General features: G+C 42.0%; 10 protein-coding genes across 18 annotated transcripts in view; 4 read left to right on the forward strand and 6 right to left on the reverse strand.

The window, feature by feature from the left end:
• LOC139424584 (hexokinase-1-like) overlaps positions 1 to 6,645 on the reverse strand; it is a 16,701-nt gene extending 10,056 nt beyond the window's left edge. Inside the window, exons 1-7 of the mRNA XM_071176563.1 lie at positions 6,208 to 6,645; positions 4,397 to 4,559; positions 2,029 to 2,177; positions 987 to 1,106; positions 489 to 584; positions 306 to 405; positions 1 to 53 (exon numbers count right to left, since the gene is read on the reverse strand). The exon at positions 1 to 53 is cut by the window's left edge and continues 131 nt beyond it. Coding sequence (XP_071032664.1) covers positions 1 to 53; positions 306 to 405; positions 489 to 584; positions 987 to 1,106; positions 2,029 to 2,177; positions 4,397 to 4,559; positions 6,208 to 6,270 — 744 coding nt within the window. The 5' untranslated portion in view covers positions 6,271 to 6,645. The remainder of the gene's footprint in view (positions 54 to 305; positions 406 to 488; positions 585 to 986; positions 1,107 to 2,028; positions 2,178 to 4,396; positions 4,560 to 6,207) is intronic.
• A 17,967-nt stretch (positions 6,646 to 24,612) lies between these two features.
• LOC139424586 (uncharacterized) lies at positions 24,613 to 36,677 on the reverse strand. Of its 5 annotated transcripts, none has more exons than XR_011635957.1 (6): positions 36,020 to 36,677; positions 28,127 to 28,727; positions 27,875 to 27,988; positions 26,532 to 27,730; positions 26,193 to 26,347; positions 24,616 to 25,285 (listed from the first exon to the last, which is right to left on the reverse strand). XR_011635957.1 is itself a non-coding variant. In XM_071176569.1 (5 exons), exons 2-5 carry the CDS (start codon positions 28,720 to 28,722, stop codon positions 26,262 to 26,264), a joined length of 1,995 nt encoding a protein of 664 aa, XP_071032670.1. In that variant the 5' UTR covers positions 28,723 to 28,727; positions 36,020 to 36,617; the 3' UTR covers positions 24,613 to 26,261. The 5 variants fall into 5 exon arrangements, 3 of the variants coding, with proteins under 3 accessions (XP_071032670.1, XP_071032668.1, XP_071032669.1); XR_011635956.1 differs by lacking the exon at positions 36,020 to 36,677 and adding an exon at positions 32,542 to 32,750 and having other exon boundaries at positions 25,102 to 25,285; XM_071176569.1 differs by having other exon boundaries at positions 24,613 to 26,347; positions 36,020 to 36,617.
• On the forward strand, positions 30,588 to 52,359 carry LOC139424585 (myomesin-2-like). Of its 3 annotated transcripts, XM_071176566.1 has the most exons (38): positions 31,071 to 31,173; positions 32,390 to 32,516; positions 33,755 to 33,850; positions 34,675 to 34,810; positions 35,045 to 35,199; positions 35,722 to 35,814; positions 37,028 to 37,116; positions 37,357 to 37,401; positions 37,895 to 38,059; positions 38,320 to 38,481; positions 39,120 to 39,261; positions 39,647 to 39,846; positions 39,997 to 40,050; positions 40,837 to 40,964; positions 41,226 to 41,409; positions 41,620 to 41,637; positions 42,283 to 42,457; positions 44,457 to 44,578; positions 45,195 to 45,382; positions 45,640 to 45,766; positions 45,933 to 46,108; positions 46,356 to 46,470; positions 46,725 to 46,884; positions 46,977 to 47,083; positions 47,185 to 47,229; positions 47,353 to 47,489; positions 47,820 to 47,964; positions 48,237 to 48,296; positions 48,621 to 48,688; positions 48,972 to 49,085; positions 49,309 to 49,396; positions 49,521 to 49,559; positions 49,997 to 50,102; positions 50,372 to 50,535; positions 50,697 to 50,733; positions 50,951 to 50,973; positions 51,056 to 51,111; positions 51,301 to 52,359. In XM_071176566.1, exons 2-38 carry the CDS (start codon positions 32,413 to 32,415, stop codon positions 51,784 to 51,786), a joined length of 4,509 nt encoding a protein of 1,502 aa, XP_071032667.1. In that variant the 5' UTR covers positions 31,071 to 31,173; positions 32,390 to 32,412; the 3' UTR covers positions 51,787 to 52,359. The 3 variants fall into 3 exon arrangements, with proteins under 3 accessions (XP_071032666.1, XP_071032665.1, XP_071032667.1); XM_071176565.1 differs by lacking the exons at positions 40,837 to 40,964; positions 41,226 to 41,409; positions 41,620 to 41,637 and having other exon boundaries at positions 30,588 to 31,173; XM_071176564.1 differs by lacking the exons at positions 32,390 to 32,516; positions 40,837 to 40,964; positions 41,226 to 41,409; positions 41,620 to 41,637 and having other exon boundaries at positions 31,004 to 31,173.
• A 441-nt stretch (positions 52,360 to 52,800) lies between these two features.
• Positions 52,801 to 59,507, forward strand: LOC139424589 (protein FAM83B-like). 2 transcript variants are annotated; one of them, XM_071176573.1, is made up of 5 exons: positions 52,801 to 52,913; positions 53,275 to 53,781; positions 54,829 to 54,993; positions 56,278 to 56,402; positions 56,632 to 59,507. In XM_071176573.1, the coding sequence occupies exons 2-5, from the start codon at positions 53,329 to 53,331 to the stop codon at positions 58,886 to 58,888; spliced, it is 3,000 nt and encodes a 999-aa protein (XP_071032674.1). In that variant the 5' UTR covers positions 52,801 to 52,913; positions 53,275 to 53,328; the 3' UTR covers positions 58,889 to 59,507. The 2 variants fall into 2 exon arrangements, with proteins under 2 accessions (XP_071032674.1, XP_071032675.1); XM_071176574.1 differs by having other exon boundaries at positions 53,302 to 53,781.
• Positions 55,580 to 101,213, reverse strand: LOC139424592 (large ribosomal subunit protein uL4m-like). 2 transcript variants are annotated; one of them, XM_071176579.1, is made up of 10 exons: positions 101,001 to 101,213; positions 100,792 to 100,873; positions 100,370 to 100,541; positions 100,184 to 100,235; positions 98,649 to 98,766; positions 98,305 to 98,411; positions 98,063 to 98,172; positions 97,909 to 97,982; positions 97,564 to 97,715; positions 55,580 to 55,589 (listed from the first exon to the last, which is right to left on the reverse strand). In XM_071176579.1, exons 1-9 carry the CDS (start codon positions 101,046 to 101,048, stop codon positions 97,570 to 97,572), a joined length of 909 nt encoding a protein of 302 aa, XP_071032680.1. In that variant the 5' UTR covers positions 101,049 to 101,213; the 3' UTR covers positions 55,580 to 55,589; positions 97,564 to 97,569. The 2 variants fall into 2 exon arrangements, with proteins under 2 accessions (XP_071032680.1, XP_071032678.1); XM_071176577.1 differs by lacking the exon at positions 55,580 to 55,589 and having other exon boundaries at positions 97,487 to 97,715.
• On the reverse strand, positions 59,437 to 62,489 carry LOC139424590 (lengsin, lens protein with glutamine synthetase domain). The gene is made up of 4 exons (XM_071176575.1): positions 62,329 to 62,489; positions 61,258 to 61,960; positions 60,952 to 61,115; positions 59,437 to 60,787 (listed from the first exon to the last, which is right to left on the reverse strand). Exons 1-4 carry the CDS (start codon positions 62,371 to 62,373, stop codon positions 59,573 to 59,575), a joined length of 2,127 nt encoding a protein of 708 aa, XP_071032676.1. The 5' UTR covers positions 62,374 to 62,489; the 3' UTR covers positions 59,437 to 59,572.
• LOC139424588 (protein tyrosine phosphatase type IVA 1-like) lies at positions 69,789 to 73,951 on the forward strand. The gene is made up of 7 exons (XM_071176572.1): positions 69,789 to 69,976; positions 71,078 to 71,287; positions 71,538 to 71,680; positions 71,893 to 71,985; positions 72,113 to 72,243; positions 72,490 to 72,564; positions 72,828 to 73,951. The coding sequence occupies exons 3-7, from the start codon at positions 71,576 to 71,578 to the stop codon at positions 72,943 to 72,945; spliced, it is 522 nt and encodes a 173-aa protein (XP_071032673.1). The 5' UTR covers positions 69,789 to 69,976; positions 71,078 to 71,287; positions 71,538 to 71,575; the 3' UTR covers positions 72,946 to 73,951.
• LOC139424587 (collagen alpha-1(IX) chain-like) lies at positions 74,796 to 89,229 on the reverse strand. The gene is made up of 32 exons (XM_071176571.1): positions 89,092 to 89,229; positions 88,425 to 88,499; positions 88,202 to 88,240; positions 88,049 to 88,111; positions 86,687 to 86,740; positions 86,424 to 86,459; positions 84,027 to 84,050; positions 83,864 to 83,917; positions 83,650 to 83,703; positions 83,345 to 83,377; positions 83,176 to 83,232; positions 82,990 to 83,043; positions 82,841 to 82,894; positions 82,626 to 82,679; positions 82,339 to 82,392; positions 82,146 to 82,199; positions 81,876 to 81,929; positions 81,647 to 81,700; positions 81,490 to 81,543; positions 81,333 to 81,377; positions 81,177 to 81,230; positions 80,976 to 81,029; positions 80,530 to 80,583; positions 78,537 to 78,608; positions 78,414 to 78,449; positions 78,121 to 78,165; positions 78,008 to 78,040; positions 77,464 to 77,610; positions 76,726 to 76,780; positions 76,404 to 76,592; positions 76,109 to 76,186; positions 74,796 to 75,926 (listed from the first exon to the last, which is right to left on the reverse strand). Exons 1-32 carry the CDS (start codon positions 89,164 to 89,166, stop codon positions 75,721 to 75,723), a joined length of 2,064 nt encoding a protein of 687 aa, XP_071032672.1. The 5' UTR covers positions 89,167 to 89,229; the 3' UTR covers positions 74,796 to 75,720.
• On the forward strand, positions 90,346 to 97,533 carry LOC139424591 (centriolar and ciliogenesis-associated protein HYLS1-like). Its single transcript, XM_071176576.1, has 12 exons — positions 90,346 to 90,517; positions 90,967 to 91,069; positions 91,225 to 91,341; positions 91,569 to 91,639; positions 91,782 to 92,023; positions 92,344 to 92,399; positions 95,275 to 95,432; positions 95,841 to 95,886; positions 95,981 to 96,044; positions 96,151 to 96,232; positions 96,375 to 96,401; positions 97,281 to 97,533. Exons 2-12 carry the CDS (start codon positions 90,970 to 90,972, stop codon positions 97,410 to 97,412), a joined length of 1,095 nt encoding a protein of 364 aa, XP_071032677.1. The 5' UTR covers positions 90,346 to 90,517; positions 90,967 to 90,969; the 3' UTR covers positions 97,413 to 97,533.
• A 289-nt stretch (positions 101,214 to 101,502) lies between the features above and the next one.
• LOC139424593 (neuroblast differentiation-associated protein AHNAK-like) lies at positions 101,503 to 115,820 on the reverse strand. Its single transcript, XM_071176580.1, has 5 exons — positions 115,626 to 115,820; positions 108,226 to 108,282; positions 107,815 to 107,935; positions 107,432 to 107,604; positions 101,503 to 107,022 (listed from the first exon to the last, which is right to left on the reverse strand). The coding sequence occupies exons 2-5, from the start codon at positions 108,226 to 108,228 to the stop codon at positions 101,815 to 101,817; spliced, it is 5,505 nt and encodes a 1,834-aa protein (XP_071032681.1). The 5' UTR covers positions 108,229 to 108,282; positions 115,626 to 115,820; the 3' UTR covers positions 101,503 to 101,814.
• Positions 115,821 to 126,050: the final 10,230 nt, after the last annotated feature.

The raw sequence follows: 126,050 nt of genomic DNA on the forward strand, positions 1-126,050 counted from the left end.
CACCATGTCAATGTGCCGCAGCTCCTCCATATAGCAGGCATTAGTACCAGTACCTGAAAGTACACCCAGCCTAGTAAATAACCTGTCTGGAGCACTACGGCAAGCCAGATGAGAATACTGTTCCACAAAATCGACATCTGCTTAATTTTCATTAGAGCTGTGCCTCTCTGTGTAGAATTTAGAATTAACACGAGTCTACAAAGCCACGGCCATTCTTTGCCATTGGCAAGCTGAACATTTATTTTACCACCTTTTATCAATAACCCTTTTGTGCAATAATTGTATTGAATGTTGTGTATCCTCACCTATGATGATGCCAACTTCACATCGTTGATCGTCGAACCCACAGGTCATCATCGTTCCGGTTGTGTCATTGACCACTGCCATGATGTCAGCTTCATAGTCCTGACAAATACAATATGTTTTCTAAATCTCTTCTAGTGGCACACGTGGTAATTCAATTATTGTTAAGAAATAAGAAAGCTCACCCCTCGTTTCTTGATGGCCTTGTTCAGAAGCTTCACGACATCCATGCCTTCTACACCACTCACTTTGAACTTCTTTGTCCAAGTCACTAAGACGGCCTGTAATAGACAGCACTTTCTTTAATAAATCTGTCCTATGACCACCTAGAGCTAGTCTTAGGTAGTCTTAGGTAGTCTTAGCTAGTCTTGGCTAGTCTTGGCTAGTGTTGGCTAGTGCTGGCTAGTGTTGGCTTTGTGGACTTTCTTTTTTATTACATCATTTTTTTAATTAGGATTTTGTCCCCCCAGGCAGGTACCACCCCCACAGTTATTTACTCTACAACAGAACTGTACAAACTCAAACCCTAAAAGTTGTCTTATACTTTAATATATATTTATATTATAATGATATTATATAAATATATTATATAAATATATTATAATGCCATTTATTATGGTTTCTCAACATCTCAAATAAAGCATTAAAACATTATACATGCATACATTATTGGAACCTCTTACCTCGTCCAGTTTAGTTTGTGCACATGGGAAGGAGAATGTGAATCCTACAGGTAGTTTTTTATCCTTGATCTTTTGTTTCTCCATGAAGTCACCAAGGCATTCTGCGACATGGTCAAAGAGCTACAGACATAAAAATAACTTGCATTGAGGTGTGAGACAGAAGCACGTAGTTATACAATTACACATAATAACAGTAGCAGCAAGGCAACCATATTGGCTTATCAAACACTTAATTAACAATTAAACTGGTTTGAATTGGTGAATCATCCCCATATTATGACTTACCCTCTTGCTCTTTTGCACCCCAGTATCTCTACTTGCACATCATCATCTGCACATCTATCACTCCAGTATTATTGCAAAATTGTAATTATTTTTGCCTCTAGGGCCTATTTATTGCCTGCCTCCCTACTCTTCTACATTTGCACACACTGTACATAGATTTTTCTATTTTTCTTTCTTTTGTGTTATTGACTGTACGTTTGTTTATGTGTAGCTCTGTGTAATTGTTTTTGTCACATTGCTTTGCTTTATCTTGGCCAGGGTGCAGTTGTAAATGAGAACTTGTTCTCAACTGGCCTACCCGGTTAAATAAAGATGAAAAAATAAAAAATCATGATGGTGGCCAGCAGTTCTTCAAGTCAGTCCTATCGGTTACAGCATGGAATGTTTTTTGTTTCAACCAATCACAATTGATCTCTCCCGTTACAGAATTGTTGTGGGTATCACGTTACCGTTGCCAACTGCCCTCTCTCGGGGAGTTTCAACAGTCAACAGAGGTCAACAGTGTTGTGATGGGGGTCTTGATGTCACATCCACTTCATAGGACAAACAGATCCATACAACAATATTGAGTGACTGCTTTTATAAAGTGATCCTTATTGTTTATTGAGAACCTCTGATGTGAGTGAATGAGACTATAGGTGATGGTCTGGGAGTGTTTGGGGAGTTTTGAGGATTTTTTGTTGTGTTTTAGTGTGTTTTGTTTTGTTTTTGAGGGTGTTTTGTTTGTTTTTTGGTGGTGTTTTGTGGTGTTGTTGACCTGCGTCCCACTCCCATGGATAATGTCCTCAGGGGTCTCGTAGACCAGGCTTTCCATCTGAACCGGCTGCTTCTTGTCTTGTGTCACCTTCACACGCAGGATACGGAAGTTGGAGCCACCCAGATCCAGAGCTAAGAAATCCCCCTTTTCTGTCAGATTGGAGAAAATAAAATAAAAACGCAGAAAAAAATACAACATGAACTATTTTCTAGTGTCTTTCAAGCAGTGTGTTACTAACTACAAAATTCATTTTAGGTGAACTGAATTGATTGCCTGCCAGGTGCTATATATCAGGATTATATGTCATTATAGGAAGGTAGGAAGGGAGACAAAATCATACTATGTCCTCAAAAGGTAAAGCAAGGCCTGTTTATATTGATTGTATAGATCAGGCACCAAGCTGATCTAATTACATTACATCTGTCTGGTGTTGACCACAGAGCATTATCACAATCTGTTCCCTTGACCTGTCTGGAATGAAATGTCACTGAGCTGTATTGGATGGAGGTGTGTCTGATGGCCTACAGACTAGAGGATGACTCCATTTGTAGCTGCCATTAAAGCAAAGTAGAATTCTATCCTCAGGCTAACTAGGTAATGTTCTGTTATAACACTGTTATAGAGTACTGCTGTTCCATCTAGATTGTAGTTTACAGTAAAGGGCCAACAGTTAAAAGCATTCTCCACTGTTGATATTCATTGTGCCTTACTCTGTAAAGAAACCATCACAGAAAATATATTACTTGTGTTGCTATCTTGTTGATCATGGCGTTGATGGCTTGTAATTGGCCTGTGTAACTAAGTAAATTGTTGATAATACTTTTACACACATCTCACATACTTGATACATATCAGTTGTCAGCTGTCACCATAGTCTCAACTTTGAACTTTGACTCAATCCCCCTTCCCGGACCCCCTCATGTCCAGTGGCTGAAAACGATGGCTATTTATAACATGCGAGATGACAGGGTACTGCTCAAGGCAGAATGGCTTTATGAAACAACCCCTCTGCAAGGCTAGCCTTGTTGGGCCTTGGCATTTACTGTCCATAGGCCACTCTGTTTACAAACAAAGATAGGCCACCCTGGTCTATGCATAGGTTGGATGTTTGGAGTTAACCTCTTGACAATGTCCTCTACTCTCAGCAGTGGCCTCTACAATCAGCAGTCGGCTCTACTATCAGTGGCCTCTACTATCAGCAAGTTCAAAATAGCTTTCTAACATTTTATTATCAGGCAACATTTTACGTATAGTATTTCCCCTCCCCTTCTCCAAAGTAATAACTTTATGCCTGTTGACATTCAACATTACATTTGTTAATGTAACCCAATACTCTAGTTATTCATTTACGAGGGCTGGGCATTTTAACTGATGTTGAAAGGCAATCAGCAGTAAACAAACAAGGAAACAGACAGTGAACTCAACTCCTCTTTTTTTAATGTCTTAAACTATAAATCTTACCTGTAACTTTAAACTAAACTACAACATATACATTTTATATACTATAAACTGAAAGAAATCACTCCAACTGTCCCCAATAAACCCAACTACACTAACGGTAGATCCCTGCATCATTTTGCACGAGCTCAGTGTCTCTGTATCTAGCAGTTGAATGATCAGCGTCAGCGATATTAAATGTTATCGTGCACTGCTATACCACAGCTAATTATACTGACAGCCCATAGACATTCTAGTGGCCACAGAGAGCACTGCTTTGCTCCTGGGCTCACAACAATGGCGCTAGGTGGCCATATGACCTGCCAAGTTCAAATACAGGGGCCACACAGTACACACAAAAAGCCTAATGTCACAGAATGGCACTGGACATTTAAAACAACTCAGCACATTTTTGCAGGACAGATAAAGCTGGGAGTGTAGTGTGTGCTTTAAAGTGCTTACAGTATAAACACTATTTTCTATGTAGAGTTAAAGGTCCAATAGTGGTAATTTGGTGCTTTTACTGTAGAAGTAACCTGAAAGGACATGCCAGTAGATATGCAAGCTGCAGGTCAAAATGGGATCCATGCCATTTTCCTATGATTATGAATGTATAGGTTTTTTGTTATGCAGAGAGGCAGCTAACATCATCAGTGTGGATTATTTCCAATGTGTATATTGCTGTACTTTAAGAGATTGAACGGGATAATCACGTTCCAATTTGTAACATATTAAATTAATTTTAATTCGTAACATATCATCCGAATTGCAGGAAAATTATTATTAAATTTTTTTGCAGGATATAACATATAATACGAAATAGATGACTTTGTGCACAATTTTCGGGGACCTGTTTTGGCTCGTGAACCAACTGAGCCACACAGAACCACTATTGTTTTGAAGTTTACTCTGTATTAACTTGACACTTTACCTGATCCATCAGGGATGGACCTGACAAAGGTGGGCAGCATCTTGACGGTCGCGGTGGTGTTGGTGTCGCGGCCCAGCCCGTTCTCCAGCTCCCGCCGGAACCGACACTTGATGTCATGCAGCGTCTCGTCAGAGAAACGCATGGAGTAAAGGTACTTGTCGATCTATAGACCACCGCAGGAAAGAATGGATACAATATGTTATGATGATATGTCATCATGATACAGTATATACAAGGATTAGGGTCATGAGTTTTTACTGACCCTATTATGTATCGTTATGATACTGTATATTACTCAACCAATGATGGAGTGCAGGTACTTAGCAATATGAAGACAGACAGACATTACAAGTTGTTATATTATTCCAGAGTGCAATGGAACACAATCCAGAGGGAACAACTGGATAGGATCCACAGATTATTATATCATCTCTTGCAGTGGCATTAGTATTCACCAGTCGCTATGGGGCTCCAAAAAGAAGAGCTGAGCTGAACAATATTACTGCTGTAGAGCCGATAGCTGGAGAATGATTGTCCTGAAATAAATAGCATTGTGCAGCCTTCACATACTGCGAGTATGTGTGTGGCGATAGGAATTTAGTAGTAGTAGGCTACAAACATTATGTAATGCATGCTATCAGAGACCATCTGTTTTCATCACAATGATAAATACTAGTACAATTTTGGTACAATGTTTTATCATTAAGATATATTAGAATTCATTATGAGAATATTAAATTAAGTATAGTAGTAGTATAATATACTGTCATAATAATTGACATCATAAAATATTTTGCTGAATCAGCTCTCGTACTGGTCTTAATCAGGATTGTGATGGTTAACTGGGTTTATTCCCAGGGGCCTGAACATTTTCACTGCTGTGGTGAATCACACATTAGCTAGCAACAGTACTAGGGGCACGTGCACATGCTGCACTACACGTCACGCATGACATCACAAATCCTGTCCCACACTCCGTCAGAGAATGAGCCAATCTGTCTTTACTCAGTCTCTAGGGGATGTCACACAGGTCAAGTCAAAACCAATGGATTTATTAATGTATAATGTGTGTCCTGAGACAACTAGATGCTCTCTCTGATGCTTGTCTGACATCTACATGTCGTGCCTTGTTTCTGTTCTGAAGTCAACATCTGTCTATCACTAACGGGCATGTTCGCTCCTATCCACAGGAATGAGCGAGGGAATTGATTTGGTTACAGGCCTAGTGTCAGGGGGGCAGGATGGTGAGGCAAGGTGTGGTTTGGCATTTTAACCGTTTCCATGACGATGGAGAGGGAGAGACCGAGAGAGGAGTCAGAGAGAGAGAGAGAGAGAGAGAGAGAGAAGAGGGGGAAGGAGAGAGGAAGTGCTCACTGCTTCCTTCCCAGCAGCCCCTAGCTCACAGACACCTGTCTGCTTCAGACGCCCTGGCAACAGATGCCCCGGAAACGCTCCTTAGCGAGGAGAGGGGGGCTAGCATGCACTGCATCACGACCACCACCAGCTAGCCCACCCAGCTGGCACATCCTAATCTCAAGGACACACACTGCATTTATTACAAACTGCACACTCCTGTTCCAATACTTACTATAGACAAGACTAACCACTCATCAAAATTAAATCAGATGTCCATCATGGCATGCCTCCCAAAGCTCCGTCCTCGCCCAGCCTCATCAAACGCCCCAGAGACATATTGATATGCATGGAGCATCAACCATCAACCGGTGACCATGGCTGTCAGTAGCATCTACACTTACAAAACTGACCCATTCTAGAGGGAAGAGTACAGTAAAAGTGTTGTAGTCACTCACCTTCTTAACCTGGTCATCCTTCAGCTCAGTGAAGTAATATGCCAGAAGCTGTGCCGCTATCATCCTGCCTGCACGTATGCGAGGGCTGTCAGCGACTGACGGACGGAGGTGAGAGAAAAGAGAGGAAAGAACAACCGATATCGAAGCTCTCGTTTGTCCTTCACTGATCCCTTCTTTATCCTAATGTGAAGAAAAGCAGGCCTGAGCTGCCCTAGTCCCACTTGAAGAGAGTTGTGAGGTAAAAGTGCTAGTAAAACAGTGAAGAGGAAGAAGCTATGCCTGGGTTGCACACACAGGCACACACACAGTGTCTTGTCTGTGTCTCAGTGCTGTGGTGCTAGCTTTCCTAGCTTCTCTCTGCTAGCTGCCTGGCTGTCGGTGAATGCAGTGCTGCACTGGAATGGTGGTCAGCTATGCCCTGCCCCCACTGTACACTCTGATTGGCTGAGCCGGGGCTGCTGGGGTAGGGGTATGGCAAGGGGAGGGTGGGCTGAGGACTTCACCTTCAGCTCAGCAAAGGAGGAGAGGAGCGGGGGATAGGAAGAGAGAGATAGAGGTGGGAGATGGGGATTGCAAGAGAAATGGATAAGGGAGGAAGTGGAGGATTAGTTGATACAGTATCCCACCCCTCTGCTCACAGCAGCAGAGAGAGAGAGATCGAAAGAGAGGCATAGAGAAAAAGGGGCACGTGACAGACATGCCGGCCGGGAGAGACGCCTGGCCGGCATGTCTCATGTTACCACAGCATCCAAGGGAGGACGTGCAAGTGGGAGGGCAGTCACATGATGATGTCATTCCTCTCTGCATCACCATCCTCATGCTGGGGCATCAGCTGGATGAGGGGAGGTGACTGAAGGGCATCCTGACAGATAGCATCACAAACCAGCAGCTAAAGCTCTAGGGAAATATATAGTAATATACTTTAGGTAAGGTCTCTGAGTTAAGTGTTTGTGTTTGTGACACCTTTTCTACTTCCATTGCCCCATCAAAGTTTCATGTGGCCTGTGATCCTGTGACCTTTTTCCAAAGTGGAACCAGTGGACATTTTTCATAATTATATTGATGAGGTCAAACCTCTTGAAATTTAGGACGGGTTTGGATATTTGGTGGGGCCTTGATAAAACAAGTCAGATATGATTCAGTGAAGAGTCCGGATGGAAAAATGTATCTAACGACTTGAGTGCTTGATGTACGTGGTCTTGAGCCTGAGGTAGAGAAGAAGTTTGAAATCATCTCACCACTTTCACCAACTGTAGTCTTGAGAAGAAGCGGGAAGATATCTGAGGAAAAGTTCTGTGTGTCACTGTTTTTGAATATTATGAATACTATCCTATTGTTTTTTTATTTGGTTTCCATTGAGAAAAATGTATAATTTCAAACAACTACTCGATACTGATTTACCAAAATAGCTATTCTATTATGTGTGCCATTTCATCCAGAATGATTATTCTTTCTGTTTTGAAATGTCACTAAAATGTAAATTTCTCAAAATATTACAGCTGCTTATGACAGTCACCTTTCTTTTGTCTTTTGACCTTCAATTTTGAATTACAAAAAAATGTCCTGTCAATGGTATAAAACACAAGGACTGAAACACCATATCAATTTCTGATGATCTGATGCAACAAAACTCAACATTACTATACCTGGTCTTGAAGGTGTTAAATATCCCCTTTCTCTCCTTCTCCTCTGCAGTCCCCAGTACGTCAACCTCACGCTCTACGTAAACTGAACCATCTCGGCTGACTCAATGACGCGTGACGCTTCTGATGTCTTTTTCCATCAACTCTATAGTGAATGAGGACCTCCCCCTCTTTTCTCCCCTCCTCCTCCCTCCCTACTCCCTTCCCTCTATCCCCCTCTCCACTGGCCTCAGGGGAAAGAAGGGTTTTCCCTCTCTCTGTTCTGTCCTCCAAAGGAGCAGCTTGAGAGAGAGTGCGCTTTGTGTTTGGTTGACCTGTCGCTCTCTCCTCCAAAAAGACTGCCTGGTGCCAACATGTCCGCTCCAAGGTGACCTTGTCTCTGGCTTCACTGTGAGAGGCCACGGAGAGAGAATAATAAAGGGATATTATTGACACAGAACTACACTATACAGTCACCTCTAATTATTTATATTATAAATATTATATATATTTACAGCCTTGAAAAAGATGAGCAAAAAAGACTGTATAGAACAAGGTTATTATAGTTTTGTGTTTTTATATTTGTTTGTATTTCTATTTGTTTTAATATTATTTAAAATCAGTTTATTTTCAGTTAGTTTTCAGATTCACTTTACTCGTTTTATTTCGTTTTGGTGTTAGGGACAGAAAGTAGCCTATATGTGGGAGGCTAGGTGTAACGATCGTTGTTGGAAGGATTGGACCAAGGTGCAGCGTGGAAGGCGTTCATCATGTTTATTAATGTGAACCAGCAACAAAACAATAAATGCCTAAATATGATCCCCAATCAGAGACAACGATAGGCTGCCTTTGATTGGGAACCATACTAGGCCAACCTAGAAACCAAAAACTAGAATGCCAACCATAGCCACACCCTGACCTAACCAAATAAAGAAATAAAAGGATCTCTAAGGTCAGGGCGTGACACTAGGAGCCATTTTTGTGTGGGTTTTTGGGATGTCACTTCTTGCCACTGGGGGCAGTAATACATAAGGTGATGGGTCAGGTTATAGGTTACGTTACGTTTAAAGGTAGACTCCGTGAGATGAAGCGAGATGACGTAGATGCACAAAGTAAACAGTAGTAGTGGGTACATTTCCGCAACAATCAGAGGCGTTGAAGCACGAGGCTCAACTTCTCTGCTGTTGTGGTACTGTCGCTACCCTCATTGTAGCAGCGTGAATTGTGCACATGTGCAAATACTCTGTATGACTGTGTGAGCGCAAAGTCTTGCATCATGCTTGTCTCAATGGGCGCATTCAAGCAGATCACTATTGTCAAGTCGATGTCCATCGTTGGTCAGCGCCTTTCAAAGTGTGTTGCATTCTTGGGATAAAAATAGTCAGACTGGCGCCTATGTAGCACATGTGTAAAACGTACTCCTCAGTCTGAAGTGTCCCCACTTACGCCAGCGAATAGCTAGCTTTGTGACCAAAGACATGACTGAAACAGGAACCAATTATTCTGAGATTTATGTGTACAGTGGATATATACAAATAAATGTGATATTTAAGGCCCTCTCTCACATGGGAAAGGGCAAATAACTCACAAATGAAAAAAGACAAATGGTTGTTGACCTTCATAAATCAGGCAATATGTGCAAAAAAATGGCTAAAAACAGAAATATACCACTTACCACAATTAGGGCAACAATTGGAACAGTGGTAAATTTGCCTGGTATTTTACACAAGCGTATCTTGTCCCTACGCACGGTGACGAAGATGGTTCGGGAGACAAAGAAGAACCCAAGGGCCAAAGTTTGCATCTTACAACTCACTGAACTGGTATTATCCAATAACTACTTCGTCTTTAAGTCAGACTTTTTCCTTCAAATTCAATTTGAATAGTCTGGGTAGCCATTTGACTAGATGTTCAGGAGTCTTATGGCTTGGGGGTAGAAGCTGTTTCGAAGCCTCTTGGACCTAGACTTAGCGCTCAGGTACTGCTTGCCGTGTGGTAGCAGAGAGAACAGTCTATGACTAGGGTGGCTGGAGTCTGGGCCTTCCTTTCAGGGCCTTCCTCTGACACCGCCTGGTATAGAGGTCCTGGATGGTAGGAAGCTTGGCCCCAGTGATGTACTGGGCCTTTCGCACTACTCTCTGTAGTGCCTTGCGGTCGGAAGCCGGGCAGTTGCCATACCAAGCAGTGATGCAACCAGTCAGGGTGGTGCAGCTGCCCATGCCAAATCTTTTCAGTCTCCTGAGGGGGAATAGGTTTTGTCGTGCCCTCTTCACATCTGTCATGGTTTGCCTGGACCATGTTAGTTTGTTGGTGATGTGGACACCAAGGAACTTGAAGCTCTCAACCTGCTCCACTGCAGCCCTGTCAATGAGAATGGGGGAGTGCTCGGTCCTCCTTTTCCTGTACTCCACAATAATTTCCTTTGTCTTGATCACGTTGAGGGAGAGGTTGTTGTCCTGGCACCACACGGCCAGGTCTCTGACCTCCTCCCTATAGGCTGTCTCGTTGTTGTCGGTAATCAGGCCTACCACTGTTGTGTTATTGGCAAATGTAATGATGGTGTTGGAGTCGTGCCTGGCTGTGCAGTCATGAGTGAACAGGGAGTACAGGAGGGGGCTGAGCACACACCCCTGAAGGGCCTCTGTGTTGAGGATCAGTGTTGCAGATGCATTGTTACCTACCCTTACCACCTGGGGGCGGCCCATCAGAAAGTCCAGGATCCAGTTGCAGAGGGAGGTGTTTAGTCCCAGGGTCCTTAGCTTATTGATGAGCTTTGAGGGCACTATGTTGTTGAACTCTGAGCTGTAGTCAATGAATAGCATTCCCTCAAATTCAGAGTGTAGCCATAGTTGAACTATGCATACCTGTATGTGGGACAATTTGAGGAAGCACTACTTTACAAAACAGACAAATCCCCTACTTTCTAAAATCCTCCTATGGAAGAGATACATAGATGATGTCTTTGTGCTCTGGGAAGGAAGTCAGCAGGAACTACATGAATTCCAAATTCTACTAAACGGAAGCTCTGAATACCTCAAATTCACCATGCAGACTAATGAGAGAAAAATAAACTACCTGGACTTCTGGATTATCAATGAGAATGATGCATTACACACAGACTTATACACAAAGCCCACAGACCGCAATACCTTGTGTTGCGGATAGTATGCATCCTCTTCCCCTCAAGAACCATATAGCCAGTTATGCAGGGTTAAACGAATCTGTGGCCACCAGACAGAATTATATATCTTTTTTTTTAAATTTGCCCCCTTTTTCTCCCCAATTTCGTGGTATCCAATTGTTTTTTTAGTAGCTACTATCTTGTCTCATCGCTACAACTCCCGTACGGGCTCGGGAGAGACGAAGGTTGAAAGTCATGCGTCCTCCGATACACAACCCAACCAAGCCGCACTGCTACCAAGATAGCTTGGTGAGATCTGACATGCCCCCTGAGCCGACTCAGACACTCTTGACACCCATTCCAACTGGAAACTACAAATGTGGCTCATGCACACAGTGCAATAGCACTATAAAAACATCATTCTTCAGACACCCACATAGAGGTCAAAAAATCCCTGTTGGGAGTATCATCTCATGCAAGACCAAGGGAGCAATCTATCTCATCAACAGTTCATGTGGAAAAGCCTACGTAGGACAAACGAAAAGACAATTAAAACAACGCATAGTTGAACACCGCAGCTCAATCAGGTGTGAGCACATTGACTATCCAGTAGCAGTTCACTTTGTTGAAGCCAACCATCCAATCTCCTCCCTCAAATACACAGGCATTGAGCATGTTGCTCTACCAAGGAGAGGAGGTAACATCGAGATCCTACAACTACAAAGGGAGGCTTACTGAATATCCTATCTAAAAACATTGACCCCTAGTGGTCTGAATATTGACTTTAATCTCAGGCCCTTCTTATGAACAATTATTTTATGAACAAGTCTTGTAAATTAATATATTCTTTCTACAGCTTATTAGCGTACACCTAATATGTTCCCCCTGTTGATGATGCTAATTATGCATTAAGGTTGAACCAAAAGATTACTTGTAACAAATATTAAATGAAATACGAACCAATTCAATATGTGAAATTGAATTAAACAATAATGTATGTTGATGCTAATATTATGTACATTATTCAATTATGTTTCTATATGATAACAATAGCCTAATATATTTAATATCCAATAAACTATTGTTTTTTTAAGTTTCACTAATTCATCCTAATTAACGTAATCATTATGACACACCCCTCACTGTTGTCATTGATTGCACTAATTGCACAGTTTGTCTACATAACCTTGTACAAGTATTCATGACATTACCCTGAAAAAGACACAGTGATGCCGAAAAGTTGGTAAATACCCAATAAATTACTGGGAGTTTATATATGTAGTGTGCGACTCTTTATTTTTGATAGTTCAAAGTTGGAGAATAACAGAACTTGGTCGCATCTTCGGGTCTCCAAATCTACAATTTCACATCACCTCCGTGCCAATTGGCTCTTTGGAAGGTTTGCCAGAAAAAAACTTTGAGAGCGACAAACAAATGTAAATGCCTGGAGTTTTCTAAACGGCCTTGGTTGTCACGCCCTGACCTTAGAGATCCTTATTTATTCTCTATGTTTGGTTAGGTCAGGGTGTGACTCGGGTGGGAGAATCTATGTTTTCTATTTCTTTGTTGTTTTTTGCCTAGTGTAGTTCCCAATCAGAGGCAGCTGTCTATCATTGTCTCTGATTGGGGATCATATATAAGTTGTGATTTTCCGTTTGGGTTTTGTGGGGAGTTATTTTCTGTTTAGCTGTTTTGTTGCCTGACAACTGTGCGCTTTCGTTTTTTCTACTTTGTTATTTTGTTGCGGTGTTCAGTTTATTAAAAATCATGAACGCCTACCACGCTGCACCTTGGTCTCCTTCTTCATCCGACGACAGATGGTCGTCGGATGGGAACCAGTGCTATGGTCAGATGACACGAAAATAGAGCTCTTTGGCCAAGCAAACCAGTGGTGGCTTTTGCTTCGAAAGAAGTACGCACATGCAGAAAATAACCTAATATCTACTGTAAAATATGGTGGTGGCTCTTTGTTATGGGACTCTTTTGCTTCCACTGAACTCTACCAAGTACCAGAATTGTTTTCCCCAAGACCTGGCTGCCGAAACGTGGCCGCAAGTGGATCTTCCAGCAAGACAATAACCCCAAGCACACATCAAAATCCTAAATAAATGGTTAATTTACCACAAAATCTAAATTTTGCAATGACAAATTCAGTCTCCGGACTTGAACCCCATTGAAAACCTGTGGTTTAAATTGAAGAGGGTAGTCCATAAGCACAGACTGAAGGATATCAAGGATGTGGAAAGATTCTGTATTGATTCCTCCCAATGTCTTCTCCAAACTCATAAAACATGTTTTATTTTTTATTTTACCCACTTTTCATGGTATCCAATTGTTAGTAGTTACTATCTTGTCTCATCGCTACAACTCCCGTAAGGGCTCGGGAGAGACAAAGGTCGAAAGCCATGCGTCCTCCAAAACACAACCCAACCGCCCTGCTTCTTAATACAGCTCGCATAGCGTGCGCTGCACCCGGCCTGCCACAGGAGTCGCTAGTGCACAATGAGACAAGGATATCCCTACCGGCCAAACCCTCCCTAACCCAGACGACACTAGGCCAATTGTGCGTCGCCCCATGGACCTTCCGGTCGCAGCCAGCTGCGACAGAGCCTGGGCTCAAACCCAGAGTCTCTGGTGGCACAGCTAGCACTGCGATGCAGTGCCTTAGACCACTGCGCCACCCGGGAGGCTCGTAAAACATTTTAGAAAAAGGCTCAGTGCTCTTATCCTCGCAAGGTTGCCGGAGTATTGAAAATGGGTGCCAATAATTTTGACACGTATTGTTTGAATTATTATTATTATTTTTTTTAACATTTGCCTGTAATTGGACGCAAGTGTATCTTGTTCCCACACGCAGTGATGAAGATGGTTCAATTGGAGAATTGGAGAATTACAGAACTTGGTCTCCAAATCTACAATTAGATGCCATATCCTACAATCCTATAGGTTAGTCCTATTTACAGTCACCTCCCAAAATATTTTGGCACCTATATTTGAGAATAAAATGGATTACTTGTTAAACATTTATTTCTCTGAGCATAAATGTTGTAGTTGACTGTACTTCTGTGCATTTTATGTCCACATTTGAATGATTAGATATATAGATATACACATTTCCAATATATAGATAGATATATTGAATATCATTGTCTTGAATCTATTGAGTTGTAATAGAATCGACTCAAACCTTGTATTCAGACTGATCCAAATCTCAACCCCAGTAAGAACTGAACATAGCAGCATCCCAGTGTGGAGGCCCCTGAAAGTTGTGAATTTCCCCGCTTATCATATTAGTATGCTCCAATAATCTCCTTTCTTCCTCATACAAGTGCTCTGTGTGCTTGCGCCTATCAAAAAGGCACCGGAATCCAGCTAAGAAGGGGTAAAAGATCTGACACTTACAGGTGTGCAAACACACACACACACAATTTCATGATAACAGATAACACCCCAATTCTGAGTTAATGCCTTCAGACATCCCTGTTCTTTGTTTATTTTTGGCCAACTCCACTGCATTCCTGTGTGCAATGGATTAAAACTAATCTCAAGGAGACAATTACAAATATGTTATTCACATTTATTTGATAAAGTAATTGTATAATCATGCACTTGAACTCTGTTTGGATATTTACACATGACTTAACTTGAAAAAGAATGCACTTGTATCTGCATATATCTTAACTTCCATAAATGACACTCAATAGCAGCAAAACATGTCATGTGAGTATTCAAAAAGAAACTAGATGGCAGTACATACCTATTATAGTTCAGGAGATTCAGACATGGAATTACCATGTTGAATTTACTGTGTATTTGATCAACGATATAATGGGGATGAAACTCTTGTGAAACAATCAAATTGTTACACTACATCAACATTGGAGTACAGTGACAAGTTCTAGAATCTGGACTAGAACAGCCACATTCAGTTGGTACAACTCGTTCTGTTACAGATACAGTGCCTTCAAAATGGATGAAATATATTTGTTTTACCCATCTACACACAATAACCCATAATGACAAAGTGAAAACATTTTTTTACAAATTATTTTGGGAAAGGGGATTGGATATCTAGTCAGTTGTACAACTGAATGCATTCAACTGAAGTGTGTCTTCCACATTTAACCCAACCCCTCTGAATCAGAGACGTGTGGGGGTTCTGCCATGATCTACATCCATGTCTTCGGTGCCCAGGGAATAGTGGGTTAACTGCCTTGCTCAGGGGCAGAACAACAGATTTTGACCTTGTCAGCTTGGGGATTCGATCCAGCAAACTTTCAGTTACTGGCCGAATGCTCTAACCACTAGGCTACCTGCCGCCTTCATTGAAAATGAAATACAGAAATATCTCATTTACGTAAGTATTCATACCCTTGAGTCAATACTTTGTAGAAACACCTTTGGTGGCGATTACAACTTTGAGTTGTCTTGGATATGTCTGTATGTTTGCACTCTGAAGCATTTTCTCATCAAGGATTTGCCTGGCCCTGTTCATTGTTCCCTGTATCCTTACCAGTCTCCCAGTCTCTGCCGCTGAAAAAGCATCCCCATAGCATGATTCTGCCACCACCATACTTCACATTAGGGAGGTAGATAGACAGGTGATGAGCTGTGCCTGGTTTTCTCCAGACATAGCGCTTTCCATATTGGCCAAATAGTTCCATTTTTGTTTTGAGTTTATTTTATTTTTACAGGGACAGTGCACATTAATCAACGTTTCAGTAAAAGTGCCGGTTTTAGCCAGCTGGCTAATTTTCAACCGCAGTCCCTGGGCAGGTTATTAAAAACAATTACAATATAGACAATAATTGAGCAGTGAGCACACGCAGAGCAACATAGGACAAGCAAGACAGAGCATGCAGACAGAGCAACATTGGACAAGCAAGACGTAGCATACAGACAGAGCAACATAGAACAAAAAGCAGCAAGACAAAATTCATAAAAGCAACAAAGTGTTTCCACACCTCACAAGCTACAGGGAAACACGTAGCTTTTCCTTAAGGGAACTATACATGGCAGACCTTGTGGATCTGCTGCCATATGTTTGGGTTTTCTGTTTAACAAAAATACTGAGTGGAGGGGAGCCAGGCCATTTACGATCTTGAATACAAGACATGCGTCGGTGTATTGCACAAGATTTTCCCAACTCAGGAGCTCATGCTTTCTGAGGATGTAACAGTGATGTTGTGTATTGGGCTTCCTATCAAGCACTTTGAGAGCCTGTTTGTAGACAGACTGAATATGTTTTAATGTTGTACAGCAAGCTTGGGCCCAACTAGTCAAGCAGTATGTTAAATGGGGGAGTATCATAGATTTGAAGTACAGTTTTGCTACCTCTGTAGCAAACAATTTCGTATAAATCGGAAATTAGCTAGGTTGAATTTGGTTATCTGAATTACCTTTTTCACATGCTTTTTAAAAGAGAGGTTGGAATCAAGTATGATGCCAATGTACTTAAAATCAGATACCACCTGGAGCTTCTCCCCTGACACATAAACATCTGGCTTAGTAGCATCTGTTGCCCTCTTTGTGAAGAACATGCAAACAGTTTTTTTCACATTGAGATGCAAACACGAGTCACTGAGCCACTTTGTAACCTGGACCATTACAGTAGTGAGTTCTTGTGCAGCTTGTTGTTTGCTCTTTGCATGCACATATATCACTGTATCATCTGCATATATTTGAACTTCAGACCCAGTACAGACAGAAGGCAGATCATTAATGTACAGGCTGAACAGGAGGGGCCCCAGTATTGACCCTTGGGGCGCGCCCACATCATAGCTAAGAGTGGGCGACAGCTCATTGCTCACTCTGACATACTGAGTTCTGCCTTCAAGGTATGATTTCATCCATCTCAAGGCATCATGGGAAAAGTTGAACTTGGAACATTTTGTGATGAGAATCTCATGGTTAATAGTATCAAACCACATTGTCTCATCAGACCACATAATCTTTTGCCTTATGATCTCAGAGTCTTTCACCTTATGATCTCAGAGTCTTTCACATGCCTTTTTCCAAACTCCAGGGGTGTTGTCATGTGCCTTTTTTTTCTCAGGAATGGCTTCCATCTGGCCAATGTCCCATAAAGCCCAGATTGGTAAAGTACTGTAGAGACTGTTGTCCTTTTGGCAGGTTCTCCCATCTCAGGCAAATAACTCTTCAGTTCTGTCAGAGTGGTCATTGGGTTCTTGGTCTCATCCCTGACCAAGGTCCTTCTTGCCCGGTTGCTCAGTTTGGTCGGACAGCCAGCTCCAGGCAGAGTCTGGGTAGTTCTATATTTTTTCAATTTCCCAATGATGGAGACCTCTGTGCTCTTGGAAACTTTCAACACTCTAGAAATTGTTTTATACCCTTTCCCAGATACAGTTGAAGTCAGAAGTTTACATACACTTAGGTTGGAGTCATTAAAACTTGTTTTTCAACCACTCCACAAATTTCTTGTTAACAAACTATAGTTTTGGCAAGTCGGTTAGGACATCTACTTTTAGCATGACACAATTAATTTTTCCAACAATTGTTTACAGACAGATTATTTAACTTATAATTCACTGTATCACAATTCCAGTGGGTCAGAAGTTTACATACACTAAGGTGACTGTGTGAAAATTCCAGAAAATTATGTCTTGGCTTTAAAAGCTTTCGATAGCCTAATTTGTATTTATTCATTATTTTACCAGGTAAGTTGACTGAGCATTTACAGCAACGGCCTGGGGAATAGTTACAGGGGAGAGGAGGGGGAGGAATGAGCCAATTGTAAACTGGGTGAGGGTTTGAGGGCCAGATTCGGAATTTAGCCAGGACACTGAGGTTAACACCGCTACTCTTATAATAAGTGCCATGGGATCTTCAATGACATCAGAGAATCAGGACACCCATTTAACATCCATCTGAAAGACAGCACCCTACACAGGGTAGTGTCCCCAATCACTGCCCTGGGGTATTTTTTAGACCAGAGGAAAGAGTGCCTCCTACTGGCCCTCCAACACCACTTCCAGCAGCATTTGGTCTCCCATCGAGGGACTGACCAGGACCAACCCTGCTTAGCATCAGAAGCAAGCCAGCAGTGGTATGCAGGGTGGTATGCTGCAAGCAAAAATTGGCATTATTTGAGTCAATTGGAGGTGTACCTGTGGATGTATTTCAAGGTCTACCTTCAAACTCAGTGCCTCTTTGCTTGACATCATGGGAAAATCAAAAGAAAACAGCCAAGACCTCAGAAAAATAATTGTAGACCTCCACAAGTCTGGTTCATCATTGGGAGCAATTTCCAAATATCTGAAGGTACCACGTTTATCTGTACAAACAATAACACGCAAGTATAAACACCATGGGACCACACAGTCATCATCCGCTCAGGAAGGAGACGCATTCTGTCTCCTAGAGATGAACGTACTTTGGTGCGAAAAGTACAAATCAATCCCAGAACAACAGCAAATGACCTTGTGAAGATGACGGACGAAACAGGTACAAAAGTTTCTATATCCACTGTAAAACGAGTCCTATATCGATATAACCTGAAAGGCCGCTCAGCAAGGAAGAAGCCACTGCTCCAAAACCGCCGTAAAAAAGCCAGACTACGGTTTGCAACTGCACATGGGGACAAAGATCGTACTTTTTGGAGAAATGTCCTCTGGTCTGATGAAACAAAAATAGAACTGTTTGGCCATAATGACCATCATTATGTTTGGAGGAAAAAGGGGGGGGGCTTGCAAGCCGAAGAACACCATCCCAACCGTGAAGCACGGGGGTGGCAGCATCATGTTGTGGGGGTGCTTTGCTGCAGGAGGGACTGGTGCGCTTCACAAAATAGATAAATGGACAATGACCCCAAGCATACTTCCAAAGTTGTGGCAAAATGGCTTAAGGACAACAAAGTCAAGGTATTGGAGTGGCCATCACAAAGTGTTAAGGGATTTTTATGAATAATGACTAAATTACGTATACATTTAAATCAGAACTATAACTAAACAGAATACTACTATGTTACTGTATGGATGTATGAATCTTATTATAATCATAATACTGAATGTAATGTGTGTAGTTTTCGTCGAGAATTAGAACAAGGACTTTCTGTTCCTTGTTAGAAGCGAATGGAGCTATCGTCAGACCGGCTGGAATGCTGTGTTCCTTACTGTCACGACTCCTACTGAAGGTGGCTCCCCTTCCCGTTCGGGTGGCGCTCGGTGGTCGTCGTCACCGGCCTACTAGCTGCCACTGATTCTTTCCTCCCCCTCCTTGTCTGTTTATTGGTTACACCTGTTGTGTATTTGCTGATTAGTTGGGCTTTATTAGCCAGCCGGCCCGCCTGCTCTTTGTGCGGGATTGTTTTGTGTAACTTGTGTGCACGTCTGTGGGTTACGTGTTTCCCATTTCGTGGGTTTTGCTGGACAGTTTAAGTCCCCGTGTTTAAGTCCCCGACATTCTGTCTCTACCCAGGGAGGGGAGAGACCTTGGGCTAGTAGTAGATTGTTTAACAGGTGGCAGACAATGTGGGAGGCTTGTGAACTATATTGCCATTGTATCTGAGTGGAGGAGAGACATTTATGACAAAATGTGAGGTATATAAACCAATGTACATTGTATTATGACCAGAGCTCTCGAAAATAAACGCTACTGATTAACTATGAGACTGGTGTCTGTCCATTTTATGAAAATAAGTATCTTACAAATTCTTAGAAACGGACAGTGTTTTAATTGATCATATAGGAAATAAAATCCTCTAACACAAAGCCCTGACCTCAATCCTATAGAAAATATGTGGGCAGAACTGAAAAAGCGTGTGCGAGCAAGAAGGCCTATAAACCTGACTCAGTTACACCAGCTCTGTCAGGAGGAATGGGCCAAAATTCACCCAACTTACTGTGGGAAGCTTGTGGAAGGCTACCCAAAACGTTTGACCCAAGTTAAGCGATTTAAAGGCAATGCTGCCAAATACTAATTGAGTGTATGTAAACTTCTGACCCACTGGGAATGTGATGAAAGAAATAAAAGCTGAAATAAATAATTCTCTCTACTATTATTCTGACACTTCACATTCTTAAAATAAAGTGGTGATCCTAACTGACCTAAGACAGGAAATTTTTACTAGGATTAAATGTCAAGAATTGTGAAAAACTGAGTTTAAATGTATTTGGCTAAGGTGTATGTAAACTTCCGACTTCAACTGTATATGCCTCATCACAATTCTATCTCTGAGATCTACGGACAGTTCCTTGGACTTAATGGCAAAGAAAAACAAGGATAAGCCTTGCACAGGAAACTATGCAGTCGAAGAGGCTGGTGTCCAGGCTTAATTTTCTCCATTTCACATGCTAACAGCAACCGCAACACCATGCTCGTATCCAGCCGCAAAAACCTAGAGACAGAGCTTTTTTAAGGATAAGCAATTAATTAACTAATGGCAATGTCAGTTTGGTGAAAGTAAGACAGTGGAACTAGGTTTTTTGCTAATAAATGCACGCAAATAATATTACTCAACATTGCTGTATAGCAGGGGTGTGAACTCATTTTCCCCGTGGGCCACACTGAGTCTTTAACAAAGTCCGAGAGCCACACTGAAATAGTCCTATGTTTTTGGAATTTTCGATACTGTCTAGCTTTTGTTTCTGTGATTGTAAGTGAACTGGACAGAGTGAAGAGACTGTACACATGTAGGTCCATTGTCATTATCATCATTGCGCTTGTTTTTGTTTTTTGCAAAACCACCCGTGGGCTGCATTAAATCTGCTCGCAGGTCTTTTTGACACCCTATATAATGAGGGCAAAAGGGAAGCACAGCCACGAGATGCCCAGTGACACAAGCCTGATATGACAAGATAAATTACTTCTATGCTCGCTTCGAGGCAAGTAACACTGAAACTCATGAGAGCATCAGCTGTTCCGGACGACTGTGTGATCACGCTCTCCGTAGCCTTTGTGAGTAAGACCTTTAGGTCAACATTCACAAGGCCGCAGGGCCAGATGGATTACCAGGACGTGTACTCCGAGCATGCGCTGTCCAACTGGCAAGTGTCTTCACTGACATTTTCAACCTGTCCCTGACTGAGTCTGTAATACCAACAAAGTGTTAAGGGATTTGTTTCAAGCAGACCACCAAAGTCCCTGTGCCCAAGAACACTAAGGTAACCTGCCTAAATGACCCGTAGCACTCACGTCTGTAACCATGAAGTGCTTTGAAAGGCTGGTCATGGCTCACATCAACACCATTATCCCAGAAACCCTAGACCCCCTCCAATTTGTATATACTGCCCCAACAGATCCACAGATCCAGGAACACATATGTGAGAATGCTATTCATTGACTACAGCTCAGCATTCAACACCATAGTGCCCTCAAAGCTCATCACTAAGCCAAGGACCCTGAGACTAAACACCTCTCTCTGCAACTGGATCCTGGACTTCTTGACGGGCCGCCCCCAGGTGGTAAGGATAGGTAACAACACATCCGCCATGCTGATCCTCAACACGGGTGCCCCTCAGGGGTGCATGTCTCAGTCCACTCCTGTACTCCCTGTTCACTCGTGACTGCATGGCCAAGCACGACTACAACACAGTCATCAAGTCTGCCAATGACTCAACAGTGGTAGGCCTGATCACTGACAATGATGAGACAGCCTATAGGGAAGAGGTCAGAGACCTGGCCGTGTGGTGCCAGGACAACAACCTCTCCCTCAACGTGATCAAGACAAAGGAGATGATTGTGGACTACAGGAAAAGGAGGACTGAGCACGCCCTCATTCTCATCGACGGGGCTGTAGTGGAGCAGGTTGAGAGCTTGTCCACATCACAAAAAAACTATCATGGTCCAAACACACTGACAGTTGTGAAGAGGGCATGACACGTGCAAATACCTTCAGTGGTCCAAGGTCATTGATGACTGCCTTCAGCTCATCTGCAATGTGGAGACAGGTGTGTATGTTGTCCCTTGTGTCTGTGCTCTCGTAGAATACTGGTTGAGGGGTGGAGGATGATGTAGTTAATTATTCCTTGCCCACGAACAGTCTTCTTTTTCTATGATTTGCTTGACCTTCACTTGAACTCTATTTAACTCTGCATCCAGCAAATTAGTAGATAACGCATGTCTGGTTGGAGGATTGTATGCTGGGCGAAGAACATTCAGAAATCTCTTTCAATACACATTGCCTGTGAGCATCAGAGGTGAACCAGTTGCATACACAGCCCGAGCAAGACATTCATCAGCATTTCTCTGACTACGTTTGTCCATTGAGTCAAAAAAACTTCTGATTCCAGCAGGACCATGATCTGTTGCTATCGATAAGGTGTCCGATTCATCATTTTCACCTCGACTAGAAGTAGAGGGACTTTTGTCAGAGGTTGCTTGTTGTGAGCTCTGAGGGAACTTTATGCAATTGGCCAGATGATTCTGCATCTTTGTTGCATTGGCACCGTATTTGCAAATGTACACAGCTTTTCCTTCTACATTAGCTGCAGTGAAATGTCTCCACACATCAGATAGTGCCCATGGCATTTTCATGTAAAGAAATACAAATACAATTCCATGTACATATAAAAGGTTAAGCAGTTAGATTAAATCAAATCAAATCAAATTTTATTTGTCACATACACATGGTTAGCAGATGTTAATGCGAGTGTAGCGAAATGCTTGTGCTTCTAGTTCCGACAATGCAGTAATAACCAACAAGTAATCTAGCTAACAATTCCAAAACTACTACCTTATAGACACAAGTAGGCATAGGCAAGATACAGTAGATGGTATTGAGTGCAGTATATACATATGAGATGAGTATGTAAACAAAGTGGCATAGTTAAAGTGGCTAGTGATACATGTGTAATGTGATACATTACATAAAGATGCAGTAGATGATATAGAGTACAGTATATACATATACATATGAGATGAATAATGTAGGGTATGTAAACATATTAGGTAGCATTGTTTAAAGTGGCTAGTGATATATTTTACATAATTTCCCATCAATTCCCATTATTAAAGTGGCTGGAGTTGAGTCAGTGTGTTGGCAGCAGCACTCAATGTTAGTGGTGGCTGTTTAACACTCTGATGGCCTTGAGATAGAAGCTGTTTTTCAGTCTCTCGGTCCCAGCTTTGATGCACCTGTACTGACCTCGCCTTCTGGATGATAGCGGGGTGAACAGGCAGTGGCTCAGGTGGTTGTTGTCCTTGATGATCTTTATGGCCTTCCTGTGACATCGGGTGGTGTAGGTGTCCTGGAGGGCAGGTAGTTTGCCCCCGGTGATGCGTTGTGCAGACCTCACTACCCTCTGGAGAGCCTTACGGTTGTGGGCGGAGCAGTTGCCGTACCAGGCGGTGATACAGCCCGACAGGATGCTCTCGATTATGCATCTGTAGAAGTTTGTGAGTGCTTTTGGTGACAAGCCGGATTTCTTCAGCCTCCTGAGGTTGAAGAGGCGCTGCTGCGCCTTCTTCACGATGCTGTCTGTGTGGGTGGACCAATTCAGTTTGTCTGTGATGTGTACGCCGAGGAACTTAAAACTTACTACCCTCTCCACTACTGTTCCATCAATGTGGATAGGGGGGTGTTCCCTCTGCTGTTTCCTGAAGTCCACAATCATCTCCTTAGTTTTGTTGACGTTGAGTGTGAGGTTATTTTCCTGACACCACACTCCGAGGGCCCTCACCTCCTCCCTGTAGGCCGTCTCGTCGTTGTTGGTAATCAAGCCTACCACTGTTGTGTCGTCCGCAAACTTGATGATTGAGTTGGAGGCGTGCGTGGCCACGCAGTCGTGGGTGAACAGGGAGTACAGGAGAGGGCTCAGAACGCACCCTTGTAAGATATCTTTTTTTAAATGAAACATATATGGAAACAGGTGAAATAACACTCCTCAGTTCAAGCAAGCTAAAATCCACATGGTAGCAAAAACTAACTAGCAGAAATTGTTAACATGATTTAAACACACTTTGCTGTAGGCTACTATTTACTAGTTAACAAAAAAGCATGTATGTCATATAAAATATTTTCACCCCACCCAGTATTGTAATCAAAACTTACCAGAAAGCATGTAGTCCTTGGCTCAGAGAGTGTAGTGGTGTGGGCTCAAGATCTTGAGAATCAGCTGTACATGTGATGGAAGAATGCACTGTGCATGCAGAGGTTTGCAATTCCATTGAATTGATGATAGTTTAACTAAAATATGCCACAAGACCTAGAATTGCCTTATGTGTATCCCACAAAAAAGGTTCACCGTTATAACCTAACTTTTTTGAATTATTTAAGAAAAAGTCCCGGGCTTTTGATACTTTCCTTTAACTTTGTCTTTACACTATTAATTGAAAATTACTGTTTTATATTACTGTTTAATATCATTATATACTCTTAGAATGAATAGATTGTTTTTATATCCTTAGAGATTGAAAGTAGTTTTCGGTTCAAGCTCTTTGTGTATTTAAAGAGTGCAATTATTTAGGTGACTGCAGTGGACTGTAGGAATGTGTACTCCCAATAACTCAAGGACTCTCCAGACTGATGAGAAGTCATGTAATATGCATCATGGAGAAATCCTGGTTGATGGAAAAGTATTGAAGTATGTCTTTGTGGAATGGAGGGGGCGAGAGCTCAGGGTTTAAGTGGACACTGCACTGTATTGAATGTATGTATTAAGCTGGACATCTTCCCTGAGTAAACATTTGAAACGTCACTTGGAGTTTGTATGATAAATATGTTTATTGTATATTGAGATATTGGTCTTTTTAACAACTCATTTAAAGTTATGTATAAGTTATGTTCTGGAAAAATGGTAGAAAAAAATATAACATTGGCTTTTAGGATGGGATAATATTGTATTAAATCTGAACTTACTAAATGTTATTGCCGTTTCTGTCACTACTGTTACAACATTTTGATTGGTTCATTGGCAAACAATTGGCATAAATTACATTCTCAGATAGAATAATTATTTGTTGTCTTGTCATACAATTCTAAATGGGAGGAAGTGTTAATACTGTACTGTAATGTAGTGGCAGTTTTTTTTAGACCAGCTCTGTAATTACACCTGGAACATACATACTGGACCGTTTATTAGGTACATCACCCCGTTCATGAAAATGTTTCGCTCCTACACACAGTGAGTCACGTGGCCGTGGCTTGCTATATAAAGCAGACAGACAGGCATCGAGGCATTCAGTTACTGTTTGATTGAATGTTAGAATAGACAAAATACCTGACAAGCGACTTTGAGCGTGGTATGATCGTCGGTGCCAGGCGCGCCAGATCCAGTATCTCAGAATTGGCCGCCCTCCTGGGCTTTTCACTCACAACAGTGTCTAGGATTGACTGAGAATGATGCGACAAACAAAAAACATCCAGTCAGCTGCAGTCCTGTGTGCAAAAACAGCTTGTTGAATAGAGAGGTCGAAGGAGAATGGCAAGAATCGTGCAAGCTAACAGGCAGGCCACAAACAGGCAAATAACGGCGCAGTGGTGTGAAGATCGGCATCTTGGGACGCACAATGATGGGTGTACCTAATAAACTGTCCGTTGAGTGTAGATCATAATGTTGGCCAAAAGCACTTAGATCTTTTTGGTGTAATTTTCATTGCCTATGTGGTTAATTGATTTCTGCACAAGTTAATCTTCCAAATCATAGTAGGTGTATTCCAGTTATTTTAGCATTTTCAAATGAGAAAGTTGTGAATCTAAATATTTGTAGGGCTATAGTAGTCTACTGTAAGCAGTGAGGGTATCACTGTTTCTGTAAATGTCATCTCTGGAGTTCTGTAATTGAACTATGTATGGATATTTAAACATTGCTAAAGTAGAAAATAATGCACTTTTATCTGCACATATCTTAACTGAAGTGAGTAACAATCAATAACAGCAAGACATGTCACATGAGTAGAATACACTAGAGGGCAGTACATGCCTATACAATTCAGAAGTTGATTAACCATGCTGAAATAACTATGTAGGCCTATTAGATTTTCTCAACAATATAATGTGGATTAAACTCTTGAAACTAAAAAAAAGTGTTACACTACATCAATGTACAGTGAAAAGTTCTAGAATCTGACGTAGAACAGCTATGTTCAGTTGGTACAACTAGTACCAATTAGATCTGACTATTCCACAACATGAACACCGCCCAGATAAAGGGGTAGTTTGAATTAAAATTGTAATAATCTTAAATACATTTAATTTAAAAAAAATCTGTTCTCAAGTCCAAGTAGCTTTTAAAACCATGCACAGTAAACACTTCAAATCTACATGTTAAGCAATTAAGTCGTACAGGAAGTGATGCACAGGAAACGATGCAGTCCAAACGGCAGGTGTGTTGACTTCTTGATATTCTCCATTACTACTTAGAAATGTTCTCAGCCCATACATATGCTAACAGCAACAGCAACAACATCATGCCCGAATGCCACATCCAGTCGCAAAAACCTAGAGACAGGGATTTTTAATGGAAAAGCAATTAATTAACCAATGGCAATGCCAGCTTGGTGAAAGTCAAAAACTTAGTAGAGCTTGAGTATTTTTTCTAATACTTGCACATAATATCATTCAACATCTGCTGTGTACAGCATATGACATGTTTTAGGGCAAATCAATTTAACTACTTTTGTACCTTTTTCTATCTCCTCCATAGGCTGCCCCAGAAGTCTCGTCTCCTCCATAGGCTGCCCCATGAGTCTCGTCTCCTCCATAGGCAGCCAGGGGAGTCTCGTCTTCTTCATAGACTGCCCCAGGAGTCTCATCTCCTCCATAGGCTGCCCCAGGAGTCTCGTCTCCTCCATAGGCGGCACCAGAGTTTCTATATCATCCTCAGGCTGCCCAAGAGTTTCCATCTCCTTCGCAGGCTGCTCCATGAGTCCCATCTCCACAAGCGGCTCTAGACTTTCTAACTCCTTCACAAGGTAAAATGGTTTCTTCAGGATTCGCTGACTCTTACTGAACCTCCAGATGCCTCGGCACAGTGAGTCATGGATACTCTGACATGAGTCAATCTCTGTGCGCCACAGAGCTGCTCTGGCTCGGATGAGCTGGGATCTCTTGCTCTTGCTGCCTTTGGCGAGGCTGACACTGTCTTTACAGATAGTGATGATGTCCAGGCCAATGAATAGGGCATTTGAGGCCACAGCGCATTGCCTTAATGTCCTAGAGAGGGCGAGTGGAGTGCCTTGTGCCAACATCCCAATGTCAGGTAAATCTGCAGCAAATGTTTTGCCCTCTTGGAGTCCCACCTTGCCTGCACCCATAACCATGCCTTTTCCCATTAAGGCCTCTATTGCAGAGGTATTTTTTACTATGGCATTGATCTTCTTTCCTAAACTCGCACCACCTTTGCCTATATTCTTCCCAACCACTAATGCCACCACCTTCGGCTCCAAAGGGCAAATGTTGCTGGCCACCTTCTCCAGACTCCCATGGAGTCTTTGCATGTCCTCCAAGAAACATTGAAAGATTGTATTGGCTTTCTTGTTTTGGTAGCTTTTAAATGCCACCTTTGTTACACCGGTGGTTAGACTGTTGACCCCACTGGTCACACCCATTCCAATCCCTGCGATGGTAAGCCCCAGTGACAGCCCAGCAGTAACAGGGGCAAGACAAAGGCCTGCGATGGTCAGAGCCCCTCCTGTCGCCCCCACTGCACTGCCTACCACACTGGAGATATAACCCCCTTTCTTCATCTTATTTAGTTTGCCAGCTCTCCTTTCCAGCTCTTTTAGACAGTCCAGCATTCTGGAGTGGCGCTGACTGAACAGACCAATGAAGTGCAGGGCAGACTCCTGGAACAGGAACGTCAGTCTGAAGTGCTGATCCATCCTAGCAGGAGAAACATATTCCACTTTTTCATCAGAGACATTGAGACATGTAGCTGGAATCGATGAACGATCAGAAATGTGTGCCCTCAGTGTTAGTAAGCTAGTATTTGCAAATGTAACATAAAACAAAACTGTAAAGGTTTACCTGATATCACTCAAATGGCGCAAATGGTTAAACATGGTCTGCATAGACTTTTCATTCACTTCAGTGCTGGTGTCAATCATCAAGTTGTCATTCTTCTCTCTGCAAAATTTTTTTCTAATATTGATAATAAAAAGCTATTTAGAAAGCACTTTTCAGCTACAGCAGAAGTTGCTAAAATGTTACATAAAAAATATAAATAAATATGTCTGAAACCAATATTGTGTTAAATTATTTAAACTGATTTCCACTTACGTTTTTCCCAATCCCATTCTCTCACACAGCTGCTCAGAGATGTGTATGTAATTTTCCAAGTACACATGCAGCACCTCCACATTGAGGAGGCATGGGGAAAAGAAGGCTGAAGCGTCCCTCTTAAAGTGGATGAGGAGAGGACAGGTCATTCTAGCGGAGGTGATGACAGCTCGGACACTTGCTGGTTCCCTCCCCTGAGGCAGAGGACACAACCGGTTTTCATCAGCAAATACAAACAGAGAGGTGACCACCAGCCTCTCCACAGCATCCATGAAGCAGTCCAGCTCCTCCAGCCCATTGAGAGTGTCCTTCAGTACAGCTTCCAGCTCCTTCTCCAGCTTCTTAAGCCTACGGTTTGCAGTCACCTGGGTCAGATAGTCTTTCGTGAACTCTCCTAATGCCTTGGTCTTGTCTTCTGCATTCAAGACTCGGCCAAATTTAAGATCGATTCTGTCTGCCATTTCTTTGATGTTTTTCATCTTGGATTGTTCCTCCTTTCTCTGCAGGATCCACCTTGGATGCCTGTCACAGAATTCCTTCACTGTGTGGACATAGCTGAGGGTGTCTGAGATGTATTGGCCCAATAACTCTCTCATTTCCTCTGAGAAATAAGAAGATGCAGTTTAGGAAGGCTAAAGGCTTTCTGTCTCAAAGTACTTTACAGGGTCTCTATTGAAGATAAGTACAGTAAAACGACTTTACTAATCACCTATTACACAGATCTGTTCCCAGAAGATCAATTATCAATACCCAGAAATACCCAACAAATATATACCTTAATGCACTGAATCCTGCAGATGGAGTTCAGTCAACTTAGGCTACCCATTTCAAATTTAACAAAATAACTTTTGCTAAAAGTTTAAAGGTAAATGAGTCTGAGATGTGCTCCACCTTCATTCCTTTTTATATGCCTCAAAACAATGTTTCTTACAGGCTCGGGTCAAATGTCAGCTGATAGGGCTGCTGTTGAGAGCAGGGGGCGAGGTGCTCAGATGCTCATAGCTTCCACACGCAATAGTAATTGTGTTATCATTGTTATTATGTAAATACAAATATTTCTAGCAGTGTAAGGTAAAGCTAGAATACATTTTTGGACTTATAAATTAATGATATATACCCATTGATTCTTCAAGAATACAACTTATACACTGATTATACTAAACATTCCATGACATCGCCTGACCAGGTGAATCCAGGTGAAAGCTATGATCCCTTATTGATGTCACTTGTTAAATCCACTTCAATCAGTGTAGATGAAGGGCAGGAGACAGAATAAAGAAGGATTTTTAAGCCTTGAGACAATTGAGATATGGATTGTGTTTGTGTGCCATTTAGAGGGGGAATGGGCAAGACAAAAAATGTAAGTGCCTTTGAACTGGGTATGGTAATAGGTGCCAGGTTGATTGTTTTTTCACGCTCTACAGCTTCCCATGTGTATCCAGAATGGTCCACCACCCAAAGGACATCCAGCCAACTTAACACAACTGTGGGAAGCATTGGAGTCAACTCAGTACTAGGAAGGTGTTCCTAATGTTTGGTATACTCAGTGTAAATACCTTATGAGCTTTGATTAACTGTTGTACCCCATCAGAACCCCAAATATTAGCTTGTTTTATGCCAATGTTTGTAAACAGCATGAATTTAAGCAATCACTGTACAGCCTCAAAACATGGTTATAACTATTATTTTGATATCATGGATGGTCAGGCCTTGCATCCATAGCTCTATGAATTTGAGTGGTTGCATTTCTCTATGCCCAACCATCAGCTTTTGCCAAAACAGGCAGGGCAACCGCTTTGTTATTGTTACAATTAAGGATTTTAGCTTCAGTTCATGACAGCCAACATTTTTTCAGATACATTCAAAGTCTCATATGCAGGTCTCAGCTCAGGTGTCAAATCGTGACATTGTATATTATAATACGTAGCTTTTTAAGGAACAATCTGATCTACAGTTTATTGTATGGCGGTTGATTTACATCATGATCTGGGTAATTGTTCAATGTGCTGCATACCCAGATAAGGATATTTCATAATTTACTAATAAAGCACTTTCAAAGGAGATTTGCCTTGACAATGCTTTTTAGTCCAGGAGTAGGCTTGTCCCATTATTCACTACACCTGCACTCTTAACATCCATCAAAAAGTTGCCAACAACTGGGTTTATAAAGCACTCATGAAAATCGCACCATATTGAAAATGACTGTAGATTTTGCACCTGGGCGCTTGAAAGTTTATCTGCTAAGTCATATCAGGTGTAATTCCAGCTATTTAATTTTAGCATTTTCAAAATAGAAAGATCTCGATTAAAATAGTTGTAGGGCTACAGTAGTCCACTTACTGTAAACGGTGAGGGTATCACTGTTTCTGAACTTAATCTCTGGTTAAAAATAGCTGCTGGCAAGTGTTTGGACCTGGGTGGGAGGCAATCTTGAGAACCTTAAAAAGGTCTCGTAAACTTAACAGTGTTAATATCACACAGGAAATAAATCACGTCAAATTCAACTGTTGCAGAAAATGATAGTTAATGGTGTCAGTTTGTAGAGAGAAAATCATTATTAGGAAATTGGTCAAACTAACTGAAGTGGGAGTGAGCAAATCACCTTCAAGAGAGCTCTCCATTCGACCTATACATTCGGTTGTCATCTTCTCGAAAACAAAAAATAGTCTAAAACACATATTTATTTGCCTATTACATTATTGACAAAATAAAAAATCACGAATCTTTTGCAAGGAAAGACAGTTTATCCAATAAATAACCTGTTGAAAAATCCTACAATAATATCGACGAAAAGGACGCAAATATTTGTGTTAATTATTTGACCATTTCAACAGCCACCTGCCCTCGTCAACTTTGACTGAAAGTGTTGAATGGGTCAGAAAATGTTGGTAAATGCTATATATAGTCATAAGTGCATCCATACATGGGGTGGTCGGGGAAAGCCATTCCTTGAGTGAGAGGGTAATATTTTTGTTACCATCAGCAAGTGCCTCCCAAGCGGCATCAGGCTCGTCTGCTACCGCTTTGCGCTGTTTTAATCTCAAGGGGTGAGTCGCGTTTCTATCTGTTATTTTATCATAATTACGCTGAGCGGGTTGTTATAAATCCAACATTTTTATTTCAGGGGAACCTTATATTTCCAGTACATTAACGTTGATAATGGCCATATATGGGGTCATACATGTAGGCTAAGTGAAAGAGTGACAGATTTACATGTCTGGAGTTGTTTTGGGGATTGATCATTTGTCTCCGGTGAGGGATAAGGGGTTGTGTTGGAATTTATCTGAAGGCAGTTATACTTTCACTGTGCACTAATGGCATGCCTTTGAATGAAGAGGTCGCTGAACCTATTTTCTTGGGTGCATCAGTTTGGCAACCTAACGAATGATTGTATACCTAAGACATGTCCTGGAAAGTTGGATAGTGTACTGTATTGGGAGAGTACATAAACAGTTTAGTATTGAATTTATTTAGAGGCAGTTGAATAATGAATGTATTGATTGACCAGGATGTTGATGACTTGTCTTATTTATGTTAGGCCAATTTATTTTCTAATGAGTATTGGCCTACATTCAGCCAAACGTGCAGGCTACTAAATTTAGTCTGTGGCTTTTGACTATATTTCTCCAGTGCATTAGCCTTCAAACTTCTTTCAGCTATTCATAGATGAGCTGTGCTCGCTGTAAGGTGAAACATTTGAGGGGCTGACCCCTGTTTATATGGTGGTATGTGGAGGCAACATTCATGGCCCCTCTTAAACCATAAAGTTATGCCTGAACATGTCATTTGTGGGATATATATCATAGAATTAGTATGCAAGGGAGATAATGTGAAATATATATTCTCTGGCAACGTATTTGGAGTTTAATGGAGAAATAATAACCATTGCGTATCAGTCCTTCGACAGCCATTTTGTGAGGCCTTCAAAGACAGAGAGAGCCTGTGTGCCTATAAGTGCGGGCGCTGCAGTTAGGCTATGTTGTCAATAATTATGTGAAAGTTGATGATAATAGGTAATATTCATGTACTAAGGCTTTGCAGATTCTCATCAACCGTAGAAGGTTGACAACTATAGTTGACCAAAGCAGCGTGAAAAGCGCTCAATGGGAAGTCATTATTGTGTCTGATCATGCTAAATACATTGATGTTAATGTTGCAAACGTCATTAACACAGCAAACCACCTCCAATGTTCAGTTGCATGTGAAGTAAAGGTAAACAATTCCATTTCCCTCCTCCCTCTCCTTACCTGGTATTGTGACCAGGTTTCTTTTGAAGTGTTCCAGCCATGGCTACCAAGGTCATGCATTTTAATCAGAAGAAGCATGTGAGCCACGTCAGCCATCACAGCTCTCACACTACTAAGCATGTTGTCAAGGAGCACTCTTCAAGGTAGGGGATTAGTGTTATTGCTCACCTGCAGCACTATAGAAAGCAGTTTTTTTGGCAATACAGCAGCCGGAGCACAATAGTGTGGATGTACATGGTGCTGGTGTAGAGGGAAGTGGAGTGGACAAGAGATGGTCTCCAACTTCAAATGTACACCACCCCATGCTGATGCTATGCGGCTTGCAGCAATGGATTTTGCCTTGTTTTAGGGTCGTAGGGTCATATCAGGCCACTAGATGTTGCTTTAGCGCTCCTCAGACCACCCCAACCCTTTGGTGGTTACGCCATCGGCTGTGCTTCAAACTGCAATTCCAAGGTTATAGGAGTCTGTGGTGAGCTGAAGTGGTGGTGTTCAAATGGAACTGTACCCAATGAAGCCTCAAACTCAGAATTTGTCACGCTGCAAGCAGAAGCCAAAGTGTTGGGACCTATTGACCAGGTCCTAGCAGGCCGTGACGTTGATGTTGTTATGCAACCCATGTCTAGTGCGCATGCCACTGCTTTACTGTGCCTGAAACATATGCTGAACCCTGTTCTAGACCCCAACCCATCAAGAAAAAAACTATCCAGTTACTGGACTCTTTACTGGTTATATTTGCTAAGAAATGAAAAGGGCAATTCTGTAACTTTTCAACCTCCTATTCATCATTTCCAGCACCAAACCAGTGTCCATATATGTGAAAACAGCACGTTTCTATGATCTGTGGTTAAAAAGATAAGAAGAAAAGTACAAAAAACAATGTTTCTCTGTGACATCACAGGGTAGGCCATGGTGATTTTCTAAACATGCAACGAGTTTCTAGCCCAAGGGATGGTATTTTCTTGCTCCTCACGTCACCACGAATCTCATAGTGTTTGAAAATCCATGTTTTTAAAATGTTTCACTTTTGATGATGTCATCAGGTAGACGTTTTTAACTTTTTATTTTTTTCTACAAGACGTGTAAATGCTAAATTTTCACATATGTTGACACTGGTATTGTGCTGGAGATTGAAAATGAGGTTGAAAAGTGAACTTTTGTCCAATACCAATGATCTCACTATCTAAGTGAAAATCACAAAATTAATTGCTTTTATTAGCTTTTATGTCCCTTTTTGGTTTTTGATATGAAGTATATTCTACAATTGTTTTTACATTTTAAAATCACAGTACCACCAAAACAGTGCTGGCACTAAGGAAGATTTTTTTTAAAACACTATCTACCTGTTCTAATGACTCTAACGACTGCTCTCTCTCCACAGGAAATCAAGCTCTAAGTCTGTGAACCAGGTGCAGCACACCCACACCACAGAGGCTATGGCTGAACCAGCCTATACAGTGCCGGCGTTCAGCCAGAGGTGGGTCCAATAGGACAGTGTCTCACAGGTACATTGGCCCAGTACAGAAACAACCCCTAGCTTTTATCCCTAGACACTTGTGTAGATCTGAAAGGATTCGATGGGTGTAAGCAATTTGGCAAAATCTCCACCCAACTAAGATGGAACTACTACCATACCTATTACATTCTTTCAGGTTTACATGAAGTGCCTAGGGGAAGGGGCTAGGGTTTGTTTCTGGACAGGGAATATTTACCACAGTCAGAGCTGACTGCAGGCAAAGACTAGCAGGAGCTACTATGGTGACTGAAAAACACAGAAAATATGCCAAATTGTGTCTTGGTGCATGTGTTGTGTTTCATTATACAGCAGGGATCATCAAATAGATTCAGCTGCGGGACGATTTTTATATCCAACAATGAACACAAAAAAACAATAGGTCATGCTGTTTTAGGTGTAAGGGAATATTTACCACAGTCAGAGCTGACTGCAGGCAAAGACTAGCAGGAGCTACTATGGTGACTGAAAAACACAGAAAATATGCCAAATTGTGTCTTGGTGCATGTGTTGTGTTTCATTATACAGCAGGGATCATCAAATAGATTCAGCTGCGGGACGATTTTTATATCCAACAATGAACACAAAAAAACAATGGGAAAAAAAGCAAGCCCCCAGTTGTGGAACCCTGTTATACAGGTTGAGTTGGTTAGATGTTAATAACCTATCTGACCTAACACTGGACAATACGTTGAAGTGTTCGTCTGTTGTTGTCGTTTTTTATTAAACACTGTATATTGTACCGATATATAAATTCTTATCTTTCCTGCTGTGGAATATGTATGTAGGAGCGCCGGTGAGATAGAGGAGTACCAGCGAGTGTCTAGTCATGTTGGGAAAGGACTTGCTTCAATTCAGAAGGAGCTCCACAGGATGCGAGTGGCCACAAAGACCCAAGTGGAGAATATTGAGATTAAGAGAGAGGTAATACACTGGATTGTGGAAGGATCATGTTATATGCAGTGCTGCTGACACAGGATCAGATATCATTGATGAAACCCTGTGATTTGCACATATCACAGTTAAACAGATATGTAATATTTGATAGCTTTTTGCCTATAGCTTCTATTATCCTATTTCTACCTGCACTAACCTTATCACTGCTGGAGGAAAGGTTGCCCCTCATTTGCTAATGCAACCTTTACTGTCTCTCCTCAGGTGCAGGAGATGATGCACAAGAAGGGGACGTCGAGTACGGAGACGGACAAGGCCCCTGACTTCCTGGTGGCTCTGAGGCCCCACGCCGCGTGGGAGAAGACTCCTGTCAAGCTGTTCTGCACCGTAGGCGGTCACCCCAGGCCTATTGTCAAATGGTTAGGAGCGCTCGCCTCTTATTGAACCACTGTTGTACTTCATTATGTATCCGTTACCATATTGTGTATGCATCTGGTAACCACTCTGATTAGCCATGTAGTCTTTGAGATGTGACATGTTTTACCAACAACATAGCAACTGCTTAATTTATATACAGACAGTTTAGAGACATTTGTCTACAATGTTTTAGAATGCACTTTTAATTAGCATTTACCTGCAGTTGTGGTTGTAAACTGATTATAATGACGTCATTTCAACCAGATTTGTCCTCTGGGGACAGTACTTGGCTGGCTTTCATTGTGGTGTCTAATGGCGCTTTTTAGTGAGGTTTCCTCACTCTATGGGTCTCATTAGCGCTATGTTAGTGATCACATTAGCACCAATTACACCATCTCTACTTTAACAGCCAGCACCTTGGTCTTGTCTAATGCTATAAATGTCATGACAGATCTATTAAAAACACTTCAGTACTAAAAATTCCATCAGAACCCACTTACTAATTTGATGCCTTGTATTTTCAGGTACAAGGGAGGAAAACCTGTTGACCCACTGAGTGCCCCAGGAAAGTACAAGATTGAGAGCAAGTATGGAGTACACAGTCTGATTATTAGCAGGTACTGTACCTCACTCTAATTCACTGTCTCTTTTCATGTTAATTGGTTTAATTTGACCAAGGTCAAGTTCGGGTTAATTTCAACTTGATTAAGGACATGAACCGAAATTCAATTCACATACTGTAGTATTTGAAATCATTATTACATACATTAAATTGTGTTTCATTTCTTGAACTTACTGACTTCAAATGAAATTGTCACTTGCCTTGTTCTACTCTATGAACAGGTGTTGTTTTTCCACTTGTGTCAGACGGTACCCATTGTCCCCCTTTGGTTGTTCCCTGTTGCCAGTGGAAGTGAATGGCACCCCAGTGAAACTGAAGGGGGGAGGGGGTTGTTGCATTTCTTATTTAGTCTAAAGCCTCTAAAGACAGCCTGCATGTCGCTGGCCCGCCCGGCCCTCGTCTTCACGACGCCTCAGCTGTTCATACCGAAGTGCTGACCTCCGTGTCATTCGATCCGTTCATTCCTCCTCCCCCCTCTCTCGCTCTCTCGCTCTCTGCACTGAATCTCTCCTACGTCGTCATTACGTTACTAGGTCAAAAAGGACACCGCCGTTTAAGGTAGCCCCTCCACCCCAACACGCTCTCTTCCATACCCTTTTCTTGTCCTCACTTAATCAATTAGTTGTCTTTGATAATATTTGAAGAGAAAGAGTGTAACGGTGGGAATAAAATGGCCGGAGATCCATATCACTCCAGCTGGGAATATAGAAAAGGAATCGTCTTTAAAATAGTACTTCCAGGGGGGACGGTCACATTTCTCCTCTTCTATTCTCAACCTCGGTTTCTCCTTGGGAGTGTCTGTCCTCACGATGTGCCGCCTTCTTATTAACGCCTTCTGCTGCTTCAGAACGTCGCCTTCTGTTTGACGGCTCTCTCAAGCCATGAGATCACTTTCTAAAAAGCAATGTCTCCTTCTTCTCACTCATGTCGTCAAACATTTGACTGGGATTAAAAGTCGTCCTTTAAAAGGCATGAAGGTGAAGGGGAGGATGTTATGAACTAAATGCATTTCTTGGATGTTACACAGTCCTGAAGTAATTTAACACAATGCCAATAACCCCCTATGACATTAACAGTTTTTAACCAATCAGAATTCAGGATTAGACCGACCTGTTGTAGAAACAGTGATAAATGAACAGCACAATACACATGTACCGTTTATTTGAGCCAATGAAATCATAATATACTATCTAATTTCCTTCACTTAGGTGCGTGGTGAGTGATACTGCAGAGTACAGCGCCGTGGCAACGAACTCCCATGGATCAACTACCAGCAAGGCCTTTGTCACTGTCAATAGTGAGTTTTTTTCTCTCTCTCTCTCTCTCTCTCTCTCTCTCTCTCTCTCTCTCTCTCTCTCTCTCTCTCTCTGTCTTTGAAGTATTTGCACTGAAGGACTTGAGCTGCTATTAAGTGTTCCCTCAAATGTCACTCTCCAACGCAACAAACACCCATAGCATATGAATCTGAATGAAGGTTTTCATTTTGGAAAATAATGTTCCTTCTTCCCTTTCTAAAAATTATTTGTATTCCTCATAGGACCAGCAGGGGGAGCCTATGGGTCCTGCCAGCTTTCTGGTCAAGGTGAGAGGAAAGAGTGGATTGAGAAGGAGGGTGGGTGGAGAACCAGCCCAGTGCTGCTGGAGTGGGGCCCAGACATGGCAGGCTTTGCTTGAGATCAGAGTCCACAAATAACAGTCTCTATTTAAGTGGCCTGATAAGCACTGGAAACTATTGTGAGTGTGACTTTGTGCTGTTCTGGCCCTGAGACAGTCAACGAATGAAAACAAGGGGCGGCTTATATTCAACACACACTGAAAGACCTTACAATGTCACAATACAACACACTTTTACGAACACATCAACCATGATAATATTGGATTGTGCTAAACTGGTTTGTTTACATGTCATACTGACATTTCTTCATCCACAGCTGCATAATATCTGTATGTATTATATACTGATATGTTGTTTAAGTGTTTGGTTAACACAGATCATAGCAAGCACTATAGGGCATTATTGGTATACTTGAGATGTACTAATATATTAGCATGTGTTGTCCTTGTCTTCTCCTCAGTGCCCCACATGACTGTGATCCACCACAGTAAGCTGGAGATCACCATGCTGGATAGGTTTGGAGTGTCGTTCGGAACAGAGGGAGGTTCCATTAGTCTGGTGTGTACCATGGTGGTGGTCCCTGATCTGCCCAACGTACCACCATTGGCCCAGTGGTACAGAGACGGTGAGCGAGTGAACATTACTCAATGGTACATCATCACAAACAGCACCACACAGGAAAGCCATACAGTACATTGTGTAGAAAGCACAGTGCATCTTAATTCACAGCACATGTCCGTACAGCGCAGCCCAGCATATTACGGTATGACATAGAACGAAGCAACAGTTTTTGAAAACATTCTACCATCATGTTCTTACGGTCAACTCTCAACAACAACCAACTACTCGATGAAGTGTTGTTATTCCGTCTCTGTTGTTGATCAGATAAACTGCTGAAGGCTGGGAAGTTGGCTGAGATTAAGGTTGGTGGGGGCGCTGCCACTTTGACTTTGCCCCACCTGGCCAAGGATGATGAGGGTCTGTACACCCTCCGCATGTGGACGAAGGACGGCACCACCGAGCACAGCGCCTACCTCTTTGTGAAAGGTAAAGTCATATGGTCTTATAATTAAATGATATTATAATTTGACAATAAAGCAGCAAACACTCTTAGAAATCTATCTAGAACCTAAAATGGTTCTTCTGCTGTCCCCATAGGAGAACCCTTTGAAGAGTCCTTTTTGGTTGCAGGTAGAACCATTTTGGTTCCATGTAGAACCCCTTTGGGTTCCATGTAGATGGGTTCCATGTAGAGCCCTTTGTACAGAGGGTTCTACATGAAACCCAAAAGGGTTCTACCTGGAACCAAAAACGGTTCTCTAATGTGAAAGAACCCTTTTGGAAGCCTTTTTTCTAAGAGTGTAGAAACAGCATATTTATATTTGAGAAATATTATTTAATGTTATACATTAGAAAGGAAATAATGTTTAGTATAATTATATAAATTAGAAACAATACCAGGTTTGAGGTTTGTTGTTAAGAAACATTTAGGGATAAATGACACAGTTCCAACGGGCCCTTTAAACTTCAGGCCTGACTCAACACAAAGATATGGTCTAGGCATTTTACATAATCTCATACATATTTGCATGTGTTAACCCAAGTGATTTATACAGTGTTGCCACTTTGTCTCCTTATTCTCTACAGTCCCACCTTGCTTCCTTGTTCTCCTCCTTATTCCCCAGATGCTGCTCCCTCTGTGGCCGGAGCACCTGGTGCACCACTCAGCATCAAGGCGTTCGACATCAACTCGGACTACGTCCTGGTTGCCTGGAAACCCCCCAACACCACCAACGAGGCTGCCATCACCGGATACTTTGTGGACAAGTCAGTTTTAGTCATTTAGAACCTTACGTTAGACTCTCTCATACAGAATCTCCAACAATAGTCAATAAAAGCAGATTTGATTGTAGTTGTTAGAAGATGCAGAAGACCTAAAGGATGGCCGTTGAGAGTGTAAGACAGTGGAGTGATTGTGAGAAACTTCACGGTCACATGATGTTTCAGATCTAATCTGGTTTTGTGAAGCTACCGGATCTCACAGAGCCAAACAAAGACTTGTGACGAAGGCACGCGAATTAGATTTCTAGATAAATGACTGATGGAACTACAAACATCTGCAGTATCATTGTTGATGTCCATTCAGACCAAGCACTTCCACACGTCAATACATTCTATGGTTTATGATGTAATTCCTCCTCCTCCTGTACAGACGTGAGTCTGGTAGTGCTACCTGGTCCCAGTGTAACGACGCCCCAGTGCGGATCTGTAAGTACCCCGTGCACGGCCTGAGCGTGGGTCACGCCTACCACTTCCGGGTCAGGGCTGTCAACAGTGCCGGGATCAGCAGACCGTCCCGGGAGTCTGACAAGGTGACTGCCCTGGACCCAGCTGAGCGAGAGAGACTGCAAGGTACATAACCACACACAGACTCATGATGTCTACTTGAGAGTGCATACTCAAAGGACATATTTTGTATTTATGTTTTTGGGTGAAATATCAGACAGCAGATGTACCTTTGTGTCACACATGACTTTTCTGGTTTTTCCTCTGTTGAAACAGTGATTAAACTGGATGGGAAACATGAAGTAGTGATTAAAGCGGATGACCTGGAAGGTAGAGTATGCCAACACTGGTAACGGACCAAAATATTGTGTTGAGTCTGTTCTATTCCTCTCGTCTATTAAACAAAAACACTGGATAACAAATGAACCTTCCACTCAGCGTTGAAATCAACATATCCACAACATTTCCCGAACTGACCAATATCCATAAAAGCAAATACCTGTTGAATATATCGTATCGGCAAAAGCCCTTACAATATACAATACTATACACATGAATGTATGTACACATAAATACTTGTGTTCTCAGTACCTTAAAGGGGAAGTTGAAGGATTTCTCTCCTAATTGTCCTGTCATTATTAATCAATAAACCCTCGCTCTTCATGCTCACCTTCTGCTTTTAGATTGGACTTTGGCATTGCCATCGTAACAACTCTTAATGATAGTAGTCATAATAATATCAACACTTCATAATAAGAATGAATAAAAACAACTTTTCTAAGCAACTTCATTGACACCACTGGACTAACGGTGAGACGAGCACCATAATAAATAGGCACCTAACCAGCCAGCTCTTTAAACTTAGATTTAACATAGGTAGATTATAACTTATATCCTTAATTTTTCATATCCAAACGTCATCCTTTGCGTTGTACAACTTTTAACCCATCATCTAACCCTTGACGCAAACATTGTAACTAAAACGATCTAAACTAACCCCAAATGTAATTCCATAATACTAAATGAGCCCCAAATGTACTTTAAAGTTTGATCTAATTATTGATCAAATAATAAGTGTTATGAAGTATTGTTCAATGCCATCCAATCCCAACATAGGTAACGTTACATTGCCGGGGGAGCCTACAGATGTGCATGCCTCAGAGATATTCAAATCATATATCGTGCTGAGCTGGAAACCCCCCAGCCCTCGTGGACGGGCACCACTGTGGTACATCATTGAGAAGGTGTGTGGCTGCTCCTTTCCCCTTCCCATCTACAGCATGTAGATCTCTCAGTACAGTCTACTGTAGTAGATTAGACAGGCCATTTGATCTTTTCACAACTTTCAATCTGTCTAAAGTGCAGTAATATTTTTTGCAAAATGGCAGAAATAACAGCTGGCAGGTATGTTGCTAAAGGCATTTTTTCGAATGAGATTAGGGATTCAATGATGTTGTAGAAGGCTTTACCTCTCATTTGCCTTCCCCGTCCCAAATATCCACTAGTCCGTGTCAGGCACTGGGGCTTGGCAGAGGATCAACACAGCAGTGAAACTGCAGTCCCCTCGTTACCCCGTTTTCGATTTGGAAGCCGGGAAAAAGTACCAGTTCCGTGTGCATTCTGAGAACTTGTACGGGGCCAGCGAGGCCTCTAAGCCTACAGATCCCATCGAAAAGGTGGATGAGCATGGTAAGAGTGGGTTTTAGCACACACACACACAAACATAGGCAGGCACACATACACACACAGAGACGAGTACACACACACAGACGGGTACACACACATACACACACAAAATGTATGATACATGCATATGATACATGCATTTACAAACAGTGACAGTCAAGGAATCCTTCCAATTCTACTTTGATAAATGAGACTGTTTAACATATGTTTCAGGTAGTGAGCGGCCTGTTGGTATGTACAATATAAAGCCCAACGTTTATCCCTTATTTGAAACACACTGAGATTTATGTAATGTGACTATCACACTCCTGTAATGTCACAATCACAAATCGGTCTTTCACCCCTGATCGTATTTTGGAGAAACTAACTACCAATGATGATGGGCATGATTAAGTCACATCAAATCCTACAGTATCCTCACCCTAACGTCACAATCCCAAAATACGTTTCGTCCCCACAATATCCATGATTGATAATGGTACACTCTTGTCTGTCACGAACTCCCGTCATGAAAGATGCATCATGTATCACAACTGAAAATAATGTCATCCCTTGCTGAAGGAATGTTTTGTGGAATATAGTCCACAGGTTTACAGAATGGTTATTGTGTCCATTGTTCTCTATATGTCTGTATCTCCTCATAACATTGCACCAAGATATCCCGCCACATCAGGTATGTAATGCATAATGAGAAATGCTTTATTTTTCCCGTCTTAAATGAAGGTGTTTATAAATGATGACAATCATTTATTTGAAGATTTATAATGAAGATGCATGTTTTTCTCATTCCTAACCCCTTTACTCTGTTACTGTGTAGAAATGATACATCAATTCAATATCTCCAGTCCCCAACATGCATGTGTTTTGCCTGTGTAGGTGTTCCCTCCGCTCCTGGTCAGGTGGTTGCCACCAGGAACACCAAGTCCTCTGTGTTTGTGCAGTGGGACCCCCCCAAACACCCCAACCACCTCATTGGGTACTACATAGATGCCTCTTTGGTGGGATCCAAGGCCTGGGCCCCATGCAACCACAAGCCCTACAAGCACACCAGGTAGCCATTTAAACATAGACGTTTGTCTAATAGTTATCTATTCAAGCTATGGCAGTGATTTAATATTAGATATGTTATTAAAGGAGATGGGACAGTGAATGTAGTGTGACAGGCCTCTGGCTTGAGAATAATCCAGAAATCAAATCTTTGCAAACGAGACACTGATTTGGCAAAATCCTGACACCTACAGTGCCTTCAGAAAGTATTCAGACCCCTCGACTTTTTCCACATTTTGTTACGCTACAGCCCTATTCTAAAATGTGTTAAATAAAAACAAATCCTCAGCAATCTACACACAATACCCCATAATGACAAAAGGTTTTTAGAAATTTTAGCAAATGTATTAAAACCGTATTTACATAAGTATTCAGACCGTTTTGCTGTCAGATTGGAAGTTTAAATCAAATCAAATGTATTTATATAGCCCTTCTTACATCAGCTGATATCTCAAAGTGCTGTACAGAAACCCAGCTAGGAAAAACTCCCTTGAAAAGGCCAAAACATAGGAAGAAACCTAGAGAGGTACCAGGCTATGATGGGTGGCCAGTCCTCTTCTGGCTGTGCCGTGTGGAGATTATAACAGAACATGGCCAAGATGTTCAAATGTTCATAAATGACCAGCATGGTCAAATAATAATAATCACAGTAGTTGTCGAGGGTGCAACAGGTCAGCACCTCAGGAGTAAATGTCAGTTGGCTTTTCATAGCCGATCATTGAGAGTATCTCTACCGCTCCTGCTGTCTCTAGAGAGTTATAAACAGCAGGTCTGGGACAGGTAGCATGTCCGGTGAACAGGTCAGAGTTCCATAGCCGCAGGCAGAACAGTTGAAACTGGATCAGCAGCACGGACAGATGGACTGGGGACAGCAAGGAGTCACCATGCCAGGTAGTCCTGAGGCATGGTCCTAGGGCTCAGGTCCTCCGAGAGAGAGAAAGAAAGAAAGAATTAGAGAGAGCATACTTAAATTCACACAGGACACCAGATAAGACATGAGAAATACTCCAGATATAACAGAAAGACCCTAGCCCTCCGACAATTGAGCTCAGGTCCATCCTGTTTCCATTGATCATCCTTGAGATGTTTCTACAACTTGATTGGAGTCCACCTGTGGTAAATTCAATTGATTGGACATGATTTGGAAAAGGCACACAACTGTCTATGAAAGGTCCCACAGTTGACAGTGCATGTCACCGCAAAAACCAAGCCATGAGGTTAAAGGAATTGTCCGTAGAGCTCCAAGACAGGATTGTGTCGAGGCACAGACGGGGGAAGTGTACCAAAACATTTCTGCAGCATTGAAGGTTCCCCAGATTACAGTGCCCTCCATCATTCTTAAATGGAAGAAGTTTGGAACCACCAAGACTCTTTCTAAAGCTGGCCGCCTGGCCAAACTGAGCAATCGGGGGAGAAGGGCCTTGGTCAGGGAGGTGACCAAGAACCAGATGGCTAGGAGGCCAGCAACCCGGGGTGTCGCCTCTTCACTGTTGACGTTGAGGCTGGTGTTTTTCGGGTACTATTTAATGATGCTGCCAGTTGAGGACTTGTGAGGAGTCAGTTTCTCAAACTAGACACTAATGTAGTTGTCCTTTTGCTCAGTTGTGCACCGGGGCCTCCCACTCCTCTTTCTATTCTGATTAGAGCCCGTTTGCACTGTTCGGTGAAGGGAGTAGTACACAGCGTTGTACAAGATCTTCAGTTTCTTGGCAATTTCTCTCATGGAATAGCCTTCATTTCTCAGAACAAGAATAGACGTTTCAGAAAAAGTCCTTTGTTTCTGGCCATTTTGAGCCTGTAATCGAACCCACAAATGCTGATGCTCCAGATACTCAAGTAGTCTAAAGAAGGCCAAAGAATGTGCTTTTCTTTCAAAAACAAGGACATTTCTAAGTGACCCCAAACTTTTGATCGATCGGTGTATATTGTCCAGGTCTTAGAGTCAGCAATTCTACCTTAAATTCAAGACGTATAGATGATCATGTTTAATTTCGCTGTTTTAGGTTTGTGGTCCATGGACTGACCCCGGGGGAGACCTATGTGTTCCGTGTCCAGGCTGTCAACATCTATGGCCTCAGTGATGAGTCCCAGGAGTCTACTCCTATTGCTGTGGAGCCCGCCCTCAGTGAGTATCAATAGAATATTGCCATATGAGAAATGCAGAATTGCCATCAGTTAATACAATATTTAAAAAGTGAATACAATTTTTACACCAACAGTTGTCACATACAGTGCTTTACAGTAACCTTAACTAGACCCCCAAAGAGCAAGCTCTATTGCCTTACTATCAATACTTAACTTTGACTATTTTCCTTTGTCCAATGCCTAATATGAAGGATTTTATTGTTTCATCTAGAGAGGTGAGTGGAGTATGGTATGTATTGAGCTGTTCTGTTATCTAGGGGTGTTTTAATGCACAGTGTTGCTCCTGAACAGGTTCACCACCAGACTTATTCACTGTCCCTTCCCCCAACTTTTGCTGTATCTGTGCTCTGAACTCTTGTCAGAGTATCACAGTATTATCGTGTGTTTCCTTTCAAATCACCCACCATACTGTACATGCAGTTTAACCACTATATATATTTCACTGTATAACAAAAAACCCTCATACAACTGTATGACAAATCCCATATTAAAAAAAAATGTCTATGAATTTTCACATTAGTTTGAAATGAAAAAACGGGTAAATTTTACATGATGGAAAGGTATCCTGAATTTACCTGTGTGACTCTGTGCCACAGCGACTCCCAGTGCACCTCATGGCATCACCATGCTGAGCTGTGACGGAGCCTCCATGATCATTGCCTGGAAGAGCCCCAAGCACTGCGGTGGCTCCAAGATCAACGCCTACTATGTCGACAAGCGTGATGCAGACACCCTGGCCTGGAAGGAGGTCAACTCTGCCCCTACCAAGACCAAGACCTACACGGTACGTCACGTGGTGTCAGAAGTGGCATCTGATTAGGATAAATAGGTTTGCTTCTTCATACATAATGGTTTAATAACTGCGGTGTTGATAGTGTGAATGGTATGTACTCTTCCCTCTGCATCTAAATGATAGATTAGAGCTATAATAAAACATTGCCATTCAAAATCAATAGCAAATATGTAGCTACTTGTAGCAACACTGTTGAAAATATTGGATAAGTTTGGGTCCCTGTCGCAATATTGTCCCCTTCTCTTCAGGTCGACGGTCTGACGGAGGGAACCTTCTACGAGTTTAAGGTCCAGGCTGGGAACCTGGCAGGTGTGGGCGTGCCCTCTGCTCCCAGCACACCTCTGAAGTGTGAGGCCTGGACTACCACAGTACCTGGTAAAGTAACCATCTTATTATATAGTATTTTTTTTATCATTAGTATTGTGGTACTGTATAATGTCCCTGTTACTTATTTCATTTGAGATGAAGTTATTTTAATTTGAATGTTCCAGCTATGGGCAGTGAGATTGTGCAAGGTTACTGTTTGACCTTTGACCTTTAGGTCCAGCCTATGACTTGGCCCTCAGAGAGGTCAGAGGTGACTCCCTGGTCATCCTGTGGAAGGCCCCTGTCTACACCGGCGCCAGTGCCGTCACTGGATACATCGTGGAGATGGCCAAGAAGGGCCATCACTACCACCCCCTGAATGAAGAGGCCATTGGCCACTGTTACCTGCAGGTAAACAAGCAGCTACAGCATGTAGACCTGCAGAAATGATGATTCACATCATCGCTGCAGAGTTTGTATATTGAATCTTAACTTGTAATATGTGTGCATAAAACTCAAAAATGTAGCTTGAATCATGTTTGGATATAGAAAAGTTCATTAAATGTCATTGTTGTGCTCTTGTAACTCAAGTTAGGATTCCGTCTACAATGAACAATGTAATGTATAATGGATGTAATGATTCGTTGGCGCTGTATAGGTGACTGGTCTGGAGGCAGGAGCAGAGTATACGTTCAAAGTGAAGGCTGTCAACGCTGAGGGAGTAGGAAAGGCCTCCCAGACATCTGAGCCAGTGGTTGCCAAGGCTCTGCCAGGTAATAACACTTATATGACAGCTATATGACAACTGTATGACATTTACTGTGTGACAACTTCAGTCTGATATAGCCTGTTGGATTTGTGTTTGAACGGTTTTGGTATAGGAACATATGACACACACCTCCATTGGTTTTGAGCAGTATTTTCATTAGCTTTTGGTTTGAACAGTTTTGCTGATGCATATTATGTACATTTCCTCTCCACCACTCAGCAATCAAGGTTCTTATTTTGTTTGTTTTCATGTGTTAAGGCACCCAGGAGATCCAGTGTGGAGTGGATGAGGACACTGGTGATATTTTCCTGTCATTCGAGGCCTGTGAGATTTCTGAGACCTCCAACTTTGCTTGGTCTAAGAACTACAAAGAAATCAGTGACTGTCCAAGAGTCGCCATAGAAACTAAGGGCAAACAGTAAGTGTTTTTTTTTGTTGTCTTTATTGACCATACAACCATACTAAATATTTTTGTCAACATAATTTGTCTCAACATTTTTTTTTCTCCAGCTCTAAGCTGACTTTCGTCAACCCAGACGTGAGTGATTTGGGTGCCTTCTCTGTGGTTGTGACTGACACTGATGGAGTTTCTGCCAGCCACACCGTGACAGAGGATGGTAGGTTTGGATACGCTCCTAGACTCAGATTTAAAAATATAGATATGTTTCTTGTCAAAGTTTTATACTGATATTCTTCATTCTTGAATTTTATCTTGCAGCCCTGAACACCATGCTGGAACTCAGCTACAACATCAGACATCCAAGTCAGTATTATCCTTCAATATGCATCTTTGTCAGGGGTGAAGCGTCACATAGGAATCGTCTCACAATACCACAACAAACATCCCTTGAGAATTGATCATTTCTTTGTTTGTTTCTTCGTCCAGTTGTCCCACTGAAGCACCAACTGAACTATGAGGTTCTAGAGAAGGGCCACGTGCGTTTCTGGCTGCAGTGCCTCAAGATGTCACCCGCCGTCACCTATAGGTTCATTGTCAACGACAAGGAGGTCACCAGCAGTGATGTAGGTGCCAAACCGACAACCTCAAACATGTCTTTTTAATCAAGGATAAGGAAGGTGTGCTATATGGCACGGTTAACAAAGCAACAGAAAAAAAACATTCAAAAATGCATGTAAACATGATGCTTTTTCCTGTACTCTGAATTTCACTGATGAATTGAATGCAATAGTGTTTTATTCATCCCACAGGGGGCAATTATGCAGTGTGAATTTACATAACAAATAACATGAGACATAATCACATGAAACATATAAACAGTGAAACATAAAGGTAATAGTTATTAGGAAACATGCCTGATGTAATGATGGTATGTGTTTTTGTATGTGCCACAGAGCCACAAGATCAGCCATGATGTGAACACCAGGGTGATCCAGATGACTGTGGATCACTTCTCCAAGGCCAGCGAGGCCACCTACACCGTCCAGATCCACGACGGCAGAGCCAAGAACCAGAGCTCTCTGGTCCTGGTGAGAGACGGTGAGAGGGGATTTAATATACAGTACGTCAGACCTGGGTTCAATTATGATTTCAAATACTTTATCTGGGCTTGATTCAGTTTCCTGGCGCAATAGAACTAATAGAATAGTCAATAAAAACCACAAACTCTGCCCATCTGGCAATCCAGGTAAACTAAAGCAAACACTAAAATGATTTGATAGATTTTTCTTCTTTACTATAGGGCTATGGTGCTAGAGTGTAAGAGGTTGGGTATTAGGTTAAGTACTGACATTGTTGTGTTCTATTCTCAGTGTTCAAGGCTGTCTTGAAGGAGGCTGAGTTCCAGAGGTCAGAGCACATCCGGAAACAAGGTATTCTATCCTAGTACACAGATGATTGAATGCACATATTTGATCGATTTAGTATGAAAGTTTATGTGTAATTTGTCAACAAGAAAGTGAAGACTTTGTTGTCTTGAATTCATACATTAGTAATCAGCTGGTCTGTTCAGACTGCGCTGTAGATAACGCCTGTACTGGTCCCGTGTGGTTCAGTTGGTAGAGAAGGCCAGGGCTGTTGGTTTGATTCCCACGCGGGACCCGTATGAAAATTGTATGCTAAATTACGTAAATGTAAAAATGTACTGTATTTTGTGATAATAGTTTTTTAAATTAAATATTTCATATCATGTTTAGGTCCCCACTTTGCTGAGTACCTTTCCTACCATGTGGATGACGACTGTACTGTTCTGCTCGTCTGCAAGGTAACAAACACGTTTTCTAGGACCTGTTATTGTGGTTACAGATATCAATTTACTTCAGGTTGAAACTGTGTACACATTTGTAATCATTGGGGCTTTGCTGTTTACCCATTAAATTGTTGGGAGTATATATCGTTTTTGGGACTTCGTTGGGATATATTACTCTCTGTTAGTCAGCACCTCTACAAACATGTTTGGGTGTGCTTCAGCTCATGCTTTTTACTAGGCTCTGCAGTGATTTAAAAGTTGCAGGACAGATTGTATTCTGTATGTGTTTGTGTCTCAGGTTGCCAATGTGAAGAAAGAGACTGTGTTCCACTGGCTCAAGGATGAGGAGGAGATTGTTCTGGCGACCCCTCCTAACGTGATGTCTGGATCTGTTGCTCTCCCCATCTCCTTGGTAACTACTGCTGTGAACCTTGAAAGCAATGACTGCACAAGGAATACAACTGCTCAAGGGAACTCTTTTTTTTGCAGACATTTTCTTAAATGAATATTGACCCTAATTTTTCAATTTCCCACAGTATCGTTTTTTGTTCCGAGATCACGATACTATCTAAAATATTGCAAGATTTTTCTGAATTGATCATATAATCTCAGTAAATAGTACCTTTTTTCTTCAGTTCTCCAGAAAAGACCAGGGCCATTACAAAGCTAAACTCAGTGATGACAGAGGGAAAGACACTTCTGTCTTTGACATTTCTGGCCAAGGTAAACTCCTGCTCCAGGATCTCCACTATCTATAATCTGATTATTGATACAATATCATTTCCTTTATCAGGACATATTGAAAATTAATTCCTCTTTCTACAAATATTCTGTTTTTGATTTGCAGTGTTTGATGATATTATCAACGCCATTGCCCACATTGCTGGTAAGTACTTTGTATCAAAACACCTGCTTGGAAAAATATTGATGTTCTCCTTTGCATTGTTGTGGTTGTGAAGGTACTTAGTATTGCTGTGATGGCACTTAGCGTTGGTGTGGTTGTGAAGATACTTAGTGTTGGTGTGGTTGTGAAGATACTTAGTGTTGGTGTGGTTGTGAAGGTACTTAGTATTGCTGTGATGGCACTTAGCGTTGGTGTGGTTGTGAAGATACTTAGTGTTGGTGTGGTTGTGAAGATACTTAGTGTTGGTGTGGTTGTGAAGATACTTAGTGTTGGTGTGGTTGTGAAGGCACTTAGTGTTGGTGTGATTGTGAAGGCACTTAGTGTTGGTGTGGTTGTGAAGGCACTTAGTGTTGGTGTGGTTGTGAAGATTCTTAGTGTTGGTGTGGTTGTGACGTCTCTGCCTCTCCTTTTCCTCTCAGGGTCTTCTGCCTCTGAGCTGGTGCTTCAGTGTACCCCAGAAGGCATCAGGCTCCAGTGCTACATGAAGTACTACACAGAGGAGATCAGGACTGCCTGGTTGCACAAGTACGCACATCTCATCTACATCACACTCAGCAAGGCCAGTTACACAGTATGCAGCCATTTTGGAGATGAGATTTGAAGGCATACTGTAACCTACGCCAATCAATGGATGTTTCTAGATACTCATTTTATTTATTTAAGTTTAGACTGTAGGGTAGATTTGTCTGTTGGTCTTACCTCAACGTAAAGTATCCATCCTTTAAATATCACTGTGGAAAGACAGTAACGCAGGGGTTTAATTTAGACGAATAAACCTGACCATGTCCGTTTAGGGATAGCAAGATCTCGTCGTCTGAGAAGATGAGGATCGCCGGCACAGCTGAGATGGCCTGGATGCAGATCAGGGAGCCATCAGAGAAGGAGAAGGGACACTACTCCATCCAGATTATGGATGCCACCAAGTCCCACACTCGCACATTCGACCTCTCCGGACAAGGTTAGCATTGCGAGAGAAATAATCCCAGCGGGTAAAACGATGTTACAATGTTGAAATCATGTCATTACATCCAGAAGTTTAGACCACTAGGATTGTTTTAAATTGCACTTAGCTTGTCTTTTGTAGATGATGTCTTATCATGTCAATTTGTCTTTTTGTAGCATATACCGATGCCTATGAGGAGTACCTGAGACTCAAGTAAGATACTTATTTCTGTGCTTTTCTTCTTACGGTTTTTAGTTCAATTTTATTTATTTTTTTTGCAAAATGCAACACATAAAATAACAATCAAAGAATTAAAAGTTCCACAGGTTTTATAAGGCAAGAATTTGTCCTCATCGTATACACACTGCCAAATGTTTTGGTAATACACCAAGTCCTTGATTTATAACAATGTCGTTATTTTATCTTTCAGGGCTGCAGCCTTCGCTGAGAAGAGTGAGTAGACTATATTTACACAATACATATTATCCTAGTGATTACGTGACAACAAGTACTAATTGACTGTTCTAATCCTCAGACCGTGGTAGAGTGGTTGGTGGTCTGCCGGATGTGGTCACCATTATGGAGCAGAAGGTGGGATATAATATGCACTCTGAACAAACTTTATATCATGATGACATATGCTTGTATACGATTGTGATTGTATTGAAAATACGTGGTCTCTTGTAGAGAATTGCGTGCATATTCAAGAGATCTTTCTCTCTGACCTCTATCTCTCTGACGTCTGACCTCTCCTCTCCACCTCCCTCTGTCCACCTTCAGACCCTGAGCCTGACCTGCACAGTCTGGGGTGACCCCAGTCCAGAGGTCACCTGGTTCAAGAATGAAAATGAGGTAGTCTCCACTGAGCACGCCAAGATAACACTTGAGGCCAATAAGTTCGCCAGCCTCACCATCACCGCCGTCACGCCGGAGGACTCCGGCAAGTACAGCATCAACGTACGGAACAAATATGGCGGGGAGTTCGTGGAGATCACCGTGAGCGTCTACAAGCACGGCGAGAGCCCCCCCGAGCCTAAAATGGGAGGGAGAGGAGCAACACCTGCACCCCTGGCCTCCAAGACCCCTGCCCAAACACCTACCCCTGCCCAAACCCCCATCCCCCAGACCCCCACCCCATCCCTTAAGTCCCCCACCCCTTCCCTAAGGTCCCCTACCCCAACCGCCAAATCCCCAACCCCCCCTAGGCATGTTAAGTCGCCCAGCCCTGCCAGATCTCTCAAGTCACCAACCCCCCCTAGAAAGTAACCAGGGATATTGATGCCTGAGAAGGCTTGAAGCATTTTCTGCTACTGATTTATAGCATGAGTTGAGTGAAACCATGAAGGTGTCCATTTTAGGTGTCATATGTCATACACCTTGGTCACTGAGCTTTAACATGCAAGAAATGTTTGAAAAAATAAATGAACAGAGTAGATGTTAATCATAAGTGTTAATCATTTAAAAAAAGCTGCACCTTCCACTATACTGTACTATATAATGGAATGTCTGAAGACCTGGGATCAGCCTGCCTAAAGTGCCTGGTGGGCAGGGTTTGTGCCAGGTGGTGCCAAGGGGGCGGAATTTTCCATTGCAACAGGCAAGCTCAATCAAGCACAGCTAAAGTATTTGAAGTGAATCCAAAAGTATTTGAGCCCAGGTCTGAATGTCTGTGTCCATTTCTCTGTGGATGGTGAATAGATGTCGGAGAGTGCAGACGGAAAGACACACAGCCAGTGCCGTCCGCACTGCAGTCGCTATGCCAGAGAAGTTACGTTTGTCTGCACCATGTTGTGTTTCCCCCTTTGCTTTGTGTTAGAAATAAACCTAATTTATCACCTCTGTTGTCTTTTCCTGTCATTCTTTCTTTTTATTTCCCTCACTTGTCTCCTCTCACCTCCCAATTGTCTTTCTTTTAAGGAAGAACCTTTTAGTCATTTACCAATAACGTTAGACGATACGGACGTCTGTATGGCACAATATCCTTTTGATATTCTCCTCAAATATGTATTAAGAACATGTACCTTAATACAAATGTACACTCCACAGAAGAGATCACATTTGGGGTAACAACTCTACCTATAAAGAAAACTACTGTGTTTCCTCTCACCCAAACAAGATACTACTAGCCTGACTTCTTCCAAACCTCTGAAAGGAGAGGGAGGGACTCTCAAGTGATGTGTTTTGTCAAAGCGGTGAATGGGGAGAAAGACTGCAGCAGGTTTGATCTGCAGCATCATTGACTGCTCACTTTTTAACTTCAGTCATACGACAGCGGTGCCGGTTAGGGTTGACTTGCTGGCTGTGATTCACAATGTTCAACCTACTGGACAATTTAACACATTCAATGGGATTTTTAAAAGGAGAAAGAGCTGGTTATCATTGCTGACCATGAAGTAAGTCTAGTTTGTTGACATTATGACATTCAATTGAGTGCAAGGCCTCTTTTCTGTCTCTCTCCCCTGAAATGTTCAGAAAGATTTGAAAAGATCCTTTGTGGTGTACTGTCTGTACTTGAATTTCCACACCGGTGGAGTGTATTTTCTACAAATGTACTGAATGAAGAATGTCTACACAAATATGGTAAAACCAAACAGTTATTGGAAGTTTCACATGTGCTAGTTTGTGAGTCAACTGTTTCACTTAAATGGGTTTGGCCTTAGGTTGTGGCATTATACATAGTGAAGATGAAAATAGCACAAGTCACAATTTCATCAGTTCTGTCATAACACATGATATATTGTATATATTTTTAAGGTAATAACCCCATTCTACATAAATCAGAGATCCTCTCAGGGGGAGATCATACAAATGGAATCCAAGCTCTCCTGTCTGTTGTCCTTCAAAGAAGACGTGTTTCCAGTGGAATACATCCAGCCACACTACAAGGAGTCCTACCGGCTTGCCATCTACGCTCTGGTCAGTGGGGGTAGAGATGCCTACCAGGAGTACCTCAAAGCCGAACAACTCAGTGACTTTCTCTCTGAAGAGGAGGTCATCTTCATTTTGGACAATGCAGAGTTGCCAGTCCCGGAGGATGAGGATTATGAAGCAGGGAAACGTAAAAGTGAAGAAAATGTCATAGCTCCCTCGACTTACTTCCCCACTGAGTCAGATGAGGAGGTTCCTGACCTTGACCTCGGCTGGCCAGAGGTCACCAATGAGAACGTGGAGACAAACATCAGCCTGCTTTTCCACCCTCCCAGACACAACACACCGACCATCAAAGAGACGATACGTAAACAAATCCAAGAAGCAAGACAGGTAACGAGGCACAATAATATAATTTCCCATCAATAATTTTGCAGTGTCTGGTATTTACTGTTATGTTTTGTACAAATTCACATTCCCGGGTTTGAATTGTCTTTCTCACAGAGTAGCATTTCCCACAGCTCCACATGTTGAGCTTTTTTTTAATGTTCAGTTAAATGTCTGTGGCATATCAACCGCCTAAGCCTGTCTCAACCGGTTTCAAGGTAGGCCTACTGAAATGTTAGCTTCCCACGTCATGGCTGCTTGCCAGACTTACTGTGCTCTGAAAGGTTTCCACTTATCATCCTTACAATTGGATATGTAATTCCAGAAGGTTAAAAAAGGGTGTGTGCGGATAACAAAAGTCATTGTTACTTCTCAAAACAGCACATACTGTGCTGTACAGACAGTGCACTTTTGAATACCACAATTACTCAATGTTGGCGAAGCTACTCTGAAAATATAGTTTACCGAGCTACCAATTACTTCACACTGGAAGAAGTTAAGCTGCACTGAAGCAATCCTTAAGAAAAATATAGTTTACTTGTCTGAAGTTACTTTGAAAAAGTAGTTCACTACTTTGTGAAAAAGGATCATATATAAATTTGAAATGTCATTGACCCCAAATTGCAAGAACAGATTGCTCTGGAGTCAGATGTGTAATTTAGCCTATTAAACACAAAAAGTGAGAATAGGGCAGGGCTGATGCAGAAAAAGAAATGAAATTCTTGTCTACTTCACCCATGTTTTATTTTAGAAAAAAAGTAGTGTGTAGTTCCAGCAGGTAGCTTCACCACTACATTGCAAAACAAGTATTTAACTACTGAAAATGTTTGAATTTAGTTCAACTACCACCAAGCTACTGAAAAACTGCAATTCAATTACTAGTTGAACTACATGTAGTTCACTACTCCCCAACACAGCAATTACTACACAGAAAAAAGCCATGAGGCACCGTTTCAGATTTGTTGACCAAGTTCTGAGACTTCTACTTTCAATAAACCTCTGCTGTTCCCACAACTGATAATGAAGTGTATTCTTCATTCCTTTCCATTATAGGTTATTGCTATAGCGATGGATGTCTTCACTGACGTTGATATTTTTAAGGAGATTGTCAATGCGACTACTAGGGGAGTGATGGTCTACATACTTCTTGATGACTTCCAATTCAAAAGCTTTCTGAATATGGCTAAGAGCGCAGGTGTCCAAATCCAAGAGCTCAAGGTAAGGAATTGTATTTGAAATACTTCGCCAAAATGTAAATGAACTATAACAAAAACTTCTGCTTCGTCCAATGAAATACCACAATTTTTCTACACATAATTTGTGTATCCCATTATACTGTGTGTATAAAAAAAATAGGAAGACCTTCCTAATATTGAGTTGCACACCCTTTTGCCCTCAGAAAAGCCTCAATTAGTCAGGGCATGGACTCGAAAAGCGTACCACAGGGATGTTGGCCCATGTTGACTCGAATGCCTCCCACAGTTAAAGTCAAGATGACTGGATGTCCTTTGGGCGGTGGACAATTCTTGATACGTATGGGAAGTGGTTGAGCTAAAAAAAATCCAGCAGCATTGCAGTTCTTGACACACTTAAACCAGTGCGCCTGGCAACTACTACCATACCCTTTTCAAATGCACTTAAGTAGTTTGCCTTGCTTGTTCATCCTCTGAATGGCACACATACAGTACAACATCAATGTCTCAATTGTCCCAAAGCTTAAAAATCCTTCTTTAACCTATCTCCTCTCCTTCAATCTACACTGATTGAAGTGGATTTAACAAGTGACATCAATAAGGGATCATGGCCTTCACCCAGATTCATCTTGTCAGTCTATGTCATGGAAAGGGCAGGCGTTCCTAATGTTTTCTACACTCAGCGTATATTCACAAAGGAACTGTAAGAGCTTAAATCCTGATTAAATTGTATTTATCTGATTTATTTAACCTTTATTTTATCAGGGCGTCATACTGAGACCAAGGTCTCTTTCAATGCATAGCAGGAGTTTGTCAGTGGCATGACCTTTTAACTATTGGCAGGAGTCTTCGCGCATTTAGCAATGACATTTGCTCCACACCCTTGGTGGAAATGCAGTAGTCATTTACCGGTGTGTCTATTTCCCCTGAAGCATCATCAGTGTATTAACATGCTGGATGTCATCAGCGGGTTTATTTCATGGCGTTTATGGTGCAGTGCCAGGCTTGCTCCTGTTACTCCTTTACCCTTTGTCTCAAATGGATAGATCTAGAACTTGTTTTTGAACAAAAACAACGTTTCCCGATGAAAGATGAAATGTGTTTGTTATCTCGCTGTAACGCTTAATCATTCCAAACCAATTTTCTGGTTGGCCTCCTGTCAATGGTTTTGGGGATGGTTGTCACAAGTTTGTTAAGGTTAGAGTTGTAGTAGTAGTGTGTGTGTGTGTGTGTGTGTGTGTGTGTGTGTGTGTGTGTGTGTGTGTGTGTGTGTGTGTGTGTGTGTGAAAAATTATTCTGTCTTGTTCAGAACCTGCGAGTTCGGACAGTGAAAGGACAGCAGTACATGTGTCGATCTGGAGCAAAGTTCCATGGATCTTTGGAGCAGAGGTTTCTATTGGTGGACTGCAAAACAGTGTTGTACGGCACATACAGGTATGTCTAACCTAGTACAACCAACTCTGTCCACTCTATTGCATTTCAAACATAAATCTGTTCACAAACTCTTCCTTATACTTGTTAAATACAGTATGTTAAATATAGTGTTATACACTACATAGCATACTAACATTTTCTAAAGTATTCATGGAGTTTTATATATAAGTAACCGGATGACTGCATTTATTTATTATAATACCTTTCTTTTGATCTCCCTTTTCTCCAGCTTCATGTGGTCCTTTGAGAAGATCAACCTCAGCATGGTCTTGGTGGTCACAGGGCAGCTGGTGGGCTCCTACGACGAGGAGTTCAGACGTCTGTTCGCCCGATCCACTCTTCCCGCCACTCTCTCTCAGGAGAGAGACTCCCGGAAAGAGCCGGCTACGTCCACATACGACCCTTATTCTGGTCGGCACTTCGAGAGCAGACTCTCTCTTGACCAGATTCACATGCGATCCCGTGGGAGACAGCTTGGCTTGATGAGCTCTACCGGTCAACAGAAGGACGATCGATACAACAATGGACAGATGGTCAAAAGAGGACTGAGCTTTCAGGACAGACTGAATCAATCTCACTGCACCGATATGGTGAAACTTGTGAGGGGACACAGCTACGCCGGAGAGCTGCCGCGGAGAGGGAATTCCACAACTCACTTGAGGAATGTAAGAGATGAAGCTGGTGGCGCTCACGGTGCTCCTGAGAGAGGCAGATGCAACGAGGATCTACTGTTACCAGGCAGGATGAATCATTACACGCAGAAGAGGTACGGCATTGACCAACAGCATCCACTCCCTTACAGCAGTGAGAACTCTCTTAACAGGTGGAAAATCGACTCGTATCTCAATAACAGTGATGCGACCCTAGGGGAGCCAGTTGATAATCTGCATCTGCCTGACAGCACTCAGAACCCAAACACATCATCCCGGATGAGAACATCAGTCCTCTTCAACAGCCGTCTGACAGAGCAGTCTGAAACTCCTAACTATATGTCTGAGCACTCTGTGACATCTCCACAAGGCAGTCTATGGATGCTATCTCCACAGGGCAGTCTAGGAGTGACATCTCCACAGGGCAGTCTAGGTGGCCTAAGCAACTTCCAAACCCAACTGACCCCTGCTAGATTGAGGGAGAGTCAGACGAGACTGGAAGAGATCAGACGGAAAAGGCTCAGTTTACATGAGTATGAGGAACCAGTCAGCAACTTAAGGCCAGGGCAGAGCCAGGATTCTCTCCGGCTGTCTATTTTCTCTACTCTGGAAAGAGCTAAAGGAAGGTCGTCAGAGAGAGGCCTGGATAAAAGGCACAGTGCGGCAGAGCTATCAGGCAGCTCAGAACACAGTTCTATTCAAGGACCTTCCAGCCGCAGAGAGGAACTCAACCCAGGAGGTCAACAGGAAGAGGAAAACAGAGTTGAAGACCAAAAATGTAAACTAACCAACTTTAGTGATGCGCAAAAGTCTGCCTCACAATACGATATCACGACCAAGACAGAGAGGAATCATCTTGGTGACTGGCAAGAGCCTCTCTCCAGGACGATGTCGGCAGCCCAACTGGGAATACAACTAAAGGAACCTTTGCTCAAGCCCTCCAACTTCAGACCAATTGGACTTAATGTGGAGAGCTCTAAAGCGCTAACATCTTTGATTGGAATACCAGAGGAGAAGGAGGGCCCCACCAGGAAGAGTCATGACTCCGCTGACCAGCTGGCCAACAGCTCTGACTTGGTGCTCTCCGCAGACAAAGAGGAAACATGCCAAAGTGCGAATCCATTGATACCCAGAACTTCAGTGGAATCAATAATGAATATAGTGCATGCCAATGTTTCAGTGGAGAAAATGGTGGAGAAAACGTCACACAAGGAAGAAGGAGCAGAACTCCAAAGGCAGAATTCATTCAGATCCACAATTCAAAGGATAGGTTCAGTAAGATCAAAGCATTTAGTGCAGGCTGACATTTCCGCAGAGCAGAGAACCATCTCAGATCCTCCTGGAAAACCGTCAGCTGTGCGACTTACTACATCACCTAAAGGTCATTCTCCAAGCCCTTCCAGGTCATCACACATTGCGGCTGACACTGAAACCGAAAAGGAACAACTATATAATTCTCCCAGCCCAGCAGGTAAATCCTCATCTCCTGGGTTAACGACTAGCTGGGTTAGAAGGAGCTTTAGAAAGAAATGTGTACCGGACCAGGACTCCCTGAGCTCCACAAACACTGTGGAGAGTCAAGCATCAATTCATTCAGACACCGGGCGGAAACGAGCGTATAGCCGGTTTGAGAGTTTTGTTTCATTTGACAACAAGCCTTCTGATAAACCGACAACAGCTACTACGAACCGATATGATTCAGACAAACACGGGAGTTTGTTTGTGAGACATCCCCCTGTTAGTTCCATGCACCGCTATCAGACTGAAACTACTCCCAATGAAAATAAGCTTGGTCGATTCATACAACGGGTGGGGAATCTCATCAGCAAGAAGTGAATGTGTCAATGTTGTCTACGATCAAGGCAATAACAGCACTGTTCTATGACAGGGTTTGTATTGTAAATTAGACTGTTAAGTCTTTAGAGAATTTGCATGTATTTTTTTTGCACTGGTTATGGGATACATTTTATTGTACAAATTGTTATATGTTGGAATGATCTAATATGGCAAGTGTGCTAATTCTGATAAAGCAATATCATTTTTATGCCTTACTTGTGAAATGGTCATTTAGATTGTCCCTTAGTTGTCAATTGAATACCCCAAACGTGAGTATATTACTGTCCTTTGTTTTGAGTTCATAGTAGACATTTCGTTTTAAAAAGTGCATACATGCATGTGAAAATAATTGCTTCAATATAAGGTACCCTGTGTTGTGTGTTCGGCTATACATGTAAAATAAGTTTCAATGTCAGTATTCAGTGTGAAGTGGCCAGTTTCCTTTCATATGTTTTCCCATGGCACTGTAATAGGTTGAGAATGTTATTTATGTTTGCGTACCATACTGACAGCTATCTACTGTAAGGCATCATAATTCAAGACAGATGTTGATATTTCAATCATGTTTTTATTGTTTTCTGTCAAATATGGAATAAAAAAAGATATATGTTGAAAGAAAGCATTGTGTGAATTCGATCAATCCATTTGTTTAACAGGAATCCGACTGTACAACATTGAGTACTTCTATATGAAATATTCCAGACATTTGTTCCTCTCTGCATCCAATTCTTCAGTCTCAATCTCAAATTGCTTCAGAGCAATAAAATACTGCACAAATGGTTCTCCCAGCGCTCCGCGAATCACATGGTCTTCGCTCAAAGCCACCAGAGCGTCTTCCAGCTTCACAGGGATGGAAAACTGCTGTTTCCCCAGCTGGGTGTGGGTGGAGGCCCTGGTCAGACCTGTCTCAGCCGCCAGGTTGCGTTTGATACCGTCCAGTCCTGCCGCCACGGTGGCCGCCAGCACCACGTATGGGTTAGCCATGGCCGAGCCCAGCTTGTTGTCGATATGCATCTCCCGCCCGCCGTGGCATTTTACATTGAAGGCGCTGCTGTTGTCATTGTAGCCGTAGGTGGCGTAGAGCACGTTGTGCTTGGGGTCTTTAACCTTCTTGGCGATGTGGCTGCGGCAGCTCAGCCCAGGGGAGAGCAGGCAACTCAGGGCGGCCGAGTGGCTCAGGAGCCCCGCAAGCCACTTCCTGCCAATCTCCGACAACTCCCCTCCGCCATGGTCCCCGGTGTGGAAGAGACTACGGCGGCCGTTGGTGTCCCAGAGAGAGTGGGAAAGCACCCCGGCATTGTACAGGCTGTCGTCGGTGAAGAAGCTGGCGATGTAGCTGTGTTTCCTCGCCATCTCTTTGATGCCGGTACGGAACGTGAAGGCGGTGTCGGCGGCCGCGATGCCAAACTCTGGCCTCAGGTTGATCTCCATCTGGCCGGGCACCATGGCTGAGGCCAAACTGTCCACGTCGGCCCCCATGCAGTACATCCCATTCACCAGCTGCTGGAAGAAGGGCAGGTCGTGGTTGCTGGCCAGGGTGGTGGCGGGGAACAGAATGGTCTTGGGGCCCACCCTGTCGGGTGATCCCAGGACACAGCACTCGTAGGTGAAGGAGGAGTACAGGGAGAAACCCATGCTCTGGAGCTGCCCCATCAGCTGCTTGGCAATGAGGCGGGGTGCGGTGCGCAGGGGGCTGCCGGTTATCATGCAGGGGTCACAGATGACCCGGGCCGTCTGCTCAGCCCAGGGCAGCACCCTGAAGGTCGACAGGTCTGGGATAAGCAGCACATCGCTGCTGAAGTTGGCAGGGTTGTTGGCGTGGTCCACCTCACAGCTCTTAGGGCTCAGGGTCAGCTCTAGGTAGCTTCTTGGCATCGGCACCCCGTACATTGCTTTCTCCTGTAAAGATTTAAAATAAATTTACATCATGGGATTTTTCCTATAGGCAAGCATAACCATTGAGCAACCATTTAAACAAATAGCATTATAACATTGTGGGTTGTCTCAATACACTATAGCTAGTATGTTTCAGGACGTTTGTGTACTGTGTGTGAGATGATTACATGAAAGAAGCGGACTGGCACTGTCTTAGACCTGGACACCCCATGGAGATCCGTGGCCTCGAAGCGGACAAAGTTGATATTCTCCCGGACAATCTGCTGCTTGATGTGCTCCATGGCTGAGAAGCTCTGAGTCCCAGACTTATCCATGTTGTCTTTACTGTTATCTATGAGAACAAGAGCCAAAAGCAACTATCATGTCTGTAAAAAAGATGTTCGCCTGTGATGGAACTACTGTATTAGCTACAAGTTTATTAAAAAAAATGTAATAAAAGCTTTTTGATAAAACTAATCCCAAACCAGACTGACCTGTTTGTGAGTTCCAGGTCTCTCCACAGTTGGCACTACTGTTCTCGAACGTGGACGACCGAACTCCGGATTGCCTGTTTGCTCCAGTCACATCTGACGAGTCCATCCCGGAGCCAAGCTGGAGGGAGCTGCTGTCCCTGGACCTGGTGGACACCCTCCTGGAAGCATCAGAGTGGGGCTTGAAAGTGGTGAAGGAGGACTGGGACTCCGGACGTCCATCTCCCCTGTTGGTCCCATGCAGGTTGGTCCCATGCAGGTAGGTGTAAGGGGCTGGACTTCCAGGACGCCTCCCCTCCTCCTTCCCCCGGGCACCAAGCATGGAACTATCCTTCAGGATACTCTTCAACTCATCCATGGTCTGTCGGGAGACCCCCACCTCGCTGTTGGGCGCCCTTTGGCTGTAGGTGCAACCCTCTCTGGACCACTCCACCCTGGAGGGAGGGCCCTCATCCTGCCTGGGCCGGTCCCTCTCTGGAGACCCAGAGGGCCTGTGGGAGTGGGTAGAGGGGCTGATAGAGATGATGGTGGGGTTGTTTTCTGAGGGTCTGGGGCTGCTCACGTAGTCGGAGTGGTGGACTATGGACGGCCCCCCTCTGTCCCAGTCCACTGGGGCCACGTGTTTCCCACTCACCTTCACTCCCTTCTTCTTGCCCAGGCTCATTCCACTGCCATCTACCTGGTCTCTGAGCTTACTTGAGCCCTCCTGGAAACACCACCCAACCACCAAAAATATACAGTATTTTAAGTACTTTTTAAAATATAGTTATTATATAGTTATTAATAAACATATATATTTATGAATATGTATATATATATATACACATTTTAATACTTACAACAAATAGATTACAATGAAATTAACCATGCATTTGTTACACCATATTAAAACAAAAGGAATGGAAAGGAACACTTTTTTTTAACCATTTTCTTTTTCAATAGTGATGTTCTTTAAGATTGTTCAATTCAGTTACCATTCATGAGCAAAGAAACAACAACAACATTGTGTCCAAATCCAAAACCCCATACTGGGATTTACAGTTCTAAAAAATATAAAAGAGCTAGAGATGTTACCTCGAGAACGAGATCCTCTGAGTCATGCATTCCTTTCATACTCATTTGTGAGTTTTGACCTGAGAATTGAGTGCCTTCATTTGAAACCAGAGCTATGCTCGCACATTTCTTTTATGGACAATTGGCACAATGGTGATGGATTGGAAAATTCTCTCACCACACCCATGAGCACTCCTGTTGGACACTGGTATCCACTGACAACTGGTAGAGACTGAAACACGTCTGCTTTCACCCCAGTGGCTATTAACATCGACAATTCAATATCCCTCTTTGTGTCAATGCAAAGGGAGGTGGAGACAAAAACACACAGCTCAGCTATTTTGTTTGTGCCTCCAATCATGACACTCAGGCAGTTTCTAGAAAGATGCATTTTGTTCAAAAGTACTTTTTCTAGAATAATGAGAAACATTAACACATTTATCAGGCATCTATAATAGCTGTTGTAACTCTAACTTTTTGCTGATATAAACTATTTGATGGTAAAGAATTAGGCTACTGGCTGTATTAAATAAAACTAGATTTGATATGGCTTCACAAAACCTTTATATCAAGACTGGGACCAAATATGTTCTCTTTTCTATAATAATTTCTATAGTGAGATTAATTTATATTTAGATTAACTTGCGCAACATTGGCATAGGACATAGATTGAATTTAGTGCTCATCCAGGACACTGTAACAACTTGATAACAACTTAATTACAATATTATTAAGAACAACTATACTACTATATTATATCCTAAAATACTTTCACTGAAATACCTAATAAGATAAATGTTTTAGTAATATAGACCGCAGTACAGCATAGCCTAGCTATAGCCTACTTATAAATACCTACACAATAGTGCATTTTACCTGCTAAGATGTGTGCATCATGATGTTTACAATTCCGGTTACTCAACTTTTGAAAGAATAGCCTATTTGTTGCCACATAGGCCTAACAGGGCCTAAATTATGGTCGTCACTAGCTTCTATGAGAAGGACGCTATTCCAGCCCGCAAATCGGATGTGAGCATTCCTGCCCTCTTTGCTTCTATTCGTCAATTTTTTAACTATAGTCTCAGTCGGTATTCAAGTAATAATAAGGAATTCTCCTCGACCACGCTCACAAATTGAGGAAAACCAACATTATGTCCTATTGACCCCCATTGTAAAAGAGGCAACACCCCCCCCCCCCCACAAAAAAAAATGCACTGTCATGTTAACAAGCAACATGTCCCAAAAACAGGACATGTCAAAGTAAAATGGACAATATGGAATGGACAATGTGTTGTCCTGGAGTTCCACCCCATTGTCATGATCAGAGGTTTCAAGTTTGTATCCGTAAACTAGACGTATTTTTTGGTGTTTTACAAATTGTAGGCTTACCACATATTTTATTTATTTTATTTAACCTTTATTTAACCAGGTAGGCAAGTTGAGAACAAGTTCTCATTTACAATTGCGACCTGGCCAAGATAAAGCAAAGCAGTTCGACACATACAACAACACAGAGTTACACATGGAGTAAAACAAACATACAGTCAATAATACAGTAGAAACAAGTCTATATATGATGTGAGCAAATGAGTTGAGATAAGGGAGGTAAAGGCAAAAAAAAGGCCATGGTGGCAAAGTAAATACAATATAGCAAGTAAAACACTGGAATGGTAGATTTGCAGTGGAAGAATGTGCAAAGTAGAAATAAAAATAATGGGGTGCAAAGGAGCAAAATAAATAAATAAATAAATAAAATAAATACAGTAGAAAGAAAGAGGTAGTTGTTTGGGCTAAATTATAGATGGGCTATGTACAGGTGCAGTAATCTGTGAGCTGCTCTGTCAGCTGGTGCTTAAAGCTAGTGAGGGAGATAAGTGTTTCCAGTTTCAGATATTTTTGTAGTTCGTTCCAGTCATTGGCAGCAGAGAACTGGAAGGAGAGGCGGCCAAAGAAATAATTGGTTTTGGGGGTGAGCGCGTGCTACAGGTGGGTGATGCTATGGTGACCAGCTAGCTGAGATAAGGGGGGACTTTACCTAGCAGGGTCTTGTAGATGACCTGGAGCCAGTGGGTTTGGTAACGAGTATGAAGCGAGGGCCTGCCAACAAGAGCATACAGGTCGCAATGGTGGGTAGTATATGGGGCTTTGGTGACAAAACGGATGGCACTGTGATAGACTGCATCCAATTTGTTGAGTAGGGTACTGGAGGCTATTTTGTAAATGACATCGCCGAAGTCGAGGATTGGTAGGATGGTCAGTTTTACAAGGGTATGTTTGGCAGCATGAGTGAAGGATGCTTTGTTGCGAAATAGGAAGCCAATTCTAGATTTAATTTTGGATTGGAGATGTTTGATGTGGGTCTGGAAGGAGAGTTTACAGTCTAACCAGACACCTAGGTATTTGTAGTTGTCCACGTATTCTAAGTCAGAGCCGTCCAGAGTAGTGATGTTGGACAGGCGGGCAGGTGCAGGCAGCGATCGGTTGAAGAGCATGCATTTAGTTTTACTTGTATTTAAGAGCAATTGGAGGCCACGGAAGGAGAGTTGTATGGCATTGAAGCTTGCCTGGAGGGTTGTTTACACAGAGTCCAAAGAAGGGCCAGAAGTATACAGAATGGTGTCGTCTGCGTAGAGGTGGATCAGAGACTCACCAGCAGCAAGAGCGACATCATTGATGTATACAGAGTCGAGAGTCGGTCCAAGAATTGAACCCTGTGGCACCCCCATAGAGACTGCTAGAGGTCCGGACAACAGACCCTCCGATTTGACACGCTGAACTCTATCAGAGAAGTAGTTGGTGAACCAGGCGAGGCAATCATTTGAGAAACCAAGGCTGTCGAGTCTGCCGATGAGGATGTGGTGATTGACAGAGTCGAAAGCCTTGGCCACATCAATGAATACGGCTGCACAGTAATATTTCTTATCGATGGCGGTTAAGATATCGTTTAGGACCTTGAGCGTGGCTGAGGTGCACCCATGACCAGCTCGGAAACCAGATTGCATAGCAGAAAGGGTATGGTGAGATTCAAAATGGTCGGTAATCTGTTTGTTGTCTTGGCTTTCGAAGACCTTAGAAAGGCAGGGTAGGATAGATATAGGTCTGTAGCAGTTTGGGTCAAGAGTGTCCCCCCCTTTGAAGAGGGGGATGACCGTAGCTGCTTTCCAATCTTTGGGAATCTCAGACGACACGAAAGAGAGGTTGAACAGGCTAGTAATAGGGGTGGCAACAATTTTGGCAGATAATTTTAGAAAGAAAGGGTCCAGATTGTCTAGCCCAACTGATTTGAAGGGGTCCAGATTTTGCCGCTCTTTCAGAACATCAGCTGACTGGATTTGGGAGAAGGAGAAATGGGGAAGGCTTGGGCGAGTTGCTGTGGGGGGTGCAGTGCTGTTGACCGGGGTAGGAGTAGCCAGGTGGAAAGCATGGCCAGCCGTAGAAAAATGCTTATTGAAATTCTTAATTATGGTGGATTTATCGGTGGTGACAGTGTTTCCTATCTTCAGTGTTTACAGTGTCCCAGAACTTTTTTGAGTTAGTGTTGCAGGAAGCAAATTTCTGCTTGAAAAATATAGCCTTGGCTTTTCTAACTGCCTGTGTATATTGGTTTCTAGCTTCCCTGAAAAGCTGCATATCATGGGGGCTGTTCGATGCTAATGCAGAACACCATAGGATGTTTTTGTGTTGGTTGAGGGCAGTCAGGTCTGGGGAGAACCAAGGGCTATATCTGTTCCTGGTTCTAATTTTCTTGAATGGGGCATGCTTATTTAAGATGGTTAGGAAGGCATTTTAAAACAATAACCAGGCATCCTCTACTGACGGGATGAGATCAATATCCTTCCAGGATACCCCGGCCAGGTCGATTAGAAAGGCCTGCTCGCCTTTCTAATCGTGTTTCAGGGAGCGTTTGACAGTAATGAGTGGAGGTCGTTTGACCGCTGACCCATTACGGATGCAGGCAATGAGGCAGTGATCGCTGAGATCTTGGTTGAAGACAGCAGAGGTGTATTTAGAGGGCAAATTGGTTAGGATGATATCTATGAGGGTGTCCGTGTTTACGGCTTTGGGGAGGTACCTGGTAGGTTCATTGCTAATTTGTGTGAGATTGAGGGCATCAAGCTTAGATTGTAGGATGGCTGGGGTGTTAAGCATGTTCCAGTTTAGGTCGCCTAGCAGCACAAGCTCTGAAGATAGATGGGGGGCAATCAGTTCACATATGGTGTCCAGAGCACAGCTGGGGGCAGAGGGTGGTCTATATCAGGCGGCAACGTTGAGAGACTTGTTTTTAGAGAGGTGGATTTTTGAAAGTAGAAGTTCAAATTGTTTGGGTACAGACCTGGATATTAGGACAGAACTCTGCAGGCTATCTATGCAGTAGATTGCAACACCGCCCCCTTTGGCAGTTCTATCTTGTCTAAAAATGTTGTAGTTAGGGATGAAAATGTCAGAATTTTTGGTGGTCTTCCTAAGCCAGGATTCAGACACAGCTAGAACATCCGGGTTGGCAGAGTGTGCTAAAGCAGTGAATTAAACAAACTTAGGGAGGAGGCTTCTAATGTTAACATGCATGAAACCAAGGCTATTACGGTTACAGAAGTCATCAAAAGAGAGTGCCTTGGGAATAGGAGTGGAGCTAGGCACTGCAAGGCCTGGATTCACCTCTACATCACCAGAGGAAAAGAGGAGGAGTAGGATAAGGGTACGGCTAAAAGCATTGAGAATTGGTCGTCTAGAACGTCTGGAACAGAGAGTAAAAGGAGGTTTCTGGGGGCGATGAAATAGCTTCAAGGTATAATGTACAGACAAAGGTATGGTAGGATGTGAATACAGTGGAGGTAAACCTAGGTATTTTTTTTTTACCTTTATTTAACTAGGCAAGTCAGTTAAGAACAAATTCTTATTTTCAATGACAGCCTAGGAACAGTGGGTTAACTGCCTGTTCAGGGGCAGAACGACAGATTTGTACCTTGTCAGCTCGGGGGTTTGAACTTGCAACCTTCCGGTTACTAGTCCAACGCTCTAACCACTAGACTACCTTGCCGCCCCGGCAAGAGTGATGATGAAAGAGATATTGTCTCTAGAAACATAATTGAAACCAGGAGATGTCACCGCATGTGAGGGTGGTGGAACTAATAGCTTGGATAAGGTATAGTGAGCAGGACTAGAGGCTCTACAGTGAAATAAGCCAATAAACACTAACCAGAACAGCAATGGACAAGGCATATTGACATTAAGGAGAGGCATGCTTAGTCGAGTGAAAGAAAGGGTCCAGTGAGTAGTGAGGTTGGTTGGGGTCACGGCGATTCAGACAGCTAGCCATGCCATCGGTAGCAAGCTAGCATAGGATGGAGGTAGATGAGCATACATAAAATTTGATTTCTGGAAACACTGTAGGCTACACCTCAGTAAGCTCGTACTGATGCTAAATCCTTTTGGACGTTTATTTTGGTGCAGTCCGAACCGGCCTTGATTTCCACATGCACGGATATTGGTTTTTGGTCCGGTCTGAATCAAATCTAAACCAATCATAGGCATCTATGTTTGGTTCAGATTTGGTGCGGTCAAGACCTGCCTTGATTTCAACGTCAACAGACATAGATTTTTGGTCCGGCCTGGTCTGCTTCACAAGCGTTCCCAGATATCTTGCGAAGTTGCGCCTCTGGGTTTAGAAACTCTGTGAGGAAGATGTCATGCTCGAGGGGGGGTTCATGCAGACGCCGATAGGGTGTTCAAGGGGGGGGGGGGTGTTCATGCAGAAATCAATGGAATGCTCGAGGGGGGTGGGGGTTCCTGCAAATGCAGGAATGCCCACATGCAGGAAAGCCCTGAATTGTGGGCTACAGTTGCACACTATTGGCTTCTGTAGCCACAAAGTCATAAACATTTTTATACCATTTCTCAGCTTTATAGGTGAACAGTCAAAATCATGTTTTTCATGAAATTGGATGATATTTGAAGGAAGCCAGATCAAAGTATGATGACCAAAGTATGAAAAATGACTGTTGCCGCTACATTGATCAAGTTTGATCATAAAGTTACTGGTCCCCTCCGCCCCTCCCCCCATGTCAAACACTATTCATTACTAAGAAGAAAAGGTGACATCACATTAACTCTCATTTTAGTACACCAACGGTAACATGATATTCTCTTACCTAATTTAAACAAGTACCGCTTGTAACCAACGATGGAGAAGGTGTGTTTGCAGAGGAGCATGGTTTATATAGCTAGATAGCTACTCTACTCGTGTCAAAGTATGACTGTAGGGTGTCAGCAAATATAATTAAAAGTGTACCCTATTCATCTATGGCACAGATACTTATGCACCGAACAGAAATATAAACGCAACAATTTAAACTATTTTACTGAACTACAGTTCATATGATTAAATCAGTCAATTGAGATAAATTCATTACGCCTTAATCTATGGATTTCACATGACTGGGCAGGGGCGCAGTCATCGGTGGGCCTGTGAGGGCATAGGCCCACCCACATGGGAGCCAGGCCCAGTCAATTATAATTAGTTTTTCCCCACAAAAGGGCTTTATTACAGACAGAAATACTCCTCAGTTTCATCAGGTGTCACCCGTCCAATGATCATGCTGTTTAATCAGCTTGTCGATATGCCATACCTGTCAGGTGGATGGATTATCTTGGCAAAGAGAAATGCTCACTAACAGGGATGCAGACAAATATGTGCACAAATTTGGAGAGAAATAAGATTTTTGTGCATATGGAACATTTCTGGGATCTTTTATTTCAGCTCCCCTTTCATCTGTGTCAGGTGTTAGCCAGTTCCTGGCTAGCTAGGTCTTCAGCCAGCATGGAACAAAAGGGGTAAGGGTTGTTCAAAACTCTGACGCAGTTGTCAAGTCAAGACATCCGTCAGTGCTGCTGTGAACCGCATCACAAGAGACATGCCAAATGGGATAATAAAAATAGATATCTTTGATGCAATTTCAGTGTTGTTGCAATTTCAATGTTGTTGCTTTGTGTATCACCACATTTGCTTGAGATGATTTAATGCAACACTGCTCAACGCATCCAAGTTGCTTGACATAGGCGTTTCAAAGAGCTGTCAGTCAAAGCGAGCTCATGAATATAAATCCACCCCACTCAGCCTGTCTTTTCAAACTTCATGGTAGTTAGCCTTGAGATAAAAAAAAGTACTTTTCCTAGGCTGTCATTGAAAAAATAAGAATTTGTACTTAACTGACTTGCCTAGTTAAATAAAGGTAAAATAAAAAATAAATCCTTTAAATCCATAAATTAAGACCAAAAAGCAACAAAAAAATTGCTTATTTTGACTTTGTGGCTGTGAAAGCTATTGGAAACCCTAAATGATAAGCACTTTATAGTCAATCATCAGGAATCCTTATTAAGTATTCAAACAGAGGTGAATAAAACTGAATAGTTGTCTTTTTTTGCGCAGGACTACAACTTGATCCCAGAGAACATGCACAGTTTGTAGGCTTTCTAGGGTGGGGTTTCAAGAGAGCTAGAGCTCTGAATAGTGATTGTCCATTTTCCTTGCGTCGTACTAGTCGAGTAGACGCCGGCTCCGCACGGAGGAATTGCCTTGACTGTATGGTGCAAAACCATTTAATATATTTACTTATTTTTAGGGACCGGCTGTATGATTAAGCTACAATCTTCAATGAGTAAGCATATCCCAGTAAGTGTCAATTTTCATTTAGCAATATTTTGTTACATTTTAGCTACTCGTGTTGTAATTCTGTATCAACTGCTCTTCAATTTGTCAAATGTTAAATCTCGGGCCTCTTCGACACATGCTTTGTTGTCTTTGTGAAATTGATACATCTGAGTTTTTCCTATGATTAACGGTATGTCAAAGGTGTATACGAAATTAAATAGGCTTTGCCGTTAGATTGCCATTTTATTCGAGTAAAACGAGGTGGTGGGTTGCCTTTGAGATCCATTTTCGACGTAGCTATTACCGTCGTATAAAATTTACGCATTTTTCTTATGAACTTGTCAGCAATATCATTGACAGTTTCTATAATCATTCTTACCTTAATTAACTCTAGTTTACTTAAACGAGGCGCTAAATACCTCCACTATTGAGGCGCTAAATACCTCACTATTCAACATTTCGTTTCTCTTATCTCAATGGACATTTACAAGCGCTCGGCTATGAGGCCTCTATACCGGTGATGGCGCCGTCTGCCCTCACAAAGGACAGTTTATCGAAATCCTCTTTCGTCATACTTATGTCAATTTCGGTTTGTTTGGGGTTTTGTCGTTGGACCGACGTCTAGGTTTGACGTCATTGTATTGTCTCTTAATTAAAGGTCCAATTTGGCTCTAATGTTCAGAACAAAACATTATTTTACAGCCGGAGAATATCGGATTAACTATCCATACTTCAAGCTTCTTAGACAGTTTTTGGAGCACCAGCCAGAGAAAAACATATATGCAATGCTTAGGGCTTGTGGCAAAAAAAATAGCTTTGCTGAAATTCTAACAAATCTTTCCTTCCGTGCTACTTTTTGTATGCAATTATAAAGATAAAATAATATGTAGAGAATTGAACTGTGATCTACGTAGGCTTTAGTGAGCTACATCCATCCTTCACACATTGGCAGTCATGTTAGACCCATACATTTAGACCTATGGTTAGACCAGATCTGGGCTGAACAAGAGCAGCAATTATGTGTTTCCATAATCTTCGCTTTTTCAATTGTTTTAGCCATTTCCCCCTTGAGTTTAGAGGCCTTGTATCTTACTCCCTCCTCCTCCCCCTCATCTCTTGCAGCAGTTCTGTGGTGTTCTGGGTCACACATTTATGGAGTTTCTGAAGGGCAGTGGGGACTACTGCCAGGCACAGCACGCAGCTGCCTATGCAGACGAGTGAACAGCAGAACTCACCTCCTCTCCGAACACATTGGACCCACAGGAGGAGGATCTGAAACGTTGGCAGGATCAGGACACCTCCTAACCTACCAGCAGAACGAGCCTGGATGGGGTAACTCTACCTGCTGCACACTGCCCTCGTTGGCTTCTGCCTGGTCAGAATCAAGGGGGAACCTGTCTTGTTTTCCCAAAGGAGAAGGGGTTTGATTTTGGTTGTCCACACCCTTTTTTCTGTCAAATCTGACCTCCTTTCGCCCCCATATTCTTCTTTAGCCCACTGGTCACGGTGTATTTTTATTGCGGGAATATAGTTTGACATTTTGTTGATATTACCTCTCCCTCTAAATAAGTGTTTTCGTTAGATTGTTTTGTGGAAGATCTCGTTTTTCCGTCTGTCACCATGGCGCGTATGAACCGACCTGCCCCCGTGGAGATCACCTACAAAAACATGAGGTTCCTCATTACCCACAATCCAACCAATGCCACTTTGAATAAATTCATTGAGGTGAGCCCTCACATCATTAACACAGTGACGATATCTGAAATGAATTTTGTTATAAAACGTAATGAATGTTCTGGATTCTCATAGGTAGTCCCTCTCTTCCATAGTATAAAGGGTCTGCTTAGAAAATATAAATGTTTTCCCTGTGTAGTATGTCAAATGTACAATGGCATATGTTGCAGGTCATATGAAAATAAACGTACGTTCTTCTACAGGAACTGAAGAAATATGGAGTGACCACCGTTGTGAGAGTATGTGAGGATACCTATGATTCCACCTTGGTGGGGAAAGAGGGAATACAGGTTCTGGTAAGCTTCAACATCACTGTTTACATCTCCCAATGCAGTACTCATTTATTACTATGTTACTACCGTCTTTGTTTTGGTTTCTGAGAAAGAGGGCAGATGAACTGATTTCCCTCTCCTCCACCAATAGGATTGGGCGTTTGATGATGGAGCTCCTCCCTCTAACCAGATTGTTGATGATTGGTTGAACCTCCTGAAGACGAAGTTTAGGGAGGAGCCGGGTTGCTGCATTGCTGTCCACTGTGTAGCTGGCCTTGGGAGGTAAACTAGTCTTTTTATTTCCCCTCTTAGTATAGAAACATTTATAATCATGTAACAAGGATTTTAAAACGTGTAATAAGTATTTATATTCAGAATTGTGTTAGATTGATGATGCTAGTTCTTTGGTAAGAATGCCAAAACAACGATTAGCCATAATACACCGTATTAAAAAGTCCCATAGTACCCTTTGTCAACTTTTCTTCTGAGTATTTACCCATGTGTTTTTGTGTGTGTTGTACTTACTAGAGCCCCTGTCATGGTTGCCCTGGCTTTGATTGAATGTGGGATGAAATATGAAGACGCTGTCCAGTTTATCCGGCAGTAAGTCTGATGCAAATACACTTTCATGTAGATCTCTATATACTGGTAGCTGCAGCATCTTAAAATGAAGGCTAAAACGCATTGTTTTGAAATAATCGGACAAAGTTGAAATTGCGCTATATGTGCCTCAACCCTTTGTACAGTGTAAGTACATTGTGACAGTGGGTCATCTTTCATTCAAAAGGGCAGGCTAGTCTATTAATATATCACTGGCCTGTACATTAAGATGACGTGAGACGGCGATGTATTTTCTCTCGTAACAGGAAGCGTCGCGGAGCGTTCAACAGCAAGCAGCTTTTCTACCTGGAGAAGTATCGTCCAAAGATGCGCCTGCGCTTCAAAGACTCCAACGGCCACCGCAACAACTGCTGCATCCAGTAGTAAAGCCAACTAACTCATAGTCCATGCCAACAATGCCCCTATAAAAATACATTCATTTCTTTATCTTATCTACCTGGCAGGCTTGTTTTTTTTTAAAAGTAAATCCATTGTGTTAAAGTATTTCCACCGGAAATTCGTTCTTAAATAATTCAAGTTTTCCCTTCTCAATTAAAAAAATGTCAAGTGTCAAAAAAAAAGAAGAAGAGGTTAGTTAGTGAACAAGTGACAGTGAGTGAGTGTTCTCTATGTGTGCCCTTGGAATTGGAAAGGAGCACAGCCAGTGAAGTAATTTTGTGAACATCCAGATGTTGATTTATACATGTTGAACACAGCCCAAGGTTTTAATTGGCAAGGGTGCTTATTACTTAAAAAAAAAAAACATTTTAAAAAAGTACTGTAATGATGATTTAACATGAGTAGTTAGGTATCCCTTTAAATTTTATGATTCAGTTCGATACTGAATAAAAAGATGTATGCCTTCCTCCACATGGTTAAAACTTGAAATGCCTTACAATTAAAATGGAACAAAAAGGCAATCGAGTGGGTTTGTCATCCACTACATTAGAAAAGGTGTTTCTTTTTTTACTTGGAACAAAAGAATGTTGCCTTTGTCTTGTGCAGGACGTCTACACACTTAAGTCCTTTCAGTAACTATTTTTAATATGAAATGCTTAATTGTTGCAATATTTGTTTATTGAAAGTCTGGGACCTTTTTATTTTTTTATTTTCTCTTATCAAATCTCGTTGATTAATTACTGCCATGTCCAAAATGTGATTTGTGTTTTTCGCTTTGAAACTGGACTTCAACGTCTGCGATATTTTGTATGCCTTTTTATTTTGATGTGCGTAACTTAATACTTGGATACTTGATGATTTATGTATTTGAAAATGTGTATTATTAGGTTGGCTATTTATACTATCAATGGATGTGTGTTTTAGTACTGTGAGCAACAAATTGTAACTGTTCACCAACTTGTAAGAGTACATTAAAATGATACACTGAAAACGAGGTTTTGAATGACATTTAATGCACTTTAATATAAAATTGTACTCCCATTAGTGAAGGCCTTTAATGCCTTACTTGTTTTACATTGGCCTTGTTTGGTTTAATGGATTGTCTCCCAGTGGGCTTGTTCTGCCTGTAGTACCAGCATTGGCACTAACAAAGATTTAGATCTGTCTATGGGACTGCTAACTGGAACTGTGGCAGGGAAAGAAGCAGATTACATACTGTTTCATAGATCATGAGAAACCAATTCAGCTAATGAAAGAATTATACTAGAATATTTCCAAAAAACATGACTAACTGTACAAAAATAAGCTGTGAGCAGTCACAGTAGAGGTTTTCCCATTATAAACGGCTTTAAACTGATAATGTACGTTTAATTCATTTAGTGACACATAACTTGCCATAATTAAGGTATACTTAAGTGCTTTTGGTTTAAATGAGAAGCGTGGGCTCAATTACAGGAGAGTCATTTATTGATTCAACCCTCCCCTACCTCGTTACATGTCCCTCAAGGCATACTTAATAACAATCATCTTCTTCTGCATAGGAAAACTACAGTCTAATGCACAAAGACACACGGCATTTTCAGCAAATGAATCAAATACTTTTATGGAGATATTTTTTAAATGGCTGTTGTTAACACTCTAGATATGGGGACAGTCAAGCTTTCTAGTGTCCCCTTGTGGCTATATTTGTACCACAGACCATCCAATGATTTGAGTCTGTAGAACTCTGCATGCCTCAGAAAATGTCTCAATAAGGCCCACTGGATATGTGTGAAATTAGCTAAAAAACATGTTGCGGGATTTTCGTTGGAGTCTTTCATACAAAACATGCAGGACTTTATCAAAATGTTTTTATTTTCTCATTTGTACAACCTTTGATGTCACCTCCTCTGACTTTTATAATAAATAAGAATGGCATATACAATTTCTACATATGTCTTCGAACAACACTGCCCACTGTTCTCCCATCACAAAAACAGTCATCATGACAAAGCAAATCCTACATCAGGAAGACGATAAAGCATAGGGGTTGGTGAGTGTATATGCAACAAAGATACTCGCAAACAAATGAAAGTCATTGAACCAACAGTATACCGGTAATTTGTATGAAAGCTCGGTGTTGACACTAATACATAAACATACAGAATTCAGTGATTTAAAAATGGTTGGCACATTGTCGCTTAAAGCACAGTTAGTCTGGTCTGTTGGGGTTTTCACTTGGTTCATATTTAACAAAGAACAAAGCCTACAGTCCCCAATAATATCACAATTAGTTTGCCCCCAAAAATGCCATGCTCTTTTTATTTTACAGTACAAAGATGGCAAAAGCTAGAACTGAGAAAGAAAAAAAAACTTGCTAAACTTTGTCAGAGGGATAGGGGTGTTCCAACAGCTAAAGAATACTGAAATGCATTTTAGAGTTGTGTAACAAAACAATAAAACAATACACAAACAACCAGTCAAAACACACCAAACAAAGTAATGTTTCTTCCACAGGGTTGGGAGTACATTTTCATCTCATTTCAATTTGAATTCATTCAAATCAGGAAGTTAACTGAAATTCCAATTCTATTCCATTTCCTGCTTTTTAATGAGAAACATTTTAATTTCAGTTTACTTCCTGAATTGACTGAATTTAAATGGAATTGACCCCAACCCTGATCTTCCGTGGCACGTTAGTTAGTTCCTCCATTAGTCTCTTAATAGTTTGGCTCCTGTGGCCCCTCAGTTCAGGGACCCGTTGGGTCTCCAACTCACATCTTATTCCTCATTTGGCCCTTTCATGCTGGAATCTTTCGCAGATATCGGTGATGCCACCATAGGAAGGATACACTGTGACGACTCGCAGTAGCCGTTGAGGCCAGGACGACCAGGAGACCCTGGAACGCCGGGAATACCGGGAACGCCGTGTGGCCCTCTCTCGCCGTCGCGGCCGTCTGTGCCATAGGCGGCTCTACCGTGATCACCTGTGGATAGAGTGGTCGGTTGAGACTTGTAAATTAATGTGGAACTTCTAAAACGCTAGCTAGACATGTCTGTATGCTGAGCATATTGAGACTTGGCGCATATTGAGTTAGCACAGTAGTTATGGCTATAGCCTTCATTATTATGGTGTGGGTGTGAAGCCTCTTGTGACTGGTATCTTTACCTGGTAGACCGGGTGCTCCAGGTGCTCCTTTAACCCCTCTCGCTGTGGGTCCTCTGTCTCCTCTGTCGCCCGTGTCACCTACGCAGAACGTATACATGATCATCAATTCAAGTGACATTTAGGGATGCAGGATGGCTGTAGTGAACTTCACTTGTGATGGCACAAACAATCCTAATTATTCAAATGGAGATCATGACACTACTGCTACCAGCCTGCTTCAGCCAACTTGCCAACTTAACAAACTAGGCCATAATATTACATTTCGGATATATTTCCACCCTCTTTAGAGACCAACCTTTGGGCCCTTTGCGACCCAGTAGTCCTGGAGGTCCTTTGAGACCTGGCAGTCCTCTGGCCCCGTCCAGTCCTGGGTAGCCGTTCTCTCCGGAGGGGCCTGTAGGACCAGGGGGGCCAGGGGGACCTGGCAGTCCAGAGATGCCTGTCTCAGGCCTCCTCAGGCTGGCTGCTAGCTGGGCTAGCTGCTCTATGGCACAGGAAGGGAAAAGGATGGGGTCAGTTCAATGAAACCTATGGACCTGCCTTATCAGATGTGATGGGTTCAGTAATGGCCAATATCAAATGGATAAGAGTTTGATATGAAAATGATCTTGACTTACCTTGCATTACCCTCATGCAAACTTGTGTGATGTGTGTATCGCTTGGTTTTTTCCCCTGGGAAAACAGGTGGTTGTTGAGAGAATTGTGGTGTTAACCGGTAACTAACGCTATTCATAGCTAGCCACACAGGCTTTTTTCGTGAAATGTCTTAGCCCAGGGACATACTTAAAGAGATTCTCTGGTATTTTGCAAACTCTTTAGCCAGTAGTTCTGAATGTAGCGCTCATGAGCCAAAAGTGGTCCACGAAAATGGCCTACTATGTCACGTGTGCAGATAGGTGCAACACGTCATTGATCTCTCTCGCTCTGCTGTGTGTGCCTCTTGTTAGCTGTCACTCAAATGGCGAGGGGCTGAAGCTCATTGGCTAGAACTCGAATTGCTAGGGGGCTGTCCCACATGGGGGAATATGTAGGGAAAATGGAGCAGCACAGCTTCCAGAAAGACAGTCGCTTTCAAAACGAGGGATTTCGTAACTAATTGAGGTAAGACAGTCATTCTCATAGATTATGCATGTATGAACTACACATTGACACATACAGCCCAAAACGGGAGGTTCAAAAAAGACTTAGTAGACGCCAAAGTTCGGGAGCATGTCTTTAACACAGGGCAAAGTCATCATGTGAATTCTGCTGTCTCCTCCAGTCTAGTCCATATGAGTGCAGTACTACGAAACAGCTCTCTTTGACTCCTGCTCTGTTTCAGGACCCCAGATCTGGTTAATTGTTAAAGGGCCTACCGCTGGCCCCTGTGTCCCTGGCAGTCCTGGCACCCCTCTGTCTCCCTGCATGCCACGTGGTCCAGGTTGGCCTGGCTTGCCCTCTGGGCCTGGTATGCCCCGGCCGCCCTCCGGCCCTTTGTTTCCAGTCTCTCCTGGTCTGCCCGTCTGAAATCAGCGACAGAGCGCGACACAATGGCATTCAGCATTCATTCAAAACAAAAGGTAAAATTGGATTACACATACTGGACCATTGGGAGGATAGACAATGCTGTCTGTCTAGGTCTAGGATCATGTGTTTCAGGCATGTAATCCTACAGTGTGCAAGGCTTTCTTTTGGCATGGCGCAAACACTGTGCAGTGATTCAGTAATGAGAAATGATGATGCTCACGTGTACGTGACCTCTAGTATTAGACAGCTCTATGAAGCTGTGGCATCTAATCATGATGAGTCCCCTATGATTTTGGGACAAACAGGTATCACATTATGTGTACTGGACATAATTGGCCTAGTCCATGCCAACAGAGAGCTGTAGCAGTAAGCGATGCTATAAACTGGACTCACCGATCCTTTCTCTCCTGGCTCCCCTTCGTCACCCTATAGTGAAACAGAATCAGTACTCTTTCACTTTCAAACAAATGTTTGGCACAGCAACGTTTTTTTCTTAATTTACTCACAAAGTCCCCTCTGTCTCCCGCGGTGCCCTCTGAACCTGCTTCTCCCTAAATCAATGAGTAGAAATGTCTTTGTTAGAGAAAACACATGTCTTACAGGATCATTAACATGTATCCATCCCAAGTAGGCCTTGGTGGGGCCTTCTGTACTCTTCTGGTAGCTCCTAGTGCTTGATGTTACTCATTTGAATTCACTCCATTCATCTTCTTCCATCATTTGATGGCTACATAGAATATGGTCACCTCCCTTATGTAGGAATGCACTATTCGGTCGGTTGAGACGGTATTGAACTTACTTGTTCTCCTTGAGCACCGGTCAAACCGACTGCACCCTGGAGAGATAGGAATAGGACAATTATATTTTGCTTTTACACATGAACTTCTGCTTCTGCTTTTGTGGCACCTTTTCTATTCCTTACCCTGTCTCCATTCTGTCCAACCAGGCCAGCAGGGCCAGGCAAACCAAGAAGCCCGAGATCCCCTTTACCTCCCTGTAAAAAATAAATATATATATATATATATATATATACATACACACTTCAAAAACTCTTAACACAGTGGATTGCCTGTGCAACACTCAAACTTCTCCCCCTCAACTTCAGCTGACTACATTTGCACCAAATTTTTTTTTGTTGTTACTGGAAATAAACATGTCTAAACGGGTCAGCTGGAAAGGGTATTGGGGGCACACTCCATGAGATGTTTTTGGAAGTGTGGGTACTGATTGTGGCATACTCTCGGCCGACTGGTTTAAGGAATGCCTGGGAAACAGAGGGTTCTTTCAGGCTTTTTCAGCCTATTTTCCTGGCCTGAATCCTCCTCTCTGAAGAAATACCCATGGGCCCATTGACCAGTGTAACAAGACTCCATTCATGCCCCCTCATCGGCGGATTACAGTATTACTGCAGTCTGGAGGCTTATAAAGGGCTGCCGCGTTCAATATGAGAGAGCATACGGCTCCCACTTCCTTGGAGTGGGTTTGCTCTTAGGCACTGGCAGTCAGCTTGGTTGAGCTGAATGGTTACTATGGTAACTATGCCCATGTTAAATGGTATATGTATGGAATGATAGCAGATAATAGCGATACACACTGAGTGTACAAAACATTAAGAACATTAAGAACATTCCTAATATTGAGTTGCACCCCCTGTTTTGCCTTCAGAACAGCCTCAATTAATCTAGGGCATGGACTCTACAAGGTGTCGAAAGCGTTCCACAGGGATGCTGGCCCATGTTGACTCCAATGCTTCCCACAGTTGTGTCAAGTTCGCTGGATGTCCTTTGGATGGTGAACCATTCTTGATACACACAGGAAACTGTTGAGCGTGAAAAACTCACACCGGTGCGCCTGGCACCTACTACCATACCCTGCTCAGAGGCACTCAAATCTTGTCTTGCCCATTCACCCTCTGGATGGCACACATACACAATCCATGTCTCGAGTGTCTCAAGGCTTAAAAATCCTTCTTTAGTCTATCACCTCCCCTTCATCTACACTGATTGAAGTGGATTTAACAAGTGACATCAATAAGGGATCGTAACTTTCACCTGGATTCCCCTGGTCAGTCTAAGTCACGGAAAGAGCAGGTGATTCTAATGTTTTTGTACACTCAGTGCATTGTTTACACTGATGTCATGTCACATATATATAGCAAAAGATTGTTGGTGTGGATAGGTGCGGCTTGTGTTATTTGCACTCTGCGGTGTCCTAGTTCCAAGAAAGGTCGGGCAGGAAAGGCAGTGTAATGAAAACAACATATGAGGAAAGTAAGCATGAATAATTACATATCCAATTATATCGACACCATTTTAATGTTGAGAGACCAGCATCGACTTTGTTCTCGCCACACAGCGCACAATCCAAAAGAAGGTCATTTATTTCATACTCTTTGTTTTCTTCTTCCTCCTCTTTCACACCATCTTCATCCTGTTATTGTCTTCCTCTTCTTTCCCCACCACAGTATCATCATAATCCATCACATTGCAAACCACAAAATCCTGTTCTGTATTCTGAATTGAACTGGCTTCACTCCGATATTTCCTTGTCTGCATCTTACCTTACCAATCCTTGCATTTTCTCACAACAAAGTCTGATGATTGGAGCACCACAGGGTTCTGTGCTTGGCCACTTGGTCATTACTTCCCATGGCTTTTCCCCATCATTCTTGTGCAGAAGATGCTCAACTCCTTCTATTCTTCCACCTGTTTACTACCCAGGTTACAGATTTCACCAGCATCTTAGCCTAGTTCATTTGTCAGTTTGATAATCATGGTTCATACAGTGGTAATTGTATGGATGTTTGGAACAAATTGTCAAATGCTTTATTCATTGTGGTTCATGATACATATGATGGGCTTGTTTTGGGGCTATGAGTATGTCAGTTATATGGGTCTGTTGGGCTGTTGACTTACCCTGGGTCCAGGTGCCCCTGCAGGTCCGTCCGGGCCACGCACTCCTCTTTCACCCTACAGCGAAATAAGAGAAGAATAGTAGGGAGTTATAGAGCAGAAATTGGGGTTCAATCACAGATGTATTATAGTCTAGTGGTCCAAGACCTTCCCAAATGAATCACATGATGTTCTGAGCTTGTTGAACAATGCTTATAGTACTATAGAGCAAAGGTTGTGCGTGGCAATAGAGTTCAAATGCTTTGTGCTGATCTTGTTCATTCTATTGTTCAGTTATTTAGCTTACACCTTGATCCCTAATTCCCTAACCCTAAAAGGGTTGCTAAATCACACAGCTCCAAATGATTTATTCAAACGGCTGAAGTTCATACGAGACCTTGAAAAGAGTAATCCAACTTGATAGTGTTTTATGGCTTTCTGAATCACATATTCTTTAAAAACATACTCACTGGTCCACCTCTTGCTCCGACAGGTCCCACCTCTCCCTGCTCGCCACGTTCCCCCTGTAAACAAATCAAGACACCATGAGATCTCTCATGCTACTGGTGCAAGTATGAGAGGGACTTATGTATACTGTGTCAGAGTATTTGGTTTCATCACTGTCAATTCATGTGATTTAAAATTCATCATTAGACTTTCTCTTGACTTACGGATTTCCCAGGAGACCCCATTAGTCCTACAGAACCGGGGTCGCCAGAGTTACCCTAGTAACAAAGAGAGGAAAACATAAGATTCTCCACAATAGAGATTCATATACTGTATGGTCAATAACTGGTTTTATTCATACATTTATAATGTTCCCCTACCATCTCGCCACTTTTTCCTTTAGGACCATAAGCGCCTGGCAAACCCTATGGCGAGAATCACATCAAAACAAATGAACAGCCAAACAAACCCGAACAAATACAAATGTAGAATGGATATGGTGAATCAGAGATGCAAGGGGTCAGAGGTCACACTTACAGGGAGTCCTTGGAGCCCAGCATCACCTGGACTGCCAACTTTCCCAGTAATACCCTTAAAATTATAGAAAGAAAAACAACAGCATGTCAATCTCACTTATTTCCTGTATGTACATCCTCATTTAGCCTATGTCTTTGAACAGCAGTTTGAGCTGTACCTTAGATGCTGGCAATCCGGGGATTCCTTCACGTCCATCGGGTCCAGCAAGACCCTGAGAAAGAACAGGGAAGTTGAGCGTTAAAAAATAAGATTAGCTTCATGGCATGTGTATTGAGTCAGCTGTATGGAGTCCATGAACATAAGCTTGTGCTGTGTGTACTGTCATAGATGTCACAGATGAGATAATAAATCAGATTTGGTAAGGCTGTGGTGTGTACAATACTTACAGGCTCCCCTTTGCCCCCTGGAAGGCCCCTTATTCCTTGTGGCCCTCGGGCCCCCTGCAAAACAACACACAGTGAGTAAAAGTCTTTATGCTGTACATTATTTGATAGATAGAGTGCACCTGTATGAATTGGCGGCAGGTTTTTGCTTTTGAAAGTGAATGACCATGTGCTCTGTTGTTCTGCAGTGATAATATAACAGTAATAATAATAATGATGATATAACAGTGATAATATATTATATATATGACGGTGTGATGTTTTAGTACTTACTTGACCCCCGTTTGGTCCATTCTCGCCCACTAATCCTCTTTGGCCCACGTCACCCTAAAAACGGAAAAACACATTTCTTAAACCAAAATAGTAGAAAATAAGTTGAGATGTTACTGTAATGTGAGTGGTGGCAAAGAGGTCATGGTGAAAAAGAGGTGAACGTCATGGTGTTAAAAATAAGACTGGCACTTACTGAGCCACCCTGAATTCCCTGGGGACCGAGGTCTCCAAACGTTCCACGTGGTCCCTGTTATCAAACACATTTCAGATGCCAAATATACCTTTTTTTAATGCATTTACTAGTGTGCTCAAACATAAGTTGTGGGATGTTGAGGTTTGGCAGTGCTGAAACAGGCCAAGCTGAAGTCATTTTTTACAGCAATTTTGCACCCGCTGAGGATGGCAGTAATATACAGTACATAGCTCATCTTGGGCAATCATCCGATGATGTCAAGCAATGTGTGACCTCATGACCCTTACCCTGTCACCTTTGAGGCCCATCATGCCTGTTATTCCCCTGGGTCCCCCTTGGCCCTAAAATCACTCAGCAGAGAGAGAATAGTGTGAGAGAGAGAGAGATAACGAGAGAGAGAGAAAAAGAGAGAGAGGAAGAAGCCATTTTTTTCATAGCCACATTGTGAATGGCACATTCATATTGATACGAATTTGTGAGAGAATATATTCAAATATTTTACTGGTAGTCCTTGAGCTCCCATCTCGCCCTCTCCTGCCTGGTCTCCTTCTTCTCCCTGTAGAAAACATCAAACAAATATCACAATCATTATTATTGACCTTTAGTGTATTTGTTGATATTCTATTGGGATGAAAAAGGGAGAGAGGTTACCTTGTGTCCTTGCTTTCCAGGCTCACCAGACTCTCCTTTTACCCCTTTGTGGCCCTAAAGAGAAACCATACAATGTTACAGCTATATGCAAGCTAGTTTCACTGACAAGATACAGCATCAACATCTATAGTATATTAGTATCAACGACCAACCTTAGTATAGTATAAGTATTTGTTATATAGTCACCTTCATGCCTGGGAGGCCAGAATATCCGTTAAGACCAGAAGGACAGGCATTGGGACACTGAAAAACACAAGTAAAGCCTATTTGAGGTCATCTAAGAGCCCTGCCACAGGGGGGCTCCGTACACATGCATAGCTGTGGTGCCCTTAAAGGAAACTTGTGAACGCCTTACCAGGTCTTCCCCTTTATACACTCCAGGAAGACCCTGGGGAGAAAAAGAGAAAAACACAATTTTAATGACATTTCTGTCTTTGAAGTTGTTGTCGGCAAAACTGGGGCTGGTTGTCATACAGGTTGGTTGCTGCAGTGCTCTTAAAAATGTACAGGATGCTGTAAATTGGCTCCCCTTTAATACATTTCATGGCACACAGAACTATGCAGCTATTACATCACATGGGACTCAAGTGGGTTTTAAACTGTACTAAGGATGACAACACTAATATGGAACTAAATGATCATGAAAATAAATATATTTACCCTGGGCCCTGCAGGTCCGGGAAGCCCCACTGGCCCCCTCCTTCCCAGTGATCCCTATAAATAATAATAATACGTTTTACAAGTAAATGAATGCAATAATTTAACAAGTTAGAAGTATTGACTGCAATATAATAAGATATCGAAAAAGTTGGAAGCCCTGTGTATCTAGCCATCGTTTTTCTAAATGATAAAAAAAAAAGCAGTCAGTACTCACTGGGGTTCCGACTTTGCCAAGCTCGCCCACCAACCCTTGTGCACCAGCTGCTCCCTGTCAGCAAAACAAAATGGACATGACACAGTACTAATGTACTGTATTCTCTTGTATTTAAATACATTCTTCCTCATTCAGGTGTGGGACCAATAGTAAAAGCACTCACATCAGGCCCATCAGGTCCCTCGCCCTGTGGGAGACAAGAGAGAATTCATGGAGAGGCTTGAAGGTGTAAAACTGAGGTAAAGTTTCATTTGTCTGTATCAACAAGTTCATCAATGCAGTAACAAGGGTACAGTTATAAAAGGCACCATTTTAAACAATGCCATTTCAATAAATCCGTCCTTATAGTATGTCACAGTATGCCCTTATAATTGTCATATCCTAGGTGGGCGTATTCATTTAATCTATGATTTCAGATCAACTAATGGGTGTGTGTGTACAATTCTTAGAGAATGCTGAGTTCAGAACATCTCAGAATTTTGCAAATACCAGCATACAACTGTGGAAAATCCACTGGTAATTACTAGTGGGAAACTCATCTATTATCCCCGTGCTCCGAGGTTTTCACTTGCACCTCTCTGGTGTCATTTGTCAACAAACAAGACAGCAAGCATTGCGGCATCTTGAGCAGTTGTTGTTTATGTTAAGAAAAAAAATACACATTGTTGATAGAAAATGTATTCTGTTCACCTTCCTTTTAATTTAGAAAGTAAAAGCAGCTCAATATATAATTTTTATGGGCAGAAATTTGCTAAACAATCACAAGCCTTCTATTGATCTCCATGTTTGATAATATTTCCCAAAACGTGAATGCACCCAACTCGTATTTATAAATCCACAACTGGTAATTACCACCTTCCCACTTGGTTATGAACGCAGCATTAGACCATTTTATGGGTGTGTCCTATCGTTATATGGTCCTTGAGAGGGAGTAGCCTATTCCAGATGTCCAGTCATTTCAGTGGATGAGTAAGACAAGTCCTTGGAGGGGATGGTCTCATCCCTATGGTAGTATAACAATCCACGGAAACAAGTGAGGTCGATCCCTTTCCAGATTATGTTTGGTCATTTCTGCATGATTACCGTAGAGGCTACAGTTGAAGTCGAAAGTTTACATACACTTAGGTTGAAGTCATTAAAACTCGTTTTTCAACCACTCCACAAATTTCTTGTTAACAAACTATAGTTTTGGCAAGTGAGTTAGGACATCTACTATGTGCATGACATAAGTAATTTTTCCAACTGTTGTTTACAGTCAGATTATTTCACTTAATAATTCACTGTATCACAATTTCAGTGGGTCAGAAGTTTACATACACTAAGTTGACTGTGCCTTTAAACAGCTTGGAAAATTCCATAAAATGATTCCATGGCTTTAGAAGCTTCTGATGGGCTAATTGACATCATTTGAGTCAATTGGAGGTGTACCTGTGGATGTATTTCAAGGCCTACCTTCAAACTCAGTTCCTCTTTGCTTGACATCAAGGGAAAATCAAAATAAATCAGCCAAGAACTCAGAAAAAAATTGTAGACCTATAACAAGTCCTATATCGACATAACCTGAAAGGCCACTCAGAAAGGAAAAAGCCACTGCTCCAAAACCGCCATAAAAAAGCCAGACTACGGTTTGCAACTGCACATGGGGACAAAGATCGTACTTTTTGGAGAAATGTCCTCTGGTCTGATGAAACAAAAATAGAACTGTTTGGCCATAATGACCATCGTTATGTTTGGAGGAAAAAGGGGGAGTCTTGCAAGCCGAAGAACACCATCCCAACCGTGAAGCACGGGGGTGGCAGCATCATGTTGTGGGGGTGCTTTACTGCAAGGGGGACTGGTGCGCTTCACAAAATAGATGGCATCATGACGAAGAAAAATTATGTGGATATATTGAAACAACATCTCAAGATATCAGTCAGGAAGTTAAAGCTTGGTCGCAAATGGGTCTTCCAAATGGACAATGACCCCAAGCATACTTCCAAAGTTGTGGCAAAATGGCTTAAGGACAACAAAGTCAAGGTATTGGAGTGGCCATCACAAAGCTCTGACCTCAATACCATAGCAAATTTGTGGGGAGAACTGAAAAATCGTGTGCGAGCAAGGAGGCCTACAAACCTGACTCAGTTACACCAGCTCTGTCAAGAGGAATGGGCAAAAATTCACCCAACCTATTGTGGGAAGCTTGTGGAAGGCTACCTGAGATGTTTGACCCAAGTTAAACAATTTAAAGGCAATGCTACCAAATACTAATTGAGTGTATGTAAACTTCTGATCCACTGGGAATGTGATGGAAGAAATAAAAGCTGAAATAAATAATTATCTCTACTATTATTCTGACATTTCACATTCTTAAAATAAAGTGGTGATCCTAACTGACCTAAGACAGGGAATTTTTACCAGGATTAAATGTCAGGAATTGTATAAATACTGAGTATAAATATTTGGCTACGGTGTATGTAAACTTCCGACTTCAACTGTATCTCATAATGGACAATATCCCTATTACATCCCTATTATACATTCATTCTGTTAACACATTTAGTTAACCACGCTTACTTACAATCTCCCCGACTTCCCCAGCCTCTCCGGGTTCCCCCTGATAGAGAAGCACACAAGATGGTTGGTGATGACAATAACATGGCAGCGAAATAATCTCAACCTTTCATTGCTTTGGAGCATACAGATATTTTCTCATTCATACTCTTCTGACCAGCCTCCACTCACCGAGTACTGAGAGTGTACATGCATTATATTTCGGCAATATAGATATTAGACAGATAGGGAGGTTATGGATACATTTGATTTCAAATAAAGAAAACATACTTTTGGTCCAGGAGGCCCATCTGGGCCGAGACCCCCAACAGGTCCAGTGGCACCCTATAGAGGAAACAAAGCTTATATCAACCACACAGAAATATGAATGTCCATGAGTAAACTATATAAAAACGTCAATATGTGTCTTATACCCTCCAGTGAAAGAAGTCATTTCATGCTCGTTACCCATTCTTAGTGGGATATTTTATATTTTGTTCTTTACAAGTATTCAATGGGACTCCTGGGAAATTATAGAAGGACATGATTGTGAAAGTATTCATTAGAAACAATCCATCCATTCCTCAATTCCTGAAATAAATTGATTTCAAATAGAACTGTTCCAACACTGAGTTGCTGACACAGTACTCTCTGAGAAGAAGATAATATATGACACAGTATGTGATCAATGCACTAACTAAACAATGTACTAACTAAACCATTGCATATTTAGTCTACATAAAAGTACATTTCATCATTGACATTTCATGGATGACCTTGTTTCCTGTACAGTAATTTAGCAATTATAAGACTAAAAATGGGTGTGTCTTCTCTCACACTGTTTAGCCCCTCCTCTTCCACCAGCTACATAAACCATAGGAGGTCACTTAACCAGGCTAACTAGTCCTCCGCCAAGCTTGAATCAATGGATTGAAAAGAGAAGACGCTCTGAACTATCCCCTCAAGATCAAGGAACTACTACCACTCTCTAACTAGTCAATAGCTTTGGCAGGCAACAAAGAACAGAAATCAGGAATCATTTTAATCAGGAACAGACTTTTTTTTATTATAGTTCGTTACTTGAAGTCAGTGTTATCAAGGTATTTGCTATTCCTAAAAATATGATCACTATTCACTAAACAAAAGAGAATAGAGAGCTACCCAGCCAAAACTAGTGCATACCTCAACACACCTGGACACCCCCTACTCTGCCAGACACCATATTCAGCATTATGGTCCAAACGGACAGCACACACATTGTGGCCCTTCTGTTCCACTTTTCCCAGCATACAGTTCTTTCCTGTCAGCCATCACTGGGCGGCCAAATCCCCTGCACCCCCCGACTCACACAAAAGGACCTCTGTTTCCCTGTTTCAGTAAGGAAGCGATTTGAAGCATTCCCCTCTTCTCTTCTCTAAATACCCAGGTTGATGTATCCCACTGACCCCCCCCCCCCCCCCCCCCCAAACCTTTTGCTCATGAGCCAATATAAATGACTGACACAGCAGTAGAACCACAGCCCCTTGAGCTTCAGAAGTTACAGATGTTCAATAGACTCAATGAAGTCTGTTATCTGATTTTGCACTAAGCTTTCCTGCTTTGGGAGTATGAATAACAAACTGGTGGTAAATGTGTGTATTCTGTGTAACTTACGTCTGCCCCTGGTAGGCCGGGTGTTCCGGGAGTTCCTGGTTTGCCGTCTTCCCCATCAGGGCCCTAGGAACAGAGTGCCCATTTCAATACCATGCTAAAATGTATCAACCATTTATTGGTAGGTTATGGCAAAGGAAATGATAGTCTACTCACAGGGCCGCCTTCTGTGAAGTTATCGTCCCCTCTGTCTCCCTGAAATGAAATAGAAAAATGAATATTTATTCAATAACCACGTAAAAATCCACATTAGGTTTAAAATGATAGAATAACACAATTAATGTTGGTCTATACCAGGTGAGGTGCTGTACAAAAGATGAGTCTAAAGCCTGAAATGACACAAATAAAGAATAAAATATGAAATCAAAAGATATCTCACATCAATGCCGTCAACTCCAGGCACTCCTGCTATACCAGGGGGTCCTGCGGGGCCTCTGGGACCGACCAGGCCCCTCTGTGGATAAATACACAATACATAAATACACTAAATGAAATGTAGCTCCAAATCATAGCTGTTGGCGGTCCGTTGGTCACCTCACACAAAAAGATCCATTGTGTGAAATCAGTCATTTTGTGGGAAGTAAGGTCAAGAAAAGAAAACCACAAGCCTTTATCCACTATACAAGGGACCACTCTATGTAATTACATATGTTGAGAATATTTTTGTTGAGATTCCCAACCTATTGGTTCCATATGTCGGCACAGGTAGTTATTTGTCCTACACACACCTCTAAATCATGCAGCTATTTACAAAAGAAAGAAATAGTCCACTAATCAATAGGCATATTATGGTAGGTCTAATGTATATGTCAACTATATGATTCAACGAATCTGTAAATGCATAGAAGGTGTTTCAAATCATTTGGGAGTCTGAGCATCCCAGCCTATCCCATCCATGGGAAATTCCATCCCAATAACACAGGACAATATAATATGAAGAAAAGCAGTCATACATGCCTGTCATTACAAACCAGTCATACATTGTGGGTGGCAAACAAATCTATGTGAACCACTTGAGAAGAAAATAGCCGTACTTTGTGACTTACCTGAGCGGAGCAAATAAGGATGATTTGCAATAAAATCACCAGTAATGACTCCCGATACATCCTGGCGCGAGTCATGGTCGTCCCAAAGACAAGGAATTCGCAAAAAGTCCCTTTTCCCGGATTAGTTGGGATTTACGGACCACAATATTCCCCAACTGAACCCCACAGTAGACTGAAAGGTACCATGTACTATTAAAATGAATGTTTATTCATGATGGACTGGAGAGCTGGAAAGTGGTTGGAGGAGGGATGGAAGGTGCGCACAAGGCGAGGGTTTCTCTGTGAGACAAGGGTGGGATTTATAATGTTCTCTCAAGATGTATAAATACCTGCAACTTTCGCTTACTTGTAGTTTGTCAACTAAACGCTTGTATTCCAACAGTTTATTACATATTGTAAAAATTAAAAATAAATAACAAATCCAACCTAGCTTACTTCTGCACATGTATAACATACAACATAAATGATGTTGCTGTTGCATTCATCGATGCAATATTTCTTCAACATAGAGTTTGTAAATGAGCAAAATGAATTTAAATCTGTCAGCCTGATTTGATTTTAGACATTGTTGGCGGCCTACAATAAATGAACGTGAGTGAGATCTATTATTCAACAAACACATATCCCCACTGATTACATTGTCAATTTTGATTGACTTGCTTTAATGCTTATTTTTTACATAGCCATCTCATAGAGAGAAATACAGTAGTAATGTCGTATTTTTTGTAGGCACTAAGTCCGCCATGGTTCGTTGGACAAAGCCTTTGAGGAAAATGAATGGCGTTTTTGGATAAACGCCTAAAATAAGGTCTGTGATAAACAGGCTTAAGAAAGTGTATGCGTTTTGTTCTATGGAATAATCGTCATAAACTAACATCACTTTTTGTGATTTTTGCATAATTTATGCAATAATAATAATAAAAAATACATATATCACATAAAGGCTTCATAATTCACAAAGGTCATGTTAACTGACTGCTATTATCTCAGAACAAAATGCATACGTGCTCCTAATCATGTTGACTTCAGACCATATTTTCGGCGTTTTTTCCCAAACCCTATTCTTTCCCCATTCATTTTCCACATGGGGATGGCTAAGGACCGCAAACTGGCGAGCACACAAACATTTCAGACAAAATCTTGTAAAGGCATCATCAACTTAGGCACTGACTGCATTGCCAGGGTATCCACACGGTCTTCCTTGCACAAGGCGGCGATATTTCTGGACAGCGTTAAATCCACCGAAGAAAATTCAGAAAGGGCGTCGTTTTTAAAGCAAGTCGTTTTTTTCGAACAACGGCTGTGTTGTTGTCTTGGTACTGAAAATACAAGCAATAACTAGCCAACTGTTTCAGTTCAATAATTGTGCTGCAAAATAGACATGACTAACGTTACGCATTTATACTAAGAAGCTCACACTGTACAGGTAAAACACATTTGATCAATCAATGTTAGCATTGGCAAAATGGCCTGTTGTGTTGAACTGCTGTCTTTGTCATCCTGCTAGCGTGCTAAGTTAGCTAGCTAGTTGTATTATAACGTTGCTTACTTAACGTTAACTGGCCATTTAACGAGTATTTGAAGCTCACGTTAGTTGCTAGCGTTCATCCTTTTTGTGGATTTGGGCTAGCTAGATAAGGGAGAGATCATGAACGTTTGGTTGATTGTAGCGAGAGTTTGGTTGGTGGTTGTCTAGCCTGAAGTTAACTGACAACTTGTTGCTGGTTTTAGTCGATCACTTCCATCATTATTCTCTGCTATCCATCATTTCTCATGTACCTATCTATCTAGCAGTATCACGCTATCCATCTAACTATCCACCTACTAACTACTTACGTTTGCTTATATTACATTTATGGGACAATTATTTTTCAGGAAATGGAAAGGTTGGATTTCTCAGAAGATGAAATACAACACCAATTGGAGGCACTTGGTTACAACAACATACCAAGACACAGACTACATGAATTCAAAAGAGGTGGGTTGATAGAATTAGAAAATATAGGCCTTCATTTTAATGACCAAATGCTGACTAAATCTGAAATCACTGTGATGTTTTGTGACGTTCACGCTGCAAGTTAGCTGTCAGATTGGTGGAGAAGCAACTTTGTGTGTGTGTGTACGTGTATATAGACCTAGATGAACTGATCCGACATGAAAAATCTAAGAGCCACTCATCCAGTGAATTGAACTCTACAAGATCTCAAAGCACCATCTTCAAAAGTCCTCCTGCAGTCACCAAGGTTAAAGGTGAGATCACTGTACGTGTTCTCATGTCCACTACATAATCAAATATAACTGGGCCTGGTTTCCCAAAAGCATCTTAAGGCTAAGTTCATCTTAGAGCCATGGGATCCTATGGTTCCTATGGGTTTTAACAATGAACTTAGCCTTTCTGTTGGTTGCACCTTTTGATGAGCGGTGTGGTTCTGCTTGAGTCTCTTAATTGTAATTTCCTTGTTTTTCCCCCCTAACAGTACATCATGATAACACCGCAGCCTTCAGAAATGTGTTTGCGCAGGCTGGTCCATCACACCATGAAAGACGGGTATATATTCACACATTCTTTTCCCAGATCATTCGTCCCCCTTCATCCAGCAGATAAGCTAGCTGTATTGCATTTATATGTAAATAATAATAATAATAATAATACTAGAATGGCATGTTACTTTGTTCTGTGCTCCACCCAGGTGCTAACCTCCACATACAGCAGAGACAACAGTAACTATGATGCCAGACAGGAGTATGACTCCTACACTCAGCACTCTGTTGCCCCCAAGTACCAGCGCCCCTCAACAGCCCCTAATAGGCTGGTAGTGGATCCAGACCTAACTGACCTCCAGCAGTCATCGTTCGCTGCCAGTCAGTCGTCCACACCAGACCGAGACACAGGAGCGCATGGGAGACCCTTTATTAAGAGGAAAGTCCTTAGGTACGGTAAGTTTACATCAGGCGGCTTTGTTAAGACTATAATGGTCACATGTATGGCTTTGTAAAGACTATAATGGTCACATGTATGGCTTTGTAAAGACTATAATGGTCACATGTATGGCTTTGTTAAGACTGTAATGGTCACATGTATGGCTTTGTAAAGACTATAATGGTCACATGTATGGCTTTGTTAAGACTATAATGGTCACATGTATGGCTTTGTAAAGACTAATGATCACGTGTGTTCCTTTGTAAAGACTATAATGATCACGTGTGCTATTGAGGATACTTGAGTCAACCTCACTCTGTTTCTTCCTAAAGGAAACATCAAGGCCAAGTTCACGTCTGCGATGAATCAACACATAGTGAAGATTCAGGTAATTCAATAATGTTATGCATGATATTATTTATGAAAAAAGTCTTAGGAGTACTATATTTAAAATATAAGGCCTGAGGGGGTGTGGTATGTTGGCCATTATAAACTGGGCCGTTTGGGTCCTGGATGCTGATTGGCTGACAGCCGTGTTATATCAGACCGTATACCACGGGTATGACAAAACAATTACTTTTACTGCTCGAATTATGTTGGTAACCATTTTATAGTAGCAGTAAGGCATCTCGGGGGTTTGATATATGGCCAATATACCATGTGTACATGCTGTGTCCAGGCATGCCACGTTGCATTGTGCCTAAGAACAGCCCTTAGCAGTGGTATATTGGCCATGTACCACACCTCCCCGGGCCTTATTGCTTAAATATACCACGGGTATGACACAACTACTTGTTTACTGTTATATTTCTGTTGGAAACCGGTTTGTGTCGTGTCTCAAAACAACCCTTAGGTGTGGTATATTGGCCACAACTCTTTATTGCTTAAATATACCACGGCTAAAGGCTGTTCTTAGGCATGACGTGGAGTGCCTGGATACAGCCCTTAGCCATGGTGTATTGGCCATACACCACAAACCCACAAGGTATATTATTGCTATTATAAACTGGTTACCAACATAAATAGAACAGTAGACAAGTATAGTGTCTGATATACACATGGCTGAAATGCTGTTTCAGCCAATCAGCACCCAGGATCCGAACCACAGGGTATATAATTGTATTTAGTTTTCAGATGCCTGTTGTTGGAGCCAGTTTCTATTTCTTTGGTTATGCAAATATTTGTTTATTAGGTCATATTGTTCCATTTAAAATAACTTCATTTAATTTCTATATAAGGTGTGTATATATTAATTTGGTTATGTGGTCTTATGATTTGAATGAGAATAGGTCAATTATGCCAGAATTCAAGTATGGACAGGCTCGCCCAGATAGGTTCATTTGGTATTTAGAGACAAGAAGTAGGGCCTGCTAGTTATGGCAAATGTTTGGGTTACTGGGACCCACATACGTCTTACCTTGATATTTTAATTTAAATGGAATATTGGAACCTTTGTTTACCTTGCACTTATCATTTTGGATTCTACATATATTAAACATTTAAAGTTTAAAGCCATTGGATTCTTGACTTTCTATGGGATTTTGGATTTGTGGCTCAAATCTTGCAACTGGTTTTCCCATGGCTATTCGAAAGCCACTGCATTTAAAGTAAAAAGTTCCACACGTTATGGATTTATCAAGACTCTTGGAGCAAAGCAGCACTGTTGACAAAAGAGACCGTGAGTACAATATTGGTTTAACGTGCAAGCTAAGCCTGTCTTTTATGATTGTTGGTTTGGAAATGTTTGACGTGTCTGTTTTGGGAACAAATGTCACAAGATTTTCAACTGTGAATATGTTCGTTAAGCGCTATTGGAAATGTACTGTTGATATTGACAAACAAAGCCTAGTGCTAGACTACACATGGACTTTTTTGACAAGCATCACACAGCATTGTGGAGTTGCAGTTCCTCTGGCGACCAGCCTCTAACAGGTGGCAATGTAGAGCAACTTTGAGACCACAAGGTGTAATCCTTTTAGCACTACTCTTTAGCCATCTGCCTCTGCAGATCACCACACACTCCCCACAGCAGCAGCATAAGGAGGCTTCTTACCCTTCGCTACCATGTATAAAATGTACGACAGTCAGTGGGACGAAGAGAGTGAGGACGGGAATAGCTCCCTAAACTCCGCTTTCTGGTCTGACGGAGAGGAGAAGGTTGAGCAATACAACCAGGAAGATACAGAGCACAACAGCACCACTGAACACACACAAGAGGAGCCACCTGTCGCGGGGGATCCAAAGGAAACAGAACAGGAGGAGCGTAGAGGAGAAAGGGCTAAGCCGGGCGAAAAGGGAAAAGATTGATGAGGAGGGTTACAGCACTCGTACTGGGAGCCCGGTGCTGAGCTTACTGACATCTGGTTATGGCACCTACAGGCCAGACTCTTCAGCTAAGGATGACCCGGAGGGAGAAGACTATAGAGACGACTGTACCATAGCTGAGTTTGACAGAGAAAACCAGGGCCTTCCTGAGATGCGATATGACAATGAGGATGACCAGTCGCTAGCCAATTGTGATGGTGACAGTAAGGAGGCTAAATGACTAAAAATGACAAGGCAGTATTAGATGGGATATGTCCCGAAGAAAGTTCTCTCATTGAGTGCAAAGACAATGAGAGGCCCACTGGAGAAGGATATAGTGAGGAAAGGAGCGGAGGATGAGCAGGAGTGGGAGGATTTGGAGTCGCCGACGAGCAATAAAGATTTTAAGTTAATTGATTCCAAGTCTACTAAGACTTATGAAGAGTGGGAGGATAACAGAAGACACAAAAGGGGTAAACCGCATATCCGGTCTATTGTTCCTAATATAGTATGAAAATTCAATTTCCATAGGTAACATCCTCTTAGTTCAAGTATGTGCCAAATGGACTGACACCCTGTACATGAGAACAAAGTGAAAGACCTTGCCTGAAATTTTATTTGCAGTGGTTCTCAACCTTTTTCGGTTACTGTACCACCAACTGAATTTTGCCCCTGAAGTACCCCCTTGTGCATTTTACCAGTAAGCCTATGGTCTCATGAGTCCTTTCCCCCTGTGGATAGGCCAAGTACCACTAGGGGGACAAGTTCCCCGGTTGGGAACCACTGATCCAGTGCATAGTACTATAATCCCTCTTGCAGCACTTGTATAACTAAAATGTGAGATGTACTGGGCCTGTCCGGCTTAGTGATCATACAACACCTGCCTAGAGCTTACTAGCATTGCTTATGGCCTTACACAGTGGTAACTAAAGCTAATGTGTTAATTGTTTCCCTTTCAGGTGCAGTGAGTGGGCTGGGGGAGCGTCTGGGAGGGATTCATGTGTCCATGTCCACCCACCAGGAGTCGGAGCTGGAGAGTGAGGATGCAGGCAGTCTGAGTGACAGGTCTGAATCAGACTGTCTCCCAAGTGCCTTCAAAGCTTACATCAGAGGCATGGTGGGTACTCTTGCCTTTTTGAGAGCTAACTTCGGTTTTGTTTATTAATCTCAGAAGATTAAACTTGGGTAAATTTGAGTCATTTAGCAGATGCTCTTATCCAGAGCGACTTAAGTTAGTGCATTCATCTTAAGATAGCTAGGTGGGACAACCACATATCACAGTCATAGTAAGTACATTTTTCCTCAAAGTAGCTATCAGAAAAGTCTGAGCTAGTAAGAGGGGAGATAGTGTTAGTTCATGAGGGGGGTGCTGTGGGATTATTTAGGATACTCTTTGAAGAGGTAGGGTGTGATGTTTTTGGAATAAATATAATTTATCCTCACGTCCAGGATCTTTTTTGAGAATTTTTGCAAAGGGTATACATGTATGTTTGTTGAAAACAAATGTAGTTTAAATCTCTTACAGGCCAGATCTCAGAGCGAGAGTGACATCAGACCCCGGCCCAAGTCGTGTAAGTACCCACACTGCTGTTACACGTCATCGTGCTCACTGTCCTGTTGCAATGTGCCCCAGTTAAACGTAGTCACTCATGTCTGCTCTTGCAGTTATCCGCCCAGTGATGGATCACCCTCACACCAGAAGCCTGAAGAAGACAGACCCAGTGGCAAAGTAAGAGGATAATTACCGAAATGTCTAAATAATCAGTATACATCTTTTGAAAGATTACTGCTGTGGATCTGTGCTACATTTTCATATTGTTCCCTATCTTCCAAAGGTATTTCCAGTACAAGCAGGACTGGGAAATGTTCAAGGCGCCAGGAGAGAAGGATAGGAAAGCACTGCACTGGGAAATCAGGGTATGCATGAACACCTTCTCCATAACAAACTCTTGGCTTACATACTTTATTTGAAGACCACTTTTTGCATGTAGTGGACAAATGCTGAATTGTAATGATGCATGACCATAATGTCTGAATGAATCACTCTTTGTATTTTCAGGAACAGCTTGCGTACCAACCTCTACCAGTGAGTATGCTTCATTTATAATCTTGTAACCATCCTGTCATTCATTATTTCAGGTCAGAAAATTCCTTAAATGGACCCACCCCCCCAAAAAAAATGTAATTCGTCCATGCCATGTTTGACACAGTCCCGCATAAATTATGCATGTCAACGTTCAATATTTCAAGAAATTGCTTTTAGTATCCTGATGCCCAGTGTGTGTTAAGACACATTTCTGTGGACTGTAAGGCAAATGGACCAAGTATTTTTGATTCCTCTTTCCCCTAATATAGAGAAGACGGGACTGATGTGTTTCTGATTCAATGTTGTTCTGAGGGCATAACCACATTTTACCTTTATTCAAGTAATCCAAGTTGATAGAGAATGTGTAATTGCAACCCATGTTACGCTCTCTGCCACTTGGGGGCAATGCACCAGGCATGCCTTTTCACCATTAATCGCTGTAAGCCCAACCCACTGTTCTATAAAAACGAGAGTCAGAAAACAAAATCAGCATCAGGTGTTGAATCTGGGACCTGTTATTTTATACCCGCTAGCCAACCTGCCTCCTCTTATTTGACTCAAACCTGTCACTGGGTCCACACCCACTAATCATTAACCAATCACATTCCTAAATGGCTGATTAGACATGGTTGGACAGGTGAACGCAAGGACTCCACCTTTCTAGTCATGAGAAATTAGTGATTACTTCAAGGAAGGGTCCACTTTTAAAGAATTTGAACAGGAAAAAGTAAAACCACTGAGCTGTGCTACTCCCTGGAAACCACAGACATGGGTTATACATGGCCTAATGAAAAATATATAAACAATGTTTTTGTATGTGGGGGGGGTGAATACCTTGCAATGACTGAAAACATTGACAACTTGTATGGTTTCCCCCAGCCGAAGCCTCGAAGAGTATTTGTGCCAAACACCTACGTGGTGCCTACAGAGAAGAAACGCTCCGCCCTGAGATGGGAAATACGACATGACTTGGCCAATGGACTCCTACCGCCAAACAACTATCGACTCTAGGCCTTATGTACTTGACGCCTTAAATAGGCTCTCTTTTAATCACCAGTTTGCATATATTTTATCATTGACATTCATTTAATTCACAAGTTTTTATTGAACATATTAAAAGGCATGACAAACATTTGTATCATTGAATATGTTACACGACGGTGTGCCTTCAAGGCAGGTCAGTGTAGGGGAGTTTGAAGGGGTACAGCGGTGTGAAGCGTTCGTCGTGCCAAAGCAGCTTGTTTTCCAGAAACTTCACTGCTTCCAGGGTGAGGACCAGGACCTCGTGTTTTAGCATGCTATGAACGTTCAGGCCTGTAGAAGAAAAGTCATCAGGAAACATTTTAACTTTACATTCATTTGCCCTCACCTGTGTAGTAACAGTAAATACAGTTTGCATGGTACTATGTAACAATGTTGCTCATAGGTACAAAACATTAAGAACACTTTAATAGAGTTGCGCGTGCTGCGCCCCTCCCCCCGATTTTCTAAATCAGTGTCAACTTACCTATGGCTGGAATGACATTCACAGTCTTCAAACTCTCAGTGGCCTGAAGGATGTTCTCAGGAAGCTCTTCGCCCCTGTAAAATTTCAAAGACTCAATCTTCAGCTAGGATGTCCACAGAACTGAGTTTTTTTTTTGTTCACTGTTGATACTTACGCATCCACTATCAAAACAGACTCCCCCCAGTGTCGGTATCTGATGAGGTCCATGAGGTACTGTGGGTCAGGTGTGGGGATGTTTAGAGTGTCAACCACATGGAGATAATCCTGAAAAACACCCAACATCAATACAGTAGGAATGTAGATGGCATAATTGAAAAGCATTCATTACAAGAGAGGACGTTTTTAAGATGCGAATGTACTTGTGAAAAGTGTTTTCACAAATATAATGGTACATACCTGGGCCAGTTTGGAGCTGAGGGCAATTTTTAGTCCTTGAACACGTACTTTCATGGGCAACATGTAGTAAAAACTGGTTGGTCCTCTGGGTCCATGAGAAACACCACCTGCAAAACAGAAATGATGTAATTCTAATTGTTTTAAATCTCTTCAATGACTTTGGCTCTTAGCTGGGACTGTTCCTTCTTTTGGGCTGACTGATATTTAATTGACAGATTTGTCTATGTTCATTCTTGGAACTGGCATCTAAAAATGTAATGTTTGTTTTGTCACTGTGCGTTGAACTGCTGTCCTCCACTTATCACAATACTACTGACTTGGCCCATACAGACTGAGACCCTCACCTCCTCTCCATATAGGCGACCTGATGCTTCCATGTCGTGCTTTGCCACTTCCCTTCTGTCTCCAGGGTTTCCTTCCTCCACCGCTCACCTCCGATCTGACCTTAGTGTGGGCATGGCTCTACGGGAGATTTTCAGTTATTATAGTAGGAGCAGATGCATTTAGTCAAATCTAGCTCAAAAGTACAGAGTAGAGGTTGACGATTAATCGGAATGGCCAATTAATTAAGGCCGATTTCAACCTTTCATAACAATTGGAAATCTGTATTTTTGGGTGCCGATTTGCCGAAAAATAAAAAGATGTTCCCTTCCATATACCTTTATTTAACTAGGCAAGTCAGTTAAGAACACATTCTTATTTTCAATGACGGCCTAGGAACGGTGGGTTAACTGCCTTGTTCAGGGGCAGAACAACAGATTTTCACCTCGTCCGCTCGGAGTATCCAATCTTGCAACCTTAGTTAACTAGTCCAACGCAATAATGACCTGCCTCTCACCTGTTACGCGAATGCAGTTAGCCAAGGTAAGTTGCTAGCTAGCATTAAACATATCTTAAAAAACAATCAATCATAATCACTAGTTAACTACACATGGTTGATGATATTACTAGATATTATCTAGCGTGTCCTGCGTTGCCTATAATCTGACTGAGCATACAAGTATCTGACTGAGCGGTGGTAGGCAGAAGCAGGCACGTAAACATTCATTCAAACAACACTTTCGTGCGTTTTGCCAGCAGTTCTTCGTTGTGCATCAAGCATTGCGCTGTTTATGACTTCAAGCCTATCAACTCCCGAGATGAGGCGTAACCGAAGTGAAATGGCTAGCTAGTTAGCGCGCGCTAATAGTGTTTCAAACGTCACTCGCTCTGAGCCTTCTAGTAGTTGTTCCCCTTGCTCTGCATGGGTAACACTGCTTCGATGGTGGCGGTTTACGTTGTGTTGCTGCACAGGAGGAGAGGGACGGAAGCTATACTGTTACACTGGCAATACTAAAGTACCTATAAGAGCATCAATAGTCAAAGGTTAATGAAATACAAATGGTATAGAGGGAAATAGTCCTATAATTCCTATAATAGCTACAACCTAAAACTTCTTACCTTGGAATATTGAAGACTCATGTTAAAAGGAACCACCAGCTTTCATATGTTCTGAGCAAGGAACTGAAACTTTAGTTTTCTTACATGGCACATATTGCACTTTTACTGCAACACTTTGTTTTTGCATTATTTAAACCAAATTGAACATGTTTCATTATTTACTTGAGGCTAAATTGATTTTATTGGTGTATTATATTAAGTTAAAATAACTGTTCATTCAGTATTGTTGTAATTGTCATTACAAATAAATAAATCGGCATCGGCTTTTTTGGTCCTCCAATAAATAGGTATCGGCGTTGAAAAATCATAATCGGTCGACCTCTCGTACAGAGCTTTGGGTATAAACCTACAGAAATATGCCTGTACTTCTCATCACCTCATTTTTATAATATGGTCATAACAGCAGTCTGAGAAAGTTCATTATTGGTTTGCTACTTACAATTCTCTTGAAATTTCTCTGCCAGAGTTCAACTTCGTGGAGTATGTCAATCCTGGTGGGAACAAAATAATTTGTGTCACTGTTCCCACCAAACGATAAAGCACTGAATATGTAAGTCTCTCTGGATAAGAGCCTCTGCTGAATTACTTAAATGTAAATACAATGGCTAGACATTGACAGTTTTACCTGGTAGGGACTGCAAAGACATCGGGATGGAGGTCAACCAAACCCAAAAGTTTACTGTCCCGCCTCTCCAACGTCTCCACCCATGTCTGTACTGGGCTCAGGTGTACAGGGACGGCAGCATCACACCTCCTCAACACAGGAAGACTGGAGTCTGATGGAGGAGGGGGCCTCTCTGGAAAGCGATCATAAAACATCAATAGCTTTCTTACATCTGACCTAGTTGGAAATTAATGCTCTGAAATGACAGACCAACATTGCATTCAAGAATGGGGGAATAAATCTTTGTCTGGAGTCTGTGCAGGGTCTTGCAGTCTACATGCATCTGTATAGAACTAGCTAAACTTGATTCTTCAAATTCGCACCATCAGTTCAATGATCCATAGTGCATGATAGAAGGCAGTGAATGAAAAAGCAGACCTTACTTGCTCTTGCATGGTCCACGAGATTGGAAGGGATGCGTAAATTTGAGGGTAGAGCGTTCTCACCAGAGAAAGATGAAGAGAACTAAAAAAAGGGACATCTGACAATGAGCTTTTATATGTGCCAGCGGTAATTTCAGCCACTACATCTTTATATATCCTCAATAAAGTGACAGCTAGCTAAGTTAGCATTAGCCTAGTTTAACGCTCACCATTTTAGAAATGCCTCTACCACACACTGCAACTGATATACGAAACATTTCTGTAAACCTAATTAAGACAACCAAATACGTGCGACTTCTTGAAAACAGTCTTTGAAGAGATCATATTCTGAAACAAACATGCATTTTCTAGATATTTCCAAATAAGAAAGGTCATTCGGCAATGCTGGTGTGTTGTCGCATACTGATGACGTTTATGTTGCGTAAACGCAAGCGTAATAAGACTGCCACCTAGCCGTGCGGAGGTAAACATCTCTAATAGGTGAAGCCATACTATAATTGTTTTTTCAAATATAAATATTTATACAAAAATAGCAGTTGAGTAAAAAAATAAATAATAATAATTCTCAGCTTGAAATTTTGAATTTTGCCAAACATTATTTCAATGTTAAAAAGTAAGGGAAATAATAAACGAAGCCTAGGCTAATGCATTTTGAAGTTGTTTTGAATTAATTATTTTGTTGAATTCATGTAAAGAAAGATAAAACAAGGATTTTATAAAAGTTTCTAAATCCCATTTTATTACAATGTAGCAAGTGTAGAGTAAAAATACCATTCAAATAGCTTATCAGCAGAACATAAACCTTTCATACATTTTTTAAATCACTTGACAAAAGAAAGCTTTACACATTCGTTCTCAACATGTTCATAACAAATGCCAAACAATTTACATTAAAAAAAGTACAAATATGTGAAAATAATCTGATGCTTGTTTTATACGTAACAGACGTTTTCTGCATTATGTTTCAACAGAAGATTGTGATTCAAACAAGCCTAAAATGACATTTAGTCAGTTATCTGAATGCTATATAAGCTTTGAAAGCCAGAATGTTGACCCTTTTAAGTTCTCATCTTCTGGAACTTCAAGGTCCACATTTGATGCACTGAAATCGAGACTTCTGAGTGTTTGAGATCGACGGTTTGACTCTTCCTTGTGCCGATTTTTCAGGCTCCCAGTTCCGTCTGGTACATCCCCTTTGACATGTTTGGGAAATGCAGTGACAAAATATCCTTCTTGATCTTCAGACATTTTGGGGTTTGAACCATGAGTACAATTTGGCATAGACATTACAATTTCAGACTGTTTTGGACTTCTCCTTTTTGTTCTGCCAGTTTCACCAGCTGAGGCTTTTCTATGATGTTTATTGCCCTTGAGGTCAGTTCTGCTCAAATTTAAATCTGTCTGTGAAACCTCTACTCCATACCCTGGCTGTGGGAGTTTAGGGACTGAGGCGTTAATACTGGCAAGGCTTGAGTCTACATCAAGGTCTGGTATTCTTGTATGACTACCCAATTTAGTCTTAGATTTGGGAATTTTTAATTTCCCTGTGGGATCGTTAAGGTCTGAACCTCGCAGCTCCAAACCAGATGCTTCGTACTCAACTTTTGGCAAGTCTATATCTGCAATGGGATAACTGACCCTTCCTTTGACCTTCCTAGACTTCCTATCAGTGTGTGGCAGTGTCTCTTCGGTATCTATGTCCATTGCTTGCAATTTTAAATGTGCTACACCTGGGATATCAGATCTGCGTTTACTATGAGATGACACTTTGTATTCTGGGCCTCTGATATCAGCTTTGGGTAAGCTCAGGCTGACATCTGGGTGACTAACTTTCAAGTCTGGTGCTTTTAGATCCACTTTAGCCTTTGGAGGAGAAATGTCATGTGTTTTCATAAAGTCCATATCTGTACCTGCCCTTAGGTTGGGACTTCCAAACTGAGGCAATTTAAAGGATTGCAGTTCGAATTTTCGAGATTGTATAGCAATGTCACTGTCTGGCAAATTGAGATCAGCTTGGGGGCCGTTGAGATTTCCAGAGGGAACATTTATGTCTAAATCTGGACTACCGATCCCCGTGTTTACTTGCGGGGCTGACAAGCTCAGGTCCGGTCCATCAATGTCTCCATCTATTCCAGCATCTGGACCATTCAGACCAGAAAGGCTGAATTTAGGCATTTTGAGGTGGGGCATTTTGAAATTCCCAGAGGGGGAATCAATGTTCATATCTGGAGTGTCTACATCTATCTTAGGGGCTTCTAGGTCAACTGTAGGTAGGTCCAGGTCCGGTGAACCAATCCCACCTTTCATCTTTGACAATTTCAAACCTATGTCAGCACTTATGTCTTGATCTGGTCTTTTTGGTCTAGACAACATAAATTTAGGCATTTCGGGCATTTTGAATGTAGGAGTGCTGATGTCAAAACCAGGGGTTTTGATGCTACCATTTTGCCTCTCTATGGTTGGAACTCTGAATCTACCTGAGGGCATATCTGGAGCATTGAGGTCTAGTTTGGGCCCTCTGAGATGATCCTTAGGTAGTCTCAAATCTGGGGGGCTGATTCCCCCTTTTAGCTTTGGGGCTGAGAGATCAATATCAGGTAAGTCATAATCAGGTGCATCTACATTTGGCCCAGATATCCCGAAATCAGGCATCTTCAAATCAGGCATTTTTAGACCTGTTTTGGGTCCTTTGAGATTAGCTGTGGGGGCATTGATATCTTTTTCTGGGCCGTCTAAGTCTCCATCAATGTCAACATCTGGTCTCTTTAGGCCCCTGAATTTAGGCATTTTAAATTTGCGCATTTTGAATTTCCCAGAAGGTGCATTTATGTAAAGATCTGGGGTATTCACATCTAGTTTAGGGGCTTTGAGGTCAGCATCTGGTACATTCATGTCTGGGGAATCAATTCCCCCCTTTAGCTTTGGGGCTTTGAGATTCATTTTTGTGAATTTTGGCATTTTACCAGACAGCCCAAATTTGGGCATTTTCAGGTGACCAGAGGGGTCATCAATGTCCAGATCAGGAGCATTCAGATCAACCTTTGGTTTCTTCAATGTAGGTACTTCGACTTTACCTGAGGGCATATTAAAGTTTACATCTGGTGCATTGAGGTCTAGTTTGGGGCCTTTGAGGTCAACATCTGGCAGATCCAAATCTGGGTGACTAATTCCCCCTTTAAACCTGGGGGCTGAAAGATCCAAGTCAGGCCCCTTAACTTTTGGTCCAGATAAACCTAAATCTGGCATCTTGAAAGTTGGCATTTTGAATTTTCCTGATGGACTGTCAATATCAGCATCTGGAATGTTGAGGTCTGCTTTAGGACCCTTGAGTTTGGGAGATGACAAGTTCATATCTGGTCCCTCTATAGCGCCATTAATGTCAACATTTGGTCCCTTCAGGCCCCTCAATTTAGGCATTTTGAATTTCCCTGAGGGTGCATTGATGTCAAGATCTGGAGCAGTCATGTCTAGTTTAGCGGCTTTGAGGTCAGCATCTGGTAAAATCAGGTCTGGAAAATCAATTCCCCCCTTCATCTTTGGAGCTTTGAGATTCAATTTGGGAGATTTTGGCATTTTACCAGACAGCCCAAATTTGGGCATTTTCAGGTGACCAGAGGGGCCATCAATGTCCAGATCAGGAGCATTCAGATCAACCTTTGGTTTCTTCAATGTAGGTACTTTGACTTTACCTGAGGGCATATTAAAGTTTACATCTGGTGCATTGAGGTCTAGTTTAGGGCCTTTGAGGTCAACATCTGGCAGATCCAAATCTGGGTGACTAATTCCCCCTTTAAACTTGGGGGCTGAAAGATCCAAGTCAGGCCCCTTAACTTTTAGTCCAGATAAACCTAAATGTGGCATCTTGAAAGTTGGCATTTTGAATTTTCCCGATGGACTGTCAATATCAGCACCTGGAATGTTGAGGTGTGCTTTGGGACCCTTGAGTTTGGGAGATGACAAGTTCAGATCTGGTCCCTCTATAGCGCCATTAATGTCAACATTTGGTCCCTTCAGGCCTCTGAATTTAGGCATTTTGAATTTCCCTGAGGGTGCATTGATGTCAAGATCTGGAGCAGTCATGTCTAGTTTAGCGGATTTGAGGTCAGCGTCTGGAAAATTAATTCCCCCCTTCATCTTTGGAGCTTTGAGATTAAATTTGGGAGATTTTGGCATTTTACCAGACAGCCCAAATTTGGGCATTTTCAGGTTACCAGAGGGGCCATCAATGTCCAGATCAGGAGCATTCAGATCAACCTTTGGTTTCTTCAATGTAGGTACTTTGACTTTACCTGAGGGCATATTAAAGTTTACATCTGGTGCATTGAGGTCTAGTTTGGGGCCTTTGAGGTCAACATCTGGCAGATCCAAATCTGGGTGACTAATTCCCCCTTTAAACTTGGGGGCTGAAAGATCCAAGTTTGGATTCTTTACCTCAAAGTCAGGAACTTGAACATCTGGGCCTGAGAAGCCAAAGTCTGGCATTTTAAATATTGGCATCTTGAATTTTCCAGATGGACTACCAACATCCACATCTGGCTGTTTTAATTTGGAAGATGATAAGCTCAGGTCTGGTCCATCCAACTCTCCATCAATGCTAGGGCCCGAAAGGGTACATTTAGGCATCTTAAACGTTGGCACTTTGAATTTTCCTGAAGGTGCATCAATGTCAATATCTGGAGTGTTTGCATCTAATTTAGGTGATTTCAGGTCGACTTTGGGTAAGTCCAAGTCCGGTGCATCAAGTCCACCTTTTATCTTGGGAGCTTTGAGACTTAGCTTTGGTGTTTTTACATCAGCATCAATGCCCAGGTCTGGTCTTTTTAGGCCAGAGAAGCCAAATTTGGGCATCTTCAGTTTACCAGAGGGGGCATCCACATTGAAATCAGGAGCTTTAAGTTCTGCATGTGGTTTCGTCAGTTTGAATTTACCTGAGGTTATGCCGATATCTGGAGTACTGAGGTCAGGCAAACAGACGTCTGATAGACACATCTCATCCGCTGAGCGGTCCAGGTCTGGAGTCCTAACTCTTGGTCCAGATATATCAAAGTCAGGCATACCAAGACTTGGTGTTTTGATCTTCCCAGATGGGATACCAATGTTTGCACCTGGCAACTCTAGATCTATTTTGGAACCTTTAATGTCTACTGAAGGTAAATCTACATCAGGGACATTCAGGTCAGGAGCACCAATCAAAGAGGTTTTAAGATGCATGTCTTGGGTCTTTAAAACGGCATCAATGTCTAAATCTGGTCCTTTTGGTACTCTGCGAGAGAGCCTAACCTTAGGCAATTCAAAATAACCAGAGGGATCATCCACATCAAGGTTTGGGTTTTTCAGTTTCTTGGAGGACCGGACTCTGATTTTACTTGAAGGCATATTCATCATGCTGACATCTGGGGCTTGCAGGTCTAGATTAGGACCTTTGAGATTAACATCTGGTGCTTGTAGGTCTAGTTGGGGACCTTTAAGATTAACTCCTGGCATATCTTTATCTGGGATCCTCATATTTGGTGTACCAACCTCAAGGCTGGGTACATTTACGCTGGGTCCAAATTTGGGCATTTTGAACATTTTGCCTGTTCTTTCATTATCAAGCTTTGGGGTATTGATATTTAAAGTAGGTCCAGTGACAACCCCCTCTGGTAGATTGAGCTCTGCTTCCGGGACATTGATATCTCCTCTAACTTTGGGAAGTGGATCTATAACTTTCAGGTCAAGATCAGGGCCTTTGAGGTCATCTTTGGGCAAAGACATATCAAATTCTGGAGCATCGATAGCATCTATATCAGTTTCAAGATATGGCCTTTCCAGGTTAACTGATGGAGCATCAATGTTTAGTGACCCATTTAAATGAGGCAGGGAGAGATCTGATGTACTAATGTTGGTATTAGGCAATGAAAGTTCTCCACCGCGAGCATCAGGTACCGCTCCTTTGACATCAAGTTTAGGCACCTTTAACTTTTGAGCAGAGAATTTGAGGTCTGGAGACTCTAGGTAGGTAGGAGCATCTACTTTGTGTGTCTCCACAACTGGGTAATCCATGGTGAGGACAGGGGGTTTGAGGTCACCTTTAACTTTAGGTTTGCCCCAGAGAGGTCTCGGTCCCTTGCCCTTCACCTGTCCATTATGGGAGCCTCTTTCCCCAGCACCTGCAGGTTGTCCAGGGCTGTCATCCTTCATGAACCTATTTATTTTGGCATTGTAGAGTCTATTATATGAATCCTTCAGCATCTGTAAAGAGAAACCAATCCTTAATGGGATAGTTCGAGATGTTGGCAATGAAGCCCTTTATTTACTTCCCCAGAGTCAGATGAACTTGTGGATACCATTTTTATGTCTTTGTGTCCAGTATGAAGGAAGTTGGAGGTAGTTGGAGGTACGAGCCAATGCTAACTAGCGTCAGGAACAGCTAGCATGCTAGCTTTCAGTCATTGAGCTAACGCTAGTTAGCAACTTCCTTCAAACTTCACATAGAGACATAAAAAGGGTATCCACAAGGTTCTGACTCTGGGAAGTAAATAAAGGGCTTCATTGCCAACATATCGAATTGTCCCTTTAAAAAACAACATATTTTATCCAGCAACCTTTCTGAAATAATACCCCCCCTGCTTATTCTATTTACTAACTATATTCCACAAACCTCCTCTGGTGCTTTGATGCTGTCCAAGGTCCCCATACTCTTGCTCAAATTATTTTTCGTCAGAACTTGAACCTTCTCATCAAATCCATTATCATCCATCAGCTTCAGTATTTTCAACACATCGTCTTTCGACAGTTGGTCAAAGTTGATTGTGGCACCCACAATTTCATCTCCTGAAAAAACAGTTCAAAGTATGGTGACTGAACATTTCTATGATTCTAAATGTGTCTATGTATTTTATGTCATTTTTTTCTTCACTGTTACACTGTGTTTTACTATTCAACAAAATTCAGACAACAATCCAAAATGTGAAACCTTACATTTTCTCAAAGAACCATAAGTACCTCAACAAAAATGGTATACATTAAATAAAAGACTCATACCTTCTTTGAGACCCTGATTGCCAGAGGAGCCACCGATAACGCTGGAGACGACCAATCCTCCCTTTTCTGATTCCTCCAGCATCAGCCCCTCAGAGAGGCTCCTTCCCCTACGGTGACCAGGCTAAAAGCAGATATACAAAGGTAGTTACAAGAAATGTGCAAAGACGGGTGTGTGGCCTCAGCATTGGTCATGTTCCAATAACCCAAACATCAAACAGAATTTCCACAATGAACTTAAAAATACATGTTATTTACAAATAATTTTTAAATAGATTTTAAAAATGGAATTCACTTCTAGAAAGTCATGTTGGGGCATAGGTGTTTTTCAAAAAGTACATTTCCTTTTGCTTAGCTTATTGTGTTGGAATATGCTTGTTATTACTATCATCATGGCTGAATGATCTCACATACCATGATCCTTCTGATGTTTTCACAGCAGCCTTCAATGAAAAGTTATTCTGTTTAAACCTGTTGAAGAGGAAAGAATCAATTAAAAATAAATGCTCCGCTTGGTTTCATTCTATAATTATCAAATCATATAGGCATATATACTGCAGCCTACTTTAATACCCTTCAAGAGTATCAAATGCAAAAAAATATATATTTACACTTTAGAATAAAAAATACAAACAAATACAATAATGGCACAGCTCAGTCTACCATAAAGACCAAAATCATCTGAAGTCACCACTAAAGAGGGGCTATGGAGAGGTAACCTGTTTACATAAGCAAATAGGCACATGGTTGACACCCAGGTAGCTGCACCTTTGAGGTATTCGAGGTGTGGCCTTGGGAGATGGAGGGAACAACAGGAACAAGTTTGCCCAGGGAAATAGAGACAAGTGCACTATAGTCGGGTGTACACTCAGAAGTGGCCACACCCACCACTTTCTATTATGAAAAGCTTGCTGGGGCAGGTGTTCAAATAAAGTGATTTGTAAACAATCGTTAAGAGTATAAGTCGTGTAAGTTATTTGTGTCACATGCTTAGTTAGACTGCTGCTCTATGAGCAACCAATTCCACAATGATCAGAATAATCAGAATTTACTTCATCATAAAATACCTCCAAAAGATGAATATGTAAAAAATATTAATCACTCAGACTTACTAAACTACACTGAGTATACCAAACATTAGGAACACCTAATGCTCTCCACCTTTTTCCCTCAGACAGACTTAATTGGTCGGGGCATGGACTCTACAAGGTGTCGAAAGCGTTCCACAGGAATGTTGGCCCGTATTGATTCCAATGCTTCCCACAGTTGTGTCAAGTTGGCTGGATGTCCTTTGGGTGGTGGACCATTCTTGATACACACGGGAAACTATTGAGCGTGAAAAACCCAGCAGCGTTGCAGTTCTTGACACAACTGGTGCGCCTGGCACCTACTACCATAGCCCATTCAATGGCACTTCAATATTTTGTCTTGCCCATTCACCCCTCTGAATGGCACACATACCCAATCCATGTCTCAATCGTCTCAAGGCTTAAAAATCTGGCTTTAACCTATCTCCTCCCCTTCATCTACACTGATTGAAGTGGATTTACCAAGAGACATCAATAAGGGATCATATCATTCAGCTGGATTCATCTGGTCAGCAATGTTCCCTCTAGACTGCACGCTCGCAGCTCCCCCGGGAGAAATATCAGCCCATGGAGAGACGTTCAATAGCAGTGGTCACCAACTGGTCAATCTATTTTTTTTATTTGTCTCGGGCTGTTGACAGTAAGTGCACCCAATTCAACTGCCCTGCGCACCTGGAAGGTGAACTGTTGTGATTTTGAACCATTTCATGTGTCTGAAGGTACAACTCTGCCTTCCCGGCTGGCCCGGAGAGCAAATCAAGTGCACTATATACCTACTGCTGGCCAATCCGAGGGCTCAGATTACCGTGTCCGCAGTAACGTAGCAGGCATAAAAGAAAGCTACAGCAAAGTTGATACTGTGATATTTCAAACCGTTGAAAACCATGACTAGAGAGAGACTGTCAAGGAATTTTTCTGAGTGAGTTCATGTGTAAGTTCTTATTCAGCACTGTCAAGGCTTTGTATTCAACACTTATAAACCAGAAGCCAGTGCATTCTTCCTATTTCCACTCAGCGTTACAACCAGCACTGGAGCCGTAATGAATGAGCACTGGTGTAAAGTACTTTAGCAAAAATACTTGAAAGTACTACTTACATTGTTTATTGGGTTATCTGTACTTTACTATTTATATTTTTGACAACTTTTTATTTTACTTCACTACATTCTTAAAGAAGATTATGTACTTTTTACTCCATACATTTCCCCTGACACTCAAAAAGTACATTTCAAATGCTTAGCAGGACAGGAAAATTGTCTAATTCACACACTTATCAAAAGAACATCCCTGTCATCCCTATTACCTCTGATCTGACGGACTCACTAAACACATGCTTTGTTTGTAAATGATATCTGAGAGTTGGAGCGTGGCCCTGGCTATACGTAACATAAGGAATTTGAAATTATTTATACTTTTACTTTTGATACTTAAGTATATTTTAGCAATTACATTTACTTTTGATACTTAAGTATATTTAAAAGCAAATACTTTCAGACTTTTTCTCAAGTAGTATTTTATTGGGTGACTTTCACTTTTACTTGAGTCATTTTCTATTAAGGTATCTTTACTTTTAATCAAATATAACACAGGAGTAACAGCATGAATTTGTGCATGAGGCAGAAATAATGCGGTGCGACTCAAGTTTTTCCATCAGCTGAAAGACAGTGACCCTTTTTGGCCAGTGTCAAAAAAGGGAGAGAGGAGGGATGGAAAGGGAGAGAGGACGGATGTAATCAGAGCTGTAGCAGGCCTATATGCAAATAGACCATTGCCGTATATGGATCTGTGCCATTTACTTTGAACTGGACTGTGTTTACAGCATGGGTGGTCTTGAGTAGATGTACTGTTTTGAGATAAAAGCAAGAGCTGCATGTAGCATGCCCTGCATGTAGCTGTCATGATCTGCTTCACCTGTTCCTGTGATTGTCTCCACCCCCTCCAGGTGTCACTTATTTTTCCCAGTGTATTTATCCCTGTGTTTCCTGTCTCTCTATGCCAGTTTGTCTTGTATGTTAGTCAAGTCAACCAAGGAGTTTTCCCGTACTCCTTTGCTATTCTCTTATTGATCGTCTTCCCGGTTCTGACCCCTGCCTGACTCTAGACTACTTTCCCACCTGCCTGATCATCCTGCCTGCCCTGACCTTGATTCTGCCTGCCCTTCGGTACCTTTTGGACTTTGAACTGGTTTAGACCCTTTTGCCTGTCCACAACCATTCTCTTACCTTCCCCTACTGGATGAATAAATACTTTAAGACTCCAACCATCTGCCTCCCGTGTCTGCATCTGGGTCTCGCCTTGTGTTATGATAGTAGCCATGTGTGCACATTTTGTTCATTTCCTTTGCTAGTTAGTGAGTTATTAGCCCAGTTATAGATAATTTGTAGTCAACAATAAGGGAGTACATTTTTAGACATCTTTGAAAAGCAGTCAGGAAAATAGTTTTTTTAGTCTTAAAGGGGAAGGCTTTAATAAGCTCAGTAGCAAATAGGCAGAGGGTAGCAATGATTTGTCTGGTATGAAAATAATAATACATTTTATTTTGTTAAGTGGTTTCTTGCATCAAACAACACAACAACATTTTCAGTCACCTGAAAACATTTTTGTCACCTCCCTTGTCTGAAGGACAAGTGGATAAACAGGTTAATGTCAAGCCCTGCATGTTTTTTTCAAAAGTTTAATGGAATGTTGGTCTACATTGAACAACACACATCGGCTGCTACTGTAGGCTGAATGATAAAACAGGTTTTTTCATGTTCAAATGTTATGGGATGCATTTTCTCAATTTATTTTATGGTAGGCCACTCTGGTAGAAGTGGAGGCTCATCAGAGGAGGAAGGGGAGGACCAGTTTCTTAAAATAAACATGAAAAAAGGTATGTTTAAAAAAAATAAAACTATACTAAATATAAACATATCACCAAGTAATTCATTAAAACATACTATTTGGAAATGAAGGCTTACAGTAGCCTCAACAGCACTCTGTAGGGTAGCACCGTGGTGTAGCCGGAGGACAGTTAGCTTCCATCCTCCTCTGGGTACATTGACTTCAATACAAAACCTAGGAGGCTCATGGTTCCCACCCCATTCCATAGGCTTAAACAGTAATTATGACAACTTCCGGAGGATGTTGTCCAACCTATCAGAACTCTTGCAGCCCGAACTGACATGTTGTTCACCCAATCAAAGGATCAGAGAATGAATCTAGTACTGAAAGCATAAGCTACAGCTAACTAGCACTGCAGTGCATAAACTTTTGTGAGTAGTTTACTCTAAGAGAGAAAGACAATATTTTAACAGTTTTGAACAAATTAATTTCTTCCAAAATGGAGAAGCGAGAGAGAGATTTCATATTTTTTTCCACTTTCAGTTTCACTTACTTAGCTAGCAAATGCAGCTAGCTAGTTCAGCCTACTCAAACACCCTGCTCAAACAGAGGAATGCTATGTTAGCTAGCTACTGTAGCTATGACTATCCAACACAACATTGGAACTCTTCCAAGTCAAGGTACGCTTTTGGTTTGACTAATTTTTTGCCACCGGGGACTGCCAGTGTAAGTGCTAAACTGCTTACTTACTGCACACTAATGTTACTACATGATTGTAGCGTGTTTACTAAGGGGTTAGTTCTATTAGCTATGTTGACTATGACATTGCTTTAGCTAATATGGTGACAAGGATGTAGGCTGTGTGTTATGATATGGTTTGGCTTGGAAAGATTTTTTCACCTTGTCACATACAGCTGTGTTGTGCATTGAAGTCCACAAGCGAAGGGAAAATGTGAGAGCCGGAGAGTGCATAGATGCGAGAAGGAATACAACATGGCTGCTATGAAAGTGAACTGTGTTTAAGCATGATCAGGGGTGTATTCATTCTGCAGATTCTGTTGAAAAAAGTTTATTAAACTGAAGAAAACGGATCAAACAGGGATAAACATACCTGAATTTGTCCAATAGAAACTCTCGTTTGCAACTGTTGGACTAATAATTACACCCTATATCAGCTAGAAGCAAGCAAGAAGTGTGCAAGGCGGCATTGAATATGTCACTTTCTGTCATCTCACATTTTTCTCTCGACCTGTATGCACCTACGTTGTAAACTTTCATTCATAGGCTAGGTTGTAGCAACCTCATGATGGGTATAGTGAGTATCATGTAGTAAGTAGCCTAAACCTATCGCAGTTACAACCAACTGGGTGAATGGAATATGATCGACAGTCATCAAATATGCTGTAATAGAAATAAGGCCTACTAATGAAAAGGAAAAAAAAGTCATCCTCCCTCATCTTAAATGGCACTGACCGCCACTGTCTGGTAGGCCAGACTGTGGCCACTGTTGGCCACTGTTAAAACTGTAACTTAAAGCGGGAAAGCCTCAGTGTTTACAGTAAATGCCCACAAAAATTTCACAATGCTGAAATTTGCTCAGTGATGCAAAACAATTGAGGGATGTGTCATGGAAAGAGCAGGTGTCCTTAATGTTTTGCATGCTCATTGTATGTGTTGCTTGACATTTTCCCCTATTGCATATACGTCAGCCAACTCATCAATCTGTTGCATTGTGAATTGTAAGGACAGACCCTGGGAGACGAGAAGCAAGTACAGGGAGTGAACATTTAATAAAACCGACAATAAACAAACAAGGACAGCGTCTGGACAGGGAAAACATAATGACAATAATGCTGACACGGGAAACAAACTGAGGAACAGACAGATATAGAGGGGGCAATCAACAAAGTGAAGGAGTCCAGGTAAATCCAAAATTGCGCTGATGCGCGTAATGATGCTGACAGGTGTGCGTATTGATGGGCAGCCTGGTGCCCTCGAGCGCCAGGGAGGGGAGCGGGAGTGTCCCACCTGGGCGAGCCTGACGGGCCGGCCGAGACATCGGAGTCAGACGAGCCGGCTGAGGCATGGAATCCTGACGAGCCGGCTGAGACGTGGCAGCCCGACGAGCCGGCTGAGGCGTGGGAAACCGACGAGCTTGTCTGAGGCGTGGGAGATTGAGGAGCCGGCTGAGGCACGGGAGCCTGACGAGCCAGCTGAGGCATGGGAGCCTGACGAGGCGGCTGAGGCGCGGGAGCCTGACGAGCCGGCTTAGGCATGACGTGGGGTGGGAGCCTGCCGAGCCAACCGAAGCAAGGAAACCTCTCGAGCCAGCTAAGGCGTGGAAGCCCAACGAGCCAGCTGAGGCACTCCCGGTTCCTCCGGCAGCATCACCCGGAACCGATGTCACCAACAAAAGAAACCAAAAGAAAAAAAATCCTGATGCTTCAAATTGTGGTGACAGCATTCTGTGAAGAGACACGTTTGGAAACGAGAAACAAGTACAGGGAATGAACATTTAAGAAAACCGACAATGCTGCTTACACGGGGAACAAACTGAGGAACAGACAGATATAGAGGGGGAAATCAACCAAATCCAGGTGAGTCCAATATTGCGCTGATGTGCGTAATGATGGTGACAGGTGTGTGTGCATAATGATGGGCAGCCTGGCGCCCTAGAGGGCCTGGGAGGGGGAGCAGGAGCAGGCGTGACAGTGAATGGAATAACTTTCATTCAGGAGCAGAGATTGAATGTAATTATCCCACACCCCCAACAACGCCTTATGAAAGATGCATTTAGGAAAAGTAACTACAGATAACAGCCAAAATAACAGAAAAGCTTGAGTAAATGAGTAATGCAAAGTATATTGAAAGCAGATGTTTCCACACAGGTGTGGTTCCTGAGTTAATTAAGCAATTAACATACCATCATGTATAAAAAAAATACTGGGCAGGCCATTATTTTGGCTACCATGGCCAAGCCCCCATAGGATGACAGTGCCCTCATTCACAGGGCACGAGTGGTCACTGAATGGTTTGATGAGCATGAAAATGATGTAAACAAAATGCCATGGCCGTCTCAGTCACCAGATCTCAACCCAATTGAACACTTATGGGAGATTCTGGAGTGACGCCTGAGACAGCGTTTTCCACCACTATCAACAAAACATCAAATGACAGAATTTCTTGAGGAAGAATGGTGTCGCATCCCTCCAACAGAGTTCCAGACACTTGTAGAATCTATGCCAAGGTGCATTGAAGCTGATGTGGCTCATGGTGGCCCAACGCCCTATTAAGACACTTTATGTTGGTGTTTCCTTTATTTTGTCAGTTACCTGTATATTCACTCATAAAGAGGAGTGCACTGACAGTAAGCTAAATGCTGCAATCATATTTCATGAAACATGGCACGTTATTAACATTTACTCTGTTCAAATAATTCCTATTATTTGACATTCGATCACATTGTGCAGAGCTGTAAGAGATTACAGGCTGACTGAGATTTTCTCCAAATCGAAGGTTGTTTTTTTTTATGAGCTCTCTATTGACTCAAGACAAACTGTATGCTTGTGAATATTTAACTTTTAATATGTACTGTACTCTACATACCACTGTACAGAAATATGCCAATTCAGAGTGTCTCTTCAAAATGTATGGTTTTACCTACTCTATATGCATCCTTGATATCTTTTTTCAGGTATTAAATGTTTCACATCAGCATATTAAAACACCGTCCATGCCAGTAGTTAGTGTAGACATTTGCATTACAAACCTCACCCTGATTTGACATACTCATCTAGCTACTACAACGATGACATCATTGTGGACTTCTTAAACAACAACAATAGTACCTGGCACCATATAGTCTGGATGGAGTACTTCAGCAAAAGTTGACAACAACTCTTACCTTAGGCTCCATTGGGCTATTTTGACTGTGTTTGTTCTTGTTAGTCAGCCATTGAAGAGTTTAACCGCCAATGTGAGAGAGCTGCGACACAATGTTACTCCTGTAGGACTGCCTACACCGTGCCTCAGTCAGCGAAAGCATACTCTCCCCAAAGCAGACAAACTGGTTCCACATTCGGCATGTCTTCCCAGCCACACACCGTCACACACAACTTCCCCAGTCCAGGTAGGCACCGTGAGCACTGAAACCTGGCCTCTCAAAACTGGAACTGTGAGACAGAGGGGGGAGAAAAAAAAAACAGAGCACTCTCCACGCAAAGACAGGAGGAAAACAAATAAGACTGGTCATAGAAAAAAAATGCAGAGGTGTGCCAAAGAGTTGTCTTGTTTCAAGGGAGGGGCTGCTAGGTCGTTCATTCATGACTCATGGTAATTATAAGGCACAACAATGAAGGTGTGGCATGATCTAGGGATGAAGACTTGAATAGAACTGATTTGAGACATCATAACATTCTTACTGTGTTACCATACCTTTAAGGTGGGGCTACTCCTTCCAATTACCATTAATGACAATTATGTAATCGCACTGACATTTTGATGAACCCAAACTCAACAAAATAATAACATGAGATGTGTAAATCATAGAAATATGACGATTGTCATAATGATGTTCAAGCAAACTCAATAAATCTAAAAAGTGACCAGACGTGTAAAACCAGTGCAGCCATTTTATTTAGAATATGTTACACTTTCATATTACTGTACATGAGAGTACTGACCACTACTGAAAACGCTGCATGTAAAGGCGATTCTCCCTGAGATGTTCTCTCTTACAGTATATTACAAAACAGAAACATTCTCAAATGACTGATATACAGTAGTTCTGCTAAAGAATGGCTTGAAATCCTCAGACGTAACAATATTGTGAGGAGCTTCCAAACAAATGTGCTCTGTGTGAATGGTAAACAAAGAGAAATAGCAACTTTAAATTGTCTTTATCTCAGTCTATTTGTCAGCAACAAGTCCATACAGCAAAAAATGTGTAAACATGCATTTTATCTATGTGAAGAATGTCCATTATTGTGCACTCTAGCTATACAGATCATACTGCCAACAGACCAGGTGCAAAAGGAATCTCAGACATTCATAAATGATTGATGATGCTGCAAAGTGAATGACTGACTTGTCTAGGATGACAACTTTTCAGCCAAAATCCATTATAGTGCTATAGTATACTCCCTTCATACAAAAGCAATTAAAGTACTTATTCATTGTTTCTTCATTACCTCTGTGCTATTGACACATCGTCAGTTCTTTCGTACCACATTAACGCGTTTCATGAATAAAAAGCTAGAAAATTAACACGACTTCCTAAAAGATAGTCAAATAATAATCTTGCTCGGGTTGGATTATTCATACCTTACTCTCTGAGGTCAAAGGTCAAATGTCAGTCGGTGGGCCTCGAGGAAGAAGTCTCCGCATTTAACCACAGATCTAGGATCAGATTTCCTTACCCCAATCCTAACCTTAACGCTCATGGGGATTTAAAAAATCTAACCCTGGACCAGTAATTTTTTATAGGGCCAACTTCTACCACCGCCATTGGACGGGTGGTTGGTTGGTCCACCGATTCCATCCACCACTGGTCTCCTGTGGGGAAACAGAGAGAGATCCCCATTGACATTTCCCATTTGCATTAGTCCTCTGATGGCTTCTACTCTCTCTCCCCCTCGCACCAACCAGCTTGCAGAAAATGGAGTCGTCTCTTTGACACAGATCAGTAGGGCTGTCAAACTCCACCACCTTCCCAGAACGCATCACCAGCACTCTGTCTGAGTACCTGATGGTGTTGATCTTGTTGACAGAGAGAGAGAAAATCAAGGTCTTTATGAGTCACTATTCCCACCAAACGATCAAGCACTGAATATGTACGTCGCTATGGATAACAGCCTCTGCTAAATGACTTAAAGGAGTCGCTTACTGTTTTACAGTTATGTTAGATGGTTCCTCACCCTGAAAGTAGTCTATGGGTGTAACGGGATCGGACCAATATGCAGCGTGGTACGTGTTCTTCATGTTTTAATGAACAAAAACACTGAACACGGAAATACAAAATAACAAATTGAAAGACAGAAAGGAAAACCGAAACAGTTCCGTGTGGAACACACAGACACAGAAAACAATCACCCATGAAACACTGGTGGGAAAAGGCTACCTAAGTATGATTCTCAATCACAGACAACTAACGACACCTGCCTCTGATTGAGAACCATACCAGGCCAATCGCAAAATACAACATAGAAAAACAAACATAAACTGCCCACCCCAACTCACGCCCTGACCATACTAAAACAAAGACAAAACAAAGGAACTAAGGTCAGAACATGACAATGGGCCAAGAGAAACTGTAATCCATGGTTCAGTTTAGTTTAAACATCCACTACAACCTTCAGCTAACTTTAGCCACCACAACCTAACATTTAATGGAAGTGATGGGGGCATATGAGCATGTTTTTTTTTAATGGCCAAAACACCTTAAAAAAGTTACATCAAACCAAATATGGAATTGATTTGAAATGATTTCAGGTAATAATTCCTATTATTTGACATTCATTCACATTGTGCAGAGCTGTAAGAGATTAGAGGCCGACTGAGATCTAAATCTAAGGTTGTTTTTTTATGAGCTCTCTATTGACTCAAGACAAACTGTATGCTTGTGAATATTTAAATGTTAATATGTACTGTACTCTACATACCACTGTACAAAAATATGCCAATTCAGAGTGTCTCTTCAAAATGTATGGTTTCACCTACTCTATATGCATCCTTGATATCTTTTTGTTTCACATCAGCATATTAAAACACCGTCCATGCCAGTAGTTAGTGCATACATTTGCATTACAAACCTCACCCTGATTTGACATACTCATCTAGCTCCTACAACGATGACATCATTGATTTCAGGTGATATGGACATTTCTTTATTTTTTAAAACATGCTCACATCATTTCCATTGGGTGTTAGTGTGGTGGCTAGTGTATGTGTGTGGGGAATTGTTTTAAGAAGGTCACACCAAGGATCATTTAACTATTTGATTTGGAATTTTAAGCCCATTGAAGTATCAACCAATTATTTTGTGAGAGAAAAATTACAAGATGATGTCAATACTGTTTATGCATCGAATAGCTATGATGAGTACTCTCTCATCTGTGTATGCGGGACTGAGTTGGGCCTCTAGGGCTTGAGCTAACAATTGACCTACAGCTGGCATTCCATAGATAAGATGTGGTGTGTGTGACCCGAGATAAACTCAATCTGGCATGAGGGTCTGCTATACAAACTGATGGAAAGTGGTGTTGGGGGTAAAACATACGACATTATAAAATCCATGTACACAAACAACAAGTGTGCGGTTAAAATTGGCAAAAAACACACATTTCTTCACACAGGGTCGTGGGGTTAGACAGGGATGCAGCTTAAGCCCCACCCTCTTCAACATATATATCAACGAATTGGCGCGGGCACTAGAAAAGTCTGCAGCACCCGGCCTCCCCCTGCTAGAATCCGAAGTCAAATGTCTGCTGTTTGCCGATGATCTGGTGCTTCTGTCACCAACCAAGGAGGGCCTACAGCAGCACCTAGATCTTATGCACAGATTCTGTCAGACCTGGGCCCTGACAGTAAATCTCAGTAAGACCAAAATAATGGTGTTCCAAAAAAGGTCCAGTCACCAGGACCACAAATACAAATTCCATCTAGACACTGTTGCCCTAGAGCACACAAAAAACTATACATACCTTGGCCTAAACATCAGCGCCACAGGTAACTTCCACAAAGCTGTGAACGATCTGAGAGACAAGGCAAGAAGGGCATTCATGCCATCAAAAGAAACATAAATTTCAACATACCAATTAGGATTTGGCTAAAAATACTTGAATCAGTCATAGAGCCCATTGCCCTTTATGGTTGTGAGGTCTGGGGTCCGCTCACCAACCAAGACTTCACAAAATGGGACAAACACCAAATTGAGACTCTGCACGCAGAATTCTGCAAAAATATCCTCCGTGTACAACGTAGAACACCAAATAATGCATGCAGAGCAGAATTAGGCCGATACCCACTAATTATCAAAATCCAGAAAAGAGCTGTTAAATTCTACAACCACCTAAAAGGAAGTGATTCACAAACCTTCCATAACAAAGCCATCACCTACAGAGAGATGAACCTGGAGAAGAGTCCCCTAAGCAAGCTGGTCCTGGGGCTCTGTTCACAAACACAAACACACCCTACAGAGCCCCAGGACAACAGCACAATTAGACCCAACCAAATCATGAGAAAACAAAAAGATAATTACTTGACACATTGGAAAGAATTAACAAAAAAACAGAGCAAACTAGAATGCTATTTGGCCCTAAACAGAGAGTACACAGCGGCAGAATACCTGACCACTGTGACTGACCCAAAATTAAGGAAAGCTTTGACTATGTACAGACTCAGTGAGCATAGCCTTGCTATTGAGAAAGGCCGCCGTAGGCAGACATGGCTCTCAAGAGAAGACAGGCTATGTGCTCACTGCCCACAAAATGAGGTGGAAACTGAGCTGCACTTCCTAACCTCCTGCCCAATGTATGACCATATTAGAGAGACATATTTCCCTCAGATTACACAGATCCACAAAGAATTCGAAAACAAATCCAAATTTGAAAAACTCCCATATCTACTGGGTGAAATTCCACAGTGTGCCATCACAGCAGCAAGATTTGTGACCTGTTGCCACGAGAAAAGGGCAACCAGTGAAGAACACACACCATTGTAAATACAACCCATATTTATGCTTATTTATTTTATCTTGTGTCCTTTAACCATTTGTACATTGTTAAAACACTGTATATATATATAATATGACATTTGTAATGTCTTTACTGTTTTGAAACCTCTGTATGTGTAATGTTTACTGTTAATTTTTGTTGTTTTTCACTTTATATATTCACTTTGTATGTTGTCTACCTCACTTGCTTTGGCAATGTTAACACATGTTTCCCATGCCAATAAAGCCCTTGAATTGAATTGAAATTGAATTGATAGCCTGGAGGAGTAGAACAATTCAATTCAAGATGCTTTATTGGCATGGGAAACATATGTTAACATTGCCAAAGCAAGTGGAATAGATAATATACAAAAGTGGAATTAACAAGAAAAAATGAACAGTAAACATTACACTCACAGAAGTTCCAAAAGAATAAAAAGAAATTGCAAATGTCATATTATGTACTGTATATATACAGTATTGTAACAATGTACAAATGGTTAAAGTACAAAAGGGAAAATAAATAAGCATAAATGTGGATTGTATTTACAATGGTGTTTGTTCTTAACTGGTTGCCCTTTTCTTGTGGCAACAGGTCACAAATGTTGCTGCTGTGATGGCACACTGTGGAATTTCACCCAGTAGATATGGGAGTTTATCAAAATCGGGTTTGTTTTCTAATTCTTTGTGGATCTGTGTAATCTGAGGGAAATATGTGTCTCTAATGTGGTCATACATTGGAGATGAGGTTAGGAAGTGCAGCTCAGTTTCCACCTCATTTGGTGGGCAGTGTGCGCATAGCCTGTCTTCTCTTGAGAGCCAGATCTGCCTACGGCGGCCTTTCTCAATTAGTGATGGGCATTCCGACTCTTTTCAGTGAGCCGGCTCGTTAGGCTCAGCTCACCAAAAAGAGACAGCTTTTTTGGCTCCCAAACGGCTCTTTAAAAAATATATGTTTTGTATTTTTTCAAGTCACAGTTTGCAATAGTTTGACTATGATTGGTGTTAAAACTATTCTAATTAAATTATTAAATGAAATCATACTCTACCTTAACCACAATGTATTTAGAAATGCATTGGTTTGTTATGAAAAATACAATCTGAACAGCATAATAGAATATTGCACCATATCAACAAAAAAATAACAATATGCAAAACTGCAGCATCCCACTTAAAACATTAAACTGGTCCCTCTTGTATCTCTTATTGCCATGTTATAACCAGCAGCACACATCAATGCTGACCATATTTTGCTTTTATGAGAGATTTGCATTCAGAAATACAAGCTGCCTCACTTTCGAGGGTCTGATGCGGTTTCTTCTCTCAGTAATTATTTGTCCCGTTTTCGAGAAGACCCTCTCAGAGGGAACGGATGTGGCCACTTTGCAGAGTCTCTCTGTCATGACTTTAGTAAGCCGTGGGTAGACATCAGGTTGGATAACCTGCTGGTCATCCGTGGACGTCCTGAGGGGGCTCTGTCAGTTCCACCTCCCAGCACTCCCGCTCCGGTGCTCATGGTGTTGGGAGGGGCTGCGCGTAGGGAGGCTGGAGGAGGGGCCTTCACATGCATCATCTGTGGCCGTAGAGGGCACACTGCTGGTCGCTGCCGGGTTGATCCCTCTGGGAGCCGAGGCAGCAGGCAGGGCACTCTGACGTCACCCCAGGTGAGCATGCACCACTCTCATCCAGAGTCCTCTGTTGTCCACCTGTTTGTACCTGTTTGTTTCCCTGAGTTCTCCCCGCATTCCCATTATAAGGCGCATGGTGTTAGTGTTTAAATACTGTAGAGTTGAGACCAAATCACGGACGCTGGACAGAGTGGATTTCAGTTGTAACAAAAGACAGTTTTAATGAGTCAGAGATATCTTGTCCCGCAGTTTTACGTGCACGGAACTAGTTCACATAACTCGGCAAGGAGCCAGGTGAAAAAGAGACCTTATACAACGGTTACATTCATTTTTATACATAGAATAAAGTAGGTGGAGTCGTGTCGTTTCGGTCTTCTTGACTGGTCGGAGGGTTGGAGGCGGGCCTTGCTCTAGCCAGAGCGGGCCCCATTGGTGCAAAGTCCTTTGCTCTTGGGACCGGACAGTTAGAGGGAGATGAGATGTGTGTTTATACAAGGAAGAGGGGGTCAGTCTTATGGCTGGGTGTATGTGTTCTTACGACGGAATGTCTTTATTTATATGAGCTATGTGTATGAATACTTATATAACAATGGGCAGGGTGTAGTGGTGTATATCGATGACATTCTGATATACTCCGCTACACGTGCCGATTTCAACAGTCCGTCTCCTTCCTAGGATATTGCATTTCCACATCAGGGGTGGAGATGGAGAGTGACCGCATAGCAGCCGTGAGTAATTGGCCGACTCCTACCACGGTAAAGGAGGTGCAGCGATTTTTAGGGTTTGCCAGTTACTACCGGAGATTTATCCAGGGATTTGGTCAGGTGGCTGCTCCCATTACCTCACTGCTGAAGGGGGGTCCTGTACGTCTGCAGTGGTCGGTTGAGGCGGACAAGGCTTTTGGGCAGCTGAGAGCTCTGTTTACCTCGGCTCCCGTGCTGGCCCATCCGGATCCCTCTTTGGTATTCATAGTGGAGGTGGACGCGTCAGAGGCTGGGATAGGAGCCGTGCTCTCTCAGTGCTCGGGCACGCCACTGAAGCTCCGCCCCTGTGCTTTCTTCTCGAAGAAGCTCAGCCCGGCGGAGCGGAACTATGATGTAGGGGACCGGGAGCTGTTGACTGTAGTTAAGGCTTTGAAGGCGTGGAGACATTGGCTTGAGGGGGCTAAACACCCTTTCCTCATCTGGATTGACCACCGCAACCTGGAGTACAACTAGCCAGCTAGGAGACTGAATCCTCGTCAGGCAAGGTGTGTGGATATTGTGGATATTGTTACGCACGTTACTTTTTGTCTATGTTCCGTGTTTTGGGCACATTTTATGTTACTGTGTGCTGTCATTTTGACCGGAATAAAAAAGTGTGCCTGTTCACTACACTCTGCTCTCCTGCACCTAATTTTCCTCCAATACACAATCCTAACGTTAACTGATATAGCAACAACACATTTCTGTAAACCCAATTAAGACACTCAAATACGTGCAATTTCTTTAAAACCGCATTACACAGATCATATTTCTAAACAAACATGTATTTTCCAGTTTCAAAATCAGAAAGGTCGTGTGTCTTTTTTTTTAAATGTATTTTTAAATATTTTTTCTTTTTGTTTGTTTATTCATAATAAAAAATTATCATTAACTTACATCCCTACATCAATCCTGTCTAAGAAATAAAACAGATATTAACAAGAAATTACTAAATACATACAAAAAATAATATATATACAAAATAATTGTAAAAAAGAACGACAATTCTAGTGCAATTGTATTCACTCTGACAAAATCTCATTATAATGTTTCAGGAAGATGTTATGATTTTTGATATTCACTAGGGTTAATGTCTTAACAAGATGATTTAATTCAATCAAAAATATTTTGGTATAGAATTCTGGAATTTTTGTTTATGTATGAAGTATTTGGCAACAAGAATACAAAAAATCACAATCATTTCAATGGTCTTGTTATCATTGCAATAGTAACATATTATATCCTTCATGACAAAAACATAAGTAATGTTCAAAAAGGTAAATAAGTATTCTGCAAGGTTTCCCCCAAAATCTATCACAGATATACATTCATAGAACAAGTGAATCAGATTTTCACCTTTTTCACAGAAAACGCAGATATCATCAACAGCCACACATTTGGACAACATAGAATTACATGGATATATATTATGTAGAATCTTAAAGTGCACTTCCTTACATTTGTTTGGTATACAATATTGGTAAGGCATCAACCAAGCTTTTTTCCAGGCAATGTCAGGAATAAGCATGTTCCCACCAAAAATATTCCTCTAGGTGTAAGTTGATTCCGTGAATGGAAAATTTGACTTATGTCTTTGTTACAACAAGATTTTTCAAGTAAGCCCACACCTTCCAAACTAAGTTCTGGATAAGCTCTGTGATCATCACCAAAGCTAAGATGAGTTTTCATTAGTGTAGTTAGACCACTGGGAATGGCTTTGATCACAGAAATAAACTCTCTCTGGGAATGGCTTTGATCACAGAAATAAACTCTCTCTGGGAATAGCTTTGATCACAGAAATAAACTCTCTCTGGGAATGGCTTTGATCACAGAAATAAACTCTCTCTGGGAATGGCTTTGATCACAGAAATAAACTCTCTCTGGAAATGGCTTTGATCACAGAAATAAACTCTCTGGGAATGGCTTTGATCACAGAAATAAGCTCTCTCTGGGAATGGCTTTGATCACAGAAATAAACTCTCTCTGGGAATGGCTTTGATCACAAAAATAAACTCACTCTGGGAATGGCTTTGATCACAGAAATAAACTCTCTCTGGGAATGGCTTTGATCACAGAAATAAATTATCTCGGAATGGCTTTGATCACAGAAATAAACTCTCTCAGGGAATGGCTTTGATCACAGAAATAAACTCTCTCTGGGAATGGCTTTGATCACAGAAATAAACTCTCTCTGGGAATGGCTTTGATCACAAAGCAGAAGGAGAGCAGAAGTGACAACATTAAGATGGCGCGGAAGAGGATGGCTGACGTTTTACATACTCCTAACCAATTGTGCTATTTTGTTAGTTTTTTTGCGTTATTTGTAGCTTTTTATTTTTTTATTTCATCTTTATTTAACCAGGTAAGCAAGTTGAGAACAAGTTCTCAATTACAATTGCGACCTGGCCAAGATAAAGCCAAGCAGTTTGACACATACAACAACACAGAGTTACACATGGAGTAAAATATACAGTCAATAATACAGTAGAAAAATAAGTCTATATACAATGTGAGCAAGTGAGGTGAGATAAGGGAGGCAAAGGCAAAAAAAGGCCATGGTGGCAAAGTAAATACAATATAGCAAGTAAAACACTGGAATGGTTGATTTGCAGTGGAAGAATGTGCAAAATAGAGATAGAAATAATGGGGTGCAAAGGAGCAAAATAAATAAATAAATACAGTTATTTTGTACGTAACGTTGTTGCTACCGTCTCTTTTGACCAAAAATAACTTCTGGACATCAGAACAGCGATTACTCACCACGAATGGGAAGAACCTTTTTCCTTTAACAAGTCCGATGAGAAGGATATACTGCTCTCCCGGGAACAGGCCCAAATCCCTATAATTTGCTTGAAGAAAAGACGGAGGAAAAGAGGACGCAGATCGGGCTACCTTCTGAGAATCCATAGGCAAGCGAGTAAACTCCCAGTGCCATCCATTCTACTTGCTAATATGCAATCATTTGAAAATAAAATTGATGACCTACAATTACGATTATCCTACCAACGGGACATGAAGAACTGTAATATCTTATGTTTCACGAGTCGTGGCTGAGCGACGACATGGAAAATATAGAGCTGGTGGGATTTTCCATGCTCCGGCAGAACAGAGAAGCTACGTCTGGTAACACGAGGGGTGGGAGTGTGTGTCTTTTTGTCAATAACAGCTGGTGCGCGATGTCTAATATTAAAGAAGTCTCAAGGTATTGCTCGCCTGAGGTAGAGTACCTTATGATAAGCTGTAGACCA

This window comes from Oncorhynchus clarkii, chromosome 13 (genome assembly GCF_045791955.1).
Source record: "Oncorhynchus clarkii lewisi isolate Uvic-CL-2024 chromosome 13, UVic_Ocla_1.0, whole genome shotgun sequence".
NCBI lineage: Eukaryota > Metazoa > Chordata > Actinopteri > Salmoniformes > Salmonidae > Oncorhynchus > Oncorhynchus clarkii.

Excerpts from the sequence above, each read along its gene's own strand:
- LOC139424585 (XM_071176566.1), top strand. The coding sequence starts at position 32,413 with ATGGCTACCAAGGTCATGCATTTTAATCAGAAGAAGCATGTGAGCCAC. Across the intron at positions 40,965-41,225 it reads TGTGGTACATCATTGAGAAG|TCCGTGTCAGGCACTGGGGC; the intron begins GTGTGTGGCTGC and ends AATATCCACTAG. Across the intron at positions 51,112-51,300 it reads TCACCATTATGGAGCAGAAG|ACCCTGAGCCTGACCTGCAC; the intron begins GTGGGATATAAT and ends GTCCACCTTCAG.
- LOC139424586 (XM_071176567.1), bottom strand. The coding sequence starts at position 32,677 with ATGGGGTGGTGTACATTTGAAGTTGGAGACCATCTCTTGTCCACTCCA. Across the intron at positions 28,728-32,541 it reads TGCTTTCTATAGTGCTGCAG|AGGAAATGAGAGAGTTATTG; the intron begins GTGAGCAATAAC and ends CTTATTTCTCAG. Across the intron at positions 27,731-27,874 it reads CGCCATTTGAGTGATATCAG|GATGGATCAGCACTTCAGAC; the intron begins GTAAACCTTTAC and ends TTCTCCTGCTAG.
- LOC139424589 (XM_071176573.1), top strand. The coding sequence starts at position 53,329 with ATGGAATCCAAGCTCTCCTGTCTGTTGTCCTTCAAAGAAGACGTGTTT. Across the intron at positions 53,782-54,828 it reads AAATCCAAGAAGCAAGACAG|GTTATTGCTATAGCGATGGA; the intron begins GTAACGAGGCAC and ends TTTCCATTATAG. Across the intron at positions 56,403-56,631 it reads GTGTTGTACGGCACATACAG|CTTCATGTGGTCCTTTGAGA; the intron begins GTATGTCTAACC and ends CCTTTTCTCCAG.
- LOC139424590 (XM_071176575.1), bottom strand. The coding sequence starts at position 62,373 with ATGAGTATGAAAGGAATGCATGACTCAGAGGATCTCGTTCTCGAG. Across the intron at positions 61,961-62,328 it reads CAGAGGATCTCGTTCTCGAG|GAGGGCTCAAGTAAGCTCAG; the intron begins GTAACATCTCTA and ends TGGTGTTTCCAG. Across the intron at positions 61,116-61,257 it reads GACCTGGAACTCACAAACAG|ATAACAGTAAAGACAACATG; the intron begins GTCAGTCTGGTT and ends TTGTTCTCATAG.
- LOC139424588 (XM_071176572.1), top strand. The coding sequence starts at position 71,576 with ATGGCGCGTATGAACCGACCTGCCCCCGTGGAGATCACCTACAAAAAC. Across the intron at positions 72,244-72,489 it reads TGTGTAGCTGGCCTTGGGAG|AGCCCCTGTCATGGTTGCCC; the intron begins GTAAACTAGTCT and ends TGTACTTACTAG. Across the intron at positions 72,565-72,827 it reads GCTGTCCAGTTTATCCGGCA|GAAGCGTCGCGGAGCGTTCA; the intron begins GTAAGTCTGATG and ends CTCTCGTAACAG.
- LOC139424587 (XM_071176571.1), bottom strand. The coding sequence starts at position 89,166 with ATGACTCGCGCCAGGATGTATCGGGAGTCATTACTGGTGATTTTATTG. Across the intron at positions 88,241-88,424 it reads CTGGAGTTGACGGCATTGAT|GGAGACAGAGGGGACGATAA; the intron begins GTGAGATATCTT and ends ATTTCATTTCAG. Across the intron at positions 76,781-77,463 it reads CAGGGACACAGGGGCCAGCG|GGGAAAAAACCAAGCGATAC; the intron begins GTAGGCCCTTTA and ends CTGTTTTCCCAG.
- LOC139424591 (XM_071176576.1), top strand. The coding sequence starts at position 90,970 with ATGGAAAGGTTGGATTTCTCAGAAGATGAAATACAACACCAATTGGAG. Across the intron at positions 92,400-95,274 it reads AACACATAGTGAAGATTCAG|GTGCAGTGAGTGGGCTGGGG; the intron begins GTAATTCAATAA and ends TTTCCCTTTCAG. Across the intron at positions 96,233-96,374 it reads CACTGCACTGGGAAATCAGG|GAACAGCTTGCGTACCAACC; the intron begins GTATGCATGAAC and ends TTGTATTTTCAG.
- LOC139424592 (XM_071176579.1), bottom strand. The coding sequence starts at position 101,048 with ATGTTTCGTATATCAGTTGCAGTGTGTGGTAGAGGCATTTCTAAAATG. Across the intron at positions 100,542-100,791 it reads CGTGGACCATGCAAGAGCAA|AGAGGCCCCCTCCTCCATCA; the intron begins GTAAGGTCTGCT and ends ATCGCTTTCCAG. Across the intron at positions 97,983-98,062 it reads TCTGTTTTGATAGTGGATGC|GGGCGAAGAGCTTCCTGAGA; the intron begins GTAAGTATCAAC and ends GAAATTTTACAG.
- LOC139424593 (XM_071176580.1), bottom strand. Across the intron at positions 107,605-107,814 it reads CAATCAGGGTCTCAAAGAAG|GAGATGAAATTGTGGGTGCC; the intron begins GTATGAGTCTTT and ends CTGTTTTTTCAG. Across the intron at positions 107,023-107,431 it reads GCATCAAAGCACCAGAGGAG|ATGCTGAAGGATTCATATAA; the intron begins GTTTGTGGAATA and ends TTCTCTTTACAG.